At 47.2% G+C, this 144,179-nt stretch overlaps 1 protein-coding gene across 1 annotated transcript; it reads left to right on the top strand.

Moving 5' to 3' along the window:
- The first annotated feature begins 19,473 nt into the window (after window positions 1-19,473).
- Window positions 19,474-103,800, top strand: LOC144785820 (transforming protein RhoA-like). The gene is made up of 5 exons (XM_078664663.1): window positions 19,474-19,539; window positions 40,627-40,784; window positions 59,324-59,444; window positions 76,024-76,154; window positions 100,990-103,800. The coding sequence occupies exons 2-5, from the start codon at window positions 40,629-40,631 to the stop codon at window positions 101,161-101,163; spliced, it is 582 nt and encodes a 193-aa protein (XP_078520789.1). The 5' UTR covers window positions 19,474-19,539; window positions 40,627-40,628; the 3' UTR covers window positions 101,164-103,800.
- The last annotated feature ends 40,379 nt before the right edge of the window (window positions 103,801-144,179 follow it).

Consider the following 144,179-nt stretch of genomic DNA (forward strand, 5'->3'; position numbering starts at 1 on the left):
CACTCAATGTTCTTTAAATGTTTCCCATTGAGACCTAGCTATTTGGCCAAAGCCCAGTGGAGCTACCTGATAGCTATAGAGGAGATGGGTTTTGGGACTTCCCCCTCGACCGTCACCTACCCAGCCTGACTTTGGGCAGACTTTCCTTCGTCTTTCTGACGTATCTCCCTCCCACCACTTTACCCTTCCCCCCTCCCCCTCTACACTTAACTTATCTCATTCTCTATGCTTTGTAATTGTTTGTCTAGCAACTGATGTAATCTTGTAATTTTGTGGAACCTCATGTAAAGTGCTCTGATACCTCCGGGTCTAGCCAGCGCTATATAAAACTCTTTAAATAAATAAAATAAATAAATAAATATCCGTAGACTTCACTGCGGAGCAGCACAACACCGTCCCCCAGTGTGCAGAGGTACTGCTGAAAAATGTACCGATCCAGACTGGTACCTGGGGAGAATTCAAAGTTAAGTATTCTGCAGCTAGATGTCTTTATCAGATCTTTATCACACCTTAGACTACTTGATTGTGACCATTTGTAGCCCTGCCCCCCTCTTGCCCCCACTTGTGCATTGGTCCGGGACGGGCGGCTGTGGCTTTTTCCTCTGAGAATTGGTTGGTACCTCACTGCTCCTTCCTGCAGAGGTTCCCTTCAACACCACTATAAGCACTGCATGCTTTTGATTGCTGCGGCATAACTAAGCTGAGCAAAAACTGCTGATTGATAGCTGTGGATGGTTGCTTGGACGTGAATTCCACTCCACACCCTATTACACACAGGAGACCGTAAACAGTGCCGGTTAGCCTTTGATAAGTTTAAGCCTCCTGGCACTACACAGAATCTTGCAATGACTGAGGGCAGGTACCCGAGATGCGGGGCCACCTCGCTGACCAGCACAGATGCAATCATGACAGAGCTTCAATCAGGCTTTTGAGCCCTAGATGGCCGATTCAACACTTTAGATAAAAGATTGGACGCGATGGACAGGCACCTTGATTGCCACGAGCGTAGGCTTGACACTGCTGAAGGTTGACTATCGGATCTGGAAGCTGGAGCGGCTCACACAGCAAAAATCACTTTAGAAGTCGCACCTGCTCCTGCAAATTGGTAGTTTTGTGGTAAATAAATAAATAATACCCTATTTTTGACTAGACTTATAGCATAACAGATAGCTCAATAAATAAGAGTCAAGATTCGAGGTAGTAGGAGTTTCTGCAGGTTTATTACAGTATAAGGACAGGATCAGGACAACCTGCATAGGAACAGAATGACAGGGCCCAGCAGGACAACTGGGGCCCAGCAGGGGAAAAGAGGCCCAGCAGCTGCTGGGGCTAGGTCTGGGATGAGCGCGCTAACATTTAATAACATAACATTGACTTATATACATAGCGCAAACACATAGCATTACATTGCAGTAGGCGTAGCAGTGGGTGGAGCAGAAGGCGTGACGCGTAGCAGTCGCGAGAGATAACAGTGAAAGTGCGTGTAACTGGGAGTTCATCTAGACATGTGATGCGAAACGTAACAGAATATGTCATGAATGGGCGGAAACATTTGAGGGGGCTACCTAAGGAGCCGGGACCTCTAACCTAATGGTGCGCGAAAACTAGCAATGACGTATTACTAGGAGAAGCTGGGGGCTACGAACTCTGTGCTAGGAGCAGAGACTAAAGTCTGGAGGGTCGGAGCGACATGTACCTAAACCCTATCTGGTATCTAATGTTTAGGGAACATGTTAATATAAACTAGAAGTCATAAGGGGAAAGGCTAACTTGATCCTAAGACTGGACCATGCATTATTCTACATGTAGTGCGTGAAGAATATTAAAAAGACCATTAAATACAGTATTTCTCTAACGTGGAGACGAGAAGGCTAGACAACGACGGAAACTATTGATGCAGTTCAGTAGCTTAGGAATGCAGAGGAGGAGGACTGAACTGATAACTGGAACTATAACATACTTTTGGCAGACTCAGAGGCAGAGCCGGGGTGCACCGGGCACTGCAAGGCAGGAAGTAAGTGAAGGGTCGAGGATACAGGTGGGGGCTGTATCGCTCCTCAGCGAGGCTTTCAGGAGACAGGAGCTGAATCTGTGGTCCGGGCCCTTTTGAGGCCTGGAAACGGGAACTTTATAATTGAATAACGTGCACACTGAGAAACGTGGCAACATTACTTACATAGGCCTGATATTCGTAGTATTCACGAGGACTGGAAAATAGCATACCAGAGGTGGACACAACTGTAATTGCGTCTTTAATCAGAAATGGGGAATAACATATGCATATTGATCATGCACACATAACATATGATGGATGAGGCGTAGGGACACAGAACATGGCAAAATTTACTTTTCCACATTCCCTCCTTGTCACTACGTTTCCATCAGGAAACATCAATATTCATGATACCGTCTATCATTTCATACAGTACCATTTGCTCGTCTCGAATTGTCTTGGAACGAGATTTAGAACGGGGTTTGGGACTAGGAATACAAGAGGTAGCACACATGCTGCAAATCGCAGGGCCACATTGTATACAGAGGCAGCAGCTAAATATGATCGCTACTGCAATACCTAAAAAGGACAGGACTTTCCAACCCCACGCGGAAATTATATTCCAGAACCAACCGGACCATGTCCAGGTGCCTGGATCTTGGTGTAACAGATGGGCAATTTTATGGAGTCTGGTTATAGCTGAATAAACAGACGGCGCGTTATTAGGAATGAAAATGCAACAACTGGATCCGAGGACTCTACAGGCCCCGCCCCTATCGGCCAGTATGACGTCAAGGACGAGACGATTCTGTAAAACGACAATTCTCATAAAGGATTGCTCTTCAGTTAAGTTACCTAGAGCAGAGGCAGTCTCATCTACTACTGCTTCAAGGGTTCTTGTTAACCTACGGATTAGCTTACTATTTACAACTGTGCCTAAATAAGGGAAAACACCTTTATCTATATCAATGAATTGCTCTGCGGCGGTTTCAGTATAATCGACAATCGGGAGATTTCTCTTGTGTCTAGTGTGTACTAAGAAAGAATTCCTATGATAGTCAGGTGGGGCTAGAAAAACAGGTGGCAGTAGGAAAGCAATGTAACAGGTTCCCTCCCAATCGAGGGGCAGACGGACATATGCAGTTTGACCACAAATAAAATAAGAATGACGTGAAGCTTTGAAAATAGATTTCCCACTGTCACTATACTGGATAACAGTAGTACATTCACTATGACCTATATGTACAGAACCATAACTACGGACACATAATTCGCCTTTGACTGGTAGTACTGAAATAGCGGGTGAGTCTGGAGTAGTATCAGACTGAACATTCAGGACCATGAAATTCGACGAATAATTTCCTAAATTATATACTTCATTTTCTAAATCTAAACCTGTTCTGTGGGGAAGACCTTGCTTGTCTGGAAAACATGTACTGTTAAGAAAAGACATATCTGTTGAGGATGACGTTAACGTGGACCATGCTCCACACGAACCATTGTGTGAGAATGGATAAGGAAAGAGTGGCAGAACTCCCTTCGGTGTCTGGAAAGGGGGGAGTCGACCACACACCCAACAATTAGTGGCATTGCTGGTCTGGTGTGAATAATGTAACATACGGATAAATGTGTTATTACGCATAGCGAGGCGGTATGAATATTCGTGAGGAGGCAGATCACTAAACGTGTGTTCTACTGTAGCATGAGCAGACATATTTACATGAGGAACTGAAAAACACAGATAGAAAGCATAGCTGGTGCAGGAAATCATTAGGCTGATGAATAATATGAAACTCAGAAAAACGATACATTTCATTGAGCTTTGACTGACTCTCTCACTATGGGGGTCTATTTTATACATGTCAGAAACAGTCTAACCGTTTCACCTAGGGGAGGACTTATACAATCAAACTGGCTGACTTATTAGACCTGAGCTTTAACTTATACTCCTGTTGCGGAGTTTTCTCTAACAAGGGAGGGGTTGTAACAATGTCTGGTGCGGGACAGTCCTTTAAAACAATGTTCTGGCAATCCTTCGAATCCTGGGAAATGTTCTCGGAAATGCTTTTGAAGACTGGTTTCGGTCCTTTGAAAAGTTTTACATGAGAAAGGTGGACCCACCCCTTCCTGCCTTCCAACTTGACGGCAGTTCGGGTGGTCAAGAGGACCTGACGTGGCTCCTTCCAACGTGGTTCCAGCGGACTTGATCTGTCAAAATTTCTGATCATCACCAAGGAGCCTGGAACGATCTCGTGCGGTGCCACCTCGGTATTGTCTGGAAATGCGGCGGCAACCTGTGAACGACATGAGTTGAGGGCAGACATCAAGGAAGCTAGGTAATCTGTCAGCATATTACATGAAACATCGGTAATACTTCGGGGTCTAGGAGTACCCCACATGTTAGGGGGGCGGCCGAAAACGACCTCATACGGGGACAGACCTGATCTGGAATGTGCGACCATACGCATGTAAAACAGAGCGACTGGCAAAGCTACTAACCAATCCACACCCTTGTCTTTACATATTTTAGCAATTCGAATTTTCAGAGTCTGATTATGCCTTTCGACTAGTCCAGCTGCTTCTGGATGGCGTACACAATGGAACTTCCACTGGTACCCTAACAACAGGGAAACGTGTTTCATGAGTTCGGATGAGAATGGCTGGCCGTTATCAGAATATACGACTCTAGGGAGTCCATATCTAGGGAAGAATTCACGAACCAACTGCTTGGCAGTGGTCGCGGCTGTGTAATCTGGGACTGGATATGCTTCTGTCCACCTGGACAAAGCGCATACAACTACAAGGACATACTTGAAACCTCGACATCGCTCCATTTGAATATAATCCATCTGGAGGACCTCAAAAGGGTGGTCAGGGGGCTGGAAACCACCTTGTTCCACCGGGACACTTTTACCTGGATTAAACTGACAACATATCATACAGGTACGGACTTTCTGCTTGGCTGCAGCTCGTAAATGCTTGTTGAACCAAATGTTCTGGATACTGTCTAACATAGCTTTTTCTCCTAAATGTGCTGGACTATGTGCGGTATTGATAATGACTTGAACCATAGAATCGGGGAGGAACCATGTGGCTCTACCCTTCGTTAACCATCCTTGATCTGTCTGGACCCCTCCTTGTACAGACCATTTCTTGATTTCATCAGGAGTAGCATGTGACTGGATATCTATGACATCTTGAGTAGGGTCCTTAACTGTCATGCATGTAGTCAGATCTGGAGTATGTGTCATATCAACTGGGATGTCTGGAGTCTGTGCTGTACGCTTGGCTGTGCGGTCTGCTAAATCATTACCTTGGGAAATAATGTCAGTAACTTTCGTATGTGCTTTGCATTTCATGATAGCAATAGATGTCGGTAAATGTATGGCATCTAACAGGGCTTGAATAAGGAGACCATGCTGAATCTTGGTTCCATGAGAAGTCATAAAACCTCTCTCCTGCCAGAGCACTCCGAAGTCGTGTACAACTCCGAATGCGTAACGTGAATCTGTGTAAACATTAACTTTCAGGTTTTTGGCATGTATACAGGCTTGTGTCAGAGCAACTAGCTCTGCTGCTTGAGCGGACAGGGTATCAATACGGTGTGTTTCAATAACTTCAGTGTCAGTAGTCACTGCATATGCGGCGACTAGTTCTCCTGTACTAGTTCTCATACATGAACCATCCACATAAAGTGTCAGGTCAGGATCTGGTAACGGAATGTCTGTCAGGTCTTGTCTTGGCTTTGTCGTAATGTTAACTACTTCCACACAATCATGTGTGTCTGGATTTGAACTAACTGATGGTAACAGTGTAGCAGGATTCAGGACGTTGCAGCGTCTAATTTCTACGTGTGGCTGGAACAGTGTCAATTCATAACCTGTTAAACGTGCAATTGTCAAGTGCTGAGTTTGTGTTCGGTTTAAAAGAACTTCTACTGAATGTGGAACTTGTACTGTCAGGGAATGTCCTAGAACTATAGAATCACTTTGTCTGATAGCTAGTGCTGTGGCTGCAACTGACTTGAGGCACGCAGGCAACGCCTGGGCGACTGGATCTAATGTGCTCGAAAAATAAGCACAGGGCTTGTATTGACCTGCTTGATCTTGTGTGAGGACAGATAATGCTGTACCTTCGCGTTCAGTAACGAAAAGTGTAAAAGGCTTACTGTAGTTCGGTGTAGCTAGAACTGGAGCTTGACATAGGGCTTTCTTTAACTCGTTGAAACTAAGTGTATGGTCAGATGTCCAAGGGAGGACAGTCGATACGGCTGCCTCCTGTGTCGTTAACTGTATCAGTGGCTTGGCTAGAAATGCATACTGGGGAATCCATTGTCTACAATAAGAAGTAAGGCCGATAAAAGCACGTACCTCCTTCTGGGTTCTGGGCTGGGGAAGACTCGCTATTAACTGGATACGGTCGGGTGTCAACTGCCTACCCCTCTTGGACAGCAAGTGTCCTAAGTATACCACTTGCTGGACACAGAATTGAAGCTTCGAAGGTGACACCTTGTGCCCCATCTCGGCTAGAAAATACAGAACTGTAAGTGATGCTCGCTCGCAAGCACGTTCAGAACGGGCTGTGATCAGTAGATCATCGACATACTGGAGCAGGGCAGTGTCAGTTGGCATGTGAATGTTGTCTAGTTGTCTCTTGAGTGCTTGACTGTAAATACTAGGACTTTCTGTGAAACCTTGAGGAGCGCGTGTAAACATATAGCTCCTTCCATTTAAACAGAATCCGAAAAGAAACTGGCTGTCTGGATGAATTGGAACACTAAAAAATGCATTCTTGAGGTCAATAACAGTGAAAAACATGGCTTCGGAATCAATGGCTGTTAACAGGGAAGAAATATCTGGGACAACTGGGTACTGAGGAATAATACATTTATTAAGCTCTCGTAAATCAATCACTAATCGATATACTGGGGGTGCATTTGGATCAGTACGTTTCATGACTGGAATGATCGGAGAATTGCATACATTGGAGTCAGTTTCTACAACTACTCCTTGAGCCATGAGCTCGTCAATAATTCTGGATAAGGCTGCTACAGCCTCAGGTGGCAATCTGTACTGCCTGATTCGTGGTAACACTACACCTGGTTTGAGAGTCACACGATAGGGTGTGATTTGCATGTAACCTACATCAGTTGGACCTTGCGCCCATAAATGCTGCGGAACATTAGACAATCTGGAATCAAAATCTCGTAATACATAGTGACCCTTAAAGTCGCGTAGGAACAGACGTATTCCCTCTGGGGAACAGCAAATAACTGCACCTAACTCTTTCAGTGTCTTAATGCCTAATAGATTTTCTGGACATGACTTAGTAAGTAACAGATCAGTAGTACGGGACAATGGACCTACTTCTAGAGTAACTGGCTTAGATATTTCATTAACTATGGGTTTTCCTGAAAATCCAAGGGAAACATTTCTTGAGCCTGAGAGCGGAGCCCCTGGAACTTCGGCGTGACTAATTGTGGTCCTACTTGCCCCTGTATCGATCAAAAACTTTCTGTCTTTCCCTAATACTTGACTATGAACATAGGGACCTTCTTGGTCTACAGGAATCTCGATGAGAGGCAAGCCTACCTCCCTCTCTAGGCTGTTTCATGAATATGACTGGTACTCTGGATACTCAGACTGTGCATACTGGTACATCTGCGATGTAACGTGCTGTGTTGCAGCAATAGGCTGCGGTACTGTAACTGTCTGTGGTGCATTCTGTGACTGGGGAGTCTGTGAAACTTGTTCTTGTCTCGGCGGACGTGGTCTTTCTTTAGTCTTACCAGTAGCTATGTTGTGTTTCAGAACTGCACACTCGTTTATAAAATGACCTGGCTGTTTACAATAATTGCAGTTCCCTTTAACGGGAGCCGCAGGATGACTGGCTTGATTTGGACCTCTCTTCTGACTGTCTTGAGGAATAGACTGTGCAACTAGCACTTTCATTTTCGTGTCTTTCATACGTTTTCTTTCGTGTTCTTGCTCTTCTCTAATTCTATTCTGGTGGTACTGGAGCATCTGGAGCATCTGGGACGGAGTATTTGCTTGCCAGGTGCTTTCGACTTTCAAAACTCGGTTTTTAATTTGTGGACTTGAATTCTCGACTAATTTGGTAACGAAAAGATGAGGGTATGACTCACTACTTGTCTTGAGACCACTGTTAATACTGAAACATTTCTCAAATCTAGAATAAAAATCACTAATATCCTCATCTTGTTTCTGTTTACAGGCTGAGATTGCATCCCAGTCTTCTTTCCTAGTTGTCAATAATCTGGGTAAAACTTGAATCAATAATTCTGGTAATTCTTTACATTTATCTCCAAGACCGGTACCTGGTACTCGTGCCTTGTCTTCAGCTTCTAGAGCTGCCCAATCGATCTTTTTCTCTCCCACCTCCCATTCTTTTTCCTTTAACTTTTCATACACCCCTGCGGGTAGCAGGACCTTTAACATTTTAATGATATCTGGGTACGTGTATTCTCCCATACGGAGCATGTCTTTTAATTCTCTATGGAACCCCGCTGGATCTTTGTCGTGACAGGGGATTAATTTCTTCATCTCGAGGAGTTCCATCTTTGTGATTGGAGTGTATACAAACACTCGTTGCATTTCGCCACCCGTTCCTTTAACTGGGTGGACTTCTCGTAACGGATTCTGTCTGTCTATGTAAAACGGTTTACTTTCTGGGGGTGAGACATGAACAAAATGCGGGTTCAAGAACGTTCTATATTTGTGACGCTGTTCTAGAATGACATTAATTAAATCGGTACCTAGACCTCTCCATCTGTACTGGAGTAACTCGTTCAGGATATCATGTAACGGGCCTGGATCAGAATGTTGACCCTCATACAGGGTAATGAGGTGCTGGATCATATACATACCCACCAGTCGCTGCTCGGCTGGGGGCAGTTTCAGGAACATTTGTGCCACTATTTCGTCTGGAAAAGTGGTAGAATCAGTAATCCATCGGACTGCTGATCGGGCTAGTTCTTGTTCATGCATAGTACTTAATTCGCTATAACCGACTCGTGATTTCAGGATGTGATCGGTAGCTTGAAATACTTGTTCTAAAGAGCTTTGTTCTGGCGCTGGATGATGAAACATAGACTTGGGTTCTGGACGTAAATGGCGATCTGGAAATCTGGATTTTCCTACATACGCTATTCTGGCGGGATTCTCGTCCTCCTCTTCAGGATCAGAGATACTTTCTTTCTCGCTTACTTGTGCTGCTTTACGCTGTTCGTGTAACCTTATTATTTCTTTACGAATTTTCTTGTACATACTTTCCATGGCACTAATGGTCTTGTGCTTACCCTCGGCTATATTATCACTCCACCTTGTTAAGATTCTCATTTCGGCGGGATCTTTAAACGGATAATCTTGTTCTCTTATTAGACAATTGATCAGGAACTTTAATACCATGAGCTGAATCTCGGCTTTCCTTTGAGACATAATTTCGCCAATGCTTTCTGGATCATCCCCTGTACGGATGAAACGATATATTCTGTCTAGATCTTCTTTCATATTTGGTAAGGTGACTAGGTACTCGGTCACCCTTCTTACGCGTACGGAATATAAAACCATATTATACTCGCCTGGGACTGTGTCATAGACACATTCGGCAAGGGCTTGTCTGATTTCTGTAACAGACTTATTACTTTTAGGAGTACGCTGTGATGCTTGAGCATGTAATTCGAGTGCTGATAAACGCTTGTGTGGCGGTGGGGTTTGAGGAGGACCTCCTCCTGCGGCCCCTATACTAGAATCGTCGACGGACATTCTTCGTGCTTGCAGGGTCGGTAATTGTAACGTGGGCTGAACTTGTATGACAGGCTGACCCGGGGGTACCGTAACAGGTACTCCGGTGTCTGGAGGAACGGGAAGTGCCTGATTTACAGGGACAGGTGGAGTGCGAACTGGATTTGCATATTCTGGAACTGTATCATCCAAATAGGACGAAATAAAAATATCAGCTGCGGTCGGTTTGTGACGTAGCTTGGTCGAAACTAATGGTGGCGGGAAATTACTGGGTGCCTCTGGGGTCGCTTTTGGCAAACCTTCGGCAAGAAGAGGATACATACCCTTAATAAGGGCATGCCTCTGTCTGTCTGACTGTTCGACTTTGACTTGTTCACCTATCTCGATTAATTCTCTTTCTTGAGCTCGTTCTTGGGATTCTCTACTTAACTCTGACTTTCTGACTTCCTTTTCCGTTCTTCTATGCGCTTCCTTACGCCATAACTCGATGGCATCTTTCTGTGACTGTCTGGCTTTCTTTTTCCATAATGCTTCTTCTACTCGCATGATACATTCGGCATCCCATGTACCCGATACGGGCCATCTATACTTTTCTTCTAACTGTTTGGTATACTCTACCCATAAATCTAGATACAATATGGCGCTTATGCCATGTTTCTGATACATAAAGTGACCTGGACTGTCCCTAGGCGGAACAGGAACTGCTGCTTCCAGCAGACCCTTTCTAGTTTTTAACTGACGTAACTTGGAAAAGAGCGGCATTCTAAACTTGAATCGGAACACAATACAATACACGAAAAACAATAACAATTGGGAAAACAATTCAGGCATACCACGACATTGGAAATACATTAAACAATATCATAACATAACAGTTCGAACAGAATACTACCTGAAAATACTGAAAACAGAAACAGAACAGAATTCTCGAGAACGGAACAGACTAGAGTTACTGGATGCACTGCTGTAACAGTACGGAACATATCGGTCCCATAAAGGAACGCATCAAGACCCGTATCCACCTAGGTGAACACTTCGTTTGTGGGCTTGGGTACCACCAACCCACGGACCAGGAGTCAATTTAGACTGACCCTGTCTAGACACTACCCCAGCAATGGTACTCACCGGGCAGCACGGAACGGAAGGCCTCGGACGGGACTGGACTATGACGACGAACTTCGGACTTCGGACATCAGTTACGGGTGGGCCTCCGGATACCTCGGACCTTGGACTCTCGGCTTGGGCTCTGGTCGGGACTCGCCGCGTTCCTCCACCGTCTCGTTCGGATGCTGGACCGCCTCCTCCGTCTCCTCCGTGGGCCTGAGGGATACTTTGAAGCAGAAATATCTGCACTTGGCCAGTATGGTTCCGTCACGACTGCAGAGGGTCAGGGGGTCGGCGTGGCTTCACCGACGCGTGGGGAAAGGGCAAGTCCCTATTCGGGCGCCATTATGTGGTAAATAAATAAATAATACCCTATTTTTGACTAGACTTATAGCATAACAGATAGCTCAATAAATAAGAGTCAAGATTCGAGGTAGTAGGAGTTTCTGCAGGTTTATTACAGTATAAGGACAGGATCAGGACAACCTGCATAGGAACAGAATGACAGGGCCCAGCAGGACAACTGGGGCCCAGCAGGGGAAAAGAGGCCCAGCAGCTGCTGGGGCTAGGTCTGGGATGAGCGCGCTAACATTTAATAACATAACATTGACTTATATACATAGCGCAAACACATAGCATTACATTGCAGTAGGCGTAGCAGTGGGTGGAGCAGAAGGCGTGACGCGTAGCAGTCGCGAGAGATAACAGTGAAAGTGGGTGTAACTGGGAGTTCATCTAGACATGTGATGCGAAACGTAACAGAATATGTCATGAATGGGCGGAAACATTTGAGGGGGCTACCTAAGGAGCCGGGACCTCTAACCTAATGGTGCGCGAAAACTAGCAATGACGTATTACTAGGAGAAGCTGGGGGCTACGAACTCTGTGCTAGGAGCAGAGACTAAAGTCTGGAGGGTCGGAGCGACATGTACCTAAACCCTATCTGGTATCTAATGTTTAGGGAACATGTTAATATAAACTAGAAGTCATAAGGGGAAAGGCTAACTTGATCCTAAGACTGGACCATGCATTATTCTACATGTAGTGCGTGAAGAATATTAAAAAGACCATTAAATACAGTATTTCTCTAACGTGGAGACGAGAAGGCTAGACAACGACGGAAACTATTGATGCAGTTCAGTAGCTTAGGAATGCAGAGGAGGAGGACTGAACTGATAACTGGAACTATAACATACTTTTGGCAGACTCAGAGGCAGAGCCGGGGTGCACCGGGCACTGCAAGGCAGGAAGTAAGTGAAGGGTCGAGGATACAGGTGGGGGCTGTATCGCTCCTCAGCGAGGCTTTCAGGAGACAGGAGCTGAATCTGTGGTCCGGGCCCTTTTGAGGCCTGGAAACGGGAACTTTATAATTGAATAACGTGCACACTGAGAAACGTGGCAACATTACTTACATAGGCCTGATATTCGTAGTATTCACGAGGACTGGAAAATAGCATACCAGAGGTGGACACAACTGTAATTGCGTCTTTAATCAGAAATGGGGAATAACATATGCATATTGATCATGCACACATAACATATGATGGATGAGGCGTAGGGACACAGAACATGGCAAAATTTACTTTTCCACAGTTTGGTGGGGCAGAAAATACAACAACAAAAAACACTTACCTGCCGGCCGGCTGCTACCAAGTCCTCTTCCTGGCTTCTGTTGGAGCAGGAAACAGGATAGGCTCCCAAGCACAACCCTGCAATGCAGCGTTGTGATTGGTCTGAGTGCCGCGGTTTGGCACTCAGTTGGGGAATGGAAGCCTGAACATGTTCTCCACCCATCCCCACCCAGAACATGCGCAGCGTGCATGAATGTGTACTTAGGAGGGTACCACCATCCCCAACCCCTGCACAGCCTAGCCCCATCCCACAAAACGGCCTCAGCACAAAAAAATGAAATTATAATATCTTGTTCTTATCATTTTATTTTTCCTTTTAAGCTGTGCTTTAAGGCAGTGGGGCGACGCTCCTTCGCCTTATCGTCGGAGCTGCCCCTGCACTCGTCTCCAGGTAATTGCAGGTTCCCCAGCACCATAAAGTCATACAAATGGTTACAGCAATATGTAAAAATAAGCACTGTAGTGCTGTTAGCACTCTAGTTTACCGATGCACGCATCCCCACATCCGCAGGCCAGGCGTGGCCTGCGGGGAGGTAATAAAAGGAAGGCGTGCGCTCGGGCACGTCACTTCCGACTGAGAAACCAGTGTGAGCCTCAGTAATTTATGCTGCGCGTCCCCACCCCTGCGCTAGCACATTGTGGCCTGGTGCCCAGCCTGGCACAAAACTACACTGGCGACGAGCGGAGGGTGCCCAACCCTCGCCCGTGCACCTGGTTCCTGTGGAGCGATCCGCTCCCCTCCGCGGCATCGACCGCGTGGCTGCAGGCTGGCTCTTGCCCTGTGAGCCCACCTCCTAAGGGGAACTCCTGCTGCTGTTGCTGCTTTATTTGCCCACTGGGGCGCAACACCTACCCCCTGGCTGCCCCCGGTGTGGGCGCGAGCCTTCGGCTGCCTCCCGCGGCGTCCCGCTCCGAGGTTGCGACGCCTTGCCGGACCTCACGCATCCCGCGTGGTCCGCGGTGCCGGCGCCCTGCCAAACCTCACGCATCTCGCGTGGGAGCGAGAAAACGCCTTGCCGAACCTCACGCATCTCGCGTGCAACGCGTTTTGGGTGTGCTGTGTTCCGGGGAGTGTGACGTCGCCTGGAAGGACCGCTGTCATCGCCTAAAGGCCCCGGAGGTTCGCCCAAAGCGGTCTTTGACCTTCCAACGCCCCGCCAGAAGCGGCGCACGTGACGCAGGGAGACGCCGAGACGCGTGGTGAGCGGACGACGCGGATCATCGCTCAGGTACACGTGGGTGCGACGCAACACCGCAAAGACTGTCCAGACCTGGGAAACGCCCCGCCCTAGCCGGGAGTCGACGTTATGGGGGACGAAGACGCTGCAGCGCCTGTTGTAAATATCCCTTTCCAGCACGCCGCGACTGGGGTTCTCCCGCCATTCAGTGAGGCGAGTGACCCGTCCACGGCGTCGCCTCGATGGAAAATTTGGCTGGAAAGACTTGAGAACTACTTTGTGGTTACGCGTGAGAAGGACGATGCAGTGAAAAGATCCTTACTACTCCACTACGCAGGGGACGAGATCTTCAGGCTCTTCAAACACCTCCCCAACACGGGTGCGGCGGTTAGCTACGCGGACGCAGTTGCCGCCCTCAACGGACACTTTGATCCCCAACTGAACGTGGATTTCGAGGTCTTCAAGCTGGGACAGGCACGTCAACGAGACGGAGAGACCATGGACCAATTCCACACGCGCGTCAGGGAACTGGCCAGTTCCACCGACGAGGACCAACCCAGAGCTATTAGGAGGCAACTGATTCAGGGATGCAGGGATAAGACACTGAGGGGCCAGATTCTCCGAAAGCCTGGAATCTCCCTGGAGAATATCCTCATCTTGGCCAGATCCCACAAACTCTCAGATGCCAGAGCGGCGGCTATGGAACAGGCCCTACATAAGACCCCGATCAAAGTGGAAAATATCAAGACGGAACGCGCGGATGCGGTGCGGCCTCGGACACGTGGTCAGGCGCCTAAAGGATTTCGGAAGAAATCACCTCAAGCCCGTTGTGGATACTGCGGCCATGAACCACACGCAGCCAAGGACTGCCCGGCCCAGGGACAGACGTGTGGGAACTGTGGAATCCCGAACCACTTTGCAGCTGTCTGCCGCAGGAAGAACCAGTCTAGGAACCCCAAGAAGTCGTGGACACCCACCAAAGCGGTCCACCAACTGTCACTAGCTACAGCTGACCCGGGCCCAGAGAGGTCAGAGAGACACCTGCCCACGGTCTGCGACGACTCGGATTCGGAGGACGAGGAGGCGTATGTCGTCTCGTTTGCCCGGGAACTCAAGCAGCGACGGCGACCGCAGCCCACATGTGTGGTGCAAATGGGACTGAACGAGGTGAAGGCGATCATCGACACGGGGGCCACCGTGAACGTGATGGGACTCCAGCAATTCAACAAGTTACGTCCCCGACCAGAAGTCCTACCGTCCAAAACGAGTATCTTCGCATATGGCGCGGACACGCCTCTACCCCTCAAGGGGAAGATCGTGATACCAGTTCGGGCAGATGAGGAGGAGATAACGGCAACCATTCACATCATCAACCGGGAGGTTGATACTCTCCTGAGTAGCCACACGGCAGAGGATCTGAAACTGATAGCTTTTGCCAACCGGATCCGAGCCCACCAAGTGGACGAGCTGTTGGAGCGGTTCCCCGAGCTGTTCAAGGGACTAGGGTGCATCAAATGCGACCCCATCAAACTCCACATCGATAAATCAATCTCCCCCACGGCTTTGCGCCACCGCCGGATACCATTCCACCTCCGACCCTTAGTGGAAAAAGAACTGGAGAAGTTGGAGAACCTTGGGGTAATTGAAAAAGTGACGGGACCCACCCCCTGGGTATCGCCCATGGTGATAGTCGAAAAACCCAAGCAGCCGGGCGAAATTCGGCTATGCATCGATATGCGGCTACCTAACACAGCCATCCGGAGGGAGAGGCATCTGACGCCTACCATGGACGACATAGTGGCCGACGTGAATGGATCAAAATGGTTCTCCAAAATTGACCTCAATGCAGGGTATCATCAGCTGCCCCTTGCGGAGGAGAGCCGATTCATCACCACATTCAGCACCCACCTCGGCCTACGGCGCTACAAACGCCTCAACTTCGGCATATCATCGGCAGCCGAGGTGTTCCAAAACACCATTAGAGAACTCCTATCGGGACTGCCAGGAGTCATCAACGTCAGCGATGACATCCTCATACACTCATCCACCGCATCTGACCATTACAAACACCTGCGGAACGTCTTGAAGAGACTGAGTGAACACGGAGTGACACTCCACAAGGACAAATGCCAATTCTTTCAATCATCAATCGAATTCTTTGGCTACATATTCAATCAGGAGGGGATTCAGGTCGACCCAAGAAAGTCTAAGTCTATCAAGGACGCACCAGCGCCCAAATCGCCGACGGAGGTGAGGAGCTTCCTTGGGATGGCCACATACTGTGGCCGATTCATACCGGGCCTAGCCACCAAGAGCGAGCCATTACGAACCCTCACCAAATCAGACGCTGTATGGCAGTGGGGCACCAAAGAAGAGGAAGCATTCCGGAGCATCAAGGATGCCCTACTGGAAAACGCGACACTGTCCTACTTCGATCCGGGGAAGCGCACCGAGGTCATCGTCGACGCCAGCCCGGTAGGCCTGGGAGCAGTCCTGACCCAGGAGCATGAACCCGGACAATGGACGGCCCTAGCGTTTGCCAGCAGAGCCCTGACCCCCACCGAGACCAGATACGCCCAAATAGAGCGAGAAGCCCTAGCGATTAAATGGGCCTGCAGCCATTTTCACCTTTACCTCCAAGGCCACCCATTTACCATGGTCACAGATCACCAACCCCTGGTACACCTCTTCAGAGGCACAGCCCCACATCCACCACCACGCATCGAAAGGTGGGTGATCCAACTACAATCGTATGGGATGGAGGTGGTATACCGGCCAGGAGCCAAGAACCCGGCGGATTACCTGTCACGCCATCCATCCCCCCAGGAACCGCCCTCCTCCGATGACGACTGCGAGGAGTATGCCCGGTGGGTAGCGCTCACATCGTGCCCCCTGTGTATGACCATCGACGAGATCAAAGAAGCAGCTGCTGACGACAACCCCTACATGCGATCAGTACAAGCCATACAGGAAGGCACGTGGGCCAACTACCTACACCCTCCCGATACCTGGACGGCAATGGACAAGGAGACCCTCACAAAATTCTGGCACGTCCGTCATGAACTCAGTGCTACGGATGATGGCGTGCTGCTAAGGGGGACACGACTGGTGATACCACAACGTCTTCGACATCGGGCTACCCAGCTGGCCCACGGCGACCACCAAGGCACCACGAAGATGAAGGCCCCCATGCGGGAGAAGGTGTGGTTTCCCGAGCTGGAAACCATGGTCGAGGACTACGTGAAAAACTGCCTATCCTGCCAACTGACCAGTGCTGCAGAGAGGCCGGCCCCAATTATCACGGAGGAGGCCTGCACGGCGCCATGGACCAAAATAAGTGTAGATTTCGGGAGTTTCCCGGGAGATGGACACACGCTAGTGGCCATTGACTCGTACTCGAAGTACCCTTTGGTTGAGAGGATCGACTCCACGGCCTTCTCGCACGTAGGACCCGCCTTAGAGAAAATGTTCTCCATGTTTGGCTATCCGGAGGAACTGAAAAGCGACAACGGACCACCCTTCCAGGGAATGGAATTCGCCACCTGAGGCCAGAGGCATCAAGCACCGACGCATAACACCCCAATGGCCGCAAGCGAATGGAGAGGCCGAAAGGTTTATGCGAACTCTAAACAAGACATTCCGCATAGCGATGGTAGAACAGGCAGACCCTGAACAGAGACTACATGACTTCCTACGGGAGTATAGAGGGACTCCTCACTGCACTACACAGAGAAGCCCCTGGGCACTCATGTTCCAAGGACACCGCAGGGATCTCCTCCCCACTGCTCCGGGGACAATACCAATCCCGAATGACGCGGAGGGAACCCAGGAACGGAGGCGACAAAATAATTGGCGAACAAGTCAGCGCCGGAGAGCGACTACGCGACGGCTGCGCCAGGGAGATCAAGTGGTTATACGGAACAGACGTCCTGGAGGAAAGTTCCAGACGCCCTATGAACCGGGGCCGTGGACTGTAACGGCCACGAAGGGAACCATGGTGACCGTACGCAAGGAGGGAGAAGAAGTGTCGAGGAACACCTCGTGGTTCAAAGCAGTAACCCCGGGGATAACCAACAATTCGGAAGTGCTGGAAAGTGCGGAGTCAGTGCCCAAGGCTCTGACCCAAGAGGATGGAAGCGACTCGCCGGCAGGGACACCAGAAGGCTTGCCGAAATCAGAAGATGGACCTCCAACGTCGCAAACCCCCACCAGGAACACCCCACACCATCGGGAATCTGGGCGAAGTCAGAACCTGCGATACAACCTACGGCCCAATCCACCCCCAAATCAGAAGCTACAAGACTATGCCTGTCAGCTAAGCCCCTGAATCCGTCAACAAGGGACACGCAAGTACAGCATTTTGTTTTGTTTGAAACCATGAGAGACTGGTTATCCCATTTCGAGACAATATGTGATGAAGATATAAAAGTTTGTAAAGATGGATAGGGATGTAGTGCTGTTAGCACTCTAGTTTACCGATGCACGCATCCCCACATCCGCAGGCGAGGCGTGGCCTGCGGGGAGGTAATAAAAGGAAGGCGTGCGCTCGGGCACGTCACTTCCGACTGAGAAACCAGTGTGAGCCTCAGTAATTTATGCTGCGCGTCCCCACCCCTGCGCTAGCACATTGTGGCCTGGTGCCCAGCCTGGCACAAAACTACAAGCACTCCACTGCAAATAAAAAGTCAAAAGTAAAAACATTGTCATTTTCAAGCGCCAAAGCTCTAAGTTTCACAACTGCGAGACCTTTGCTCAGCTCCGGACCACCTCCTCCTCCCAGGTCTTCAAAACTGACCTCAAAGTTCTCCTCCTTCAAAGACACTTCCAAATTTAATTCACTCCATCTCTATTATCTGATGGAAGACCTTTCATTATAGAAAATTCTATTCTCCATGACTATGGAAGTGCCTTCCCAGTGTGCTCTTGTGGTTTGAGTGTCTGCCATTATTGCAGTATTACCCTTCTACCTGTGTTTGGTACTCTTTTGTAACATGCTCACGTCACTTTTCTCTTGTAACACACTGCTTGCTACCTCTTACATTTTATTTGCTTTATTTACTTGCACAAGTGCCACCATTGCCTATGTAACGTTTGTTCTTGTGCTTGAGTGTCTTCCATTTATTGCAGCATTATACCTCTACTTGGTACGCTTTTGTAACCTGCACACATCACTTTTTCCTCCTGTAATGTACCTTTGCTACCTCTTGTATTTTGTTTGCTCACAATTGTCACTATTGCCTCATGTAATTTAACGTTTGCTTTTGTAATTTGCTCCTCATGTATCAGTACTGTTCCTATTGTGAAGCGCTCTGACACCTTCGGGTAAAGTCCAAGCTATTTAAAAACGCATAAATAAATAAACAAACCTATTGCATTGCATATGCTTGTTTCAATATCTAATGGGGGAGGGGGGGGGGGTCTCTTTAATCTGCCAGAACCAAGACTTGTATCCCACCACGCCCTAGACGTCACAATTCATAAAAGTTAGTAGAGCACTATTGGCTCCTGGAAGTGACTGCCTCGCTTCTCACGGCCCCTGTAATACGTTATTGGGTTCTTAATTTCCATCTCCGAACAGGGGATAGGGTGTCTTGGCCTGGCCATTAAAGTCCCGAGCCCCGCCTCCCACCCGTTTTCTGATTGGAACATCCGCGGCGGAGCCTCACCCTTTGCCGGAACTCCTCCTCGCCCTGGAGCTAATCGGCGATTGGGCAGTTCGTTTGCCAATTCGCTTATGCCGTAGTGTCACTGGACAATCTCAAAGGAAGTGGGCGGGACCTCCACCGACGCCGCGTTGTCGCAAAGCAGGGCGGGCGGATTCCGTCGGGAAGGGGAAAAAAGAGCGGAGGAGGAAAACGGCGAGAGAGACGGTAAATAGAACTAATAAGCGCCGCTTAACGCGCAGAGCTCCTGCAGAACGCACCGCCGCGTGCCACAGAGACGATCTCACAGCTTAGAGGGAGCGGTCGAGACCGCCTTAGTCTGGGTATCCCTCCGCCGCGATGCGAGGGCGAAATGACGGCTGTTTTTTTGGGCGTTCTTTTTCTCTTCAATGTTCAGCGCATTAGTGAGAATCCAACACCCCTACCCCCCTTAAGAGTGGACTTTAGAACAAAAAAGCGTTGTGTTTTTAACTGGTTCTACGGTGTCGAGCGCGCGCCCCGCCGCCCATGTCCGCGTTGACGGCGCGCCCCGAGTAGGCGCGCGCGCGCACGAGGCCTTTCCGATTGGTCGGAAGGGCGCGCGCGGACGCCTTTACGCATTTTTCTACTGCTCTGAAGCGCCAGACAGTGGACTGGACGTCGGCCGCCGCCAGGCTCGCTCGTGATTGGGCGGAGTAGGGCTGCGCGTGACCCGCCGGGGCGCGACTGCCCTGAACGCGACAAACTGCCGCCCCCTCCCCCGCCATTTTGACGTTGACTTTTTCAGCACTTACCGCACCTTGTTTTTCTCAGTTACTTGGATCAAAGTTCTGGCTCTCGTACAATCCTATTGTTTTTCACCCCTTTATACAAATGACGTAAATTTCAGCATCGTTGGTACCTTTGTGACCCTACTTCGAGTGTCGTGTAATGACTGGAAAATATTTTATATTCTACTGATAAACGTTGGCGCGGTAACTCCCTTTCGAATATTTCCTGGCGTCTGAACGAGATTTGTGCTGCCTGATGCGTACCATTGAACCTTCGACATGTTTGCTAAGGCGAACGTTTGAGGACTAATTTATTGCTCAGCATAGCGTGGGATACTCTAATAGGATTCCCCTGTCAGGTATACATTGTAACTGCCATTGACAAAGCCAGTGGGTCTGGCTTTAGATGCTGGTCCTTTGTCAGTGTTTGGGGAGGGAGGGCTCTTATTGGGAAAGTTGGGCACTTCTTTTTTTTTAGAGAAAAAAAAAACATTTTTGGGCTGGAAAGCACGCATTGACATAGCAGATTCCTTGGGATATATTTCCGGTAATGAGGCAAACCGTAGAGTTGTTTTTAAGTCTTTATTTATTAACCCAGATGACCTCAACCTCCTCCGTGCACAACTCCCATTCAATCCCACCTTCTTGGAATCTAGAACCTGCCACCATTCTATATTCAGCTAGAAATTCGAAGCATAACACATCCTCCTTTCTGCCATAACAAAATAACATCAACAGGTAAAACCACAACTAAAAATACATAACAAAGTAATACAGCTTGAACCAGAACTAAAAATACACACAACACTAAAACATACGCCTTTCTAATTAAACTTTAACAATATCTATGTAACATCAAACTTGTAGGCTTTAAAGAAGCTAAAGTGTGAGCACTGTATATGGGCTGAGGAGTATTCATAAATAAATCTTGCAATCGCGTGGGACGCACCACACCTCTCAGCCAAACCTTTACCTTAGTTATTCCCTTCCTCATTTCCAACATCCGCATTCTCATTTCCACTTTCTCTTTGTCACCCTCTAGCTCCTGGCAACTTTCCCCTCACTTTCCACCCATTTAAAATCCTTTGCCTTCTCCCTTTTATTCAATGTCTCTGCTTCTGGATAGTTACTCATGCCACGTCTTTACATCGCTCAAAAGAGAAGATATACGAAAAATATTTTCCATTCGTACGGTGTGGAAAATCCACTGCACGTGTTTTTAACCTTCCTGCTATCTTTCATTTTAACCATCTTTCCCATATCAATGTCGGCATTCCTTGTGGTATTTTTCTGATAACGCTGCATTTGTCTTACTTCCCTTGTTTCTTGACGTTGCTTGTTCTGGTGCCCCCTCCGCACTCTTTGACTCACTCATCTAACCTTAATTATCTTTTTCAAAGGCTCTCCTCATTAAGGCAAAAGGACTGTATCCTGTTACTTATTGGGGTGTAATGCGATATGCCAACATTGTAAATTCGCACTACCAATTAAGTTGACTACTTTTGGTCAATTGTATCACACGGTTAATCACACAAATAAACCTCAACACTTCTGTTTCCTTCAGGGTGATACACCAATGTATTTTTGTGTTTTATCCCATTCCTCTTCAAAAACTCAGAATTGACTAAACTTTAATCTGCGGTCCATTGTTGCTAATAAGACACTTAGGCAATCCCTCGTTCAAGATAACCTTGTCCAAGAATTTATGGTACTACTTGAAACATAATTCCTCAAACTCTAGCCACTTACAAAAACAAACATTGACAAAGCCAGTAGGTCTCACCTATGCAAGAGGTATTGGCTTTGCCAATGTGTTTTAGCTATGTTATATTCAAGTAGGACTAAAAGTTAGTGTTGCAGAGTGGAATGGCGGAGAGTAGAGTTGTGGAGTGTTGTGACGTATTGTTGTGTATTTGAGTGGCATAGAGTGCAGTGGTGTACAATGCAGCATTGTAGATTGGAGTGTTGCAGAGTAGAGTGATGTACAGTGGTGCAGATTTAAGTGGAGTACAGTACTGAGAGTAGAGTGCATTAGTATGTAGTACAGAGAAGAATGGAGTAGAGTGCATTTGTGTATAGTGCAGTAATTAGACTACAGTTGCATAGTGAGTGCAGTGGAGTGGCGTAGATTAGAGTGGTGTGAAGTGGATTGGTAATGAGTGCTGCAGCATAAAATGCATTGGCGTAGACCAGGGTTATCCAATGTCAGTCCTGGAGGGCTGGATCCATCCCAGATTTTTAGCATAATCCACATTTAGATAAATGTAGTCTTGAAAATCTGGTACGGATCCAGCCCTCCAGGACTGACATTGGAGAATCCTGACGTAGAGTTTTTTGGCGTGAAGTGCTGTGTTGCAGAGTGGCATAGAGTGAAGTTACAGTTCTACAGTAGAGCAGTTTAGATTGGAATGTTGCAGAGTGCAGTGGCGCAGAGTAGAATGCATTTGTCTAGAGTGGAGTATGCATGGTCTGGTAACACACTGCATTACAGACAACACATTTTTAATTGAAACAAGCATTACATTTACACAGACATACAGTTTATCACCTTTCACACACTAAGTAAATCCCCACACTTAATTGTTGTCTCACTTTAAATTCCACTATTGTGTTAAATTAATTTCTTGCCTCATATGCATACCAAATGTTAGTATTTTAAAGTTATGGAGCTGTTAAGTAATTGAAACAATACGTAGGCTGAATAAACGGATGTGGAAACGAGCTGCTGTCCTTATGCAGATGTCTCGCTCTATAATTGTATTTACCCCTTTTAAAAATACATTATGCCTCGTATTACTAAAGTCCCATTCCAACCCTTTGTTAACTCACTGATTTTATATCTGCATTAGGTTCCTGGTCCGGAAAGGCTTCAAATTCAACAGCTAATATGCCAATAAAATTGCCTTTAGAAGTGCCTTGCTTTTTTCTTGAATGCAAATGTTGTTCATTAGAACTTTGGTAACCTGCAGTTGCTTTCCAGGGAGTTAACAGACAGACTGCTGCAGGTGTTAAGTACGCTTTAATCTGCATTCAGAATGCTTTATTGAAAGGAATGAGGAAGCTACTTGATGACTCATAGGAATGTGTACTTGATATAGGTTTCTAGACGCTAACCATTTCTGTGACAAAACAAAATCGCTCATTTTGATCCTTTAGTCCAGTCTTTTTAGAGGGATATTCAGTACAGTTTTACAGCTTTGATTCCACCATCAAGATGGCTTGAGATGTGCCACAGTTTTGTCATGAATACATAATGGGCAAATAGAGTACAAATATTATGAGACTGCAGCAAAACACTGGGGAATCAGCTGTCAGGATGCTTCTGCAGTTGGATGTACATGTCCTACTCTGTAATGTGTTCTTATTTTAGCTTCTGGAGAAGCTTTCATAAACCCTGAGAAAATCATAAGAGAAAAGTTTTTTCTCTCAAACATGGTTCATCAAATCCCAGCAGATGGCCAGAATTTTTCACAGGGTAAAATCGCCTACAGATTTACAAGAATTCCTAAAATGATTGAAACACCACCCGGAAATGAATTATATTGTGACTAAAAATCTACTATCACCCTTTCATATGTGCTCTTTTTTGTGACCCTCAAAACGTGTCATTTACTAGCATACATTTTAATGAAGACTATATCCCAGAGTCTTGTAAAGGCTGTCACATGTCAATGTTACGGCCAGCTAAACAAGGGGAGAGGCATCCAATTGGGTCACCCCATATGGCAGTGGGAGAGGGGGGGCAGGGTGAGCTCACCCTGCCCCTGTATATATTTTTACATTCACTTCCAGGATGAGGGGACCATGGCCTTGAGTTCTGTAATGGATGTCAAAATATACTGTTAATCAGTGGCCAGCCAGTAGGATTGCCTGGTCCCCTTTTGACTTGGACATTAAGACCACATCTAGGCACCAGTGGCCCATATATTAACTTGTTAACCCCCTTCATGCCAAACTTAAGCCAGTCTTAGAATACTCATTTGTCAAACTAATGAAGATTAACATCGAATCACAAAAAACACATTCTGCATACAGTTATAACTTGTTGCCAAATTTGGTTCACCCATTTTTTCTGCATCTGAGAGTAAAGTTACATTTGGGAATTAACTTGTGATACGTTACTTTAGCACTGCACCCCTTTGGACAGACCAGCTCTAAGCAACTCCGCATAATCAACTTTCTTTAAGGACCTGTTCTCAATCCCCCAACACATTTCACAATCCCAAATTCGACTTGAGTATGGACTAAGAAACCAGACTCCCAACAGACAAGGGACATTAGCTGAAGGATTCCCTCGTGGCATTGCAGCTAGAGGAGGCCTGGCTTACCCTCCCCACCTACTCCAGTTTAAAAACTGTAGTGAACAAGGCAATCAAAAGGACCCCCTTATTAATAGACAAAACAGCCTTCTCAAAAATTCCACGCCTGGGCCGTGATCCAAGGCTATCAGCAGCTGAAACCCCAAACATACCTGCTAGACCACTTTTCCCAGGAGAAAAAGCACTAACTAACGTTATTGCGGCCTTTTTCATCAAAAGACTTGACCCCAAAATATAAATGACCCTGGCAATCCAAGGAATGCCGCTTATGCGGAGGATGGGGCGAGTCTTTTCTACATTTACTATGCATCTGCCCCTCCCTGACAGAGACCCGAAGAACGGTCCTCCGGGAAGCCTTTAGGAAGGAACAAATAAGGTCATGTAGAGTAGCCATCATCCATTGCCTTGGAGGACTATCAATCCAACTGTCCTGTAGAGCCATACAATTCCTGAAAACCGCAGCAACAGAACTGGAAAAAAAGGAAACTATTAACTAACCTAATACGTTTTAGTACAACTCGTCCTGAAATTCACTTATGGTATCGTCTGTATGTTTCATACGCACCTGTTTGTATTCCAAAATGTACATTTCGTGTATGGTGGTTTCCCACCCTTTTATGATTTTTTATGAAATAAAATAAAAGTATTTATTCATTCATTCAGACCAGCTCAAAACATTCCATGAAGGAGCCATGGTTTGAGAGTGGTTTGTTTTTTGTTAAACGTCTTCACATTTATCCAACAGCTCCAAAGTTATTAGCTAAAGAAAAATGTGTTTCCTATAGGAATTCTGGTTTAATTATAACAATACAGTGGGAACCACCACTGTACAATACATAATATTTATATTTCACTGTTGTAATGTTTTACATAAAAAAAACACACTGGAGAGCCCTTGTTGAGTATCCTACATCTGTCAGGAGGACCCAGGTGAAGGATGGTTGGCTCCATCAAGAGTCTTGCTCATTGATTCTAGTCACCTGGTACAAGGTCTACAAACCCTGCAACAAGATGTACCTATTTAAGTTTTTCAAACAAACGATGAGTTGGTTTACTTTACATACTCTAAAAGCTTTGTAAGTCATAATTGTTTAACTTATTAGAGTAGATCCAATATTGATATCTTTGGAACAGGATTTTGACATAAATATATATTGCTCTTGTGCTTCATTTAACTTTAAGAATTGTGGTTAAGAAATCTCCTTACCATCTTAACACTACCATTTGAGTAAAACCCTAACGTGAGATCTTTCAGTCTCCAGTGAAAGGAGGCTAGAAAAGCAGTAGTTGGCAGACTTAGCAGTTTGGTGTCATTCATATACGTATAATATAATGTTCTGTGTCTTGTTTACACCTGCTTGGCGTGGGTGTTGACCTGTTCATTTATTTGATTCCCTTTACTGCAATTTGTAAGTTCTTTTTGTCCCTTTATTTATTTAGCCGAAGCATGCCTGCTGCTCACCCATTCCCAGACAGAGATGCTGTAAACAGGTGCTCAAAAGGATACCTTGTGTAACGGCCATGAGCCGTGTTATTATATTAAGTGGTTTCTTAATGCCATGAAGATGATGTACAGTGGCTTAAGTGGCTGTTGTTACTTGTACAGTCGTTGCTCACTAAAAATAGTTTTACTTTTGGGTGCCGGCAGCATCTGTAATGTCATTAGAGGTGGTTAACTGCTTGTTTCAAAGAGTGCCATATCTTGCTGTTCACTTGGTTGGCATCACGTATCTTTTCTGTGCTTTTAAGCAAAATCTAGGCTGTGGGAGATGTAGAAGTATATAATGAGGTGTTTCAATATAGACCAGTCACAGCGATAAGGAGGAACTGATTTTCATTGAAATACTTAAAGATGGTCGAGGAGGCATATTTCAAACTGAGGCACCAGTCCTGTTTCAGTTAAGCCGTGCGGCATGGTGGCAAAATTATGAATATGTTGAGTGCGTAGAGATTTTAGTATTTGAAAGGATCAGGTTAAGAATAGACATACACTAGATAGTTAGTATGTCCTTTGTCCAGCCAGACAGGGATTTATTTAGAAAATACACAAGGTAAAAGGAAAATCTTAAGATTATGTCAAGTGGGCACAGCCTGTGACCCACAGGGAACAAGACAAAACAGAGGATTTTAGGCAACAGCGAACAAGGCGGTCTGCGTACTATTAATCGGTGAACAGACATGATTTCATTCTAGAGTACCATTGTACAGAGCATTGAGACATTTGAGGAACATATGGTACTATTGTGTCTATGACGTTTCGATGCCGCACACCAACCAATCAATGGAGGGTTTGAAAGTGGCCCCGCGTCTAACTTTCTGGATGCCGGGTCAATCGCGGCACTAGTTGCTGATGAAAGCCAAATCGCTTTTCAACCATGCTTCGCGGGAATCGCTTGCTTGGGACCACTTTCAAACCCGCCATTGATTGGTTACCCATCAGCGCCAAGTACCCCTCTGAACCGTAAACCATACATCTGATGGTCCCCCATCACAATTGCCACGTATGATAGGCAATTGTAATGATCACTTTCTCAAGACAAACATGAATGATATAATTGTCCTGAAGATGATGCCATGTATCCTAGTGTGCGGCATCGAAAGGTCGCCGACACAATAGTACCATATGTTCCTCAAATGTCTCAATGCTCTGTACAATGGTACTCTAGAATGAAATCATGTCTGTTCACTGATTAATAGTAAGCAGACCGCCTTGTTCGCTGTTGCCTAAAATCCTCTGTTTTGTCTTGTTCCCTGTTGGTCACAGGCTGTGCCCACTTGACATCATCTTAAGATTTTCCTTTTACCTTGTGTATTTTCTAAATAAATCCCTGTCCGGCTAAACAAAGGACATACTAACTATCTAGTGTATGTCTATTCTTAACCTGATCTTTTCAAATACTAGGGTCCACTGTTTTTTGTAAAAAGTTAACGCCCAAGGTCCCTAGTGAATTCCTTTGGGTTCCCTTGTTTCCTACTAACAGTGCGTAGATGACATTGAGGAGTTGCATGATGACTTTGAAATTAGTTGTGTGCAGGAGGGAGAATATAGGCTTGAGAGAACAAGCACTGGCGTTGCCAATAGGTTTCGCATTTGGAAAGTTGGAGCTATTGGTTTTGTAAATGACATTTTATATTTATATATCGTTATTGGCATTGTCAATAACAATATATAAATATAAAATGTCATTTACAAAACCAATAGCTCCAACTTTCCAAATGCGAAACCTATTGGCAACGCCAGTGCTTGTCTTTTCTATGCAGTTAAAATTCTAGACGAACCCTTGAAACGTTCTGTACGAGAACCAGTAGGGGAGACGGATTTTTAGACGCATACTCATGTTTTTTTAAATTCATGATAGTAATCCAGTTTACTTGTTCCAATCACTGGCAAAGCCAATGGGTGTATCTACCGTTTGTAGTCCTACCTAAACGATTTAAAGCCTACAGCAGGGATAAAAAAATGTTTCTGTATACAACGTGTTCATGAAACATAGATGTAATATTTTTGGTATACATTGGAGATGTAAAACACTCCCATGTACATTGCAGCGCGAGCTCGCCATAAGAAGCAGGATTTTCCACCAGAATTATTCTGAGCAAATCACTTAATCTCCATGTGCCTAAAAAAAAGAATGTGACCTCGTGTAATGTAACAGGCGCTCATGCACCCAATACCATTGGCTCGAGTTTGACTTATATTAAAGTGCACAAATAAAAACATATAAACTCCTGTGACGTGCTCAAGACCACGGTGCCGTGAGAAAGCCGACTTTCATTATCACTCCAGTGGCTATTCCGTTTACCACCACAAGGAGGTGTTCAGGCGCCCGGGGTCAGGTCAGGCTGGCCCTGAGAACCACTGGTAATCGCAGCATAGGAGACGTGCAAATGTGAAACCAAACAGACTGGGTGGGGGAGTCGAGCTGCAGAAACATTTCACGTGAGTGCTAGAATGGCTTAGAATACAGGGGCATCTGCGAGCGGCTGCGGGAGCCACAGACAAGGGGCATGTGTTCGGCTGTAGTTCACATGCATGGGAGTCCTCGGCGTCCCTAAGTACTTACTGTGAAGAGAGGCTGGCTCGCAGTGAAGAAAGGGAAAAGGCACACGAAGGCTGCAAGAAGGAAAGGGAAAAAAAGGGAGGAAACCAAAGGAACGAAAAAAAAACCTTCGAAAAGAAAGAAAGAAAGAATCTTCAAAAGCGCTCCGGCATGTTGTGTCTTGCGTGCTACATTACGTACTGGTGAAAACAGGAGTTGTTAACTGATTCTTTGTTTAATTTGAAGTACATTTATTTATGTCTAAGTTTCGCCTTTGTGTCCATGTAAAGGCAAATGGCCTCGCAATGCTGGCAAATGGCCGGAGGGAAGCCGGATGGGGGCGGGAATGCGAGCGAGGGGAGAAGTGTGGCAGGCGGATTAGGGAGATGCGCGTGCTTGTGTGGTCACGTGACCCTCACATGCACTATGGAAAAACCGCAGTGGTTTGACGAGTCGATCAAGCCCTTGAATTTTCGCCTATTACATTCGCAAGCGAATGATAATAGGCGAAACCTAAAAAGTAGATGGGTGTTTAGTGCTTCACAAAGATGACTTGGGTTTCAGTGGTGTGTTGAGCATTGGCATTGCAAGTCTATCCAGTTTTCGGTGACAGAAGAGCCATCTGATGGATGACGTTACTTTACATGGTTTGAAAAGCTTTGCAGCCCTGGTTTTATTTTGGCATGTCCACTGTATTTCACCCAGTGAACTATTCATCATGATGTAATTCTGGTTAGGGGTGTCCTCCTTTTTTTCTGTCCTTAGTTTACTGGCTGGGTAATACACAAAATATGCCCCGTTTCAGAATGAGGGTTTCTGTTGCCCAGTCTGCAGTTTGAGTTGGTGATGGTAGTGTAATCTTTGTCCAGGCTGTTTTACTTGCATCACTTTTGGGAGATTGCCTACCAGACTTTCCTCATGAATGCCGGCTCTTTTCTGCTCTAGTGAGTGTGACCTGTGTTGGTGGCGTGTGTATATTGTGTTCTTGGGTACAAATGTTCACACTTGTAGCCTTAAAAATGTGGCTACCGTGTGCATATGCACACATCTTGTTGGGTTGCCTGTGTCCAGGGTGTATATGGCTGCCTGTATTGCATGTTTTAAAAGACCCCTTTGATGAAACTGGTGCTATATTGGTCACAGTACGTTTTCCCCATCTCTGGTGAAAGTTACTCGCTGTCATCTATAAAGTGGGATTTCCATCGAGCTCTGTTTGAGGGCACCTCACATCATACAACCGCTCACTCCAGTCTTACTTTGTACATCCCTGTGGGAACTTGCAAAAGAAAGCGGACACAAAAGGCTATGTACTTATCTTAGATTGACCAAAGTAATTGGAATTTGAAACAGTACATTTGGGGTTTGCTTGGGCTTCCTGTCTGGGTCTCCCAATTGGAATAAATGAAAGGCCTCTGGGATTATTAGTTGTAGATGAGCTGGATGCTGGAAGAATTTACAAAGCTGTGTTGTGTAAACATCATCGCAAGCTGAACCGTCTTTGGTTGTTGCTTCTCTTCAAGCTGAGGACAGGCCTGGATACGTTGAATACCTCAATGCTGTGACCTGAGGGAAATGTGGAGAATGACTGAACACGGAGTGGTGATGCTGCTGATCACTAGAGGATCTGCACAAAAAATACAGGAGCACAGAACACCTCCTGGTATGTGTATATATTTATATATATATATATATATATAAAATCAAGTATTCCGTTCGCTTGATGCAATATAGCACAGTCCAAACACGGACCACACTTTGGTGCTTCAAGTGTTTATTTGGTGCTCTTGGACGCCATGACTCGTTTCGGCCCCTCCCTCGGGCCTTGTTCATATGACGCAGTGTAAAGGTACGCATTGGCTTAAATACATTCAGTATGTTTGTGACGTTAGACTTCATGGCATATACATTCATAGACATAGAAAAGTGAATTTTTTACATTTCAAGTTATCAAATGCAAAAAGGATCAATGCCTAACGTATTTGTGCGATATAAATTAGACAAATGTAAGAACAATTTTCAGTTATACTTTGTCAATAATTAAAATAAATACAAGCACATTAAAAAGAGCCACATATTATAAAATAGCACAGAATAACGTACTACGTGTTAAAAAGCCAATGTGCAAATATTAGGTGTAAGTGCTATGTGCAAAAAAGTATATGTATCTCGCAAAATATGCCTTAGTCACTCCAATAAGTTGTTTTGTAGGCATAAGTAACTTATTACGAGTTGCAAGATCAACATATATATCTTATACATTATTTCTTATCCGTTCTTTTATTATATATCTAATATCAGATTGAGAGAGGCTGCGAGACAGCTGAAACTTGTCTCTGAATGTTCTCTTAACCTGCCGGGTCGTGGAAGGCCCAAAGCATTAAAGCGAAGTGAACATTTTCAGTCTTCGTGTGCGTGCTATTTGTTGAAATACGGAAGTTGATTTTGGAGATATATACATACTCTCACTATCTAGAGCTTTTCTACTGTCTTCTGTGGCTAGTCTGCACTCTCTCCTTGGTTGTCTTCGCCATTTCCTCCTGCGATCCTAAATCGGCTCTTAGCCCACACCCCAGTCCCACCACGGTGTGAAGTCTGGCCTTATTTGCTGAATGTCTTTATTTTGGAATTGTTTGAACCATTTCTCTAGGTATTATGCTTTCTCTCTTGCTTTAGCAGTGCATGGGACTGCAGGTGTATTCTTGCCCTCTGACACTCCTGTGTGTTGCATCTCCTATCCCTTTCCTTGCGCTATCCATGTTACTTCCCACGCTCCACTTCGTCCATTCCATTCCCCATCTGACCATGACCCAGCACACACGTGTAGCCAGTATTCATTCATACGCGAAGTTAGGAAAATTAGCAACACAAAATACTCTGCCTCAAATCAAAAGGCAAAAAAAGCACAAAGAAATTAACCTGGATGGCTCCAGTGATGAAGTCCCACCAAACTATCAACATCAGATAAATTGCTGTAGGGATTCTGTGCTGCTAAGGGCGATGCAGAGCCTGGCTGCTGAGCACAGAGGCTGTTACAAGCTTGTCACTTGAGTATCCAAAACCTTACCCCCCCCCCCCCCCCCCCCCCCCCCCATCTCCATGCAGCTTCCCTACTGCACACCGTACGTCACTGCACAGGCTGGAGATACACTACCTACTTCCGGGGTAGAGGAATTCCAGTTCTTTTATTTTTGCCAATGCTGATCAGCATTTGCAAATAGCATTGGAAAATCCATTAGGTCTGCATTGTCAAAGTTAAAAAGTACATCATTTTTACCTGGCTATTGCTTGTTTGTTTGATGTAGTTCATTGTAGTCACTCTTATTCAATTTACACTTAAAAAGGGGGTTTCTCCCTGTGGTTACCATGACTTTCAAAGAAAACGTAAAGCAGGTGAAAGAATGTGGCTGGTGGATCTCTGTGGCTGACCCACGTAAAGCATGCCGATCATATGTGGAAAACCTTCATCTTGGGAATTTAATGGCATCTGCTAGAATTCACTATTGTCACAGAGGAATCTTTTTCGCTTTTTCCCTGAAGGAGACTGGTACTTAAGGAAACCCTGTTCTTAGTAGTGTTATGGAAACTAACATATTTAATTTTGGTAAGAGGGATTCAGGAGCAAGGGCAATCACAGATAATTTATGAGGGGTCACCTTTGGGGACTTGCATGTATGAGTACCTCTCGAAGGGAAAGCTTTGTCGAAACATTTGTGAACCCATATTGAGCAAGCGTTTCTTTTTTATGATCCGGTTTGAACAGCACCACCGAGGGCTTCTACTGTCACAGAAGTCCACCAGTTAGGTTTGAAATATTTTAGAGTATATCGGGCTCCTAAAGTGTATCAGACCATAAGCCAAAGTCCTCTCTACAGAGTTTGAGTTAGTCTTCCTCTAGGGTCTTGGTCTCAATTCCTTGGAATTGGGGGTTATCTGTGATTCGTGAAATTTGCACTGACAGTCCCTAAAGGTGGAGAATAATGTTTCAAAGTCATTCCTAGTGTGAGTTGTAGATCCCGTCTTTAGAATACTCGTCTGTTAAAGAACAATAAAAACTTGAGAAGGATACGAGGGAGTAGGTAAATGAAAGTCACTCTGTACCGCCGGTTTCAGATGGTGGTTCCAGTACATCATTTACTGTTAAATATGAAATATACCAAAGGTTTACTTTAATCTTTCAGCCTAACTTTTGTTAGAATCGATACATGTTTCTCATTCTTATGGCTGTTGGTCGGTCTCATTTCCTTTCTGTCCGACCACAAAGGTTATTGCAGCTTGGTGAGTAATAGATGGCTATTTTGGATCCTCGCCATCTGGCGTTGTCCACTTTAATTTTTAGTACTTAGTGCCATCCTTGCTCCAGTTTTGATCTGGTAATGCCCAAAACCATTTTATGTTTAGTTCAGATTGTATGCACAGAATCGAAAATGTTCTAGCTTACACACCAAGAATTTTCAGTTCAATTAAGGACACGGAGGCGGAGATTATGCTTCTCTTTCTTTACTGAGAAATTCACAGCAGCCAATCAAAACACTTAAAACTACATATCCCATGAGCCCAACATCCCATTGTTCCATCCAGCCATAGGGTTCATGCCTCCCTATATGTATCAATATGGCTGTACTCCTTCCTCTTTCTTTGTGAACATCAATGTAAAGCCTCAAAACCTGAGTCAACCATGAAACTGCAATAGAACCAACATGTCCAATTCACAGGAGGAATCTAATCCAACAGGCAAAGACTAACTTCCTTTGCAGCAATACAACCGACCAACCATCAGCAACCTGGTAGCCAGCTACAAGCTGATTTAGCATCCATTTGGGAAACGAAAATATCGAAAATAATTCTGAATCCAGTAGAGGGATTCTAAGCAATCATGGGTTGGGTAGATGTGATAGCAATAATAGCAATGTGTCACAGAAAACAGCAATAACCTGTAGAATTAACAGGCCCCATTGAAACAGTGTGCACTTTTCCAGGGAATGATAGTCCTTAATAGAATTGAAAATTCTTGATGCGTTAGCTGGAACATTTTTCATTCTATGGCAGGACTGGAGGCTTCCGATTATGCTGGTCTAAAGTTGAGCCACCACCATCAATGAAACATTCACAATAGATTTATGATAAAATAACCCTAAAGGAGGAATCAGAAAACCAGTCCGCCACAGCCATAACGTCCTCCAAACGAGAACCAGTAGAAAAGCCTTTGGCGGCAGTGGCCGCTCTTACAGTGAGCCCCAAAAATTGATAAATCAATACCAGTCTCATCCAACAACCATTTAACAAAGGGTTCACCAAAGTTAGTCCTGGAGGGCAGGATCCATTCAGATTTTCAAGATAGCTACATTTATCTAAATGGGGATATGCAAAAAATCTGGCATGGATATGGTACTCCAGGACCGACTTTGGCGAACCCTAATAACCCTATAGTCGCCTGGGAGACCTGGTGGAAAGTTTTCTGTAGAAACATGAGCAATTGCCCCACGGAATCTCTCTACAATGCTCAGTCACACTCTTTTTAAAGGTATTTAACCACACATAACTTTTGATTATTTGGAAAAGCAGGATAACTGGTACATCTTGATGCAGTTTTTGTACATCTTGAAATAGAAAAAGACACCCCAGAGAGTGTAAATACTCTACATGCTAAGCCCAAGGCCTTCACATCCATAATATGTCTACAGGAAACGAGACACAAGCTTCAGCTTTGCAGACCGCTGTTTACGAAGGAGATCCTCGCTAGCAGGACATGTTCTGGGATGTGACACCATATCAACATCCCATAACATAGAATACTTCGGTTGACAGGGATCGACCAATTGAACACCCCTAAGCAACTTGCATACTAATGGCTGTTCACCCACTGGTTTTACATCCAGATAAGGCTATCCAGCAAACATAGCAGAATGTAGGGTAACCCATGACTAGCTAGTTCACATAAGAAATTCACAATCCTATGGACAGCTTCCCCCAAGGAATAAACACCCATTCACTACATCAACATACTCACCGGCGCCAACCACCCTCATATTATTTTTCTGTAGAGGAAGCCCAAGAATGAAACGGGAACAATATAGCGTTCTGCGAAACTCCTGGCACTTGCTGGAGTTGCCTGAAAGTCTCTACGCCATGAGTGCAAGCGCCCCTGAGTCCCCAACGGGTGCGGAAGAGTCATAGAGTTGGAAAGAAGATCTGGGAAGGAGAGAATCCACACTAGCGGAGCTCAAGAATGCAACATTATTACAGGAAACTAAGACTGGGCCTTCCAATAAGGGGTCGCAAGGACCAACTCTGTAATCTGCTGACAGTTTACAAGAGTTCACTTTGGATCATAGAAAGGGGGAGGGACTCGTACAAAAGGCCTGTCGACCAGGACTGAAGAAAAGCATCTGAGTTGGCTGCCATTGGATCCGGTCTCCAACTGTAAAAGGTCAGGAGATGGGCACTTAGGTGGGATGCAAATAAATTGATTGTGTACGGACCCCAAAGCAAATTAAACCTGTGGATGGAGTCGCCAATCGCGTAGGAACTGAGCGTTTGAGTCCGCTGTCACATTGGACTGACCCAGAATATACTCTGCCATCACTGAGAATTGATGCTGGAGACAATAATGCAGAAATCCTTGGCAATCTCCACCAAAAACAGGATCTCGTCCTGCCAAGGCGGTTGATGTATCATACCGCCAATACGTTGTCCATTCTCCAAAGAATGCAACAACTCATCTTGCGCTGTGATAGAGTCCAAACTGCACAAGACCCCGGCAACAGCTTGAGGCAATTAATGTGGAGAGGAAGCTCTTCCGGGGAACACCTGCCCTCTGTCTCCACCGGGCCCCCCTCCCAACCCCATTGGTTGGCATCCGTTTACTTGATTGCTTCTGGAATCTACGCGACCAGGGCTTTGCCGTCCTAGGCATCTATCTATGTGATCCAACCACCAAGAAATGTCCGTCCTGGATTCCCTGATAACACTATTCTCTCTAAATAGGGCAATCCCTTCCGAAGATTGAAGATTTTCAATCTTTGAGTGCCCGATAATGAAGGGGACCTGAAAAAATCACTTGGATGGATGACGCCAATAGACTTACTAGGCGAGCCAAGATCCTTCATGATCTAGTCGGAGAGGCAAGCACTCTTCTCATTCCAATGTCTACGAAGGGACCATGATTGGTTTTCTCCGAATTCATGACAAACCCCAGATCCTGAAGGAGCTGAACTGCCAAAGAGAGATGAACAGTGTCCCTGCTCCGTGCCATGCCGAGAATATTTAGATATATGATGAACCTTACTCCCCGCGACATTGAACTACAGGCCAAAGCAATGTGGTGAACCACCATGGATCTGAGTACAGACCAAAGTCCATGGCAGTAAACTCATACCAGTGATGGTGTCAACGAAATTGAAGAAATCTCTGGGGGTCAAAGTAGGGACCACCAAGTAAGCTTCCTTGAGGTCGAGACGGACCTTTCAATCTCACTCTTGTAAAAGATTGCATGGAAAATGTATGCCCTCCATCTTGAAGTGGCGATACACTATCCAAGAGTCTAAATGTTTGAGGTTCAGGACCAGTTGAAATGAGCGGTCTTTCTTCGGAACCAGGAAGATTGTGCTGACAAAACCCTGTTGATGAGGTACAGTCTGCACTACTGTTTTTTTTTAGAGGAGCGCAAAAATGTCTTTGTCTGTGAAACTGCTCTCTACTAGGGGCGGTGGGGTGGGAGAGAGTGGGGTGCTTCCTCTGGTGAGGGCTGGGGTAAAACTCCAATGTGAACCATTTGCACGATTCACGGATCCTGAGTTATAACTCCTGATTGTGCAGGTACAACTGTATCCTCCTGTTCCACCCCCCCCCCCTTTTTTTTTCAGGCTGCTGAAGCCAGAAGAACTCTTACCTGAGTAAGTGTCGCTGTTACCACCTGATATTCGTCTTGCTGGGTGCCGCCACAACCGCCTCTGTTGGAGGATCCGATTGGAGCAGTTCTGCCCCTATAATAGTAGCTTCTGGAAGCATGATTGAATCAAAAGCCTGGCGCTCGTCTTCGAAAGTGCCTGGCCCTGTCAAAAAGTCTACTGTGAAACACCTTCTTAATAGACGTTTGGACCTTGTCCAAGGCAGAGAATGTGGTAATATACTTCCCTAGAACTTTAACAAATTTGCCCGCAAAAAGCAGTCTATTCACCAAAGGACCTGCTTCCATAGAGCCCAACTTCACCAGCTTTGGGTCAATCCTCCTTAAAAACGATTTACTACATTCAGCGGACATAGCGCAGTTAGCTTTGCTGAGGAGACACAACGCTCTTTGGGCCCATTCATGGATCATTTCAAGACTCAGTTGTGAATTTGCTTCTTTTGCCTGGACGGTCCATTCAAGAATTTTAGTGAGCAGGTCGGAAAGGTCCAGCAGCTTATCTTGGCTCACACCATGCCCTATCTAGACCATATTTTGGGTTCCTTGGCAAACGACTTGAGGAAAGTCACCATGTTGGGATCTCCACCCCAAACATCAGTTAAATCAAAGCCGACAAACGGCTGAACTGCCCACGTCCGGTCAAATAATTGTGGCAGGAGTTGCCAGTATCCCTAGTGCAGAGCCCCGATAAAACATTTAATTCGCCCCACCGGGTGTTCTCTGAGGACAGGAACCACGGGTGCCACACTGTGAAGCTTGCAAAGCCGGAGACTCGGAGGACCATGCGCGAGGCTAAAAACAGAAAGAGGACTGTCCTCACTCCAGCGGACAAACCACTCCAAATCCCCGTTCCTACTTCACTCTGGCAAATTCCACATGGCAATCAATGAGCTCCTGTGAGCGGAACCCTCTGCCACCAACTCTTACAAGCGCAACACAGATAAAGCGCCAAAGTAAACAGTGCACTTTCAAAAAGTAATGAAAGACAAAATGAACTTTCTTGGCCATTACAACAGCAAAGAAAGAGTAAGAACTGCGGTTACATTGATATATGATTGGATGGGACATTGGGCTGTTGGGCTTGTGGGAAATTAAATGTTTTGATTGGTTGCTCTGAATTTCTCATTAAAGAAAGAGAAGCATGATCTGAAGCCTCCGGTCTGCCATAGAACTACTACCTCTGGGCCACTTTTCACCTAGTATTTCCAAGAAATGTCTGATAATTTTCTTTGGAGTAGATCCTCACTTGTAGCCACAAGAGGCTTTGTTGGAATTGCATTGCAGTATTCACAACAAAGCACTGTAACCCCCCCTCCTTCATTCCCACTGTAGCTGAATTGTGTGAAGCAATATTTTATTTATTTATTTATTTTCAGAGTTTTGTATAGCGCGAACAGGATCCTTACAGATGTCAGAGCGCTTTACATACATATGAAAGGAGGACAAAAGACAGAAAAACTTTAAAAGGCAGTTTGTGCAAAGATGCGAACCATGCATGGTAGTAGAGTGTGATTTTGATTTTGTGGTCGAATCAGGCACTGAAATACAAGGTGGAGAAACATAGGCAAGCAGTATTTGCATAGTTTAAGTTCAAGTGAATTTAGCCATGAGGATCGATTTGACTTCTTTTTTGAAGGATGCAGTGGATGAGATGAGTCTAGTTTCTGGGGGGAGGGCATTCCAGATCCTGGGGGCCATCCCTGAGAAGGAGCGCTTGTACGTTTTTTTTCTTGTTGAATCTTTGTGGTTTCAGAAGGAGAGTTTCTGTGCTTCTTGAGCCTCCTGAGGTTGTCAATTTTTGAGCAATGTAACTGGGCGAGCTATGATGTAAGGCCTTGTGGGAAATGCATGCGATTTTCAGGTGTATTCTAGCTTCGAGCGGTAGCCAGTTAAGAGATTTTAAGTCAGGAGATATGTATGAGCGGTTTTTTGATCCAGTTATGAGCCTTGCTGCAGCATTGATAGAGGCTCTTAGTGGTGCGGTTGTTGATAGTGGGAGACCGCAGAGGGAGGCACTTCCATAGTCAATCGGAGGGATAAGTAGCTCTTGGACTGCAGTTCTAAAGTCATCGGCTGGGAGGAAGGGTTTCAGCTTTCTCAAGGTATTGATTTGGAAATTAGCTCCCTTGGTTGCATTGCTGATATGTCGTTGTATATTGAGATTGGAGTCAAGGGTGATACCTAAGGATTTTGCTTAGTCTACTATGATAGGTTGGACGTTGAATGCAGTGAGGTGTTTCAGCCACTCCTGGACGATGGGGATTTTGGAGGGGGGTGCTATTAGGAGGAATTCTGTTTTCAGAGCATTAAGTTTGAGATGGTTCTCTGCCAACCATGTCTGTGTGTCCTTAAGTGTTGAGTTGAGAAGTTTGAGGTCTTCAGGGGATTGTAGTTTGAGGTAGAGTTGGGTATCATCCGCCTACATGTGGAATTGCACATTAGAGGCATGAAGCAGTGCGGTGAGTGGCTCCATGACTAGGTTGAACAGGGTTGGTGAAAGGGAGGATCCTTGCGGTACACCAAGTGTTACTGGAGTAGGTGTGGACATAGTGTTATTAGTTTTGAATATCTGAGTCCGGTTATGAAGGAAGGAGGTGAACCATTTGAGTACTGTCCCAGAAATACCCATTGTGATATTCAACAGATCGAGTAAGTTCTTGTGTTTGACCGTGTCAAATGCAGATGAGAGGTCAAGCAGAATGAGGAGGCAGGAGCCGTTTTGGTCTCGAATTTGGAGTGCGTCATCAATTATGTGAGTCATGGCTGATTCTGTGCTGTGGCCTGCACGGAAGCCGGATTGGTGTCGGTTAAGAAGGTCAAAGTGATCAATGTGTTTTGTCAGTTGGAGGTGAACAAATTTTTCCAATAGTTTAGCTAAGGTAGGGATATTGGAGATGGGACGATAGTTATTGAGGTCAGTAGGGTCAGCTGTGGGTTTCTTTAGTATGGGCGATACTTGTCCTACTTTGAGGTAGTCCGGGATAGTTCCTTGTTGAAGAGAACTATTAATGATTTTGGTCCAGAGCGGGATAAGCCATGGGATAAGGTCTTTTACAGCATTTGCAGGTAGAGGATCCGAGAGGTGATTGGAGGGCTTCAGGGTACTTAGAATCATGCCTATAGATTCTTCCGTGTAGGTATCAAAAGATGCCCAAGTAGCATTGTTTTTTAGTTTGATGTGTGTTTTGCTGAGGGCGTTGGAGTATACATTTAGATCCGTGAGGAGATCCTTCTTGATGTTCACTGTTTTTAGATTGAAGAAGGTAGAGAATTCTTCGCAGGATGGTAGCGTGCTGGTTATGTTATGTACTCGCTGTGGTTCATCTTTGGATTGAGTTTTGATGAGTTCAAATAGTTTTTTTGGTCGGTTTTTTGCTTGGTCTAGTTGATGGCTAAAGAAGTCCGCTTTTGTTCGTTTGATTTTCCTGAAGTAAGCATTTCTTTTTTTCTTCAGAGTATTGAGGTGCATAGCTGATGGGATGGATCTCCAGTTGCGTTCTGCTAGTCTCATGTCTCGTCTATCCTTGTTAAGCAGACCGTCGTACCATGGTTTTGAGCTTTTGGAGGAGGTTCTCTTTAGCTGAAGGGCTGCAACTTCGTTGACTATTGTAGTCATTGAGTTGAGGGTATGATCGGTAAGAGCCTGAACGTCGTCATTGCCGATAGGGGGTATGAGTAGGTTGTAGCTGGGCGAGGGTGAGGAGATGGGATTGAGGTTCCTCAAGTCTCTTTTCCATACCTTGGGTTTGGTGGAATGGGCTGGGTAAAGTTTCCCATGTTCATTGATGAAAAATGTGATAATGTGGTGGTCGGACCAGTCACAAGGTCGGATTGTATCTAGTTGGGTGGTGTCACCTTTGGAAATAATGAGTCCAGGATAGAGCCTTTGTCGTGAGTGGGGCTGTTGCAGATTTGGGTGAGGTCTAAGGTGTTGAGACACTTTTTGAGATTGTTAACCACCGAGTCGTTGTGATCATTCCAGTGAAGGTTGACATCACCAAGGAATATTTGTGTATTATGTCGACCCGAGTTAGTTGTGATCATGTCCATGAGGTGTTCAGTGAAGGTGAGGTTGTCTCCTGGTGGATGGTAAATGATCTGTAGAGAGCATACTGGAATGTTGGGCATCTTGTCGTAGAAGCCTAAACATTCAGTATTGGCGCTAATGTTGTTTGAACCCAGGCCGAGGAATCTAGTCGACCCAGAGGTCCCTTATTTGCAAAGCATTTGTTTACTTAGCTTCATTGATCAATTTTTCACCTCTTTTCATTTGTTTACAGATATGGCTGCCATACGCAAGAAACTGGTGATAGTTGGGGATGGTGCCTGTGGAAAAACTTGCCTGCTCATCGTCTTCAGCAAAGACCAGTTCCCAGAAGTTTATGTCCCCACCGTCTTTGAAAACTATGTGGCAGACATTGAAGTGGACAGTAAACAGGTGAGCAATCTTTACTTGTTTCATACTCCTTACTGCAGAGCCCAGCGTTCCCACCAACACAGTAGCTATTTCTTATCTTGGATAAGAATTCAGATTCCTGACTTAGTTTCTTCCTGACATTCAATTCTTGAGGACCACTTGGAGGGTGTGGCCGTCACTAAGAGCCTCTAGTTGTTACTAGCTACTGTAGCGGATTACAGCTTTTACATAACCTACTTTAATTACATAATTTAAAACTGGTTTATTTTCAAAACTAAATGTTCCTGCAGTATGGTTTCAAAAGCTGGAGGGATTTTGTTTGTGAACTAAATTTATTTTCAAACCATCCTACCTTATTTTAGTTTTGCAAATCTGATTTACCTATGCGCTCCAGCAATGTGTAATCTCTTCACCTCTTCTAAAGTCCCTTTGAGCAACTTGAGTTTGCTGCCATCTGTAGTGCATGAGAGGGTTTCTGTCTTTGATATTGGATCTTTTTTTCTAATGGCGGTAAAAAATTAGGCTATACATGTATGACATTACAACGCATGCTTTTACATCGCATGCCTTTACAACGCGGTTTTTACATCGCATACCTTTACAACGCATAGCGCTTTGGGGTGCTGGATAGTGAATATGTTTAATTTACTATTCCAACTCCAGTCCCCGTGGACACTAGGGAAGGTGTTGGACAGTAAATTAGACGTATTCCCTATCGTAGACCGCCCCCCAGCGCAATGCGTTGTAATGGTTTGCGTTGTAAAAGTTGCGTCGTAAAGGCACTGCGTGGTAAAAGTTGCGTTGTAAAGGATGTTTCCCATACATATGCATGAAATGTGGAACACTTAAGAATATATTTCTCATATTAAAATGCCTGAAGGTGTCAACCTTCCCAAACAGCTAGTTGGCTGAATCAGTCATGTAGTACATTTCACTGAGACACCAGGTTTAATATAGTTCGGAAATAGTGCAAAACCAACATTTCTCTTTGAAGAGTTCTCAAGGTACCATTCTTCCCATCATTCCCCTAAAGAATCAGACGAGCAGACGAGCAGTTTGTTTTACCAGCTTATTTGAACATTTCCTGAATCAGCAGTGTTTTAGTTGGGACTTCTTTTCAGTATTCATTCTTTGGTGTCTGGTTGGTAGATATAATATTTATTTTGTGAGGTAGGTTGCTTTCTCTACAGTTTTCGTCAAGCAGTCGACTCAGTACTGCCAGCTGTATTTGGAAAAGTACTTCTCGTGGGAGTATAAAGAATCTTGAAAGTCATTTTTTCTTTGGAATCTTCACTATTGTGAAGAAATGCAGAATGTGTATGGCGATGACTTGCAGGAGGGTTGTTGAAAGTGTGAGAGTTTGCCTTGAAGTGAAACTATTAGAAGTAGGGTGAGTTCTATCAGGGTCTGCCAGCTCCAATAGTGTTAGACAGCTCTCGCCCTTCTTGTTCGTACATGGGGAAACTGGCTCTTGTCATCAGAAAAAGTAAGCATCTTTTAAAAACTTGGTGGTTTTTCTTATATCAAAGATCTGTCACCATGGAGAGTTGACTAAAGTGCTCGAGACTGCACTTCCCCATGACCCTAAATTCATACTGCTGGGAATAACCCATGACGTTGACTTTGGTCGTCCACAGCTTATCTTTGCATTGTTAGCATTAGTGATGGCCAAAAGGGCGTAGCTCGCACATGGGGGGTCAGCGCTTCCCCCACAGTTAGATGAATGGCGACGGGGACTGGACCTTTACATGGCGGCAGAAAGGGTCACGTATACGGCGTGAGGGTGCCCCAGGAAGTTCCGCAAGGTATGGGGGAGGTGGAGGAAATATCATGGTCTGGATGGGGGGTTGGACCCTGAATAGTGAGACGTGGGCCTCTTCGACCATTACTATGTGCAGGGAGCAAGACTGCTAGGGGGCATTACTATTAGACCGTGGGGAGGACAGGTAGGGAGGGGATGGGACATCCAAATGTAATACCGGTTGTGGAGCTGATTCTAAAAAAGATCTGTCACCACTGCCTAAATTAGCTAATAATTATTCTGACAAACATTTCTTAGTGAGTAACAGCTTTAGTTTATTATTATTATTATTATTATTATTCAGATACGGTACTCGCTGTTTCAACTTCCATGTCAATTTGATCTCAGTGGCCTTGGCAAGACAAGCTGCCCTGGACCGGACCATGAGAATAAGCCAAAAATATACTGAATATGTTTAAAATTCTTGGTGGGGACTGAGATGTGCGCTTCACCGCGCCTCCCCCGCCTGAGGGGTGTGGTTGGCAAAGGTGGCCACACCTCCCTGTCTGGCTAGGTTTTCCCTTCTGTTCTCGTGCCCATAATGGGGGTCAACATCGGTGGGAGCCTGTTGCTGATGGCAGCAAAAGGCTGGGGGTAGCTAACAAAGGCAGCAGGCCTTTGAAGCTCCCTCTTCAAAGATCCAGCCCTTCCTGGGGGAGCTTTAACCCCTTTGCCCAGGATGTGCTTTGTTCCCAGACCCTGCAAGTAGTCTCTATGCGGGGTTCCAGAAACCTGTCTGGTGGTGGCAGATGGCTAGGAGCCAGTCAGCAACCACACAAGAGTTGGTTGTTTTTTAGGCGGCATCTCTAAAATCCCCTCTGTGCATTTTTCCTTAAATCCAACACTGGCATCAGTGTGGGTTTAATGTGCTGGAACGTTTGATACCAAACTTCCCACTCTTCGGTAAAGCCATCATGGAGCTGTGGAGTTCGTGTTGACAAACTCCCAGACCATTTACTCAAAATGGCTTCATTGCACTAACCGTGTCTGTGAATGGCACAGACACTGTAGGGGAATAGTGCTCTTGCAGCTATGCCCACACCTGAATATGGTGCACCATATCTTTAGGAATGTAAGGTATGCTGGAGGGGTGACTTACCCATGCCACAGGCAGTGTTTGGTGGGCATGCCATGTTGACTCCTTGGTTTGCACCAAAACACCAAGTCTGTATGGGCGGGGGTGTTCAGGTGAGAGATCAGAGGGTGGCATAATACATGCTGGAGACCTTCTCTGGTCACTAGGCCGTTGGTACCAGAGGTACCTTTTACACAAGTCTTAAAGTCTGTGTGGCCAAGGCTTTCAGCTTCCACCCTCTGTGCCCATGTATTCAGCTCCTGCTGGCTGCGATGTTGGACCTAGTATCAGTAAGACTGTGTTCGAGGCATGTGGGCTGCTAAATTCATATCTAGTGCATAGATCGCCGCCTAGTGTTGGGTCCGGATGATTGCACATTGTTGTCCTGGAAGAGTCTTCGAAGTATCACGAGATAGGTGGCTCCTCCCCTGGACTACAGTGCGCATGGGCATCGACTCCATCCCCAGATTGTTTTTTTCCGCCATTGGGTTCGGATGTGGTTCTCGACGTCTCCGTGTCGGAACCGATAAACTTTGTTCTTAAGGCCAAAAGGCCTTCGTTACCAGCGTCGGTATTGTTTGCGCACGGTCTCGAGCGTCGTCCGACTCTCTGAGCCGGAATTCTACGGAGTCAAGTTACTCTTCGGACATCAAGGCCCTCTCGTCGCAGCAAGACCCGACGACCTTAGCATGGAGCGGAGCCCAATTAAGTTCTGCCCCGTCTGTGGATCCAAATATCCACACATCGATGTGCATCCGGTCTGTAATAAATGCCTGTCACCGGACCACAACGAAAACAACTGCATGGCCTGCTCTAAATTCAGGTCAAAGAAGACGCTCAAGCATCGGCGCGCGGCGCGCCTCGAGGCCCAGCGAGCGACACCGGCACCCGACAACATATTCGACGACCCCGCGGAGGAAGGCGGTAGCCATCATCTCCAAATTTCACCACCGTCGACGGAGGTCCAGTCCGATCCCGAGGAACACGCCGAAGGACAGGGCCAGGACATTGAATACGTCGAGGAGGTAGGGGACGACGAAGAAGTTTATGGGGCCGCGGAAGATAGCTCAGAGGAAGAGCTATGCCCCGAAGTCTATATTACTCAGGCTCAGCCAAACCCAGTTAGGATCGACAACATTCAATCGCTGATCCAGAGGTTCAGACCGCAACACTCCCTACCAGCGAGAGTGCTCATGCAGTTGATAGGCATGATGGCCTCCTGCATCTTCATAGTCCCGCACGCGAGGTTGCACATGCGTCCGCTCCAAGAATGCTTGGCAAATCAGTGGACACAGGCTCAGGGACAACTGACAGACCTAGTGTTGGTGACCGGTCGGGCATACAACTCTCTGCATTGGTGGAATCCACACAACCTTTGCAGGGGACGACCGTTCCAAGAGCCAGTGCCACAGATTAGCCTAACGACGGACGCATCTCTCCAAGGGTGGGGAGCTCATGTGCTCCACTACACTGTGCAGGGACTGTGGTCCACCCAGCAACAGAAGTTGCACATCAACTACCTGGAATTGATGGCAATCTTCATGGCGCTAAAGTCCTTCAAAGTACATCTGTGCAACAAAGTCGTGTTGATCCGGACGGACAACATGACAGCCATGTACTACATCCAAAAGCAGGGAGGTACTCACTCGCCACAGCTGTCTCATCTGGCTCAGAGCATGTGGAAGTGGGCCATTCAGAGGAACATTTTCCTCATGGCGGAACACCTCCCGGGCAAGGACAATCAGATGGCGGATCTGCTCAGCAGATACAGCCATCAAATGCACGAGTGGGAGATACATCCATCAGTACTCCACCCGTACTTCCAGCAGTGGGGTCATCCAGAGATAGACCTGTTTGCCACAAGGGAAAACGCAAAATGCCAAAGCTTTGCCGCCAGGTTCCCTCACCCGGAATCGCAAGGGAATGCGTTATGGATTAACTGGTCCGGCAAATTTGCGTACGCTTTTCCCCCAGCGCCTCTCATTCCGCTGGTGGCAAGAAAGCTAAAGCAACACTCGATGACTCTCATCCTGGTTGCTCCAACATGGGCACGCCAACCATGGTACACCACGTTTCTAGAACTGTCCGTGGTACCGCATCAAAGGCTGCATCTCACATCCAGGCTCTTGACGCAGAACCATGGCGACATTCAGCATCCAGATCCGCAACAGCTCAATCTGGCGATCTGGCTCCTGAGGTCTTAGAATTTGGCTACCTCAACCTGCCTCCAGAATGCATGGACATCATCCGGGAGGCAAGAAAGCCCACTACCAGAGCTTGCTATGCAGCAAAATGGAAGCGGTTTGTCATTTACTGTACAGACCACAATATCAACCTGCTAGATGCATCCATTCCTAACATCATCTGCTATTTGTTACATCTTTACAAATGCAATCTAGCGTACGCTTCCATTCGGATACATTTATCCGCCATAGCGGCTTATCTCCAGAATAGGCAGCATCTCTCTGTTTTCAGGGTGCCTGCCATTAAACAGACCCTCCAGTTTATCGCGATTTCGCGATTCACTAAAAAATCGCGAAATTGGCAGACTACCGCGATGGCCGCGATAATAACGATATTGGCCGCGAAAAACGTGTCTCTACCGGCGGGAGGGAGACAGCAAAACAAACAATGCCTTTTATTGGCATTGCGCCCCTCCCCACTCGTGTGTGTCAGCAGCTTCCCGGGGACACACAGACACAGTCCGTTTCTTAGCTGCCAGCCGCACCCGAGTACTTAACAGGTACTTAACATGTCTAAAGCTGAGGCTGGGGCTGCAGTTTTGCCCCATTTGTTTCTCATTTGGGCCTCGCGCCTTAGAATAAGAAACTCCAGTGAGAGGGTAGGGCTGCTTCTGGGAAAGGCATCCCCCTCCGACTGCGTCACGCTGTGCTGAGAACGCAGTGGCGCCCCCAGCTAACGAGGATACTGAACGCAGAGCTCTGCAACTACAAAGCGACGATTCTGGCAAACAAAAGTAATAAATAACCGTGGAACGCCCTGTCTCCTCAAGTTATAAAATATGACTGAACAGATGAATTGTGTAGATTTTCAGTCACATCACAAAAACAATTCGCAATGACACCCTAGATGTAAAAATGTTTCCATCTACTTAATATTCACAGACATGTACGTGGCATTTTACAGGGCTTCTTCCACTTTTAACCACGATCTTGACGGCGAAACTGTATTAGTGACAGCAAAAATAACTATTTTACACTATTATTCAAAAACAAGCTTTGATAACGTCAATAAGGTTGACTTTTGCTTAGTGAGCATAGACAAACTATCGATTCACATGGTTACATAGATTATATATTTATGCATATATACACAAATGGCAACATGTCTATAAATATCGATGCAGCATAGACAAGACCAGATGCCCAAGAGCAAGGATGTCACTTATGAGCCTTTGTTTGGTTTAAGCGCCGGAGGGGATCTTAGAGGGCTCTAGTAAGGTCAGAGGTGCCGGGGACTGGGCTGAAGGACAAACCAGGAGCTCATAGAATATTTTTTGAAACAATGGAAGGTATTAAGACATAGGCGGCTCGATGTCCAACGTAGAGGACAAACTATGGTGCTACCTTGTAAATAGGAATGATGTATTGTTTAGTGCAAATCTCTTTCATGAACATATGCTTACTGATCAAAAACGCTCTGAGACTGTTATATTTCTATGCACAAACAAGACTTCTGGTCATTTGTATGGGGGCTGACTTGGGAGGTTGGACTAAAGAGTAAATAGCACTCAGGGCATCGACGTGTCCCGTACATACTACAGTTTATGATGAATCAAGAATCTAAGCTCTAAGCTTTGCAAAATGGCTGGTGAACCAAAGTAGACTATAACAATACCAAAGAAGGTTTATCCCCCGAGAGTCCTGAGTTACCCAGAGGGCCCCTTTACCATGGGTTGTTATTGTGGTTGTTTCCAGTATTGGCTACTCACTACACATCCCTGGAAACCACAACAGCATTCTTCCGAGATACCGAGGGCTTTTGTGTTCAGTGCAGAGAAATGTGCTGCATAATTTACTATTATGCTTGTGATGTTTCTCATGAGGGTCGAGCGTGCAATAAAGTCTGAAGGTTGACCATACTGTGTGACCTTATGTGAACAGCAACGGACAGAAGAAACAATGTGGGATCAGAGTGGACAGCCTTGGCAGCAATGGCCTCTAAACCAGCAACAGTGGATACAGACATCCCAAAATAAACAGGACTCAAGTCCTATATGTAGCCATAATTAAAGTTTTGAAAAAAAGATTTCTAATTCCTTCCCTCATCTATCGCTCCACTATCCTTTTTAATCCAAATAACAGGAGTGGCCCTTTTCAGCGGCGGGCCCTGGGGGGATTGCTTTTGGGGCATTTATTCATTAGTTTATGTCCTATATGCAGCCTTGAAGCCAAACAAAGTGTCTACATTGTAAATAAACCAAAAATACATAGCTTCATGTTGTTAAACAACTAAAAAACCGAAGATATCTGTGTTTGTTGTAGGAAAAACCGCCAAATAAAATGCCGCTAAATTGCCGCTAAATTTCCATATTTGTGCCGCTAAATTTCCATTTTTGTGCCGCTAAATTTGCTAATCCATGCCGCTATATCCTGGGGGGTCTGATTAAAGCCTTCCTAGAGGGACTGAAGCGAGTCATTCCTCCAAGAACACCACCAGCTCCGGTGTGGAACCTCAATGTGGTCCTCACTAGGCTGATGGGCCCACCTTTCGAGCCACTGCACTCCTGCGAAATTCAATTTCTAAAATGGAAAGTGGCTTTTCTCATTGCTATTACATCGCTCAGACGTGTTAGTGAGCTGCAAGCGCTCACAATCCAAGAGCCATTCCGCTGAGCCGCTGACCCTGGTTTCTGGACCAGGGTCAGCGGACTCGATAATTCTCTCGCCTCGGTGCCCACTCTGATCAGCGTTCACACTCGGCAACTCTGGGCATTAGCTTGCCTCATCTTCACTAACGGCCCCACCAGACCGCCGGGGATGCCTGGTCTCACCCTGGAGATACCCATTAAGGGACCATCTCTCAGGGAAGCCAGGAAGGGTTTCGCAGCGGTCGAAGCGCCTTGGGACCCTACGGGTAAGTAGTGCGCTATATAAATGCTTATACATTTACATTTACATTCATCCAAATACATTCCAACAGGGTAGTGCTCCGCACTAACCCCAAATTCCTTCCTAAGGTGGTGTCACAGTTTCATATCAACCAAACTATTGACCTGCCCGCCTTCTTCCAAAACCCACAAACGGTAGCGGAAAGAATGCTTCATACATTGGACGTTAGGAGAGCGTTGATGTACTACATTAACAGAACACAACACTTTAGGAAAACACAACAACTTTTTGTTGCCTTCTCAGCACAGCACAAGGGCAACCCCATTTCCAAAGCAGGAATAGCCAGATGGATTGTTACGTGCATTCAAATCTGTTATCAAAAGGCTAAGCGTACTTTAACAATACCCCCAAAGGCGCACTCCACACGCAAGTTGGGGGCCTCCATGGCTTTCCTGGGGAACATTCCTTTGGAAGACATTTGTAGAGCAGCCACATGGTCTACACCACACACATTTACCAAACATTACTGTGTCGATGTGCATTCCAAACAGCAAGCAGCTGTAGGACAGGCTGTTCTCAAGACACTTTTTCAAGCTTCTGCAGCTGGCACGGGCAACCGCCCTTAATGGAGGGACTGCTATGTATTCTATGCACTAGATATGAATTTAGCAGCCCACATGCCTCGAACTGATAATGCTACTTACCAGTATGCATCTGTTCTTGGCATGTAGGGCTGCTAACATTCATATCGCCCGCCCTCCTCCCCGGTGCCCGTAGGGGCTGCAGATACTCTCTTGCATTCATCATTAGCATGGACATCCTTTACACTATTTCACTCCATCTCTGCCACAATGGCTAAAAACAATCTGGAGATGGAGTCGATGCCCATGCGCACTGTAGTCCAGGGGAGGAGCCACCTATCTCGTGATACTTCGAAGACTCTTCCAGGACAACAATGTGCAATCATCCGGACCCAACACTAGGCGGCGATCTATGCACTAGATATGAATGTTAGCAGCCCTACATGCCAAGAACAGATGCATACTGGTAAGTAGCATATTCACTTCACACGCTCAAAGAGTTACTCCTCACGCACCCCAGGCACCCTCCTCTCACCACCACTTCTCAACGAATCAACAACTCCCCCTCACATCCTATTCACTCCTTACATGGGACCTCTATCCCCTCTCGCAATACCTCCAACCGGCCCCAGCGCACTATCAAGACACATCCTACTCACCCCTTACATTGGACCTCTATCCCCTCTCGCAATACCTCCAACCGCCCCCAGCGCGCTATCAAGACTCTCTCGGACCTCGACATACACACCCTACTCAACACATATGTCCCGGCAACCCAAAACATCTTAGCCACCACACACCTGTCCATTCCTACGATTCTCTCCAACCCTATCAGGCACCCCACGCATAGCAGCATAGGCTCCGTTCCCAACAACCTCACTAAAGTCCCTCTCACTGAAGACCCCTCCACCTCCCCTTGCACCCCCAGACTCAAATGCACACTTCTCAACTGTAGATCGGCCCAAAAACACTCCTCTGAGGTCGCTGACCTCATCATGTCTATGAACCTTGACCTGGCCATACTAACTGAAACATGGTTAACTGAATCCTCCAATCCTATCATGGATATCCTAGTCCCCCCCAACTACTGCATCACTAGACTTGACAGGTCCAACAAGACAGGTGGCGGAATCGCATGCATTTACAAGAGCAACCTCTCAATTAATAAAGTCACCGCCCCTTCTCTTACCTCCTGTGAATACTTCTGCCTTGATGTCATCAGTGAGAACAAACCTGTATGCTCACTACACATCATATACCACCCTCCGGGGGACAACCTCGTCTTCTCCCAACAACTCATGGACACAATGTCAATCAACTCAGGACGGCAAAACACACAAATTTACCTTGGCGACTACAATCTCCATTGGAATGACTGCAGTGACGCAGTAGTTAATAGCCTCGAAAATTTCCTTAACGCTTCTGACCTCACTCAAATATGTAACACCCCGACACATGACAAAGGCTCTATCCTCGACCTTGTCATCTCCAAAGAAGGCACCATTCAACTTGACTCAATCCAACCTTGTGACTGGTCAGACCACCATATTATCACATTCCTCATCAAGGAAAAAGTTAAACGCATCCCGGTGCAATACTCCATGCCCAAAGTTTGGAAAAGAGACCTGAGGAAACTCAATCCAAACTCTCTACCCCCTAACAGCTGCAATCTCCTACTCCCCCCCCCCCCCCCCCCCCCCCCACCGACGTTACTGACGTTCAGTACCTAACTGACCACTATCTCAACTCCATGGCCTCAATAATCAATGAGGCCGCTCCAATGCAACTGAAAAGAGAATCCACCAAGATATCCAACCCCTGGTACAACGGGAGTCTCAATGAAGAGAGACGGGCTATACGAACGGCAGAGCGCACCTGGAGATCAGCTCCCTCGACATTGCACCTAAAAACTCTGAGGAAAAAGAGAAACGCATACTTCGAGAAAATAAAACGCTCAAAGTCAGAGTTCTTCAGACTCCAGCTAGACCAAGCAAAAAAAGTCCAAGTAAACTGTTCGAGCTAATCCGATCTCAATCTAAGGAACAACCCCCAGCTGTCGACATTATGAGCATTACTCCTTCCTGTGAAGATTTCTCGGCTTTCTTTAACAAAAAAACTGACAATATAAGGAGCGACCTCCTCAACGACGCAAGCCTCTACTCAATACCCAACTGCATAACACCCAATAAACTAAAAAACAATGCGACATGGTCATCTTTTGACACCTACTCTGAAGAAGAAATTGACAGAATACTCAGCACTCTAAAACCATCCAATCACCTCACTGATCCTCTTCCTGCTAACGCCGTAAAAGACTTCATCCCTTTGCTCCTCCCACTCTGGACTAAAATTATCAATAGCTCACTTCAACAAGGAACCATCCCTGACTCCCTCAAAGTTGGACAAGTTACACCTTTACTGAAGAAACCAACAGCCGACCCCACTGATCTAAGCAATTACCGTCCGATTACCAACATTCCCACTCTCGCCAAACTTTTAGAAAAATGCGTCCAACTACAACTGACATAGCACATAGAACAGTTTGATCTCCTCAACCCACATCAATCAGGCTTCCGAGCAGGGCACAGCACTGAAACAGCTATGACTCACATAATTGACGACGCCCTCCAAATTTTAGATCAAAATGATACCTGCCTCCTCATCCTTCTTGATCTCTCTTCAGCATTCGACACAGTGAAACATGAGAACTTACTCGAACTCTTAAACACAAGAATGGGCTTTTCTGGGACTGTTCTTCGTTGGTTCACTTCCTTTCTACACAACCGGTCTCAAAAATTCAAGAGCAAAAACTTGATGTCTTCCCCAGTACCGGTATCGTTAGGTGTCCCTCAAGGATCCTGCCTATCCCCTACTTTGTTCAACCTAGTTATGGAACCTCTCACCACCCTGCTACAAGCATCCAATGTACACTTTCACATGTACGCCGATGACACTCAACTATATCTCAAGTTACAATCCCCCAAAGACATCCTGAGTCTGAACTCAACGATCAGAAGCACCCAATCTTGGCTGGCCGATAACCACCTCAAACTCAATGCTATGAAAACTGAGTTCCTCCTAATCTCACCTCCCACGAAAATATCTTCCGCACAAACATGGCTTAAGCACCTAACCGCACTCAATGTCCAACCGACCATCGTGGATTCAGCAAAATCTTTAGGCATAACACTTGACACCAACCTCAACATGCAGCAGCATATCAGCAAGGCAACTAAGGGAGCGAACTTCCGAATAAATACCTTGGGGAAACTTAAACCCTGCCTCCCAGCAAAAGACTTCCAAACCGCAGTACAAGCACTAATCATCCCTCGAATAGACTACGGCAGCGTGGCCCTCTGCGGCCTCCCCCTAACTACAACTGCACCCCTCAGAGCGTCACTAAACGCGGCAGCAAGACTCATCACTGGATCAAAAAAACATTCGCATATCTCCCCTGACTTTAAATCCTTGAACTGGCTGCCTCTTGAAGCCAGAATACAGCTGAAAATTGCCTGCATGACGCACAAGGCTATACACCTGAAATCACCCGGCTACCTCACTCATAAGTTGACAATTTCCGGCGGGTCCAGAACCACCAGAAGTACAAACAATCTTCTGCTGAAACCTCGAAGATTCCGGAAGGAAAAAACTTACAAACGCTCCTTCTCAGGAATGGCGCCTAGGATCTGGAACGCACTCCCTACTGAAACCAGACTCATCTCCTCCACTCTTCTTTTTAAGAAAGAAGTCAAAAATATCCTTATGGCTAAATACACTTGAACAACTACGTTTGATTTACAATGCGTCGATCAGTATTACCGGTCCGATTCCTATGCACATGTGTTTTTACTTGTATTAGACTAAAGTGTTTAGATTCTTGCTCCCTCATATCTGTATTATTTTCTATTTCTGTATTATCTACATTGTTTTGATGACCTACGTTCCAACTATGCCATGCTACCTCATACCTGTACTATATGTAATATTTTTACTATTTACATTAACTTGATGACCTACCTTCCTACTATGCTCCCTTGTTTCCCTACCCTTCCACCTGCCTTTGTAAAGCGCTCTGTTATCTGCAAAGATCTTGTTCGCGCTATATAAAACTTTCAAAATAAAAAAATAAATAAAAGCGCTATATAAATGCAATTATAATACAATAAAATCTTACGTTTGCCACATCATGTGCAATACGTGGAATACGTGGAATACAGGCAGCAAAACAGAACAAGCATTAAAAATGCAATAGGTCTCGCCTTTGATTACGTTAAAGCCATTTGCTTTGCTATACAATACCATTAGCAAAGCAAATGGCTTTAACTTAATCAAAGGCTAGACCTACTGCATTTTCAATGCCTGTTTGCCTCTGTCAAAAATAATTTGATGTCTCCAATAACAGCTCTTCAATTGAGGCACCTTTCTAACGTCCCTCTACCTAATTCCGCATGCCATCCCAGCACCAAATCAATCTCTTTGGAGTTTGTGCTCACTAATCCCTCTGCTATATTATTATTATTATTATTATTTGCTGTTTTATAACGCGCTCCATTACTCCAGAGTATCCTGGCGCGAAAAAGGGAGAAAAAAACAAAGAAAAAAAAAAACAAGCAAGTGGCCATCTAAAGGAAACATGACACTAATAGGCTGTTATAAAAAGATGAGTTTTTAGTGCTTTTTTAAATGAAACAAAATTTTCAATCGATCTCATGGAGAGAGGAAGGGCGTTCCAGGACCTGGCTGCGACAACAGCAAGCGAGTATCCTCCTAGTCGTACTCGCTGGAAGCGGGGCACACTCAAGAGGTTGCAGCCGGCTGAACGTAGCGGCCGTGTGGGGACATAGCGGCTAAATCTTTTTCTTAGATAGGATGGTCCCATGTCATGGACTGCCTTAAATGCTAAAGTGAGAATTTTAAAAGTTATCCTTTGAGCAATCGGCAGCCAATGAAGTTCCTTAAGGTGTGCTTGCACGCTTTCTCTGCTGGGAATGTTATACAGCAGCCGTGCTGTCGCATTTTGGATAATCTGCAATCGGGCAACTAAAAAAGCTGGAGTGCCGCTAAAAAGAGAGTTGGCATAGTCGAGCCTAGATAAAATTAGAGCTCTAGCAACCGACTCTCTAGCTGATGATGGCAGATACGGGAAGAACTTTCTCATGGCTTTTAGAGACCCGAAGCACACAGCAGTAAGTTTTTTTATGTCTGCCTCGAATCTCAGATCCTCTCCAAACCAGACTCCCAAATTCTTGGCAGCGATAGTAATTGAGCCTGGCTGGGGAAAATCAGACGGCCACAAGAGGTCTCTGAAATTAGAAGGAAATTGGCCATACAGCAAAATTTCTGTCTTGTCTTCGTTGCACTTCAGCTGTGCAGCTGCTAACCAGTTAAACACAGCGGAAAGGCACGAACGGACAACCTCTGTGTTAGTTGCTGCATCCTTCCAGGTAAATAAAAGCTGCGTATCATCTGCATACGCTATGATTTTTGCTCCCATTTGTTCAGCAAGCACAATAAGGGGGGTGAGATGAACATTAAAAAGCAGGGGACTCAATGTGGAGCCTTGAGGAACCCCGGTAGTGAGGGGCCTGACCGAGGATGAAAAAGGTGGAATCCAAACCTGCTGAGACCTATCCGATAAAAAGGATTCCACCCATTTCAATGCCGAGCCCACCACACCAATTCCCGCTAGGGGGGTAAGAAGGAGTGAATGAGGGACAGTGTCAATCGCGGCAGAGAGGTCTAATAAAATCAGAGCCGCTCTGCCGCCACTGTCCAGACACTCCCTAATGGCCTCAGTAATCTCCACCAGCGCCGACTCAGTGCTATAAGCTGCACGGAAGCCAGACTGGGCAGGGTGTAAGAGTTCCGAGGTTTCTACAAAGGCATTAAGCTGGGCGAAAGCTAGTTTCTCCCCAATTTTTGCCATAGCTGGTAGAAGAGATATAGGTCTATAATTACTAGGCACAGAAGGATCTGCACCCACCTTTTTTAACAAAGGAAGCAACTTAGCCTGTTTCCATTCATTAGGAACCCTGGCTGATGTAAAAGATAGACCCATTATTTGAGAAACCTCAGGAGCCACTGCTTCTGCCACTTCAGCCAACACCCTGGCCGGGCAGGTGTCACCTGGGGCACCAGATTTTAACGACTTGATTGCCACTAAGGTGTCCTCCACCGAAGGTGGGACAAAGCTCTCCATGGTGTGTGTAGGTTCGACATTAGATCCAACCCCATCCTCAGTCCAGCTCCCCCCACCGATAGCTCTGAGACTTTGCTGGATTTTGGCAATTTTAGTCAAGAAAAAGGAGGAAAGGCTTTCGCACCATTCCGTAGAGGGCTTGATGGAAATTTGTTCAGCACATGGAGAAAGGAAACTTTTTACTATAGAAAAGATCTCGCGGCTATTGTTTTTCGCCTTCTCAATTCTATTGGCAAAATATTCAGTTTTGGCCAGCTTGATATTGGCATAGTATTCCCCGCTGAACAGAGCGGTAAGCTGCCTTAGCTTGTGGGCAATAAGCCAGCCTCCAAGCTCGCTCCAGTTTTTTGCAGACTAATTTACCAGCTCGAAGATGGGGCGAATACCATGGTTGTGAAGGAGTCATCCTGCTTCTGCCGGGGTCAGTCGCCTTTGAAGACACAGACAGGGCTGCTCGAATCCACCCATCATAAATCTCCACAGCAGAATCCAAATCTTCTCCCAACTGGGGCCTATTCTGATCCAACCAAGCAGAGAAATTGCCTACGTTGATTTTTGGGGGGCGTGTATTTAGGTAGACTTTAGGTGAGTCTTTCAAGGCTGACCAAGAAAATCTAATAAGCTGGTGATCGGTCCAAGTGAGTATTTGGGGGGCTTCAACCTTCAAAGAAAAGTTAGAACAGATGACGTCCAAAATGTGACCACCCGAATAAGTAGGGGAGGAAACCCATTGGGTAAGAGAGGCCAGGTCAAAGTAGTCGGATAGAAGCTTACTTTCCTGACGTTCCTGACAGTCTACATGAATGTTTAAGTCACCGAGCAGCAAGAAACGAGAGAATCTTACTGCTCTAGGGACGAGAGTCTCCAAGAGATCTTTAAGGAATCGTCCCGCGGAGCCGGGGGGACGGTAAATGAGGGAGCCACCCAGAGTGAAATGAGGGGACAAAACTAACGAGAAATTCATAATCTCGCCGTCCTCGAGATCATCTAGATCTTCCACATTAAGCTCCCAGGACTCTCTAAAAATGATTGCTAACCCTCCACCTCTACCCCTAGACCTATCCTTCCTACGGATCTTAAACCCTCTTGGAATGGCTTGTTCGATGTCAGGAGCACTTGAACCATCCAACCAAGTTTCCGTAATAAATAGCAGGTCCAGAGTACCCTCTTCCAACAAAGAAAAGGTTTCAAAGGCATGTTTACACATTGATCGTGCATTTATTAGGGCTGCTGAAATAGAGGCTACATCAAAACTGGATTTCAGTGAAGTAGAGTTATTAATACCACATGCAAAACCGCAGGCTGGGCAGGAGCTGAGTCTAACCGGGTCGATAGTAGCACATGGCAGGACTTTATCTAATGACACCAAGTACTCTCCATAATTCCCGTATTGCCCAAACCCATGTTTAGGTCTTTCTTCCACACAGGCTTGCCCATACAAATTTATTTCTTGAAATACTCTTGTGCCAAACCCTCCTAATGCTGCGCACTTAAGCCCCTTTAAAAAAGAAAAATGACCCCCCCCCCCCCCCACTAATATTGAAAACTACTATCCGTTTAAAATGTCCCTTTAATGGCCAACGTTTTTGAGAAATGTGTATCCTAACTGATTAAACATTTCCAGGAACGTGTCCTATTAGGTTCCAATCTGCCTACAAGGCAGGTTACAGTATAAAATGAGCAATACCTACATTGATCAAAGCTGCCCTTTGTGCGCTTTTGATAACCGCTAGCTCCTGCCTACTTATCCTGTTAGATTTAACCATGCTCTGTGATATATTTGAACATCAAATTATCCTTGATGCTCAGGATGGGCCTTGAAAGAACTGCACTGCAGTGATTTTGAAATTGTATTCTAATTTTATTCATATAGCGCTTACTACCCCTAAGGAGCACTTTTTCGGCGAGTAGCACGCTATAATACTTTTTTGTTTTCACATCCCGTGCGGTGTCCCTCAGGGATTCATCCTAGTGCTCAGTCTATAAAATATTTTTGTTGAAACCCTAAACTGCTTAAAAATGTGCATCTTCTTTCACCTATACCCACATGGTATCTAGGTCTGTTTCAAACTGGACTCTGCTGATTCAATGTCCAAAGTAAAATCCTCGATGAGGAGCATCAACAGGTGGGTGGGGGAGTAAAGCACCTCAGAATGCAATGCATTAAAAACTGACATTATCACACCCAAACCTGACCCAGCTACTTACCTTCTCTGGCTTGAATCTTTTAACCGCATGCGTGCTGCGGCGATTTTCGCGCTAAAAAGCCGCGTTAGATGACGAGCTGAGCTCGTCATCAGCGCCGAAGGGGCTAATAAGCAAAAAGGGCTCCAGATTTGGCCTTGTGTTCCCATATCCATGGGTCTTTTGCTTGACTCTAATCTCGGCTTCAGAAGCCACATTCAAGCTTTGGTTAAGACAGCGAGGTTCCACCTCTACATTCTCTAGAAGATAGCACATATTCTCTCATTCCAAGATTTGAAGCTGTGGTAATCTTCCTTCTTTATGATGGCTCCACCCTCCTTACTGGACTGGCCCACTGAGAACACTGCCCTATTTCTCATAGACGCTCAAACGCGAAATAGTCTTACTGCTCTCACTTACCATAAACTGCTTCCAGTGAAAGCACCCTGCACTGTGATATCTGCCTAACACTCACAACCCTTAACCTATAAACTCCAAAATATATCTCTTCTAAAAATATCAAAGATCCCTCTCCACTCCGAATTTCAGGGGAGGATCCAAATTTCACTGTTCTTTCTCTGGCAGCGTTCCCAGAATATGTCACTCTCCTCCTTCACATTAAAAAGGCCCCTTCTTTCAGAGCTTCAGATTAAGCCAGAGTGTAATTTTATTTACATCCGCTTAATCTCACATAATTTCTGACATTTTGTGTTTAAATTATTATGCCAAATGCCTGAAATTTCTACTAGTCGCATAAATAAGATTTCATTGAGATAAAAACTGTACAGCTGGAACACAGTAACAATACTAGCGAACCAAACACGAGCCACTGCTGGGTTTGTACCCGGACGCATTTCAAGTTGAAAAATAACAAAGAATGCCAAATACGCATTTCGCACAAGTAAATAATTTTGGGTAATTTTGCATAATTTCCCCCAAGGAAATTCTTTGAATTTCATTACAGATCCCTCTTCTTGAACTTGCTGCTTGAGAAGCACCAGTACCAGACATTCCAATCCCAAATTCATGTTGTACCTCTTCTGTGATGACTTCTGTTTTTGTTAAATAACTCCATAATTCCTGCCATCCTCATTTTCTTAGTGCGTATCGCTGCCTTTTACCTTATTATTAGATATATGGTCTTTACTCTTGCTCATTGCGGTTACTGCTTCGGAAGACCAATGTTGTTAAGTAAAGTTGCTGCTTATGTTTATTGTCAATGGTATAGAACCTCTACTTTATCTTCTATCTCCTACTTATGCATGCGTTCCTTACCAATGCTTACGTTCTTCCAATATGCTGCAAGTTAATGCACATTTTAATTTTCTGGTTGATGTTTCGCACCTTCTCCTGTACAGTGCTCTGAAATCCTTTGGGTGGTATATTAACGTCATAAGACGACACATAAAAAATATGATTTACTTTTCAAATTTGGGTCTATCACACAGACCGTATAATATGCTAGCTTTGTCAGTTTACAAAATGGCGAGTTGCCATTTTGAATCAACATTTTGTGGTATTTGGGGGCTATCCTCAGTGTGGAGTACTTTAATGCAGAGCCTTTACCTGCTTTGTATCTTAATTTAGAAAGTATGTTCCTTGTCCCAGTGAACTGTGTTAAGATATTCTTATCTTTCCCTGCAAACAGGTGGAACTTGCACTTTGGGATACAGCTGGCCAAGAGGACTACGACCGTTTGAGACCCCTCTCCTACCCTGACACAGATGTAATTCTAATGTGCTTCTCAATTGACAGCCCAGACAGTTTAGGTAAGTGATCGGGCACTGTTGTTTAATAGCAAAGACATCCTCAAACATTCTTGTATAGAATTATCCATCAGGATATCTTGATTGAAGTCATGATGTTGTCTAGTCATTAGCAGGATCCCGTAGCGCTTTCAAAAGAAAAAAGAAAAGGAAAATGTATTTTTAGCACGCATTTGGCAGCAGGCAATATTAACGAGGTCTTCTAACTCAGCCAGTCTGCATTAGAAACCACATTTAAGTGAAAAACCAGGGATAACTTAGCCTTACTGTGTTGTTATTTTAATTTAAAAGGAGACAAATGGAAAGAGAGTAACATGGTCATCCAATTAGATTACAATACCATTGTGGTTCAGGGACACCAATGGTAAAGTGTACACAAGTAGGACGCTGCCCAGTACTCACGGACTGTTGGTGGCCCAAGATTGTGTCATGCCATAGTGTAAAAAGATGGATGCAGTGGGCAGGAACCTGTGGCTCTCTAGTTACAGCTCTTAAATCAGCCAGCGATTCTGTACTTCTGTGCAGATATGACAGGGCACGGTGAGAATTTGTTCATGTTTATAAAAGATCTGTAGAAAACAGAATTTCCTAGAAAGTTTAGAGGGCACGTTGTTTTTAACCAAGTTAAAAGTGCAGCAATCAAAGCAGACCTGGCGCGACAATTGTTTTCCATTGTAGTGAACTGCAACATGCATCATGCTTCGCCTCACTTCATTAAATCCTGATGTACACTTCAAAATAAATTAACCTGCATTTTTCAGGCCCTGCCCTCCTTTGTCCGTATGTACCTGTGGAAATGGAGAATGTAAAGAGGAGTCTGAGACTCTTAAAGCTGCAGGCCTGAAAGAGATAAAAACAATTTGATTTCACAGTTGCATTATTAGACTAATTAGGTCTCTGTGGATCTAGAGAAATTAAGCGCTTTTCCAGTTCAAATTCCTTACTGTCTTGGAGAATCTCAATACCATCAAACAAGGGAAGTACCTCCCCTGAAGGACAAAAACTAGCAACAATGTCTCAACCGGTTTCAATGAGGAAGGCAAATACATATGTATGTACACAACATTACAGAAAGGAAAGAGGGAGACTCCTGGTAGTTTGTTCAAAAGTGCTCATGGCATCATATATTTGAAATCAGTTTATACAGAACAGTTATATCAGCACTGTGAGCATAAATTGCAAAGGCAACCAAAGAAACTTGGTGCACCTTGTGCTCATGACACAATGAGTGACGGCGCAAGTGACAAGTGAAAAAAGACAGCGAAAAGCGCAAGGTGACAAAAATATGTACAGGGATCAATGGTTCAACAAGAATGATTATTTACAATGATTGAACATGGTTTTAAACTTTTTATGAACCAAAGTTGAATGGGCGCCGTGAGTTGCGCTGATAAATCGGTCCTATGTATTCAGGACCATCATGACCGGGTTGCCAAATTTAAGAATGCTAATGGCCACCGGTGTGGTTCTCGATAGCACTAGTAGCAGGGTCGGATCCCGGATCCACTGCGGCAGTCCGGGATGGGGTACCGTTGTATAGAAGTATTTCAAAGGCTGGAATCAATGGAAAGGCGGGGAAAGCGCAGAGATCAGCGCTGGGCCGCCACGTTCGTGTGCAGTGTCAACCTGGTCTATGGGTTATACTTCTGTTGTCATTTACTCCCCTGAAGGACAGCCTCTATTCCTTTTCTCAAGTGTCACCAGTTATGTGTGACAAAGCCAACAGTGAGACAAGTTGCGTCCCTGCTAGGATCCCTGGCCTACTGCGTTTTTCTAGTACCCATCTCAATATGAGACCTCTCTAGCAATGCTTGAAAGAGCAATTGTTGCAACATCAGGGCAACTGGAAAGACACAATCTACCTAAATCAACAAGCATAGCAGTATTTTCAGTGGTGGCTGAACCACAAAAAAAAATATTCTCGATGGAGTCCCATTCCATCAAGAGCTTCCAACTCAGACCACTGTAACTGATTCTTCTCTCACTGAGCGGGGAGCGCTCTTGGACAATCTCACAATTCAGGGTTGTGTCCTCTACACAACAACTTTCCCACATCAGTGTTCTAGAACTCAAAGCAGTTCACTTCACCATTTGAGCTTTCCTACCAGCTCTATGCAGAGAGTTCTAGTACAGATGGCCAGTACCACATCTATGTACCACTTAACAAACGGGCAGGAACAAGTTCAAGAACTCTGTGGTTTGAAGCCTAAGCAGAGTGGCATTGACTGCTGGCAAGGAATCTAACCCTTCAAGCAGTATATCTGCCAGGTCTCAAAAATCATCAAGCAGACCTACGCAGCAGGTATTTTTAAGAACATCTCGAATGGGAACTAGACAACGTCTTCCCCAAAAATAGACAAATGTCCTATTGCGGGTTCAGAATATGGGACGCACAGTTGATGGGCAATGCTCTTTTGATGATTTTGTAGAACCGATCTCTGTATGTTTTTCCACCGATACCACTAATACCATCAGTCGTCATGAAGCATAAAGATTCTCAGCAACCATGATTCTCATAGCCCCAGAGTGGTAGGGACTGTGGTGTTTTCCAGAGCTGCTTCACATATCGCTCAAACCACACAAAAGACTACCATACAACCACAAATTGCTGTCCAGGATGGGGGAGGGGTTCTACACCCAAAGATTTCCTGCTGTACTGCATGAAGAGTCTTAAGGAAGCGAAAAGATTGTCTACCAGGAACACTTCTACTTTTAAGTGAAAAGGATTTGTGATTTGGGGCCTCAACAATAAACCTGATCTAGTCTCAACCCAAGAGAATGTTCTTCTTCCTTAGCAGTTCCGTTTGGCTTAGTTGAACTTAAAATGATAATCTAAGGTCTTCTAGCTGCCATCACAGCTTATCGTTAAGGACCAAATCAAAAATCATTCTTTACAATCAAAGTGAGTAAAGACTTTTTGAAATGTCTAAAAAAGATCAACCATCCAGTCAAAAGACCTTCTCCTCCATGGGAGGTAAATGTAGTTCTTTCTAAATGTATGACTCCTCCCTTTGAGCCTATACATAATGCCACATCGTTATGTTTGCAGAGTTGTAGAGCGCACTTTCATGGTGTCCTGGCGCTGAACAGGTGTGAATCTAGCCACACCTAAGACTTAGTGGGACTACTTGAAAAGACCGGCCTCCAGCTTCTTGCAGAATTCAAATAGTGAGGACTGGGCTCTTATGTGTAGTGGCAGGTTGTGTCTCGCTTTTGGAGCGATGTTGGAGAGGGATTGACCGTCTAACCTGATTTTCCATATGCGTGGGATTTGTGCAAGGAGCAGTCCGGATAAGTGGAGGTGTCTGGCAGGTATGTGAAAGCAGATGCAATTGTTGAGGTATGCTGGGCCAGTGTTATGTAGTGCCTGAAAGTGTGAGTGAGGTGTTTGAATTATGCTATTTTGTGAATTGGACGCCAGTGGAGATCCTTCAGGGGTGGTAAGATGTATTCGAGTCATGTGAGCTGTAGATCACATGCTTTGCATAGCCTACCATCTAGTGTTGGGTCCGGATGTTTGCACTTTGTTTTTCTTCGAAGAAATCTTTTCCACTCACGAGGTAGGTGACTCCCCCTTTCGATGTTCGTGCGCGTGGGCTATCGACCCCACTGTTTGTTTTTTCCCACCATCGGGTTCGGATGTGAATTGAGCGCTCCGGTTGGCACAGTTTCTCAGGTTCCCTTAGACACGCAATTCACTACCCTCAACGGTATTGTTTCCCGATTGCTTTTCCCATTCTCCGCATATCGTTTCAACTCAAAGAACTTCGATCGGTAAACTTGTGGAGGGCTGTTTGGCCTACCCGCACTGGGCTCGCTAGCAGTCGATGGAACGGACTACATTCAAGCTCTGTCCCGGGTGTCGCGCTAAGTCTCCGCGCATCGACTTGCACGAAGCGTGCAACCTCTGCCTATCCCCGGAACACGTCGAAAAAGACTGCGACGCGTGACGACTGTTTTGATCGAAGAAGACGCTCTGGGACCATCGGGCTGGATGTCACGAAATGCGACATCAGGGCGGCTCGGCACGGACACCTTCAGCGAAGATTCTGAGAAAGAAGAACTACCCGCTCAAGGAGTTGAAGAAGCAGAACATATCTCCGAGGCCGACTCCGACATGGAAGAAGAGGAGCAAGTTACACCGGGTCAGCATACCGTGAGTACAGAATTCCCCTAGCCCCAGCAACATAACTTATTTATTTTATTTATTTCGAAAGTTTTATATAGCGCGAACCAGATCTTTGCAGATATCAGAGCGCTTTACAGAGCATACATAACAGGCCATTAGATATGGCGTACTTGTGGGTAATAAGTGGGGTGGGGTAAGCATAGGAGGGAGCATAGTAAAACAGTTACATCAATAATGCAAGTGGTACAAATAGGTGAAGGCATAGACCGCCAGGTAAATCAACAACACAAGTAATACAAACAATCGAAGGGATCTAACAGATAATACTGATCGGTGCAGCGACTATAAAAACCGAACGTCAATAGCGCAAGTGTATTTAGCCATGAGGATAGCTTTTACTTCTTTCTTTAAGAGTGTGATGGATGATATGAGCCTGGTTTCAGGAGGGAGTGAGTTCCAGATCCTGGGTGCCATTCCTGAGAAGGAGCGTTTATAAGTTTTTTCCTTCCGGAATCTTCAAGGTTTTAGCAGAAGATTGTTTGTGCCTCTAGGGTTTCTAGAGCCGCCAGAGATTGTCAGCTTCTGGGTGAGGTATCCGGGTGAACTCAGGTGAACAGCCTTGTGTGTCATGCAGGCGATTTTCAGATGTATTCTGGCTTCAAAAGGCAGTCAGTTCAGGGATTTCAAGTCAGGGGAGATATGCGAGTGTTTTTTTGACCCAGTGATGAGTCTCGCTGCAGCGTTTAGAGAAGCTCTTAGGGGTGCAGTAGTAGTTAGAGGGAGACCGCAGAGAGCGGTGCTGCCGTATTCTATTCGAGGAATGACTAGTGCTTGTACTGCAGTTTGGAAGTCTTTGGCTGGGAGGAAGGGTTTAAGTCTCCTCAGGGTATTGATTTGGTAGTTCGCTCCCTTAGTTGCCTTGCTGATATGTTGCTGCATGTTGAGATTGGTGTTGAGTGTTATGCCTAAAGATTTTGCTGAGTCCACGATGGTGGGTTGGACATTGAGTGCAGTTAGGTGTTTAAGCCACAGTTGAGTGGTAGAGATCTTCGCGGGAGGTGAGATCAGAAGGAATTCTGTTTTCAGGGCATTGAGTTTGAGATGATTATCGGCAAGCCAGGATTGGGTGCTTCTGATCGTTGAGTTCAGGAGTAGAATGTCTTTGGGGGATTGTAATTTGAGATATAGTTGGGTGTCATCGGCGTACATGTGAAAGAGTACATTGGATGCTTGTAGCAAGGTGGTGAGAGGTTCCATAACTAGGTTGAACAAAGTTGGGGATAGGGAGGATCCTTGGGGGACGCCTAACGATACCGGTATTGGCGAGGACATCAGGTTGTTGCTCTTGAATTTCTGCGACCAGTTGTGAAGGAAGGAAGTGAACCACTTGAGAACAGTCCCAGATAGACCCATTCTTGTGTTTAAAAGTTCGAGTAAATTCTCATGTTTGACGGTGTCGAATGCTGAAGAGAGGTCAAGAAGGATGAGGAGGCAGGTATCATTTTGATCTAGGATTTGAAGGGCGTCGTCTATTATGTGAGTCATAGCAGTTTCTGTACTGTGTCCTGCTCGGAAGCCTGATTGATGAGGGTTGAGGAGATCAAACCGATCAATGTGTTTAGTCAATTGTAGTTGTGCGCATTTTTCCAGGAGTTTGGCGAGAGTGGGAATATTGGTAATGGGACGGTAATTGTTTAGATCAGATGGGTCGGCTGTAGGTTTCTTTAGTAGAGGTGTGACTTGACCAACTTTGAGGGAGTTAGGGATGGTTCCTTGTTGAAGTGAGCTGTTGATAATTTTGGTCCAGAGTGGAAGGAGCAAAGGGGTGAAGTCTTTGACAGCGTTAGCAGGGAGGGGGTCCGTGAGGTGATTGGAAGGTTTCAAGGTGCTGAGCAGTTTGCCAATTTCCTCTTCAGAGTAGGTGTCAAAGGATGACCATGTAGCATTGTTTTTTGGATCATTGGGTGCTATGCAGTGGGGTTTGGAGTAAAGGCTTGCGTCAATGAGGAGATCACTCTTTATGTTGTCAGTTTTTTGGATAAAGAAAGCAGCGAATGCTTCACAGGGGGGTGCTTCGCGCCTAGTGCTGAGTGGTTGAGGTTGTTCCTTGGATTGAGTTCTGATTAGCTCAAACAGTTTTCTCAGGCGTTTTTTTGCTCGGTCGAGCTGGAGGCTGAAGAAGTCTGATTTTGAGCGCTTTATTTTCCTGAAGTAGGCGTTTCTCTTTTCCTTCAGGGTTTTTAGGTGCAGTGCAGAGGGAGCTGATCTCCAGGTGCGCTCTGCCATTCGCATGGCTCGTCTATCCTCATTGAGACTCCCGTCGTACCATGGATTGGAGATTTTAGCAGAGGCTCTTTTTAGCTGCAAGGGTGCAGCCTCATTAATTATTGAAGTCATGGCGTTGAGATAGTGGTCAGTCAAGGATTGAACTTCCGTGGCGCCGGTAGGAGGGCGTAGGAGATCGCAGCTGCTAGGGGGTAGGGAGTTTGGGTTGAGTTTTTTCAGGTCTCTTTTCCAGACTTTAGGCTTGGAGGGGTGCACCGTGTTGAGTTTGACCTTTTCATTGATGAAGAAAGTGACAATATGATGATCTGACCAGTCACAGGGTTGGATAGACTCAAGTTGGATAGCGTCCTCTTTGGAGATGATAAGGTCGAGGATAGAGCCTTTCTCGTGGGTCGGGCTGTTGCATAATTGTTTGAGGTCAAGAGCGTTGAGGAAATTTTTAAGACTATTTACCACCGCATCATTGTGGTTGTTCATGTGGAGGTTGAAGTCCCCAAGGTATATTTGGGTGAGCTGTTGTCCGGAATTGGTTAAGATCATATCCATGATTTGTTGGGCGAAGGTGAGTTGTCCCTGGGTGGATCGGTTTGCCCTCACTGATAATATCGAGGCAGATGTATTCACAGGAGGTTGGGGAGGGTAGGGAAGGTGCGGTGATTTTCAGAACAGAAAGGTTGTTCCTGTATATGCATGCGATTCCACCACCTATCTTGCCAGACCTGTCAAGTCTGGTGATGTGGTAGTTGGGGGGGAACCAGAATGTCCATTATAGGTGTAGAAGATTCGGATAGCCAGGTTTCAGTTAGAATGATTAGGTCAAGGTCCAATGTTAGGATGAGATCAGCGATGGCGGAGGAGTGTCTAGAGGCCGATCTGCAGTTGAGAGTGCATTTGAGACGCGGTGTGTCAAGGGAAGTAGAGGGTACTAGTGAGAGGGGGACTTTTCTAAGGTTATTAGGGACGGAAATTCTGTTGTTTAGTGTGGGGGGTCTACGGGGATTTGAATGTATCGTGGGAATGGAGAGGTGTGTGGCGGTTGTGGTGTTTAGGGGAGCTGGGTCGTAGGAGCGGAGAAGGGTGAGTGTGTCGAGGTCGGAAAGAGGGTTGCGCGAGCGACGGGGGCGGTTGTTGCGATTGTGGATAGGGATCGCGGTCCAGTGTGGGGGTGTAGAGTGGGAGAGTCATCCGGAAGGGTGGGTGGCAAGTTGGGAGGGGGGTGGTGGTGAGTGAGGGGTGTCTGGGGAGTGTGCAGAGTAGTTCTTTGATGGTGTGCATGTCTTCCTTGATGGTGTGAATGTCTTCTTTGAGCTGGAGGAGGGTGGACATAATCTTGTCCAGCGTGGGATAAGCCTTGGTGTTGGGGATGGGCATCAAGGGTGCGTGACTGAACTGAGAATGAGCGTGCGGGTGGGGGGGTGGGTTGGTGTTCGAGCAGGGCTCCGTGGTGTCGGTGTACGGGGTGGTGTTAGAGAGGATGGAGGGTTTTGGAGGGATGGGTGTGGATGAAGTAGGGAGTAGGTTGGTGGTGCAGATGAGGGCGTTGGTGACAGGCGGAGAGAGCGGGGTGGAGGTTGAGTGTAAGTTAGTGGTGATGGGGGAGCAGATAGGGTAGTGGGGGCTGAGAGTGGGAGGGGAAATGGGATTGGTGATGGTTCTGTTGTGGGGAGGGGGAGTTAAGTTAATAGATGTAGTGAGCTCTGGGTGGTTAGTTAGAGGGTGGTAGTGAGGACTGAGAATGGGGGGGGATAAAGGGTGGGATTTGTCGTTATGTGTGTCGTTCTGGTGCTGAACTAGGTTAGCGGGGTTGTGGGTGGGGGCTGTGATGTCAGGGGGGAGAGGAGTGGGAGTGGTATGAGTGGGGGTCCCAGGGTTGGAGGTGAAAGGCACGGTCCTTCTGCTGCCTTCGGGCCAAGGTCAGCACAGAGACAGTTTTGGGTGCCCCACCCTCTGGCCCGGCGCCGAAACACAAGGAAACGCCTTTAGGCTCGGGCTCGAGTCGGCCTCATGTCGGTGCTGAGCCTAAACCTTTGGCATCTAAACCGAAGCATGTCTTGGTAACCATTCCACCGTTACAGAAGAGTAAATCTTTGGAGCCGAAACTTTTGATGCCGAAAACAACAACCAAAGACAAAATGACCCCACCAAAAGAGCCTTAGTCCGACGTTCCACCTTCGGATCCGAAACAGAAAGAACTGGGAATACATCCAGACAATGGACATATCCATGCAAAATTACCTGAGAAAAGGAAAATGGGCTTGCAGGAGGATTACCGCATTCCTCTGATGAGAGAAAAATTGGGTACTAACCCTTCTCCACCTCATATTCCACCTCCTTCGCGTACTGATCCAAATTTACTCAACCCACCCATAAACCCATCACCTGACCCACGGGATGATGATAGGCCACAGGATACTGACCCATGGGAAGATTGACACTGGCCCAAACACGGATAATGAGCCTGATTTATATCCGTCCAGACCCTCACCACCCGACGACAACAAAGGATACATTGAGCTACTTAACAGGGCTGGTCATTATCATGGGGTGGAGCTGCATAAGGAGACTTTAGAAGAGGATTTCTTAGTCTAAACCCTAAGCTCCTCTTAAAAAGCTACTCATACACTGCCAATGCTTAAAGGGAAGCTCAAGCATACAGATGAGATCTTTAAAGATCCTGTGAGGGCAAGAATCATTGCACCCAGGGTGGAGAAAAAATATAAACCTACACCTACTGACCCCACCTACATCAAGGGTCAGCTGCCTTTAGACTCTCCTGTGGTTTCCAACCCTCGCTAGAGAGCTAACTCACAGACCGCAGGTGAGACCCTCCTCATAATGAGTCAAAATTAATTGATGCCTCGGGCAAAAGGGTAGTGTTGCAAGCAGCCAATCATTGGTGCATTGCTAATGCTCAAGCTTTGTTAGCTCGCTATGATAGGGCTCATTATGATGAGTTAGAGACGCTAAACCAATTTCTGCCTGAGCATAAATCAAAGGCTAATGATCTTATTCAGGAGGGTAAATTAATCACAAATACCTCCATCAGGTGCACCTTAGACGCAGCAGACCCAGTATCCTGCGCAGTAAACACCATCATACTGCTACGCAGGCATGCTTGGTTGAGAATTTCAGGATTCAAACCTGAGGTGCAAGCCTCTATTTATTCTCAACCAACCATTTGACAAGGAACACCTCTTTGGCCCGGGACTTGACACATAGCTGGAAAAAATGAAAAAAGACACTGAGGTCGCCAAGTTCATGGGGGCTTTGCCGTTGCCTTCAAATAGGGGATCCTTTTGCCGCTTCTTTTACAGGATTGGCTCCAAGAATATATCCACAGAGAATCCCTCCTCCTCTAACAAGGGCAACAACCAATCACCTGCATAAAGATGAGGCTATTTTAGAGGTGAGTTTAGATAAAACGACAGTATGGGAAGTGGCAGCCGCAACTCAACACGCACTTCCACCACAAACAACAAGCAGTGACTTCCTTACGCCACCTCGATCATTCCGCTCCTGTTGTGGGACGTCTCTCCCAATTTCTACCTGCCTGGAATACAATCACCTCAGACAAATGGGTTCTACAAATTATCTAATATGGTTACTGTCTGGAACTTACAGACATTCCCCCAAACATTCTTCCAAGATCCAAGATCAGATGCAATGTCACAAGAACATCTCTTTGTTGTAGGAAGGAGCTATAGAACCAGTCCTGCTACAATATCAAGGGATGGTGTATACTCCCTGTACTTCTTCATTCCCAAGAAGGATGGCTCTCTCAGGCCTATACTAGACCTCGGAGAACTAAATCTATACATTCAGTCAGGCCACTTTCATATGGTGACACTCTAACAAGTGCTCCCGCTCCTTCAGCAAGGTGACTTTCTGTTCACTCTGGACTCAAAGGACGCCTATTTCCATATCCCAATACACCTTGCTCACAGCAAATACCTCAGGTTCGTGGTAACAGGCCATCATTATCAATTCCAGGTGCTCTCATTAGGAATAACTACCGCACCCAGGGTTTTCACCAAATGCCTGGTAGTAATTGCTGCTAATCTACGAACAAAACACATTCAATTCTTCCCATACTTGGACGACTGGCTCATAAATGCCAGCTCGCAACAAAGCTGTCCACGTCACTTTTGCAAAACAATGCAGCTGCTCCATGATCTTAGATTCACAGTAAATCTGTCCAAGTCCCATCCAACCATCCAACACACAAGCTATTTGGGAGCCACTATAGATGCACAAAAGGCTCTGGCCCACCCCAATCCGACCAGAGTCCGCAATATGCAGGCTCCACCCTCAGTTTAAGCCTCAACACTCATTGCCAGCTCGAGTGTTCATGCAGTGACTAGGGATGATGGCGTCATATATCCTAATTGTCCCTTATGCAAGACTTCACGTGTGTTCCCTGCAGGAATGCTTAGCACATCAGTGGAACCAAGCTTGGGGTCTGTTATCAGATCTAGTGTTGGTGGATGGCCGCACCCATCGCTCTCTGCAGTGGTGGAATACACAAACCCTTTCAAAAGGGCGGCCCTTCATCGACCCAGTTCCACAGATAGTGCTAACAGCAGACACATCGCTAACTGCTCGGGGAGCTCCTCTCCAAACGCACACACACACTTAAGGGCATGTGGAGCTTACAGCTTACAGCAAAAGCAGCTTCATATAAATCATCTGGAGCTGCTAACAATTTTTCTAGCACTCTAAGCATTTCAAGTTCATCTAGTAAGCAAAGCTGTCCTGATTCATACAGACAACATAACCGCAATGTACTAAATTAAAAAACAGAGGGGGGAGACACTCTCTCCAGCTGTCACAAACTAGCCCAGACCATCTGGGGATGGGCCATACGTCACAAAATGTATCTCTTTGCAGAACACCTTCCAGGAGTAAACCATCAGATTGCAGCTCTGCTCAGTCGTCAAAGACAACAGATCCACCAATGGGAACTCCACCCTCAAGTTCTCCTCCCTTTCTTTCAGATGTGGGGCTTTCCAGACATAGATCTGTTTGCCACAAACCTAAATGCAAAATGCCCAAGCTACGCATCCAGGTATCCACACCCATTGTCCAGAGGCAATGCACTATGGATGAATTGGTCAGGGATATTTGCCTACGCTTTTCCGTCTGTCCCTCTCATTCCATTAGTGGTTCGAAAACTCAGACAAGCGTCCCTGACACTAATCCTAGTTGCTCCTACATGGGCCCGTCATCCCTGGTTCACAACCCTGTTGGAGCTCTCAGTAGTTCCTCACCAAAAACTACATCTCACACCCAATCTACTGTTGGTGCTGCCTTGGACCTTGCCTACCACTCACCCCAACTCCTGGCGCTTGGTCCTGTAAGTCACTGTGCTACCTACACCTTTTTGCAGAACTTGTTCTTCGTTCCATAGAATAACATTGCAAAACAATTGCAATGTGTCCACTTTTTGAACTGAAAAGAATTCATATGTAAAAACGTACTTACCTGAACGATTTTTCTGTGATGCCTAAACATATATAGAGATACTTGCTATTTTTATAAATTGGTGTGGATTTCCTTCTTGAGTCGAGTGTGTCATTTATTGATCAGTGTGTGTATTTGTAAATGTCTTGCACTCCTTTCGGTTAAGCCTAAGGCTGCTCGACCAAAATACCCCTAATAGAGCACCTTGGGATTGCTAGAGCAAGTCCCTGTCCACCTATAAGGGAACCCAGCTTCCTACTGTGGTGGTGCAGCAGTGGGAAACAAGACGTGACATTTGCTGTACCACTTGGTTAATAAGTGATTCCAATAGGAAATCCAGAATTGTCTTTAGTTGAAAGTTGAATTTTTTCTAAATTTGTTTAAAATAGCTGTTCGGTAGGGCCTTGGTTAATTCCCTCCTGCAAAACCGTTTAGGAATTAAAAAGTAGTAAAGCAGTTAGGCCTTTAAGTAAGTACTTAGCATTTTTTGGTTGTAAGTTTTTAAAAAAAGATTCCAACTTGGAGAGTTTTTTTATAGCGCGAACTAGACCGGAGACATCGGGCATCAAAGCACTCTACATGAGCACCAGTTTCGTTACAGATGGACACATTCATTTTTATTAGGCACAGGGAGATGAAGTGATTTGCCAGAATCACAGGATGTTGAGCGTAGTTGCCGAGACTCGAACCCCGTTCCCCAGCTTCGAGGTCGACCACTCTAGGCGTAAGGTTACATCCTTTTTAAAACCATGTCTGAACAAGGGCCTTTCCAGGAGCTCAATTTGGCACCTTATCAGTGTCCTATGTTACCCTAACGTAAGGAGCTCTGTAAGGCATGGAAACCTGCTATGACTCCTAGACCCACAAAAGCCCATCTGCAGCAGATGCTGGCAGAAAACGACAAGGACCTGGCACATAAAGGTTCCCCCACTAGGGAACATGAAGAGGACCAAGAGGTGGATGAGGGTGACAATGACTCCTCCACTTCCCCCCCCCCCAGAGGCTAAACTCCTGGCTATAGAAAAGAAAGAACTGAGATGGTCCTAAGACCTATCTCTGGTGACGGCAATATCATGAATAGGGATAAAGCTTTTGACCCTAAAAATCCCCAAAGGAATTGTCCCAAAATACTCAGAGGGTGATGATATCACCAAATGGTTTACTGCCTTTGAGAGGGCCTGTAAAACGAAACCGCTGAACAAGAAGTATTGGGGCTCTCTTTTCTGGGAACGGTACTCAGGAAAGTCTAGGGATGGGCTCCTGACACTGAATGAGACATGGAAGCAGAGTGCATCTCGCGTGAAGACTCTTCTACCTCCCTCCTTTTGATTTTGCTGATTATCAGAGTAGATCTATCTAACAAGAGAGAGAGGGAGGAGGGAACGGAGGGACTCATTCGGCTCTGTTAGGGTTTACTCAACAAACAACGAGAACAAGCTCAAATTAATCTTGTATCCTGGAGGTAGTTTAAAAAAAAAAGATTTACTTTCACATTACTCACTTTCTATCTTCATATCAAACCTGCTGCTCTGTAATCAGGCATCAAAGCACACCTAGAAGGCACTCGCCCCCTAGGTGGGAACCCCCCCTCAGTGATGAAACACGTCACCAACTAAGTTGGTGGGTGAGGGTTCTTTTATAAACCTAATGGATTTCCTGTGAGGGAGACTTCTTTGATTGCCTTTTGGTCTATTCAAGTTAAACCTGAGCTCGTATCAGAGTAGATAGCCAGAAGTATGATTTATCTCAGAGCCTACAAAAAATGGGCGGGAGAATTTTTGTGATATGTCTTTGTCTTTTGTGATATGCCTTTTCAGGGAAGGGTTCCCTGAATTTCTGTTTTCGGATAATGCTGAACAGTTTGTTGCATCAGATATGGGATCAATTTTGTCTGTGTCAGGTGTTAAACATCTTAAGAGTCCTCTTTTATCATCCTCAAACTAATGGATTGGTCGAGAGAATGAATAGTTGTAACTGGTTGTGTCAAGTGGACCAAGAACACAGGTCTGTTGTAGAGGAGTGTGTAAGAGTGATGTGGTTCTCTTCCAGGGGATCCTCATCAATAGTCATAAGCATTAGAATATTCACGCCCATGCACGGGAATATTCTAATGCTTATGACTTTAATGAGGATACCCCCTGGAAGAGAACTAGGATTACAGGTAAGTAACTAATCCTTATCGAACTGCTCCTCATTCAGTTACCAAGGTCTCCTTTTGAATTATTGAGTGGTCGTAAACCCACCTCTGTGTGGATTCCATCATGGATGTCTAAGTGGTTTTCCAAGAGAGAGAAGTGGGGTGGATGCTGCAGTCCGGAAGAGAGTAGTGGAATCTCAGACGAAACAGTATACTGACTATAATAACAGAAAACATATGAAAAATAAGGTATACATGGTGTAGGAGGTTTGGTACAGGTTAAAAAAACGGTTTTTGTATGGAATGGTGGTGTATCTTTTAGTGAGCCTCTCAGAGTGGAGGAAGTGTATGGTAAAGCAGTGAAAGTACAGGGTGGTCAATGTTGGAATGTGGAAAGAGTTGTGATGGTGGTTACAGAGGTTGTTCAAGATGGGTCATCTGGTGAAAAGGTGCCCCCTAAGGAGAGATGGTCAAACACCCCGCTGGGGCAAAGAATGTTGTCTTTCACTGAATGTACCCCTCATAAGTCATCTTGTGTTGTGGAAGTTGGTATAATGTTATAATCGTTTTCTTTCTATTTTGTTTCTTCTATTATGTTTGAGATGTTGTTTTAGGGTAATGTTTGGAGGGTTATGTGTTAGGGTGAATTATAGTAGGTAGTTGTGTTGGTTTTAATTTCTACCAGTAGGTTCAATGTATTTGGGGTTATGCATGTGTTTGAGGGGATTCTATTTTTTTTTTTTTAAGAGATAATATGGCTTGTATATTTAAAGTGTGTCTGCCAACATTCCTTGATGTCATTATGGTTGGAATGTTGGCAGTGGCATTCCTGGAGAGGCGCTGAGGAAGTTGGACCTGTCCAGCCTATCCCTGATAACTACATGCAATAGCTACTAAATAAGCTTTGTTTATACTCACCTTACCATGCTCCTATGGTGAGACATAACACACATCTCTTCATAGAACCATCCCCATTCCTGCAGCTTGGAGGTTCAGAGCAGAAACCTGAAGGTCAGTCACACAGTTCAGAAAGACACTGCTGTCTGTAGTCTAACTCCAGATTAGACATCGATGTGGGCCAATCTTCTCTGTGGAACCGGTTTGGTTGATTAGTATTTTTCTGGTTGGCTGTCCACCTCATTATCCCTCTCTAAATTTAGCATTTTCTGCTGGAAGAGATGGGTTGGTGTGCCCCCTTTTCTTTGTATTCACTATTCTTGAATGTCAGTGTAGATCCCATGATGAAGAATCCACTGATTCGTACTTGTTGGCCCTACCTATGTCATATCTATTTAGCATTTAAAAGCAACCCTTCATTTTCTTCAATAAACCAAGAGAATGTTAGTGATAGTACAACAAATTCACTGTCCTAACTGAGCCTGCAGCGCATGTTGGGAAACTAGAACACTTTGGTGTCCTAAATTCACTGTCTCTAAATTTCCTTTTAAGGGTTAAACCTGTCTTTCCCAGTTCCTTGCAGCATTTTTTGTATTATATAAGAATGCTGGTTTAATAAAGTTTTTAGCCTGTTGAATTTTAATGGGGTTAATTCAGTTAAACTGACAATAATTATCTTTAGATAATCCATTAGTTGGGATAATCATGAAATGTGAACTTTTTAGGTCTCGCCTACACCGAATATGCGCTGTGCTCCAAGACTTGTTGTTTATAGGTCAGTTGGGCTTACAGTCCACCCACAGAATACCATTAGTTATTTTTGTTGTCGCTCTCAATGGCATGTTTTCAATTGCTTAGCTCCCATAGGCTTCCCTTCCTTTCTTTTGTAATCTCCTCCTTAGAGCATGGACTAATGTGTTTTTCTTCATCTTTTTTGCAACGTGCTATTTTTCAGTTTCTGTATTATTCCTGGACTAGTAATATGCTTTTATACTTCCAACACAAGCATACAGCTTCTTAGTTATGTCTTTCATTCTATCTTCAGTCTCAATTCCTGCTTTGGTTACTTGCACCCACAGCTGTACTACTCTGCGCCATTCTACTCTACTCCACCGTACCCCACCCCAATCTACTCTTAAGCTACATGTATGCCACTCCACTGTACTCCACTCCATGCAACACTACTGCTGCTTTACAGCAGCCACGGTGCTGTACAACCTGACTAAAATACATTGGCCAATCCAATAACTCACATAGGCAAGACCTATTGGCTTTGCACATACTTGTTTAAAGTGTTTGTGGATCCTGTGCGGAATTATCTTTTGCTTACTGATTACTTTGAAGTAGGCCATGAAAATCTAATTTGTTTTGGAACCCAACCACAAATAATGGGATGATACACAATATCTGATTCTAGAATAGTTTCTTGTGTTTCTTTCCTTTTCTCTGAACTGCAGAAATCCATTCTAACAGAGGTTGTACCCAGGTGTCCAACATTGTTCTCCAGGTTAAATGTCCTTGTTGCCAAATCCCAGCAGTGCCTCATGGGAAGGAACACAAAGTACTGCTATATCATAGACTGCCATGAGTTGTCGGGATTTGATTTTTTGTCTTGTAGGGTGGGGACTGTCTATGGTGGTCTGATTAATAATGCCATCTTTGCGTTCTTACAGAAAACATACCTGAAAAGTGGACCCCTGAAGTAAAGCACTTTTGTCCCAATGTGCCTATAATCCTTGTGGGAAACAAGAAGGACCTGCGGAATGATGAGCACACACGTAGGGAGCTGGCAAAAATGAAACAGGTGAGGCATTATATAGGTGGCTGTTTGCTCTGAATGTGGCGTCAACTTTTAATTTAAAGTGTATCTTTACTGGTCTTCTAAGAAGTACAACATTGTAGTCCGTTTGAATGCACTTTGATTAGCATTTTAATGGCCGGTTTGCATGGTGATGGAATATCAGCCATTAATATAACTCATCTGTGTCCTATTGTAAGAACATGCCCTAAAGAGTGCTGAAAAAGGGTATTTGTTTCTAAACGTACCAATGGAGGACACCTAACACTGGAAGATAGTTAAGTAGCTTGTGGTTATATAGAACAGACTTGTGTAGCTGATCTGTTTTCTTAAAGATTACTGTCATTGAGGCACATAACCAGTGCACCCCGTGATTAAGAACGAGTCTGTTGTAAAAGAGGCAGAGGGAGACTTTCCACTTTTCAATATTGCCACATGGACTCCGTGTGCCACTTTCTAAATGATACGCATTGGCAGGACCCTGGGATGTGCGACTTGCACTTGCAGTTTTTCTCTTAAGTGTGGATACTTTACAGGGAGGCCAGAGAATCGGTCTCTTAGATTGAGAACCTGTCATGTGAATTTTGTTTAAAGCCCCTTCTGGGATTTCAACACTCTGGGTGGCTCAAGGCCTCTCTCCCTGGCAATCAAACTTTAGTTTTATCAGAGTTTAATTAAATTGGAGCCTGTGGCTGCCAAATCTCTATCTGACTTCATCTAGCATTGGCTTGTGCTGGTTCCTTAAAGTATTTTTGTCATTCGCGCTCAATAAATGCTTCAAATAAATAAGGCTGTAGTGTCCAACCGTTCTGATGACATTGAGTACCTCTGCATTAATTTTGTCTGTTTACAAGATGAGGTCTCTCTGGGAAGGAGGATTGCTCTATGGGAGAAGTTGTGAAATGCAGAAGATGAGGTGCTTGGCTGGCAGAGCTGATCTATCACTGGAGTGCCTTTACCAGGCTGGTAAGGGTAGGTCGGGAAAGTTGGGACATAGTATATGATATAGGTCATAGTAATTGTAGCCAGACTCCTCAATCAACCGCTAAAATTACTAGGTAACAGCTAGCTGCAAAAGAAAAGAAGGGCTTCACTTAGCTCAGGAGAAACGTTACGTTACTTCCTCCACCCCCACCAACCACCATGTAACTCCAGTATTGGGGAAAAAAGCCATAACTAAAGTGGTAGGGAGGCTTTCACATCAACAGTGGGCAGCCTGCAGAGAAGCAACCATATTGTACAGCCCTGCTTGTGGTGTCCTAAATGGACAACTAATCTTAGGACTGGATCGACCTTTATAGTTAGAGCTAGAAGACCGCTTTCCCCCCATTATGCAGGTAAAAATAAGTGTATCCCTGAAATGTAATCCATTGCCACTACCTCCAGCCGCCTAGTACTTTGCTGAGAGGGGAGAGTAGCCACGCTCATTGTGGTTACACTTGGGGTGTACTTATTTTTTAGCATGGTTAGCTTTTACTACTGTCGTTATTTTTTTTTTTTAAAAAAAGGTCTTGTCCAGTATGCTTGCAGTATCCACTACAGAAAAAAGGTCTGAAAATAAATACCCTAAGTAAATAAAATAGTACAGACTAGCTCGGCTATTTTGGGGGGTGGGGCACACAGAAAATAGCAACTTCTCAGCATGCGTCTGTCCAAACACACTCTTGCATTCTGCAAGCACTAAGCTAGAGATCATTCCTCATGAGAATTTGACCAATAGGTTTTTAAAGTTGTGCTTATTTCATAGACTGCTCATTGCAGCCTTTTAACTTCCTTCTGTCTGCTTACTTACTGTGGAATCTTCCTATTGATTCAACATTGGAAAGAGAGAAAAGTTGACTTGGCCACATAATGCGAATGCTTGCACATACTATATATACTGTGTGTATAAGTTTGTATTCGGTCATAGGCATTCTATCTGAATCTGCGAACTGTAGAATTTCTCTACACGAGGGGGATACCCATAACACCATTCATTAGGACTGCTATACAGACAGTAGTCAGGCTTATCATATAATTTACGTCAATATGCTGATACGTGTGGTTAAGCTATAACAGCTACCTTTCCCATTCACAGCCTCCCCCCCCCACCCCCCTCCCGATAGAGAATCAGATATGAAGACATATTGGCAGTAATTTGAGGCATATACAGACACATATCATGGCAATATCCCAATGTTCTGCAGATTAGCAGTAAGCTAACATTTTTAAAGCCCCAGATATTTCTCAGGTCTCCCCATAGTTATTGTGCATGTCAGTGCGTACATCAGATCTCGTTGTTTTTACTATTCAGGTATTTCCTACCTAACTGGTGTACTCTCCCCAGGTTGTAGATCTAACAGCATCTGCCTCCAAGCTCCCAAAACATCTTCTAGTTTATCATCTCGCCTAACCTTCTTCAATCTAACTTTTTAAGCAGTCCCCCACCTCATCATATGCCACAACCATTCCCCGTGACTTCGTGGGCATGTGTTTATCCATTTAATGGCAATATGACGCTTAGCAAGCACTAATCCCAGCATCAAATATTTATGACTAAGTGTTCGAGGCATGTGCGTAGATCACATGCCTTGCATACTCGTGCCATCTAGTGTTGGGTCCGGATGTTTGCAAGTTGTTTCTCTTCGAAGAAGTCTTTCCAGTCACGAGGTAGGTGACCACTTCTTTCAGTGATAAGTGCGCATGGTCATCAACTCCATTGTTAGGTTGGATTTTTTCCGCCATCGGTTTGGACGTGTATTGCTTCCTCACGGTGAGCAATCCACTCAGCCCTCGTCGGTATTGTTTTGAACGCGTATCTCACTTCCCCACGTATCGTGTCTGTCGAGGAAAACCTCTATTTCGTCGGATTTCTTGGAAAGGCCGTCAGGCCCAACTACGTCGGTCCACTTCGTAGTTGATGGAACAGACTCCATTTAAATTCTGCCCTCTGTGTCTTGCCAAGTATACGCACACCGACCTGCAGAAAGTGTGCAACTTGTGCTGGTCTCCGGAGCACAACGAAGAAGACTACGACGCATGCAAATCGATCCGATCGAAGAAAAAGCTCTGTGATAGTCGGGCTCAACCTCGCAAGATGCATAGTCAAAACATCGAATACACGCCGGCCATCTTCGGCGAATGATCCGAGCAAGAATTCGACTCACAAAAGGAAGAACAAGAGGAACTTGTTTACATCCCGGAATCGGACTCTGAGTCGGAAGAAGACTTGCCACAAGGTCAACGTACTGTGAGTACCAAACGCCTCTGTGAGAAAGTGCCCTCTTTCTTGCATGGTATGCCCCACTTTTTTCTGAACTGCTGATGTGCTTTGACTGAGTGTGTCCTGGGCTCCTGCCAATCAAGTACCCAGGGCCTGTGTTCCTTCCCTAAAACTGCATTGAAGCCCAAACCCAATTGGCATCTCTGGCCACAGGTCAGCCCCTGGTAAATGGTACCACAGGTACCCAGGGCACTGTGACCAGAGAAGGCCCCAAGGGCTGCAGCACTTATTGTACCACCCTTAAGGGCCCTTTACCCTGACACTCACACACTGCCTTTGCGGTCTGCGTGTCTTGGTGCAGAACAAAGTGAAGAGTCGACATGGCACACATCGCTGTGTGCCATGCCCACAAACCACTGCCCTGGCATACATCAGTCACCCCTGTAGCTGGGTGCCCTATGCCAGTGGTGAGGGTACAGGTGCATGAGCCCTGTACCCCTACAGTACCCAGGTCCATTCCTGGGCACTGTAAGTGCAGTGCTGTCATTAAGAGTATATGGTGCTGGGAGTTTGTCATCACACACTCCACAGCACTATAATGGCTACACTGAAGACTGGGAAGTTTGGTATCAAACTTCTCAGCACATTAAACCCACACAGATGCCAGTATGAGGTTTAATGTAAAATGCACCACAGAGGGCATCTTAGAGATGCCCCCTGAAACTCGAGTAACCTCCAGTGACCTGAGTGGCTGCCACCACCAGACATGTTTCTGGACCCCTGGGTCGAGAGCTTGCCGCTCTCGGGGGCTGAAACAATGCACATCCTGGGACGAGGTGCCAAGCCTCCTCCCCCAGGATGGGCAGGGTTCACGAAGGAGAAGCTGCAAAGGCATACCTCCTTTGTGAGACTCTCCAGACCACTTGCTGCTCTCAGCAACTGGTCCCCACTGGTTCTACCCCCCACTTTGGGCGGGGGGAAAAAGTGAGGAAGAGAGGTGTGCCCACCTCTGCCAACTCCACCCTAAGGTCGGGGAGGTGAGGTAAGAACAACCTCGAGTCCCCGCCATCTTGAGAATGGGGGAGCCAGCCAACCAGGGACAGGCTCCTGCCCCCCTCCTACTGGAGAGTGGCAGAATAGGGGGTGTACCCACCACAGGGTAGAGACCCATTGGTCCCTGCCCTTTACCTACCTGTAATGCCCCTAAATTTAGTATTTAGGGACACCCTGAACCTTCCTTCCTGAGATCCAGCAACCACAAGAAAAGAAGAAAGAAGAGAAGACGTGTAGAGCTAACAAGAGGACGACGGTCACTGACTTGGCCCCAGCCCAACAGGCCTGCTCCCCCTCAAACCTGCTCCTGCAAAACCCCAGCGGCCAGCAACCTCAAAAACCCTGGAGGACCTGCCTGCCTTCACTTTAAGGACTGTTTCTCCCGTGAATACCGGATGTGTTTGAACTGCAGCATCTGGTGCCAGCCTGAAACCGCGAATTCAACCTACTCTGCACCCGCCCGGCCTGAGTTTGAGTGGAACAACACCACGAGAAGGTCCCCCTAGTGATCCTGACCCGAGATCCAGCTACCCCTGACCTGCCTCAAGCCTCCAGACGACGCCTGCAGCCTCAAGCCAGAGGACCTTCTCTACCGCAGCCAGAGCGGGTAAGAAAATGAGACGTCCAAGGCACCCCTGCACCAGACGCCCCACTGCCTTGTGTGCCCAACCCAGCGGTGCCTAACCAAACCTCAACATCCCTACTTACCCCTCAAAGTGGTGGTCGCTCCTGGAAGATCCTCGTCCCCGAGCCTGCAGTGTTTCTTTGTCCCGGAGAATCTCCATTGAAATCAACAGGGCACCCGACCTCAAAACAGCACCCTGCACCTGGCTGCCCTAGTGCCGCTGAGGGTGCCCCTTTTATGTTAACTTGGTCCCCCAACTTGTCCTGAGCTTAACCCTAGGACCTTTGCTCCCACAACCCCGAAGCCTGCTTGCCAGCAGCCACCAACCGTAGTCCCCCTATCCTCTATAGGATAACATTGGGCCTCAACACTCTGCACCCGGCCGCCCGAGTGCCGCTGAGGGTGTAACAGTGCATCACTGACCCTGGGAGACCCCCGGGTCTAGCCCCAGGACCCTAACTCCAAAGTCCGATTACCTACCTGGAAACCGATAACCTCTTTTACCTCATGGAATACCATTGATACTTTTTCTCCCAAAAAGTTTCTAAGTGTCAAATTTTGAAAACTGAGAATATTCGTTAAAAATCACCCGATTAACCAAAAAGCATTTTCTCAACTGTTTTTAGGAGGTGTCCCAGTGCTGAATATAGGTATCCAGCACTGAGTAAGAAAAGTATAGTTCATAGGATAACATTGGGGATTTATTGTGAAAAAGTTTGTCAACTTTTGAAATACAATAATGTTCTTTAAAAATCGTATCTCTAACTAAAACGCATTTACTCACCTGTTTTCAGGAAATGTCCCAGTGCTGAATCTAGGATCCAGCACTGTGTTAGTAAAAGTAATCTGAAAAGTAATTAATTGCACTTTACTTATAAAGCCAATTCATTCAAATGTACTATACCTGCAAAGTGTTGCAAACTGCTTGCTCAAACTGTAACCCAAATCCGTACAAGTTATACTGCAATTTTGAACTGTGTTCGCACAAGTAATTTACTACTGCAAAGTATTTTTACGCTTACCTGTGCCAGGCTTGCTTGGTTCTAGAAATAAACTATATTTTTTTATACAAAAACAACTGGCCTGGAGTTCAGTACTTGAGTGTGTGAATTCATTTGCTGACTGACTGTGTACATCAAATACTTAACACTGTCCTCTGATACTGCCTTACTGTTCGACCATGCTACCGCTTTGGAGAGTAAGATTCTATCTAACTTTAATCTCTGCCAAACCTGAGACCCTTGGGCTCTATACACCTGTACCTCACTTTGGTGCAGTATGTATAGAGCCAGTTTCTTACAGAGAGTGGACTGGCTCAGTAGACATAGAGAACAACTAACATGGCTTCTAGATGACTACTTTCTGCAAAATATCTTGTACGAGTTCACCACTGAGCAAATCGACTTGGCCTCTGCAGTAGAAAACACAAAAGGCCATACTTTCACATCCAAGTTACCAAAACCCTATTCCACCGGCAAATCCCTTTGGATAGACTGATCAAAGACATTTGCCTACATTTTTCCTCTGGTTTCCCCATTCTTCTCAAAGCTTTTATCAGAATGATGGAATGCAAAATGAAGATGGTCCTCATAGTTATGGATCGACTGAGATAATGGCTATATCCAAATAAAATGTCTGTCACGTCAACTGTTAGAAGGTGGTTCTGACACTATGGGCCGCCTGGATTTTTCGCTTTTTGAGCACCTAATTGTTGAGCTTTTACTGTGGGGGAGCCTCATAATCTGGGACTCAGCCACAATGAACTCATAATGAAGGAGACTGCATGGAGATTTTACTGGTGTCCGCCTGGCTTGACTAGGCCGCTGCGCAGCAGCTGGAGTATGGGACACCGTGCTGGTTACATGCAGACACGGGTGTACATGCGTGTGCACACGTGTAGGAGCTGCGCAGGGGAGATTCCGAGCATGCGCAGTCCAGGAGCAGCTACAGAGTGAATGGTGTGGCAGGACTTATGCAGAATTGGGTGGTGACATGGAATAGGCTTTATACCCTGGGAAGGAACATGCCATGGAAAGTCAGTGTGTTTTACTGTGTTTTCACTTCATTATTTCCCTATGGGGATGTGGGGCCCATGGCTAAAATGACTTCCACAAGGCCTACAGATTCCAGACACGCACTAAAGTCCATTGTAGAGTAGGTGAAAATAAGTATTCTGCAGAGTCCAAAGTCATATGTACTGCTTTTGGGTAATACAGAACTGTCATATTTCTCTGAGCCAGCCATGACCAGACCCTGGCTGAGGGCTGACCTCAGCTGGATGGATTGATAACCTTTCTTCCACAAGCTAGGGCCTCCTCTCCACAAAGAAGAAGATGGGTGGGTGGGGCTACAGGCTCATCCATTAGCAGCGGTCACTGGGTGCCAGGCACCAGGCTGCACCAAGAAGGAAAGAGTTGAGTTTCAAAGGCCGTGTGGCCAGAGACACTGGATGACTCCATTTTGAACAAACCCAGAGGCTGGACAAGGAGGGAGCAGGGGCGGGGAAGTGATGTGTCGCTGTTTGATAGGACCCACAGAGACTTTCTTCCAGCCCCCTACTCAACTCTTAAAAAGTACTTGCACAGGAAGAGAAGCTCTCTCTGGGGTGTGGTCTGCTGAGGTGGAAGGTGCTGGAGCCTGGCAATGGGCAGTTGGAAGGAGAGACCCCCTGACTGCCACCCATGCCCCTAACAGCACCAGAAGAAGCGCCCAGGACCGGTGCGCAGAAGCAGGGGCCTCTGCGCAGGGAGAAGAGAGGCACAGGAGGAGAGCCAGGCGAAAGGCTGGCAAAGGGAGCCAGTGCGGACTGCTCCCTGCAGAGTGCACCCTCTTGGAGAGCTGGAGAGTGAAGGAGAGTGCTCCCAGTGGCTGGGGGGTGCCGCCGGGAGCAAGAAGATGCGAAAATGGGGCAGATCGGACCTCCAGGGGCTGAGATATGGCCCTCAGAAGATGAGCGACCTTGGACCTGTGGCCCCCTGACGGCGAAGCGCGTGAGGCTCCGCCGCTGGTCCAGGAAAGGCCCCCGGGGTGGGTCAGGTCCCGGGGACTGCCCTCCAACATGGAGAGCCTGCGGGGGTCCCGGGTGGGACCGGGGCCCCGACCAAGGAAGGAGGAGCCAGGGGCCCGGGTGGCACCGGGCCCCCGACCAAAGCGCGGAGCGGCCGGGTGTGGGCTCCCCGCGTCGCATACCCTTACCCGGGGGTCCAGGTGGGACCGGCCCCCCACTGAGGCCCCAGAAAGCGGCAGGGGCTTGAAGCGCCCCATGATGCCTTGCAAGGCATGAGGAATGGATTGTTTTTGGCGTTTTGGTGGCCCCCAGAGGAGAGGGGTCACCCTTGAGTGTAAAAAGGTGCTGGGGGGAGCTGCTGGAGCAGGGCAGTCTCGCCCCCAGCACAAAGCGAAGTCCCACCCTAAGTTTCTTGAGGATTTAAAACGAATAACCCCATAACTCTCAGCGAAGATTGCATCACCTCCTAGGCTGGAACTTTTGTTCTACAGCTGGGGGTACATTGAGAAGTGCATCAAAGATTGAAGGGCTGAGTTGGAGATGTCTCGAGAAGGGCATCCCCTGGAGGTGAAATGGCGTAATTGCACTGAAATGCATTTATTAATGGTTATTACTTTTAGAGGGACTGATGTTCAATGTGAAGTACTGGTGTAAGGTGATGTTACAAGCAAAGTGGATTAAAGTGGCTAGACACTCCTGCTAGGGTGTCTGGTATTTACAACCTTGCTTGCTTGCTAGCTCACTCAGAGCGTTACCTGCGCGCTGCGTCTTTTCTTAGCGGAACTGCTGCTAATCTGGACTTTTTTAAACCACCTCGTTTTGTATTTCATTTAAAATTTCGTTTGCTCAGGATCCCCTGTTTTTAGCTTCCAACCCCTCACTTGCACTATAAAAATATCCAAACTCACCGCTGTTGGGCGGGCCCTCTTCCCGGTGGTTGGGGGTTTCAGTCTTCCCCTACCTCGACGACTGGCTGTTGAAGGCGGGCTCGCCCCAGACAGTCGTCAGCCACCTCCAGACTACGGCAGACCTCCTGCATCAGCTGGGGTTCTCGATCAATGTGCCAAAGTCACACCTGTGCCCCTCTCAGAAGCTCCTCTTCATCGGAGCGGTTCTAGACTCGGCGCAGTTTCGGGTTTATCCACCCGAGCAGCGAGTCCGGGATATTCAGGCTCTGATTCCCATCTTTCAGCCGTTATCCCGGGTTTCGGTAAGGTTGACGCTGCGGCTTCTGGGGCTGATGGCCTCCTGCATCCTACTGGTGCATCACGCCAGGTGGCGGATGCGGGCTCTGCAGTGGGACCTGAAGTTTCAGTGGGCCCAGCATCAAGGCAACCTATCCGACCATGTCCTGATCTCGGAGGGCACTGCGAGACAGTTGCAGTGGTGGCTCACGGACCGCGATTGGGTCAGCGGCAGATCCCTCTCCCTTCCCCAACCGGAGCACGTAGTTGTGACGGACGCGTCCCTCCAGGGCTGGGGAGGCCACATGGGAGAGGCGGAGATCAGAGGCCTCTGGTCTCCGGCGGAGACCCGGCTCCACATCAACCTGTTGGAGCTCAGGGCGATTCGTCTAGCACTGAAGGCATTCCTCCCCTCTGTCCGGGGGAGTGTAGTGCAGGTGTTCACGGACAACACCACCGCCATGTGGTACTGCAACAAACAAGGCGGGGTGGGGTCGTGGATCCTTTGTCAAGAGGCTCTTCGCCTTTGGCAATGGCTGGAACGCCAGGGCGTGACCCTGGTGGCTCAACACCTGGCAGGTTCTCTGAACGCCCGGGCGGACGAGCTCAGCCGTCGGTGCATGATGGATCACGAATGGCGTCTGAACTCGGACGTGGCGCAAGGCCTCTTTCAGCGATGGGGAGAGCCTTGGTTAGATCTATTCGCCACCGAAGAGAACGCGCAATGTCATCAGTTCTGCGCGTTGGAATTTCCAAGGCGGCACTCGCTCGGAGACGCTTTTCGTCGCGAGTGGAGTTGCGGTCTGTTGTACGCCTTTCCGCCTATACCACTTCTGCCCAGAGTGCTGAAGAAGATCAAGCGCGACCGGGCCCAAGTCATCCTTGTGGCTCCGGACTGGGCTCGAAGGTACTGGTATCCAGAGCTACTCAGTATGTCAGTCGATCCCCCGGTTCGTCTGCCTCTTCAGGAGGACCTTCTGTTGCAGCAGCAGGGGACGGTCCTCCACCCGAACCTGTCCAGTCTCCACCTCCATGCTTGGAGATTGAGCGGCGACAGTTGAGGCCATTTGACTTGCCTCCTGAAGTCTGTAACATCATTCTGGCAGCCAGGCGTCCCTCCACAAAGTCGGTATACGCCTGCAGGTGGAACAGATTTGTGGCATGGTGCACAGCAAAGGCTGTGGATCCTCTTTCTGCCCCTCTTTCTGAGGTTCTTCTCTTCCTTCTTTCTCTTGCCCAGCAGGGCTCTGCTCTGGGCACTATCAAGGGCTACCTTTCTGCCCTTTCAGCCTTTCTCAGGCTACCTGATCAGCCTTCTTTGTTCAAGTCCCCTATTGTAAACAGATTTCTTAAGGGCATCACTCACACGTTTCCTCCTGTTCCGTTTGTGATGCCTCAGTGGGACTTGAACCTGGTTTTGACATTCCTGATGTGCGCTCCCTTTGAGCCACTTCACAACTGTCCTCTTCGCCTTCTGACTTTGAAGACTGCTTTCCTGGTTTCCATCACCTCTGCCAGGAGAGTGAGTGAGCTCCAGGCTCTTTCTTGTACTCCACCTTTCCTTTCCGTCCATCCGGACAAAGTGGTGCTTCGTACCAAACCTTCTTTCCTGCCCAAGGTTGTCACGGCCTTTCACATCGGGCAGTCTATCACCTTGCCAACCTTCTTCCCGCCACCGCATCCCTCTAAAGAGGAAGAGCGGCTCCACCGTCTGGACCCAAAACGTGCGCTCTCATTCTACTTGGATAGCACACGCCAGTTCCGGGTGGATGACCAACTCTTTGTTGGTTACGTGGGCGCTAAGAAGGGGAAAGCGGTGCACAAGAGGACCATCTCCCGGTGGATCATCCGGTGTATCCAGGCATGCTACTCCCTGGCTAGGAAGGAGCCCCCGGTTGGACTGCGGGCTCATTCTACCCGAGCGACGGCGACTATTACTGCCCTGGGCAGGGGTGTGCCCTTACGAGACATCTGTCAGGCAGCTACGTGGGCATCGCTGCACACGTTTGCGAGACACTACTGCCTGGACAGTCAAGTCCGGAGGGATGGCTTCTTTGGCCGTTCCGTCCTCCAGGACTTTCTGGTGTGATTATTGGTTCGCAGACCCACCACCGGGGTTGGTATTGCTGGGGTATCTATTCTAAGGTAAGGAATCTAATACTAACGTGTCTCTTTCAGATGCACAAGTTACTACTTGTGTAACGATGTATCTGTAAGAGACATTAGTTAGTATTAGATTCCTTACCGACCCACCCATCCTCCCCGTTCTGCGAACCAATATCTAGGGTTAGGGTTGTCCCCTTCAGGGCCCTAGTTTCAATGGCACCAGTGTTGGTTTTTAACATGGCTCTGCGTTTCTGGCGTGGAAAAGCTGTCTAAGAACTGACGTCAGCACGCGGAGGCGGCGTCTAAGTACTCCGACGACGTCATCACGGCGCCGCCGACGACGGACGCGGAGCCGCAGACGACGCCTACCGACGCGCAAGGGTACTGCTACGCAAACATTTCCGGGTCCAGTCTGACGCCTGGGGATATTCTAAGGTAAGGAATCTAATACTAACTAATGTCTCTTACAGATATATCGTTACACAAGTAGTAACTTGTGCTACATTACATTACATTACCCTATTCAACATCTATGTGGCCCCTCTTGCTAGGTTAGTAAAACCGCAGGGAATGGAGGTGGTGTCATACGCCGATGACACCCAGATCATGGTGTCCCTGGCTCACTCCGTTACTACATCCGCGGTCAACTTTAGGACATGCATGCAGACAGTCGTGGAGTGGATGATCCAAAACTCCCTAAAGTTGAACGGCGATAAAACAGAGGTCCTGGTCTTTGGCAAAGACCAGGATATCTGGTCTAGCGAGTGGTGGCCTCCTTCCTTGGGAACCTGCCCCACTCCCTCCCAATCGGCCAGGAATCTCGGCGTTATATTTGACACCTCGCTGTCCATGACCCTCCAGGCCAACAGAACGGTGGCCACTTGCTGGGGGGTCATCAAGATCCTTCACTATCTGTCCCCCCAGGCACGTAAGCAGATTGTGGTGGCATTGGTGGGTTCCAGGTTGGACTACTGCAATGTACTTTATGCAGATTCTAACAAGGGCCTCATCCAGTGCCTTCAGATTGTGCAGAACGCGGCCGCGAGATTCGTTCTGGCACTACCTAATGCATCCTCTGCTACAATGGCTAGGAAGAGCCTGCATTGGCTTCCCATACAACAGAGGATCTCATTTAAGCTCCTGAGACCAGCCTATAGAGCTCTCTTGGCTGGTCCCTTGGATCCCTTGGGTTCCCGTCTAACCCGCCATGTCCCTAGTAGGGCTCTCCGATCCTCTGAGAGGAATCTGCTTGTAGTTCCCCGCGCGAGGAAGGCCAGATGGGGTAGTAGAGCATTGTCCATCGTCGCCCCTCGGTTATGGAATGCCCTCCCCTTGGAGATTAAGGCCCAACCGTCCCTGGCCCTTTTTAAAAAAGCGCTCAAAACTTGGTGCTTTATCAAGGCCTACCAGTAAGGATTCATACCTGTTCCATCTAGCATTCTTTTTTGGTTAGGCGCCTTGACGCCCATTGGGCTTAGTAGCGCGCTATAAATCTGATTTCATTCATTCATTCACTTAATCCTGTGATCATCTGTGATGCCTTTAGGGGCTGTAATTGCAATGCATTTTTAATGATATCCAAATGTGCTGAGTACTGCCATTCTAAAGTGTGCGTAAACATGTATTCTTGCTGCTGCGCTTAGGTGAAGACCCCAGACTGTTAGCCCTTAAGATGTAGAGGTGTATACTTTAGGGTCAGAAGGAGATGCTTGGTCAGGGTCATGTGTCACCAAGGCAGGTGTATGCCTGCTTAATGCTTGTTGAGGTAATGGGAGGGGGACGCCACTGGGATGGTGCCAGTGCGCAGGGCCCTCGCTCCAGGATAGATTCAACTAATTGCTTTGGGGGCAAGATGATGTGCATACATAGGAGTGGTGGTACTAGACCCCCCCCCCCCCCCCTGCGTGAGGGGTGGAGATGTTATGCAATGTCACAAAGTAATTCCAACAGCTTATGTATATTTGTAAATTGGTGTATAGTATTGAGTGATGTGTGTGTTTAATAAATGTACTCTTACTTTTATAAAGCAAAGTACAGACTGGACAATCAATTATTGAGTGTTATTTTTGCGCACCTGCAAATGGCGATTACTAGCCCACACCACCTCCCTTGAGTAAGCCTCAGACTGCTCTGCAACGCTACCCTCTGAGAGTCAGGCGCTGCCCTAGGGTGTTTGGTTCCCAGTGAAGGACAAATGTGTCATGTTATTTGTGCAGGCCTCACAGATGCTGCCCCGTTTTCCAACATCAACCAATCAAAATTTTACCACAGGCAGTTTTCTTTGTGGGTCATTCAGCCCCACCATAAGTATTACTTAATACCTTAAATGTTAAGAGAGCTCTGATCATTACCTGGCTTTTTAATCAATAAGTTGGAGACAGTTGTTTTGTTAAATTCACCACCTTTCTCGTTAACTTTTTTCCAGGCAGCGCCAAGACACCTTTGGGTAATCGAGCGCTTTACAAGCCATAATAACATAACATAACTTTGAAAGACCAAATCCATTGGCAGTAGTTATTCGTAAATTATGGTGTAGTCCTCGAGGGATTTGTTTTCTTCAAAACAAATTATGGCTAGCCACATGGAGGGATGGATGGCTGCCAAGATGGATAGTACCATGCATATGCATATTCACTTGCTACCAAAGGCTAAACGCCCGTGTCTGGGAAAGCCTCAGGCTCATTCTACAAATGCCAAAGCAGCTAATGTTGCTCTGATGCAGAATGTTCTGATTCCATTTATTTGCAAATGAGAAACGTGGAGATCACTACAAACATTTGCTAAACTTTACTGACTAGACTCCAGAACAGATACTCGGGTAGGTCAGTTCTTGTTGCACAGCTTTTTTGCTCAGTAATCTTTTTACCTCTTCGCTAGCATCCTTGTACCCTCTTAAGGGTTGAACTTAATTTACTTGATTGTTTATGCATATCAGAAAGCACCCCTTAAGAGACAAGGACCATTGTAATCCTAGTTCCCCGACAGGGGTATTCTCTGAATCAATAAACCACCCCTATTTGCCTATTTCTCTCAGGGGTTTGACAAAAAGGTGATGAAGGCAGCAATGCTTCCTCCTGCATTTCTTTCAAAACAGCTAAGACTCCACTGCATAATGGGAAGGCTGGCAGCCTCTGGATTTCCTTACAAGTGCAGTGTCTAATTAGTGCAATGTGATGCCAAGCCTTTTAAAGGCTACATTTTCCTTTTTAGGTCTCGGCTAGCCGCGCGAAGCGCGTCTCCGCCGAGCCCCTTTTGTCGGCATGTGTGCTTCCCAGGAGACAGTCCTGGCCGCGCGCATCGCCTTGGAGGCGATTTGAAAGTGACACGCGCACGCGAACGAGCGCTGCGGCCAGGCGCTGTCTCCTGTGAAGCACACATCAAGTGCTTCGTGAAATTGCAGATGACGGTAACTGGATTTATTCACATTGCGTGTGTCCTCTTTTCCCGCCTCCACCCCTGGGGCAATCCCTCGTCTATCCTTGCTCCCCGAACACCAGCCCAGCTCCCTCCCAAGCTCCGGCTGCGGCTTTACCTTTGCAGCGGCGCCGAGCCGGATGCGCGCTCAGATCCACGGAAATGTAACCGGGAGAGCGAGCGAGCTCCGCCGGGAGGCTGACATCGAGAGGCGCGGGGAGTGGGGCAGCTGCAGTGCGCTTCCACCGACTGCATGGGGGCGTCACCGAGCGGCTTGCCGAGGAAAGCGGTGGGAGGCAGGGGCCGAGCTTGCGGGAGGAGGTAAGGAGAGGAGGGAGGAGAAACGAGAGCGCGCTCGAGGGCCTGACTGACAGAAGCACGAGGAGGCAGGACTTCTCACAAAAACAGAATTGAGCTCTAGTTGACACCCCCGGGGTACCAAAGAGTTGTCGGCGTGAAGGAGTAGAAACGTCTCGCCCTGGGGGTATTTACATTTTAAAGCTTGGTGACGCTACTCTCGTAAGTTAATAAAACGTTGCCCATCGCAAATCGTACCCAAGCCACCACGCGTACCTCTAGAAAACAGACCCCTCAGCTTGTGATATACCACACCCGACCCTTTAGTGAAGATATGTTAGGAGCTCAGGCTCTTAAAGTTTTAAGGTTAGCCTGACTCAAAGAATGAAGGCGGTGTTCTTACCCTTGTGCAGAGTAGTGAGTGTAGAGTGAGTGTGCAGAGTAGTGAGTGCAGAGTGAGTGTGCAGAGTAGTGAGTGCAGAGTGAGTGCAGAGTAGTGAGTAGTGAGTGCAGAGTAAGTGTGCAGAGTAGTGAGTGTGCAGAGTAGTGAGTGCAGAGTGAGTGTGCAGAGTAGTGAGTGCAGAGTGAGTGTGCAGAGTAGTGAGTGCAGAGTGAGTGTGCAGAGTAGTGAGTGCAGAGTGAGTGTGCAGAGTAGTGAGTGCAGAGTGAGTGTGCAGAGTAGTGAGTGCAGAGTGAGTGTGCAGAGTAGTGAGTGCCGAGTGAGTGTGCAGAGTAGTGAGTGCCGAGTGAGTAGTGAGTGCAGAGTAGTGAGTGCAGAGTGAGTGTGCAGAGTAGTGAGTGCAGAGTGAGTGTGCAGAGTAGTGAGTGCAGAGTAGTGAGTGCACAGTGAGTGTGCAGAGTAGTGAGTGCAGAGTGAGTAGTAGTGAGTGTGCAGAGTAGTGAGTGCCGAGTAGTGAGTGCCGAGTAGTGTGTGCAGAGTAGTGAGTGCAGAGTGAGTGTGCAGAGTAGTGAGTGCAGAGTAGTGAGTGCAGAGTAGTGTGTGCAGAGTAGTGAGTGCAGAGTGAGTGTGCAGAGTAGTGAGTGCAGAGTAGTGAGTGCAGAGTAGTGAGTGCGCAGAGTAGTGAGTGCACAGTGAGTGTGCAGAGTAGTGAGTGCAGAGTAGTGAGTGCAGAGTAGTGAGTGCAGAGTAGTGAGTGCAGAGTAGTGAGTGCAGAGTAGTGAGTGCAGAGTAGTGAGTGCAGAGTAGTGAGTGCAGAGTAGTGAGTGCAGAGTAGTGAGTGCAGAGTAGTGAGTGCAGAGTAGTGAGTGCAGAGTAGTGAGTAGTGAGTGCAGAGTAGTGAGTGCAGAGTAGTGAGTGCAGAGTAGTGAGTAGTGAGTGCAGAGTAGTGAGTGCAGAGTGGTGAGTAGTGAGTACAGAGTAGTGAGTAGAGTAGTGAGTACAGAGTAGTGAGTAGAGTAGTGAGTAGAGTAGTGAGTAGAGTAGTGAGTAGAGTAGTGAGTAGAGTAGTGAGTAGAGTAGTGAGTAGAGTAGTGAGTAGAGTAGTGAGTGCAGAGTGGTGAGTGCAGAGTAGTGAGTGCAGAGTAGTGAGTGCAGAGTGGTGAGTGCAGAGTGGTGAGTGCAGAGTGGTGAGTGCAGAGTGGTGAGTGCAGAGTGGTGAGTAGTGAGTGCAGAGTAGTGAGTGCAGAGTAGTGAGTGGCTGGCCCTGTTTCTAGCTCAAGCGGCACCGGCACCTGTAGTCTAAAGATAATACCTCTGCCTCAAGTGAAGTACTCTGGTACCCAAGGATGACTAGCAAACAATATTATTCACAACGTTGCTTACTATTCAGCAACATTTGACAGTTTGCAATCAATCTTTATAAAACAATTCAGAGTTTGATAACAAATTAATGCAACACATTGTAATATACAATGCCAATAGCTCAAACTTTAATGCTGCGAGACCTATTGCATTGTAAATGCTTGTTTTTTTTGGAAAGGGGACTGGGAAAGGGGGGAGAAGGGTTAAAATAGGCAAATTGGCTAATTAGGTCTACTTTTTGTAACATAGAAAACGGTTTCACTTGTAGGCAGGTTTTCTGAGTACAAATATTTTTAAAGACTGGTGTCCTGTGAATCCTACACATGCTCAGATATTCTATTGTTTGTGGATTCAGAGAGGAAAGCCTTGACGGGGAACAAGGATTTACAGGATAGTGACTTTATCTTCAGCAGCACGGAAAAGCCCCACACCACAATCTCCCTTCCCAAGGTGGTAGGGTATAGACCGTTGGGAATAAGAGTAAAACAAAAACAGTGTCTGTGGCGGAGCAGATTTTCAATAAAGGGATGCTTCACCAGGCGAGTTTTTAGCATGAATTACTGATTTGGACATCCATTGTTCTGGAAACTGCTCAGGACTATCTGTTCTCCTATATACATGGTTTATAAATAGTAGTGACTACTCTTAATTTTTTTTTTTTGTTTAAATATCCTTTATTAGAGTTACAGGAGAAATAAAACATGAATGTTACAATACATATATTACTACATCTCAAAGATGTCTGTCATGTTTACGGGGCATATCACCCAATGCATTAGTTCTCCGCTTCATACATCATGGCTATTTTTCATCACAAATGTTTCAAACCATGTTAACGCAACAAAGGATATAACTTTCTGAGATAAACATTGAGGGAAGGAGGGAAGGAAAGAGAAGAGAGGACATAAGGGGGGAAATGGGAAGGGTAGGCTATGGTCATCTAATGCAAGAGTGAGACGTGTGCATCTGGTTGTGGGTGTGTCGACATGGGGGGGTGTGGGCGTCATTCAAAATTGACTAACGGGGTGAGCATGGCTGGGGGGGGACAATGTATCAGTCGTGGTGAGTGTTCGGTGTGAGGGGAGTGATGGGGGAGCATCATCAGGTCTGTCCGCACGGAGTATCAGCAGGGGGCGTGTCGTTGGCATTGTCTGGGTGGGTGACATCAGTTGGGGTCCGTGTTAGATGGCATTCCCTGTGAAAGGAGTTGAGCAGTACATCCCATAATGCCGCGATCGGGAACTGTCGTAGACCTGCTGTTTCCTCGTTATGGAGGGTGGTGCTTTCCGCTTTCGCCCAGGTGTCTAGGGACGTGTGCCAGTGTTCTGGTAATGGTGGGGTAGTTCGCTTCCAGTGTTTCGTGAGCAATCTTTTTGCCGTAAGGAGGCCAAGGTCCCAGAAGCGAGAGGGGACTTTATTCAATGTAGTCCGTTGATATAGGCCTAGTATGCATGCCTCCCACGTGTGTGGTATCGCCATGTCCGTGCATTTGTCTAGTATCATCAGTACCGCCCCCCAGTATGTCTGAATCTGTGGGCACTGCCATAGCATGTGTAGCAGGTCCGCCTCTTCCAGTGTACATCTCAGGCAGCTAGCTGCAGCACCCGGGAAGTAGCGGTTAATTTTACTGGGTGAGAGGTACGCTCTATGCAGTATGTAGAACTGTATCAGTTTGAAGCGTGCGTTTCGGGGGACGTGTCTGGGGCCTAGCAGGATCATTTTTCACTCCTTATCTGTCCAGTCCCTCCCCCTGTCAGTTGCCCATTGGTCACGCAGGGGTTGCAACGAGTGTTGCGTGTGTGACAATAGCGCCTGATGTAGCCAGTGCACCACATGTGTACCGTTTCCCATGACCTGTAGGCTCTGTATCAATTGATGCGTCGGTAGTTCCTCAGTGATGCTACCCCACCGCTGCGTGTATGCTAAAAGTAAGGAGGCGTGTTGTAAAAACTGTCCTGGTGGGAGACCCGTGTCAGCGGCCAGTGTCACAAACGGTATCAGGACACCATCGGCATATAGGTCTGCCATGGTGTCTACTCCAGTGCGTGTCCAGTGTTCTAGTGCTGTTTCCGTGACTATAGAGGTGGACTTGGGGGTGCCTAAGAGTGGGAGTGCCGGGGCATATGGTTTAGTCAGTCTCGTGAGCTGTAGGCTTCTGACATAACATCGTACCGCTACATTAACATGTAGTTGAGCTGTTTTCCTTGGGTGCGTCAGGGGGTGGAATAGTGTATGTATTTGCGTGGAGGATAGCATATCTGTGATCGTGGCTGTGTCCTCCAGGTGGTTTCCTGCGAGGCAGGCAGTGACCCATTGTAGCTGGGCTGCCAGATAGTAAAGTTCGAGGTTCGGTACCGCGAGGCCGCCCTCGTCGACTGGCGCATATAGTTTTCGGAGGGCCACTCTGGGTCGTCCAGTGTTCCATATCAGGTCCCTGACCATGGAGGCCAGTTCTCTGAAGGTGTGTGTTTGCACGTACACTAGTATGGTGGTGAAGTTATATAAGAGCCTGGGGAGTACGATCATTTTTGTCAGCGTCACTCTGCTCGGGACATTGAGCGGTAGGGACTTCCAAAAGGCAATCTGGAACCTTATGGACGTGATGGCGCGTGTCAGGTTGCCATCTAGTATGTCTTGTGGCGCCCTGTATATGTATACTCCTAGGTATTTAAACGTGGTGTGTTGCCATGGCAGTCGCTCGCCATTAATCAGGATTCCAGGGTCGGGGACGTCTGGGTTGAACGAATATGCCCCTGACTTGGCCCAGTTCACCTTGAGCCCCGACATGGTCTCGAAGGACTTGAAGATCTCCGAGAGGTCTGGCGGTATTTGAGCGAGGTCTCTGACGTACAAAAGGAGGTCGTCTGCATATAGCGAGACTGCGTGTATGCCATCCGCTAGTGGGATCCCCCAGTGTATGCCCTTATTGCGCAATATTTCAGCAAGGGGCTCAATCGCTAGTGAAAAAAGTAATGGGTATAGCGGGCAGCCCTGTCTGGTGCCGCGTTGCACCCTAATGGCGTCAGATAGTAGCCCGCCTGTGCGGACTCGCACCACTGGGCGTCTGTATAGTAACCCCACTAGTTCAATATAATCTTCCCCAAGGTCGAATCTGCGCAACACAGCCAGCAAATATGGCCACTCGAGCGAGTCGAACGCCTTCTCCAGGTCAAGGACTAGGCAGCCCGACCTAGGCCAGTCTTGTGTTGCGTACGTTTGCACTCGGAATAGCCTACGTATGTTGTGGGAGGTGCATCTGGAGGGCACAAAGCCGTTCTGGTCATTGTGTATCAAGTCAGGCACCAGTCCTGCCAGTCGCCGGGCGAGAGTCGAAGCTAGTATCTTATAATAAGTGTTTAGCAGTGCTAGGGGTCTGTATGAGCCGAGGAGTGTATCATCTCTACCTGGCTTTAAAAGGGACACTAACGTCGCCTCATTCATTGACTGGGGTAGGGTCGAGTCTTCCAGCGCCGCTGCATATACCCGTAGGAGCTCTGGAATCAGGATGTCAGAGCATGCTTTATAATATTCCGCCGGCAGTCCATCAGGGCCCGGTGCTTTCCCATTCGAGAGGGCAAAGATGGCCTCATGAAGTTCCTCAGCTAGTAACGGTGACCCCAGGTCATCTCGTTGATCATCCGTCAGGGTAGGCAGCGTGATATCCTCTAGATACGCAGGTATGACGGGTGGTGCAGTCAGCAGACGGGATTTGTAAAGCGCGCTGTAATGAGTCACAAAGGCCTCGTGTATCTGCACCTGTGTGTACACCAACGGGCCAGCCAACGATTGCATCGCTGTCACTGGCGTTACGCGGTTCTCGCGTTGTATCAGCCACACTAGCAACTTGCCGGGTTTGTCGCCGGCGTGATGGGAGCGGGCTGAGTGGGCCTTGTAGTTGATGTTTTTCAACCTGTCAATCAATTTGTCGTGTTCTGCCCGTAATAAGTCAGTGTTTGGGTCTGTGGCTGTTGTCTGCTCCAGTCGTAGCAGGTCAGATTCTAGGTGTCGGAGATCTATCTCTAATTGCCGCCGGGAGTGGGCTTGGGTGCCTAAACATTGTCCCCTGAGGACCACTTTGAACGCGTCCCATTCAATCTGTGGTGTCGATGCCGAGCCGGTGTTGTCTTCGAAATATTGTGCCGTCTGTGCGCTTATGGAACCCCTAAATGTGCCGTCTAGTAAGAGGTCGGGTTGTAACCTCCATGTGGGTATTGGTGGCCGAGGTTGGTCCCATAGCAGGTCCAGGAGGTGTGGGTTGTGGTCGGAGTGTGTGCGTCCCATGTAACAGGTGTCCGCGACATTAGGAAGGAGCTCACTGGAGACCATGTACCGATCAAGGCGTACATGCAGGGCGTGTGCTCCCGAGTAATACGAGTAGACCCTGGAGTGTGGGTTGCGAGTGCGCCACGCATCTTGTAGGCCCCATTGTGCGGACCATGCCTGTAGTGCTTTCATAGCGGTCTGAGCCTGTGAGTTGGGTAGTGTAGGATGAGAGCGGTCTAGTGCCAAATCCAGTGAACTATTGTAGTCCCCGCCAAGTACCCATGGGATTCCATGCCAGGGGGCCAATGTGTGCGACAAGCGGGTGAGGAAGTCTGCCAACCCCGTGTTAGGTGCATATATTGATGCTATCACTAGTGGGTTGCCATCCAACCTGCCGTGGATTGCTACGTATCTGCCCTCGGGGTCTATGTGCACATCTTGTGTGGTCCATGGAGTGCCCGGCTTGACCCATACCAGTGTCCCTCGAGCGTATGATGAGAACCCTGTGGCATGGAGTTGGCCGCGCCACCTGCGTCGTAGCGTGGTAATTTCCGTGTTGTTAAGGTGCGTTTCTTGTAGGAGGGCAATTTGTACGTGATGGCGTTTGAGGTATGAATAGATTTGGTATCGTCGGGATGGTGTATGTATACCCCTCACATTCCACGTGCATATCTTAATGGGCGACATTACAATAATGCAACAAAACCCCCCATTCGTCTCTTCCTCCACCCCTCCATGCATTTTCACTCGCCGTCATGCAAATGGCCCCCGCCACCCAATAAGCGCCCAATGTGGCGCACCACTGCACTGCGACCATAGGAGGGGGAAAACATGGCTAATGGAACAGTAAGCCAATGAACAATATGAACCTTCAAAATACCAAAAGGTCGGATGCGAAACGTGCTCCCGTCCATACTCTCTAGGAGAGCAACAAAGTCAAGTCTAAGGGGGTGGTTGTGCTATATGCACGAAATCAGTTGGTCCGTGTCAATATGAATGTTGAGCGAAGGCATATTGCCTTCCCGGGGGGGGACGTATCAGTCTAGGCCGCTCTTGCAGACAGTGAACCCATCATGTACATGCATAAATCTCCATACATTACGTGTCCAATCGAACCGCCACCAGGCAAGGCAAAGCGTCCCTGTAGCTGCGCTCCGTCGAGCGTGGGTCACCACCGCCAGTCCCTAGACTCATGTTCATTGGTGGGCTATTTGGCGTGTGTACGCCACGCGTGTAGCATGGAGGGGTGGGGGTGTAATCCGCTGCCATGATCAGGGCTCGTTGTAGCTGTGTTGCTGTAGGTCCGTTGTGGTGGCCACTTGCAAGCGCTTTTGTGGAGTGCCGTGATCGTCACGTGGTCAGCTGATGTAGTCTGCCGTTTGGGGTGTGACATCTGGTCGGTCCTCCGAGGTCAGGGAATCTGGTACTCCATAGATGGCTTCGTCACTTTGAAGGTCCTGTGCGCTGCCGCCCGCCATCTCGCTCTGTGCAGGGGAGCCGCTGAGCTCCATCACCAGGCGGAGGGCGTCTCGCTTCTCCTGCCGTCTGGCATCTGCTGGAGGGGAAGGTCTTGTCACTGCACGTGATTCTGGCTGAGAGCGCCGGCGGGGTCGTCGTCTTCGCCTGTGATTACCGGATTGTCGCCAGGGCGTAGGACCCGCTGTCGTTTTGGGTTCTGTATCTACTCCGCTGTCCAGCCAGGTTTCCACCTCCGCGGGGTCCGTAAAGAAATGAGTCCGTTCTCCCGCCACGACCCTTAACTTCGCGGGAAATAGCAGTGAGTACTGGAGGCCCAACTGTCGCAGTCGCTTTTTCACCGCCATAAAGTCATGTCTTTGCCGCTGGACCTGCACAGTGTAGTCTGGAAAGAACATCACCGATGCGTTCTCGATCCGGACCTCTTGGAGCTTGCGAGTGTTTCCCAGGATGGAGTCTCTGTCCCGATAGTTCATTATGCGGAGCAGCATGGGTCTTGGGTTGGAGCCCGTCGCCAGAGGTTTGGTGGGGACCCTGTGAGCTCGTTCTATCACGAAGTGTGGGGAGAGTGATCCTTCCGGCAGGATGCCCTGCAACCACCGCTCCATGTGTTCTTCCGGGGACCTCCCTTCCCATTTCTCCGGAACCCCGACCAAGCGTACGTTGTTTCTGCGGGTCCTACCTTCCGCGTCTTCAGCCCTGTCCTCCAAGAACTCCACCCTGTTCAATAAGTCCTGTATGTGCTTATGCGACTGGTCGGTTTGAGGCTGAAGTGTCTGTAGTGTGTCTTCTAGGGCGGTGGCGCGGTCCGCTAGTTTTTTATGATCTGCCCTCAGGTGTGTGAGGTCGATGACCACGCTGTCAATTTTGGTGGCCAAGGAGGTGCGGGTTAGGTTCAGTGACTCCTCGAGCCTTTCCATCGCCGCCAGCATGGTGTCCAGTTTGGCCGGCCCGTGCATTCGGTCGTCTAGCCGCCGGGTAGGTGAGTACCGCACAGCGTTTGTGGCCCCCAGGCAGGCGTGCGCTCGGACAGTGGCCTGTGGCGCCCTGCACCTGGCGGGTTGGCGTGGTTGGGCCGGTGCGTGGCGCAGGCTCAGCGCGTGTCGTGCTGCAATGGGTTAAACACTGTGGTGGGTCACGCGGGTCGTCGTGGCACTCCCAAGGCGTGGGTGGTACGGTGGGTGCTTCGTTTCCTGGACCGAGGGTGTTTGCACGGCCCCACCGGCTCCGGCCGACACGTGGGTGTGTTTTATGAAATGCGTCGCTGGTTAGGCCGGCGCTGTCGCATTGGCACGCATCACGGGTCTTCCGTGGCCGTTCAGCCCCGTCGCCGTTGATTTCTAAGCAAAGGAGCAGGGCGTCTGGGCAGGGGCGTGTTTCTGTGGCCGGCGGGTCGGTTCCGCTCTTACCGCCGCTTAGTCGAGTTGGTCAGGGCGACTCCTTCTGGCCTCGTGTGGCTGCACCGCTGGTGTGGCGTCCGAACAGGCAGCACTCAGCTAGCAGATCCTCCGATCGGGCCGGGTCTGGTGTTGTAGCTCGACTCCGCGCTCTCCCCAGCGCCACGAGGCCTTAGCGCGTGTAGGGCGTAGTTTCGGGCCTGCAGCTCCAACCGAAGCCTCGGACTTTCCTGCACGCCTCCCGAGATCGGGAGCGATGTCTGCGGCTGTGGCACCGCGAAACCTCCGGTGTGCCTTGGGTACGCCGATTTTCCCCAAAGTCGGTCAGGAGGTCGACAATGACGTCCGGCGGCAGCGCCAGTGATTTTCCGCCGTCTGCAGGCGGTGATTTGCCGGATAAATGCCCCGGGAAGGCGAGCTTGGCGCGGAGCTTCACTCCAAAGCGGCCATTCCCGTTGCGTGCTACTAGTAGTGACTACTCTTAATGACAAGACAAATTGAAAAGTAATCAAAAAGGTAATTTGACCAGTGACCTACTGTGCTTACTTTGCAGTATTTTAGTGAAACTTCTTCATCCTACAAACTCATACCATATAATGAATAGGATTTTCTCGAGAATTAGCTTGAGTGGTGTAACTTGCTCAACGCGTTAAAATATTATCTCCTATTAGGTGAAATAGTTACACATTACCTGTATGTATTTGTACAAAAGCAGAGACTGGGTTGTCATCTAGGAGCGGTCCCATATAGATTGCATGGAATAGGCACTAACCCATTTCAGTGTTGTTCCCTTTTGTGTAGTGAAATCTTTACTGATTAGAAGAATTATGAACTTTTGTTTACCTGTCTATGTGAGGCTGGTAAAATCGATATTTCTAGATGCCTATCGTGGATATTTCTTTCCACACAAGTGTTTTTCATACTGAGAAAACAATAAAATTCCTGCTGTGCTTTCTATGCTGCTGTGACTGAATATGTTGTGTTTTCTTAAACATTTTTGCAAATTTTAAATCTTGCCTTTCCCCCCCCCCCCCCCTTCCTATTTCAAACACCAGGAGCCTGTCAAGCCTGAGGAAGGGCGGGATATGGCTAACCGGATTAGCGCCTTTGGCTACCTGGAGTGCTCTGCCAAGACACATGACGGCGTGAGAGAGGTGTTTGAGATGGCTACTAGAGCTGCCCTGCAGGCCAAACGTGGGCGCAAGAAGAACACTTGCCAGCTGCTGTAAAGTGGAAGCAGATGAGAAATGAGCCCTTCAGTCTACCAGCTCCTCCTTCCCTCTCTAAAGCGTCCACTCTTTCAGACAGATTCATTTTCTCTCTCCACACGATGGGTGCTTAGGAGAGGCCCGGATGGAGTAAACCACCAAATGAACCTGAGACCAACAGGATGGCAACGACCGATCGTCCGTGCCGATTGATTCCTTTTCCCAAGACCAACTTTTCTGTGTGATTTGGCCAATCGGGATTATTGTTTATGAAGAGAGGAGTCTAATTTGGGGTGTTGTAGGGTTTTTATGTTTTTTTCTTATGATTTTGGAAAATTGTCAACATCCCTCAAGGCTTTTCTTCTCACTGTGGTTGATTTAACCAGGCCTGTTTGTGTTGTTTTTTTGCTTCTTTTTTTAACATAAGATATGAAGAGAGAAATCTTTCTGTATAATTAAAGAGTAACGCGAAGGGGCTTGTCATGTAAAAGTCAACTATCAGGGGAGGGAAGTTGAAAAATGAAATCCAGCTTTCTCTCAACATTTGACAACCACCACACATGCTGTACAAATGGCACCACCAAAGCTGCACCCTTTAAGTCGAAGGGATTAGTTTCCCTTTCTGCCTGCCCCCTGGAGGTGCACTTATTTTAAGCATATGGCCAATTGGTTGGGCAAACACTTCGTGCCTCGGTAATGCCTTCTCTAATACGGGAGACCAAAGGTCTTTTCTTTAGAAGGCAACACTGTGATCTCTGATGATAAGTAACACTTTCATGTTGCCCCTGTTAACATCCCTCTACTGTGTACCTGAATCAATTTATTGAATGTTTGCTGGCTATTCAACAACTTGGTTGGAAAAAGACATTTGCCCATGATAGCTGGGCTGCAGAAACGAGAATATGTTATGTTTATGCTAATAGCCAGCTAGAACCAGCTCTGGGTTTGGGCTACTCTTTCAAGTGTAATGTGCATCTTCAATTTATTGCAGAATGAGAGGGAAATGGGAGGGAGGGGTAATTAGAGAGCAGCCACAAAACATGTCCAAATGCGACCAGACTTTTGAAAGTCTTTTATATACTGTGTACAATGAAAGATTGTAACTTTTCCCTGACTATTTTTCCACTGTAACAAAAAAGTGTTTCTGTCTTTAACAAGTCTATAAATATAGCAGACAATTGACAGGAAATGCTTATTTCTTCATCACATCATGAATCTGTCTTATCAGTGTATTATACGTCAGTCTTTTCTTCGTTCAAACACGTTTTCTCTCAGCGGACTCCAGAGACCTAACTTGCAAACAGTGTGACATGGGCTCTTAGTCCCACAGTACACAAGACATTCAGACCTGTTGGCGGGGTTCCTTAAGAGACCCTAGCTCTGATTCAGTTTTCAGTGTTGTTAACATGGCTGCAGCCTTTTGAATCTGTTCAGAACTTGGACAATCTCAACTGTGTAGCTGACAAGGGCATTCTTACATTTCTGAAGCTACTTAGCTAGTCAGAGAGTGGACTTTTTTTATAGGGGCAGTTTTATGTTGCACACCCTTGTGGAGTGGTTCAATTCAGTGCAGAGCACCTGGGCCGTCCACTATGATTACATTGCAGTAGGTGGCAAAAAGAGGTATATAACTGCTAACTTGGATTTGAACATGCATCAAACCCAACTAGAATAGCCCGTGCAGTAAACTATGGGATATTTTTGAAAGCAGAGTGAAGTAGTACCTAAGTGACTTAAATTATAAACCACTTTCAAGAATGCAGACCACAGTTTGAGACATTGTTGCTTTTGTGGTACTCTTGTTCACCCATCTCATTTTGGAAAAGGAAGCTTGTGGTGGTCTGGATTATTGGGTAATTTGTGCCAAATTAGTTTTCAATTTTCATATAATCCATCTGCCGAGAGGCGTCGAACCCATTGGTGAAATGTAGTTAAAGAAAAAGGAATATGTTTTCAGTTCAGTATGTGTCTTGTAAAGAGATTCAAGCAAGGATAGAAACCTCACCATGCTTTAGGAAGCAGTTTCATCTTGAATCCAGATTGCACGCTGCACTTGAGCAAAAGATTTTCACGCTTTTAACCAAGTTTAGTTTTTTTGCAAACTAAGTAGATTTTTCCTCTTACTCTACCACCTCCTCCGGCCTCAGAAAAAGGGATTAGAAAAACCTCAATCATATTTTTTTTTCGTCAGAAGATGATGCGTTTATTTTCCTGCTGTATAAAATTATTACTACATTATATTTATCTTTTAAAAACGCTGATAGCCTGTAATGGGGCTGATCCTTGTATGAAAAAATGGGGCTACTCCAGATCTGACAATATCATAGCACACATAATGGTAGGGAGGCAACCACTTAATGGTAGAAGTGCAACAGACTGGTTACAACAGCTTATGCAATCTTTCGCCTCCATTTCTTTTGTTATGTTAAGGTATCGGTCATTATACATATATATATATATATTTTTAAGCAAGGCATTAGCACCTCTGATAACAAGGGCATATCTGTTGCTTCTTTTATCTTGTACTCACTGAATGCCATCAGTAAGTGGTTTTTATGTGCTCAGTTTGTACTCACAAGTGTCCTAACGGTGGTCTTTATCTTTCAAATGTACTTGGAAAACAAAAATAATGTAATAAATTTGTAGTAATGTTTAGTACTAAAGGCTGGTGTGTGGCTAACTCAACACTTTCAAAGGTATCTAGCAAAGGCAGACAAAATTGATGTCTTGGTACAGAAGTCAATAGTGGTGTGTTGTCAGCTGTGGGATCATTTCTACAGGCTTTCAAAAAGGAACTGAGCTACCTATTTTATATAACACTAGATTTCACTGTAACTGACTTCACCTCAAAACTTCCCTTATATTGGTCTGTATTCCTACTCTGGTTTTTCCCAATTAGTTCTCTAGGAAGTTTCTGTGCTACAGGCAGGAGCTGAAAAGGCTTTCTCAAAAGACCACTGTTGCTTAAAAAAATATACTACATTAGTCATCTTACCTGTAAGCAGTAGAGCTCTATCACTCACAAATGCCACATCCAGTTCATTTTTTCCATCTGTTGGTCAGGACACCGAAATCTGCAGTGATTTACTATTTTTGTACTGTGCCACAGCCGTCTCCTTCTGTCTCATCTTCCAAAAAGGGGTCTTTCTGATGGATACTTGTAAACAAAGATTCCTCATCTCATGAATTCCCCCAGGTGCCAGAGTTAATCTGAAGATTTTTCTCAGCAATTCCCTAGTGCATTGGTAGGTGCTGTCGTGCAGCACTGTCAGATCTGTCCCACCTCGGAAGTGACATCGGGGGCCACAATGTAACTGCCACCTCCGCAAGTTATCAGTTGCACCTTTCAAGCCTCTTGACAGATCCAGCGCTCACTCCCTCAGTAAATCACCTGACAGAAAATTGTATTTAACTTTTCCAATGTGCAAGGAACATGTTGTAGGAAGCTGGCTCTGTATATATTATACCAAAATGAGGTATAGTGTGCACAGAGTGTGCAGAGGTAAATGTAGATAGCACCTTACTCTGTGGTAGTGTGGGTGAGCAGTAAGCTTTATCAGAGGGTAGTGTTAAGCAGTTGTTGTACACAATCATCAAATGATGTCACACACTCAAAGGCTGAACTCAGACCAATTTTGTTTGTATAAAAATATTAAGTTATTTTATGTTCGAGGCATGTGGGCTCCTGAATTCATATCTGTGCATAGATCGCCGCCTAGTGTTTGGTCCGGATGATTGCACTTTGTTGTCTTGGAAGAGTCTTCGAAGTATCACGAGATAGGTGACTCCTCCCCTGGACTACAGTGCGCATGGGCATCCTCTCCATCCTTAGATTGTTTTTTTCCGCCATTGGGTTCGGAGGCAAACTCCTATACTCCAACTCTGAATCGAAAACAAAACTTTCTAAAGGCCAAAAGGCCTTCACTTTCGACGGTATTGTTCTCATCGGTACCTCTCTACTCGATCCAAACTTCCATCTCGAATCGGTCGTCGACGCGGGCCGTTGGGCCTTTGGCGCCACGAGAGCCGACCGTTGATGGAAAGAAGTCCGTTTAAAAGGTGCCCACAATGCTCCAAGTTCCCACATACTGATAAACACTCAGTATGCAACAAGTGCCTTTCCCCAGACCATAGGGAAGAAACCTGCCCAGCCTGCGCCCAGTTTTGATCCAAAAAAACGATACGAAACCGACGGGCTGCTAGGCAAGAAATGCAGCGACAGGCACCGGAACCGGACAACATCTTTGATGATGACCAGGATCTACAGGGCGCCCCAGACTTGGACCTAGAAATCGTCGAGGACTACTTGGACTCCGACGATGAAATCCCGTCTGGCCAAATCGTGAGTACACTACCCCCGACACCAATTGACCCGTTACCAACGGCTCCGGTCGAGGCATCGCCAAAAGGCCTTAGCCAAGATCATAAAAAACGTTCGCCAGCCCCGCCTTCCGGCTCGGCTCCGAAACGTAACCTTCTGAAACCCCAGGACCCAGTACCATCGTCCCGAAGAGGGTTCCAAAGCCGAAGAAGGTCACCGACCCAAAGGGCGTCGATCCAAAAAAGGCCGCACAGCCGAAGAGCGTCGAGCCAAAGAAGACTGTCGACCCCACAAAGACCGTTGAGCCAAAAACCGTTGAGCCAAAGAAATTGGTCGACCCGAACAAAGGCACACAGCCAAAGGGCGCTGAACTGAAGAAGGTCGCCGACCCGAACAAGCCTGCTGTTCCAAAGACTGTCGACCCGGCCACCTGTGCAGTACCGAAACCAGTCTCAAAGCCAGAAAAACCTGTCAACCCAAAGACAACGGCTCCAAAGACACCAGTCGATCCCAAAAAGAACATCGACTCGGTGAAGGACACTCATCCAAAGAAGCCTACAGAGCACAAAAAACGTATCGCCCCGAAAGTTCCGGTCGACCCGAAAACACTCGTCGACCCAAAAACAGGGCCCGAGCCGAAAAAGTCCAACAAAACTCCAAAAGTCGTCGAAGAACAAAGTGTTACCGACCCGAAAAAGTCTAACACTAAACCCAGGACTGTAGAGGAAGAACTATTCCACCCAGATCCCTCAGACAACCAAGCTAAAATATACATCAATCCAGACACTGGTAAAGTTACCATACTGCATAGGAAAAAAGAGGCCTTTGGACTTGGAACCTGATTCACCTATTCCACTGAAGAAAAAGGACTTTGGGACTTCTCCATCAAGACCCTACAGCCCCTTTCAACCTATCATGCTTACCACACCTTTTGCACCTTCCTCACCTTCTCACCACGGGGACAATGAGGGGGGCTCAGGGTATGAGCCACAGCCTCTATATGATTTCCCACAAGATCCTAACCAAGAGGAACGGAAGAGCCAACAGACCCTTATGACACCCATCCCATCCCTGATGTACCCACTTATCCTACCAAGCCGTCACCTACTGATGACACAGTAGTCTTCAACCAGCTCATAGACAGGGCAGCACAATTCCACAATGTGGACATGCATAGTGACCCTGTGGAGGAAGACTTCCTTTTTGACACATTCACTACTGCAGAAAAAAGTGTCAAAACGCTTCCCATGTTAAAGGGAGTTCTAAAACATGCACCTGACACATTTAAGGACACAGCCAAGGCACGGGTAATCAATCCCAGGATTGAAACAAGCATTGGAAATGCAATAGGTCTCGCATTAGAAACGTTGGAGCTATTGGTTTTGTAAATGACAATTTTGTTTAATGTGTTGGTCTTGAAAATAGCAAAATTAATAACTTTGTCATTTACAATGCCAATACTTTAAACTTTTTCAAATGTGACACCTATAGCATTTGTCCGGGTAAGGCAAATTAGTCAAAACGGAGGCAGCTCAAATACATTATTCAAGCTGTAATGAAAGACAAGCTCTTGGCATTGCTGTGCTCAGGATGGTAAAAATAAAAGAAATCAACAAAACGTTTCCCTTCTCAGCTTTAAACAAGCAAATCCAATGAGAAATCACTTAAAAATGTTCCAGAACTGCCTAAATGAACCTTGCCCAATAATTAATCATACAGAAAAGACATTAAAAATAGAGGGTTTTACATAAATTTCTATTCAGGTATAATGTCCCTAAGACATGAACAAATGATCGATATCATCCTCCGGAAAAGGTGGCAACCCTACGAGATGATTAAACTAGGTTTGTTCCAGGAGTAACAAAGTCAATGAACCGGACAAAAAAAAACACAGCCTAAAAAAGATACGATTCCAATCCAACGCAGTTTACAGCAATATTAGCATGCGGCATCTGCTAGGCACAATTCAAAATCCGTTCTATGATTACTTGAACTAACCCTACAAGTTATCCCTATGTTACAAGTGCTAGAGCGGACAAGCTGCTTTACAATGAAAACGATACAGGAGAAAAGGCTGATGGGTTTGTTATAACTATTAAATGTAGCAACAGTTCATTCACTTTGACGGCTGAGGGTTTAGCATGTTTAACATCACGAGTCTTCCGAGCGTCGCGTTTTTCTTGGCTGACATGTTTTGAGGGGCATTCTACAAGTTTGCTGTGATAAAAGCGCCATCTTAGTGAGGGTACGCAACCCCAGTAACAAGCAATTATAGACAGCAAGAGTTGTTGGCACAAGCTCTACATGCGGGTTTCTGGGACACGCCGAAAAAAAAGAGTACAGCTGTAGAATGGCCATGGGTTCAGAGCTGAGAAGCTGACTCGTCAGACGCTCGTTGATGTAGTGCCCAGGAGCCAGGGGTTGTGTGCTCATTTCAAAGACATCCAACTAGAGGCCAAATGATTCAAACATGAACAAGGTGTGAGTGGGGGGGTCCCTTTGAAGTGAAGCTCTCCGCAGAGCACGGCCTCGCGCCCGTGAAAGAAAGCGGGGATGTAATTAGGGGGGAGGAGAAGTAAGTGAGGCCGAGCCCGCTGGGGGAAACAACAGATGGCTTTGGTGTGGACGCGCTTTGCGCGCCCTTTGAAGTGACTGGTAGCAACTGTATAAATTAAAGCACTATGTGTCTGAATAATATGGGAATCTATGGGCCGATGTTACCTATGGGACAGAGACTGCAGGCTCCTGGCATTCGCTGGAAGGCTTTTGGTATATGCTGTGGACAGTTTATCTGAACGAGTAAACATGGCAGAAGATTGTAACAATTGCATCATTGTGCTAGCTTGTGCCTGGCCTGGCCCTTGATGGTTGCGTGTGACCACGATCCTTTTAAAAAAGTGTATTTACCAATCAAAAATAGTAAATTTAAAACGTGTGGACATGAAGTAGAACTTTTATTTTTAAAGCATATGGGCCAGTAACAAATGCACAACAGGGGCAGAAAAAAAAAAACGCAGCCGCGAAATGAAAGTTAAAAAAAACGCGGCCGCGAAATGAAAGCCTTTGATGCGGATATTTTTGAAGAGCTGCTGGAGGCGATGTGGTCGCGCTTCTTATGTCAATGCGCTTGCGCATTGAGCTTGCTTTTCACAGGCACTGCATGGAATCGCCCGGTGGTTAAGCTCTGGATAAGCCCCTATATTCTCGCAAGCGCATTGACAGGCGAGACCTAAAAAAGTATAGACCAGCTCCTACAGACCCTACTTACATCAAGGGTCAGTTGCCATTAGACTCACTGGTGGTGGCTAACGCACGAAAAAGAGCAAACTCTCAGACAACAGGGGAAGCACCTCCCCCTGACAAAGAGTCAAAAATTCTAGAGGCATCAGGCAAAAGGGTAGCTGCACAAGCCTCCAACTCATGGAGGATTGCTAATACACAAGCCCTACTGGCTCGGTACGACAGGGCGCACTATGATCAGCTTGAAAGCCTTATGCAACACAAGCACAAGCCAATGATCTCATCCAAGAGGGAAAGTTCATATCAAACGCCTCCATCAAATGTGCGCTTGACGCTGCAGACACTGCAGCTAGGTCAATTAATACTAGTGTCCTCCTACGCAGACATGCATGGCTGCGTATTTCCGGATTTAAGAATGAGGTGCAGTCCACAATTCTTAACCAACCTGTTAATCAGGACTTTCTGTTTAGCCCTGCTGTAGATACAATTTTGGACAAAATAAAAAAGGACACAGAAACCGCAAAATCTATGGGTGCATTGCAATTTCTGCAACATAGGGGCTCCTCATACAGAGCAAATACACGAGGGAATGCCTCGCAAACATCTACCTCATACAAAAGTAACACACAAGGTTCCTTCAACAAGAACACAACCAGGGGAGGTTACAGAGGTAACAGTAATAAAGGAAGAGGGCGTGGAGGCAATAACACCAGGGCCTCCACCTCCACTAAACAGTGACTTCATTTCGCTGCCTCCAGACCACTTAACACCAGTCGGAGGCAGACTACAGCAGTTCCTACCTGTCTGGCACGCAATTACCACGGACAGGTGGGTGAGAGAAATTATCCGGTCTGGTTATTGCCTAGAACTCACTTCTACGCCACCAAACATACCACCCAGACATCGTCCTATGTCCTCAGAGCATATCACCCTGCTGCAACAAGAGGTGAAAGGCATGCTGGAAAAGGGGGCCATAGAGCAAGTCCCTTTCCACCAACAAGGGACAGGAGTATACTCTATACTTCCTTATTCCAAAGAAGGACGGTTCCCTCAGACCAATTTTGGACCTCCGACTCCTAAATCAATATATACTGTCGGAGCACTTCCACATGATCACATTACAACAAGTGCTCCCGTTGCTACAGCAAGGAGACTTCCTAGCAACACTGGACCTCAAAGATGCGTACTTTCACATACCCATCCATCCAGCCCACAGAAAATACCTCCGCTTCACAATAGAAGGTCAACACTACCAATTCAAGGTTTTGCCCTTCGGGGTTACCACGGCTCCAAGAGTGTTTACAAAATGCTTAGCGACAGTGGCGGCACATCTCAGGAGGCAACACGTCCATGTGTACCCTTACCTGGACGATTGGCTAATACAAGCAAAATCGTACCAAGAGTGTGCAGCACACACGTCCCAAACAATCCAGTTGCTACACAGCCTAGGCTTTTCAATCAACTACACAAAATCCACCTGCAACCTTCCCACGTACAGCAATACCTGGGAGCCACTATAAACACCTCAGTGGCAAAGGCATATCCAAACACAGCAAGGATAGCCAGCATGCAAATACTCATTCGCAAATTTCTGCCACAACACTCTCTGCCCACTCAAGTCTTCATGCAGCTCATAGGCATGATGGCCTCCTGCATATTCATTGTTCCCCATGCCAGACTACAAATGCGCCCGTTACAGGAATGCCTAGCACGGCAATGGAACCAGGCTCGTGGACAACTAAAAGACCTAGTGTTGGTACACAGTCGCACTCACAACTCTCTGCATTGGTGGAACCCACAAAACGTTTCCAAGGGGCAACTGTCCCAAGAGCCGGTTCCACAACTAGTACTAACAGCGGACGCATCACTGACAGGCTGGGGAGCCCACCTCCTTCAATACACAGTACAAGGGCTCTGGAAAAACAAGCAGAAAAAGCTGCATATCAACCAACTAGAGTTGCTAGCGATATTCCTAGCCCTAAAAGCATTCCAGAAATACTTGTACAGCAAGACGGTGTTGATCCGGACGGACAACATGACTGCAATGTACTATATCCAGAAACAGGGAGGAACACACACTCCACAGCTGTCCCATCTGGCACAAAGCATATGGAAGTGGGCGATTCCCAAAAACATTTTTCTCCTAGCAGAACACCTTCCAGGGAAGGTCAATCAGATTGCCGACCTGCTCAGCAGGCACAGCCAACAACTACACGAATGGGAGATTCACCCCCAAGTTCTCCAGCCATTCTTCAAAGAGTGGGGTCACCCAGAAATAGAACTGTTTGCCACAAAAGAAAACTCCAAATGCCAGTACTTTGCCGCCAGGTTCCCACATCTGTTGTCACAGGGCAATGCGATATGGATGAACTGGTCCGGCAGATTTGCGTACGCTTTTCTCCCAGCACCGCTGATCCCGCTGGTGGCACGCAAACTGCGGCAACACTCACTCACGCTAATCCTAGTTGCTCCCACATGGGCGAGACAACTGTGGTACACAACGTTCCTAGAACTTTCAGTAGTTCCTCATCAACGACTGTCCCTTACACCCCATCTTCTAACTCAGAACCATGGAGAAATCAGACACCCAGATCCCAATCAGATGAACCTAGCGATCTGGCTCCTGAGGTCTTAGAGTTTGGACACCTTAACTTGCCCCCAGACTGCATGAACATCATTAGGGAGGCAAGACGACCAACCACACGAGCGTGCTATGTAGCTAAATGGAAGAGATTTGTTATTTACTGCAACAATAACCAAATCAACCCATTAGACGCTTCCATAGAAAACATTAAATGTTACCTGCTGCATCTACAAAGATGTAACTTAGTATACTCTTCTATACGACTACACCTTGCTGCTATAGCAGCATACCTTCAAAACAGGCAACACCTTTCACTGTTCAAAGTACCAGCAATCAAAGCCTTCATGGAGGGTTTAAAAAGGGTGATCCCCCACCCCCCAAGACATCCCCCTTCCCCAGTCTGGAATCTAAACATCGTGCTTACCAGACTCATGGGACCTCCTTTCGAACCTCTACACTCATGCGAACTACAATTCTTAACGTGGAAGGTTGCATTCTTAGTTGCCATTACCTCACTCAGAAGAGTGAGCGAATTACAAGCACTAACAATTCAAGAACCTTTCATGCAGGTACATTCTAACAGGGTGGTCCTTAGAACCAACCCTAAGTTCATGCCTAAAGTTGTATCCAATTTCCATATCAATCAAGCAATTGAACTACCAGTATTCTTTCAAAATCCACAGTCCGTAGCTGAGAGAGCCCTACACACACTAGATGTAAGAAGAGTTCTACTTTATTATGTGGACAGAACTAAGTCATTTACAAAGACAAAACAACTATTTGTTGCTTTTGCACCACAACACAAAAGAAATCCCATTTCAAAGTCAGGAATAGCCATATGGATAGTTAAATGCATTCAAATATGTTATCTAAAAGCTAAATGCACTTTAACCGTCCCCCCTAGAGCACACTCTACACGGAAAATGGGGGCATCCATGGCTTTCCTAGGGAATATTCCTCTTGAAGACATCTGTAAGGCAGCCACATGGTCAACCATACACACTTTCACCAAACGCTACTGTGTAGATGTGCAAGCAAAACAGCACGCTGCTGTAGGCCAGGCTGTCCTCAAAACTCTTTTCCAAACTGCTGCAGCTGGCATAGGTGACCACCGCTAGAGGAGATACTGCTATTCAGTCTATGCACAGATATGAATTCAGCAGCCCACATGCCTCGAACGGAATATGCTACTTACCAGAATGCATCTGTTCTTGGCATGTATGGCTGCTGACATTCATATCGACCACCCTCCTCCCCGGTGCCTGTCGCAGCTGCAGCATTATCTCTGGCACGGCCATCTCTTACTTTCCTATCTCCATTTCTGCCACAATGGCGAAAAAAATCTGAGGATGGAGAGGATGCCCATGCACACTGTAGTCCAGGGGAGGAGTCACCTATCTTGTGATACTTCGAAGACTCTTTCAAGACAACTGCTCAACACTAGGTGTGAGGCACCCTCCTGTGAAGACTTCGCTGCTTTCTTCATCCAAAAAACTGACAAAATAAAAACCGATCTCCTCATTGACGCAAGCCTCTACTCCAAACCCCAACGCCTAGCACCCACTGAACCAAAAAACAATGCTACATGGTCAACCTTCGGCACATACTCGGAAGAAGAAATTGGCAAACCGCTCAGCACCCTGAAACCATCCAATCACCTCACGGACCCCCTCCCTGCCTCCGCAGTAAAAGACTTTACCCCTTTGCTTCTCCCTCTCTGGACTAAAATTATCAACAGCTCACTCCAACAAGGAAGCATACCTGACTCTCTCAAAATTGGACAGGTCACACCTCTACTAAAGAAACCTACAGCCGACCCCTCTGATCTTAACAATTATCGTCCCATCACCAATATTCCTACTCTCGCCAAACTATTGGAAAAATGCGCACAACTACAATTGACTAAACACATTGAGCAATTCGATCTCCTCAACGCCCACCAGTCAGGCTTCCGAGCAGGACACAGCACAGAGACTGCTATGACTCACATAATCGACAACGCACTTCAAATGCTAGACCAAAACGACACCTGCCTCCTCATCCTTCTAGATCTCTCTTCAGCATTCGACACCGTTAAACATGAGAATCTACTAGAACTACTAAATACAAGAATGGGTTTATCTGGAACTGTTATCAAGTGGTTCACTTCCTTTCTTCACAACAGGTCGCAGAAATTCAAGAGCAACAACCTGATGTCCTCGCCAATACCTGTGACGCTAGGCGTCCCCCAAGGATCCTCCCTATCCCCAACTTTGTTCAACCTAGTCATGGAACCTCTCACCTCCTTGCTACAAGCATCCAACGTAAACTTTCACATGTACGCCGATGACACTCCGCTATATCTCAAGTTACAATCCCCCAAAGACATTTTACGTCTGAACTCAACGATCAGGAGCACCCAATCTTGGCTGGCTGATAACCACCTCAAACTAAACGCTATGAAGACTGAGTTCCTTCTGATCTCACCTCCCACGAAAATATCTACCACACAAACATGGCTTAAGCACCTAACAGCACTCAATGTCCAACCGACCATAGTGGATTCAGCAAAATCTTTAGGCATAACACTTGACACCAACCTCAACATGCAGCAACATATCAGCAAGGCAACAAAGGGAGCGAACTTCCAGATCAATACTCTGAGGAAACTTAAACCCTACCTCCCAGCCAAAGACTTCCAAACAGCAGTACAATCGCTAGTCATCCCACGTATTGAATACGGCAGCACCGCCCTCTGCGGACTCCCCCTAACTACTACCGCACCACTAAGAGCTTCTCTGAATGCTGCAGCGAGACTCATCACTGGGTCAAATAAGCACTCCCACATTACCCCTGACTTGAAATCCCTGAACTGGCTGCCTTTTGAAGCCAGAATACAGCTGAAAATCGCCTGCATGACACACAAGGCGGTACAGCTAAACTCACCCGGCTACCTCGCTCATAAACTGACAATCTCTGGGGGAACTAGAAACACGAGAGGCACAAACAATCTTCTGCTGAAACCTCGAAGATTCCGGAAGGAAAAAACTTACAAGCGCTCCTTCTCAGGATTGGCGCCTAGGATTTGGAACTCACTCCCTCCCGAAACCAGGCTTATCTCTTCCACTACACTCTTTAAAAAAGAAGTAAAAGCTATCCTCATGGCTAAATACACTTGATCTATCCTCTCGAACTCTGTCAACACCTTGCACCGATCTGTTTTGCATGCTTGACTCATTTACTTATTTGTATGAGTTGTTTTATTACTCACGTGATGGCTTGCAGCCACCTATTTGTACTATGTGATCTATTGATTTATTGTTTGACTATGTTCCCTCATGTACCCCTCTATGTAAAGCGCTCTGATATCTGTGAAGATCTTGTTCGCGCTATATAAAACTTTGAAAATAAAAAAAATAAAAAAACAAAGTGCAATCATCCGGACCCAACACTAGGCGGCGATCTATGCACAGATATGAATGTCAGCAACCCTACATGCCAAGAACAGATGCATACTGGTAAGTAGCATATTCCTTCTAGAACCAAGCCCAGCATGGCACAGGCAAGTGAAATAAATGCTTTGCAAAATCTTAAGCAGTGTTTTACAATTGAATGCTGGTCCAAATGCAATTGATTGAAACACAGGTAAGTCAAGATGTCGAAATTACTTTTCAGATTACTTTTTAAGTTACTTTTTCTACTCAGTGTGATGTGCTTGGACTGGGACATTTCCTAGAGAAAAGGTAAGTAAAATCTGTTGTGTACAGTTGTAGTTTCTCAGCTTTTCATACAAATCAACTCCACACTTAGAACAATTTTCAAGTGAAAACAGTTTATCTATTCCTATGGAGAGAAATTAAGGTTCGAGGCATGTGAACTGTAGATCACTTGCTTTGTATTTAGTGTAGGGTCCGGATATTTGCAAGTTAATTTTGTTCGAAGGAGTTTTTCCAGTCACGAGGTAGGTGACTCCTCCTTTCGGTAATAGTGCGCATGGGCATTGACTCCATTGTTAGATTGTTTTTTTCCACCATCTGGTTCAGACTGGTATTGCTGCGCTCCGCTTTGGAATCGATCCTCGGGTTTCCCCTTGGTGCGTGCTTCTCTCTACCTTGACGGTATTGTTTTCGAACGCACTTTCTCTTTCCACGGTTTGATTCGAATTTCGACCGGAAGATCTGCAGGCGGCCTTCCAGCCCATCTGTGTCTGTTTGGCTCCTCATCGATTTTCTGTCCTCTTTGCCACGCAAAATATCCTCATACAGACTCTTATCCGGTGTGTAATTTGTGCTTGTCCACTGAGCACAAAAAGCAAGACTGCGACGCATGCCGATCCTTCAGATCAAAGAAAACTCTGTGATTGTCGGTGTCGATGTCAAGAGATGCAGCGGTAGGGGTTGGATGTCACACCGGACCTCTTCGGGGAAGACTCCGAACAAGAAGAGGTACCAGCGGCAAAGGAGGAGCTGGCTTCAGCTGTGTCTGACTCCGGATCAGACTGACAGATCGACCTCGAGAACGATGATGTGCCGCAGGGACAAGGGGACGCAAGTACTGAAGACACCTTCTCTCCCACCCCCCCTTCCCCTCACTGTCCCTAAGAAATCTAAGGCTTGGGCACCACCTCAAGGCCGGCACCGAGAAGAGGTCTCATGGCTCTGCACCGAAACTCTCTGAAATACATTCCGGCTCCGGACTGAGTCAGCCAAAACCCACTTTTGCACCGTGAACCTTTTCTGGATTCACATGCTATGCATCATTCAGCCATCTACTGGCTGGGTCCGGAATTGTATTATTTTTTTTTTGTTGGTGGGCATTGACATACCACAATTTGGTGTTATCCTGTGACGTCGACTTGCTTCCTCCGGAAGCTCCCACCTTTGGACACCATCTTCAGATTCTTTTTTTCCGCTGTTGGGTCATGGATCGAGATTTAAGGAGCTCCAGAGAAGTGGAGAGCAGAATCGACGAAAATATGTGAAATTTATACAAAACAGCGATAAAAGGCTTTTCGATGTACCGGACTACCATCTGACCAGCCGGAGTGTGCCGAAAAGGGGAAGTACGATACTCCGAAACGAAGAATGTGCATGCAGGGGGCTCCCTGTGTGCGGTAATGGTCAAGACACCTTTCAAATTATGCAAGAATTGTCTTAAGTATGCTCAAAAAGATCAGCATGCAGTCTGCAACCTTTGCCTGCCGCAGAATCACCAAAGTGAAGATTGCAATGTGTGCTTGGCCTTCACCCCAAAAACATTAAGGGAACGAGAGAGACAGTGAAGGGCCAACTATAACATACAGGGCCAGGGGCCAGCATCGTCGCTTCAAGATCTGGGCCTTTCCAGGGAAGAGGAGGACAGCGTTGCCGAAGGCCCTGAAGTCAACAAGGATACAGACGTCCCAGTCGTAGAGGTTGAGAAGAAGACTTCAAAGGAGGGTAAGAGATCTGTCTACCTCGAAAAAACAAGAGGCGACACGTAAAAATGTCTCTAAAACCTCAAAAGGAGCCTCGGCGTCAAGACAGTCGACGACTGCCGCTGCCTCCAATGAGAAACATTCAGTTGGAACCTTAGACAAGGACTCTGTGACAGCGAAAACTCAAAAAAAAAAATCAAAGACGGTCACGAAAAAGACTCCTCAACGTCGAAAAGAGAGAGGATGAAACAGCCTTCGACGACCATATCGGCGGCGTCAAGTACAAAGAGGAAAGTGGAGGGTCTCGACACCGAAACACATGCGTCTTAGAAAGAAAAATTGGCTAGAAGCGGAGATGGCTAATATTTTACAATTCAAAAAAGAATTCATCAACCGCTTTAAGCAATTCAAGATAACGCCCAATAATATCTACTGAAGCAGAGAAATCGGTCGAGGAATTGCAGCAGCCAACCACTCCCGAACCGCTCGAAGAGGAATTCACTTTTGAGGAGGAAGGGGGCGATGAAGCAGTTGCGTTTGTGGGCTCGGCGAACTCGGAGGGCAAGACCTATTTTATTTTGTATTTTTTTTAATTTTTATGTTCTTGTATCGCGCCTGAATAGACCCCCGAAGGGGTATCTCCGCGCTTTTGCCTGGTGAAGGAACATAGGATATACAGATTCGTGCTCAGAGGTGACTGAGTGGGGGAGGTGTGTTTTAACTATTAGTGAAAAGATGGGTTTTGAGGGTTTTTCGAAAGGACAGGTGGTTGGTGATTTGTTTTAGTGTCTGGGGGAGAGAGTTCCAGAGAAAGGGACCTGTGTGTGCCAGGGCACGACCCCCCTGTCTGGATTTTTTTATTCTTGGTACCTGCAACAGCTGAAGGTTGCTTGAGCGTAGTGATCGCCCAGGGACATAGGGTTGAAAAGTATTAGTCAGGTATTTAGGCCCTGTGCCTATCAGACATTTATGGATGGAGCATATAATTTTAAATTTAGCGCGTTGCCGCACAGGAAGCCAGTGTAGTTCCGTAAGCAGGGGGCGGGAGGGAGTTCTAGGTGGGACATTAGGAACTAGCCTTGCCGCCGTATTTTGGACTACTTGCAGTTTGTTAAATTGGCCTTCGTTAGTTGAAAAAAGAAGGCCATTGCAGTAGTCCAATCTGCTTATAACTAGAGCCTGAACTAAGGTCTTTCTGTGTGTGTCTGGGAGGTATGGGAACACTCTTCTCAGAAGTCCAATGGCCCAGAAACATGTACCGGCGACTTGGTTAACATGATCTTTAAATGTAAGGGCTTGGTCAAATAGTACCCCCAAGTTTTTCACGGTCTGTTTCGGAATGGGAACAGGTCCTAGTTCTAGAGGCCACCACTCATCTGACCATAGTTTCCCCGCATCACCAAACAGTAGTACTTCTGTTTTGCCAACATTACATTGAAGGCAGTTCTTGGCCATCCACTCTGATACTGCCCTCATTCCATCTGCAAAGGATTGTTTTAAGGCAGGTGTAAAGGTTTTGAAAGGGAACAGAAGTTGGGTGTCGTCGGCGTATGACACCGGGGTGAACCCAAAGGACCTCACTAAGTCGGCCAGGGGGGCCACGTACACATTAAATAATGTGGGGCTTAGGCATGAGCCCTGTGGCACTCCCCTGGTGAGCTCCCTGGAGATGGATTTGTGGGAGCCCAGCCTGACTTCTTGAGAGCGGCCAGACAGAAAACTCTCCATCCAGGACAGAGCCGCACCCCCTAATCCCACTTCCCTCAGACGGCCGAGAAGCACTTCGTGAGACACCGTATCAAAGGCAGCGGATAAGTCCAACAGCACCAGAATCATAGACCCCCCCATCATCCAGTGTCATCCTGATGTTGTTGGTCACTGCTAGGAGGGCTGATTCGGTGCTGTGGTTTGGCCTGAACCCAGATTGTGATTGGTCCAGGCCATCCGTTGCCTCGATATGATTTGATAGGTGGGTGTTAACATGCTTCTCAGTCATCTTCCCTATGTGTGGTAGGAGGGAGATGGGCCGCAGGTTAGGGAGGTCTGTCCAGGGAGAAGCCGACTTTTTCCTTATTGGGTTCACCACCGCAACCTTCCATTCCCTTGGGACTTGACCTTCAGTCAGTGAGATGTTCATCACTGACTGTATGGAGGGTCCCAGGAGGGTGATCAGGGGGGAGAGCATTTTAGCTGGAAGGAGGTCGTTGGGAGACCCAGTTTTTATATGGTTGATAAGGGGTGGTAGATCAAGATCGCTAACTGGTGGGAAAGAGAGTAGTAATTTTTTATTCTAAATTGGCAGACCTATAGGGAGGGGGAACGTGATTCCAGTACCGTTGGACGCTAGGATTTTGTTATAGATGAGGTTGATTTTGTCCTCAAAGAACATAGAAATCTCATTACAGAGTACTTGGGAGAATTCATCGGGGCTCTCACTAGCTGTGGGTTTTACAAAACTCTGTAGTATTTTGAACAGCTCCCTAGGACAATTGCCTGCCTCTGCTAATTGTGAGGAAAGACTGTTCTTCCTAGCTTGCTTTATGCTTTTGTAGTAAGTTGACTGGGCCTTTTGATAAATTATCCTTTTCTCCTCAGTTTTTGATTTCCTCCATGCTTTTTCTAGACGCCTGCATTTCTGTTTCTCTATTCTAAGATCAGAGGAATACCATTTTTCTTGCTTAGTTGGAAGATATTGTTTGTGAGGTTTTAATGGGGCCAGAATGTCAATGGCTAATTTTAGCGAATTGTTGAGTTTTCCTAATGCAGGGTCGACTGTGTCTTCATCAGTGAATATGGGTTGTATCCATTTATCCCGCAAATTTTCCACTGATATTTTGTGCCATTGACGGCGCAATATTGGCGGGAACAGTGTTTTGTGCAAGGGTTTTGTTGGGCCAGTCAAAAGGAAAAACTCTATCAAAAAATGATCGGACCAGAGGATTTCTTTGGCCGGTAGGCATTGTATTTTTGTACAGTTGGAAAATAGAGTCTCTATGGTGTGGCCACCTATGTGGGTAGCACCGGTATTTATTATTTTTAACCCTAGGTTAGACAGATCTGCTGTAAGTGAAATCGTTTCAGGGTGTGACGGATTATCCATGTGTATATTAAAATCTCCAAGGAGGATAAAGTCCTCCTTGGCTTTAAAATGTAGGGCTAAAAGCTCCAGCAGGGATAGGGCAAAGTCAGGTTTGGATCCTGGAGGGCGGTATACCAGAGCGCCTTTCCAGAAGGTGTGACCCTCCGTTTTGATTTTGAAGATCATTATTTCCAAATGGGGACTTGACCTTTGATCTATGATAGTTACATTGAATGCATCCTTATATATGATGACTAAGCCACCACCAGTTTTAACTGTTCGGTCAAAGTGAATTATTTTGTAGCCTGAGGGGACCCCTAGAGTAATAGCTGTAACTGTGTGGGGTTTCATCCATGTCTCGGTAAGAAAACATGTCAGGCTGCATGGTATTAATGAGATCCCATACCTCCGCTAGTGGGGGGCGATGGCTAAATAGGCCAACAAAACGCAACCACTAGAGCGCTAAGCGCTCAGGAAGTGCCCCAACAGGAAGTGCCTGGCTCTCCCTGACCCGCCCTCCGCGCAACGGTATTGGCTACCGCGTCGGAACGGGGCGGGCAGGAGTCAAAGACGAGCACAGGCTTCCTTCAAGTGACTGTTACCTCCCCCCTTGTAATCAGGAACAAAGGAAATACTGGAAACGACCAGCAAATGAGGTGTTGGTTCAGTGAGTGTAAGTGAAGTGGTTTTAAATTTTAAAATGTACAAGAAAGGTAAAATTGTTCCGTTTTCATTATGCAAATAACAACATCGTTTTTAAATCAACAAATGTTTTAAAATAAACTCAAGCAGGTAATTTCCTTACACTCTCATACATCAATATTTGGGCTCAGCGTGAGGCACGATAATTGTTACCTTCAGCAGACAAGCGGAACGGGGACTCTGCCACCGTCACCCTTCCGCAGCCTGCTGTTTGATTGGGCTCCGCCTAAATAGGCTACAATGGCAAGACCTACAATGGCAGGATCTCAATGCTGAATCAACACAGAAGAGGCAGTAGACACGTATCCTTCGAGGCCTTCACCACCAGATGACATTGGGATGTACAACCAAGTCTTAAAAAGAGCAGCAGACACATATGGAGTGCAACTTGAAGAAAAGCCACGATCATGCTTTCTACTAGAAACCTTACTGCCTACAAAATCAAGGAGCCAGTTTCCACCCATGCTACCAAGTGTACAGGATCAAGGGAAAGAAGCATTTAAAGAGCCTGCAACTTTCAAGGCAGTCACTCCAAGAGGTGAGAATAAATACAAACATTCCTCAAAGGATCCATTGTACATCAAAGGGTCGGTGCCATCTGACTCCATCATTACGTCTACAGCCAGGAGAAGGGCAAATCTACCAACCAATGTTGGACCACCGCCAGACAAGGAGAGCAAGAGGATGGACCTTATGGGGAGAAAGGTGAAAAGAAGTGCAGCAATCCAGTGGCACATTGCAAACTCAAATGCCTTGATAAACAGGCATGCATAGCCGCATTGGGAAGAGGTAGGGGAACTACTAAAGCACCTGCTAGAACAGTTCCAAAGAAGGGCTAACCATTTAGTGGAAGAGGGAGCAAACACTTGTTTAAAATCCGCACTAGACACTGCAGATACATCTGGCAGATAAATGATCAGCATCACCGAACGAAGACCAGCATGGCTGAGAATCTCAGGTTGCAAGCCAGAAGTGCAGAATAACATTAAACTCACCGTTCAATGGAGAACAACTGTTTGGTAGCGTTGTAGATGAAAAGCTGAATCAATTGAAAAAAAACAATGAAACAGCAAGTTCTATGGGCGCACTACAATTATCCAGTATTAGGGGTGTCTTTCATGGATTTACATGCCTGAATCATTCCCCGTCGTCGAGACGGGAGCCTCCGGTACATAAAAAAGTAATGTCCTATAGACATACATAGAGAAAATAGGCCTAAGGGCCTCCCCTTAGTAGCCTTTCTTAGTCCTTATGTAAAAAGGACCAAACTCTCCCAGTCAGCCAATCAGCTCCGACCTCCCTCTAGAACCTTCCTGGGAGGAGCCTCAGTCCCTCAGATTTTCTACCGCACGTTGTGCTAAGGGAGTCTCCTCTGAGCTCTGCTCAGATTCTGTGTTTTTTTCACTTAATTTGGCTTTTCTACTATGGATTATCTTCAAATACATTCTGTATCTTCAAATACTTTCTTTAAAGAAGGTTTAACAAGGGAAAGAACGGAAGAATTCTGTTTGGAGCCTGCACTTCTTGTTCCAAGAGGTGGCTCTGCTCGGTTCCTCACACTCACAGACCAAAGGCTACAAGGTATGTTGCTTTTTCAAGTGACTTTTGATGGGTCGTGAACAGAGGCTGTTAATATGGTTAAGGCCAGAAAGGAGGTTATTTATTTCTCCAGTTACTGCGATGAGGTGTTGCCCTCAAAGTCCAGGAGACCTCAATAGAGAATCTCCTCAGACTCATTCCTCAGGGTACCATCCTGAGAAGGCCCCAAAAAAGACCGCTCAAGGGTCTTCCGGGCGCAGTCCTTCAAGGATCTCCCCACTCTGTGGGAAAGGAGAGTAAAGGACTTGCTTTGGAGAATTATCGGACAACATAGACGACGTATGAGCCGTCTATATCCCCTCCTCTGGTCATAGGATCGTTCAGAAAGGCGTCGTCTATACCTCCTGAGGTACAGCCTAAGCAGCCATCGACGTCAAAACCATCATCATTGCAATGTGAGCGTCGACAACGACGACAGTGTCGACGATGACGTCGACGACGAGACCATAGACGTCGACGGCGACACCGTCGACGTCGACGATTGGAGCGTCGTCGACGAGGACATCGACGTCGACGACGAGGCCGTCGACGACACCATGGACGTCGACTTCAAAACCGTCGACGACGGCGAGGACCGTCGACGACGACGAGCACCGTCGACGACGACGACGAGCACCGCCGACGACGAGCACCGTCGACGACGAACACCGTCGACGACGAGCACCGTCGACGACGGCGAGGACCGTCGACGACGGCGAGGACCGTCGACGGCGAGGACCGTCGACGGCAAGGACCGACGACGGCGAGGACCGTCGACGGCGAGGGCCGTCAACGTCAGCGTGGACCGTCGACGACCAGGCAGTCGAAGTCAGCGAGGACCGTCGACGACGAGGCAGTCGACGGCGAGACCGTCGACGTCAAGACCGTCGACGTCGACGACGAGACCATCGACGTCGCCGACGCAACCATCGACGACAGCCTCTCGGAACGAAGGCCTGTCTACGGTATCAATGAGGGCTTCATCTCGAAGACTAATCGGCATGTCTACGGCCTGTCTACGGTTTCGATGATGGCCTCATCTACGATGATGGCCTCATCTATGAAGGCGCATGGCCTCATCTACGAAGGCGCATTTTAGTGGGCGTGTCTATGACAGCCTGTCTACGGCAGCCCGTCCACGGCAGCCTGTCTACAGCGTCTACAGGGCCTAGTCTACAGTGCCTATTCTGTGAGGACCTAGTCTACAATGGCCTAATCTATAGTCTACGATGTCCTAGTCTACTGGCCTACTCTATGGAGGCCTAATGATCGATGGCCTAGTCGTCTACGAAGGCCTAGTGCTCGATGGCCTAGTCTACGATGTCCTAGTCTACGACGGCCTAGTCCATGACGGCATCGTCTACAAGGGCTAGTCTAAGGAGTCGACTGCTCGCCTACGACGCCCTGTCTACGGTATCGACGATAGCCTCATCTACGTAGGCTCATCTTCGAGGACTCGTCTACGGCGGCATAGTCATTGAAGACATCGTCTATGACAGCCTGTCTGGTCGACCAGGGCCTTCTCTAAGATGGCCTAGCCTAAGATGGCCTCATCTACGCGGGCCTCGTCTACGCGGGCCTCGTCTACGATGGCCTAGTCTACGAGGGACTCGTCTACGATAGCCTCGTCTAGGATGGTCTAGTCTATGATGACCTCATCTACGACGGACTCAGCTACGAAGGCTAGTCTACGACGGCGTCGACGGCCTTGTCTACGAGTAGTCTACGACGGCCTCATCTATGACTGCTCGTCTACGACGGCATACTCTCTGACGGACATCTTGTCGACGGACTCGTCAACGAAGGAGGAGATCCACCGAGTCTGTCATCTCTTTTAAGGGGGTATGGTAATCTATGACTGCGCGTCTACGATGGCATAGTCTATGACGGCTACCTCGTCGACGGATTCATCGACGAAGAAGGAACTCCACCACTCTGGAATCTCTTCTAAGGTGGTATGGAGAGCTGCTCAACGTTTTAAGATCTCCATGACCTCTCAAGAACAGGCCTGCTTCTTGTACGTCTTCAAAGAACCCTACAAGAAGGCAGTAAGATCGATACGGGTTATCCATTACCTATAGTCAGAAGAGGTAAGGGTCCGGTAGTACCCCTCCTCTGTATCACTGGTGATCCCTCTGTTGGAGAAGAAGTATAAGGCGCCAGATACAGCACCGGCGTGCTTAACAGGAACTTTCTAAGCCGGACTCCGTAGTGCCACAGGCGGCCTAGAAAAACTCCAGGGATCCTTCGGCCCCGTTGTCACCTCCTCCTGATAAGGAGGGTCTAAGAGTGGACAACCTTACGAACAGATTTTCCTCTGTGAACGTTCTAGCGCTCTTGGTACGCTAGCATGGAACATTGTGGGCACACTGGCCCCATACCAGCCGGAATTACCAGACTCATCCGAAAAGGAAGTTAGGTGGATTCCGCTGAGGCGAGGCATTGGCGTTAAACCATAGACTGCGCGAGGAATATCGCTATGACAGGGTTCCGCAAGTGGCTGGACCTGCAGTCTTGCGGATCCAAGGAGGGCCCTTTCCGTCCTGAGGTGCAAACAACGTTTGTGGACGGGCCAGATGAGGGCCAGTCACTATTGGCACGAAAAGTTAACGAAACAGACAATGCGAGAGCTTTGGACACTCTTCAGTATATGAACCAGTCCTTTAGTACAACGGGAGGAAGAAGAAGGTCTTCCCTCAAAGGAAATTATCAATTCCAATCTTCCTGCTCTTCAGGCCAGAGTAGACCACAATGCCTTCAGTCGCCGACAATAGCAAAACAAGCACCCATCTTCTGAGAAATTGTCTTCTCATGGAACGGGCAGCGGAGCTATCAAGATATACAGCTGCATCTACGTCTGGATTATGCTGTAGAAAGGAGCTATAGCGAGTGTTCCTCCTCCTCAAAGGAGCTGTAGCGAGAGTACCTCCTCCTCATAAGGGAAAAGGGTTTTTTTTTTGTTCCCGCTTCCTTTTTAAATCCAGAAAACAGATAGGAGGAGGAGACCAACCTTGGGCTTCAGAGACTTCAACACCCTCCTAAAAGAGGCAGTTGTTTCGCATGGTAATCCATGAGGTCCAGCAAACAGGACGTTTACTTCCATATCCCACTTCACAGGAATCGCTAAAAGTACTTACGATTTGCAGTAGTGGGCAGACATTTACGGTTCCGCGTTCTGCCCTTCGAGCTCAAGTCTGCACCACACATATTCACGAAATACAGTTCCCTGGGAGCGAAATAACTAGGACACCAAGTCTTCGGTATCTGAAGGACTGCCTGCTCAAGGCTTCATCCTTAAAAGACGTGTCCAGGTCTCCCAACGCCTGTTCAGTTTTCGATGCTGGATCTCATCCTCAATCAGGAAAAATCGGTCCTGAAACCTTCTCACTACATCAGTTTCCTAGGTACATCAGTTTCCTAGGTATAACCCTGGCCACACGGTCAGCAAAGGTTTTCCCATCAGAGAGTGATAGTGTATCCTCCTGGTTCCTCGCTCTCAACTACGAACGAGACCTCTACAAGAGGCGCTATCGAAGCAGTGGTTACAATCTACATGGTCATCTTGCCACATAAAAGAGACTCCTCACATGGCCGGAGTCCTACAATGAGGAATATCCTCTCAAAAACTGTCTCAAGGCTTGTCACTCCTACTTCCGGCGGTTCCTCACGTCGTCTCAAAATGCGGAAGGTAGTCTCCTATGGAGAAGACACTACATATCAATCTGCCTGAACTGCTGACGGTCTTCCTGGGCCTTCAAGATTGCCTACCAAGAATAAGACGAACAATGAGCTCACCTATGCGCTCAGCAGGCAGAAACCATTGTAACAGGGAGCTGGACCAACAAATCATTGGCCCCATCTTCTCCAGATAAAACACGCCGCAAATGGATCTAATTGCGACGTGAATAAAAGCCGGATGCCCACACTTCCGTAATTGGCTAGGGAACGCATTTCCAACCGCATGGCGCAATGTCTTTGCGTAGGCCTTTCCACCATTCCCGATGCTCCCATTGTCCTCAAGACACGGTTGGTGGAGCCTTGTATTCTGATTTTAATAGCCCCAATTGGGCCGAGGCGACATTGGTTCACAGAACTCCACCACCTATCCCTGTAGCCGCCGATCCACCGGCGGCAGTATCTATCTCTGCTACTATGATCGATAATGCAGTTCGACATCAGGGTCTGAAGTCTCTCTGGTTGGTCGCCTGACCCCTGACACAAGACTGAGTTCAGAGTTCCACAATCGGAATAATCCACAGGACTGTAGACATTCTTGCCAGAGCAAGTGCGGATAGCACATGAACATATTCCTGGAAAGGGAAGCGCTTTGTGTCTGCGGTGTCGACCGCAGCAATAGGCTTTTCTCCACATCACTGGTGCAAATATTGCCTTATCTATCCATTACAGTACATTTAACAGTGCTATCTCGTTATAAAAGAATTCAAACGAGCCCATCGCTATGGTCAAGCGGGTTGCTTAAGCAAGTTCTGAAACGTTTATATAGATCTTTCCCGCCAGTAAGGATGTTGCCACCTCCTGGCATCTCAATGTGGTTCTTACCAAGCTCATGAAACATCCGTTCAACCAGTACACGGAGCTGACCCAAAGTATGTCTCGTGAACAATCCCCACTAAGAGTCAGTGGGCTACAGGCGGTTTTCTATCCAGAAGAGTGAGCGAGCTCCAAGCTCTGTCCATTCAGGAACCGCACATGCAGTTTTTCTGCTAGTCCATTCGGAACCGCACATGCAGTTCAGGAATGCTAGCATGGTGCTGAGACCGAACCCAAAATTCATTCCAAAGGTGCCTTCAGCCTTTCATCTCAATGGGCCAATAATCCTTCAAACTTTCTTTGCGAACCCTTCAACCGCAGCAGGAAGGGCTCTACATTCTTTAGATCTCAAAGATGTCTCAGGTTCTACCTAGATAAGTCTAAGACTTTCAGAAACTCTTCACAACTGTTAGTGACATACAGCAGACCAAGAATGGGCCTGTCCCTCACGAAACAAAGCATCTCAAGATGGATCTCATCAACGATTGCATTCTGCCATGACCAGGCCGGACGGCCTTTGACTGATCAGGTCACTGCACATTCCACCAGGACGATGTCCACGTAAGCAGCACTCTTCGCGGGGGTGCCAATCTTGGACATTGGCAGAGCGGCGACCTGGAAGTCACCGCACACTTTCTCCAGCCACTACTGCCTGGATATCGAACTTCAGAAGGATATGGCAGTGGGTCAAGCGGTGCTTCGCCATCTCTTTCAGTGAGGTGAGCCTTCCTACTTCCCGCCATCCAGGTATGCACATTCCTTGCTCTTGTGATACTATATGTGATGTTATATGCATTGTCTAACATGACTGCAGAACTGATTTACATCACAAATGTGCATATCTGACTGCTAACTATTCTGATTCAGGCATGTGAATCCATGAAAGACACCCCTAATACTGGATAAGAAATGTGTTACTTACCTGTAACAGCAGTTATCCAGTATTGGTGTCTTTCATGGATTCACATGCAACCCTCCCGCCTCCCCGGGAAGGACTCACATCCCTCTCTGACAACATTACGCCTACCTAGCTGGGTGCGTACGAAAATCTGAGGGACTGAGGCTCCTCCCAGGAAGGTTCTAGAGGGAGGTCGGAGCTGATTGGCTGACTGGGAGAGTTTGGTCCTTTTTACATAAGGACTAAGAAAGGCTACTAAGGGGAGGCCCTTAGGCCTATTTTCTCTATGTATGTCTATAGGACATTACTTTTTTATGTACCGGAGGCTCCCGTCTCGACGACGGGGAATGATTCAGGCATGTGAATCCATGAAAGACACCAATACTGGATAACTGCTGTTACAGGTAAGTAACGCATTTCTTTAGAGGCATACGTAGAATCACACATATCAACACACTTACCAAGGGGTTGGCCAGCAACAAGGGCAGCAGCAGAATTGGCAGTTCCAACAGGTAAGACAATCCTTTCGAGGGTGCCCTCGGGTAAGAGGGCAAACGCAACGAGGAGGACCGCAGTCCACAAAGTGACTGCATTCCAAAAGTGGGCCACTACCCAAAAACATCAGCGTGGGCCCCCAAAAGACACTATCAGAAAAAAGACTTCACCCTTCAAACAAACCGTTCCTCCAACATACTGCACCAGTAGGAGGCTGGTTAAAATACCTCCTCCAAAAATAGAGAGAAATCACATCAGACAGTTGGATATTAAACATTATATAGTACGGTTACTGCATAGAACTGACAAACCAACCTCCAAACAAAAAGAAACATTCAGGAAAAGATTTATCCCAATTACTACAGGAGGTGCAAGAACTTCAATCCAAGGAGGCCATAGAACAGGTACCACAAAAGGAAAGAAACTATGGCATTTACTCACGTTCCAAAAGTAGATGGAACATTGCATCCAATATTAGACCTATGGTTTCTCAACAAATTCATAAAAACTCAGATTCAAAATGTCAACGTTAAGAGAAGTGATACCTCAGTTGCAGAAAGGAGACTATATGCCAACGATAGACTTAAAGGATGCATACTTGCACATTCCAATGAACAGAAAACACAGAAATCTATTGAGGTTTGTGGTCAACAAAACACAATACCAATTCAAGGAGCTAGCATTCGGCCTAAAATCAGCACCAAGAGTTTTCACAAAATGCCTAGTGGCAGTAGCCGCTCATCTAAGAAGACCGGGGATTCATGTATACCCGTACAACTGGTTATTAAAAGCAAGCTCGCACGGTCTCTGCAAACAGCATATACAACAAGTGATAGAGACATTAGTTCAACTCGGATTTTCAATACACTGGAAAAAGGCGTCACCAGAACAACAGAAGGAGTTCGTAGGAGCACAACACTATAGTAGAGAAGGTGTTCTCAAGCTAGAAGAGACCATTGGCACTGCTGCAAGAGACACATCTGTACAACAAGGAGCAAGCTCTGACAGTGGGGAAGATTCTAGGAATGATGGCGATGTGCCTTCATTTAATCCCCAACATTCGCTTGCACATGTTGCCGTTCCAGGAATGGTTTGAAGAGCAATTGTCAAAAACAACAGGGAGTTTGGATGATCTAGTGGTTGTCACGCAAACAGTTAATCAGGAGATGGCATGATGGAACAAAATAAACATAACAATCAATCAAGAAATTTGTATAGCGTGCTACTCACCCGGAGGGTCTCAAGGCACGTGGAGGGGGGGGGGTTCCGCTACTGCTCGAACAGCCAATTTCTTCCAGAAGGAGAGGTGGTCTTGGTGGATAGGGAGTGAATTCCAGGTCTTGGCTGCCAGGTAGGAGAAGGATCTTCCTCCCATGGTGGCTCTTCGGATGCATGGAACGGCGGCGAGTGCGTGGCTGGTCGATCGTAGTTGGCGGGTGGGAGTGTAGAAGGTCAGGCGGTTGCTGAGATACCTGGTGCCTAGGTTGTGGAGGGCTTTGTGTGCGTGGGTGAGGAGGCAGAAAGTGATTCTTTTGCTGACGGGGACCCAGTGCAGGTCTTTCAGGTGTCCGGAGATGTGGCTGTGGCGTGGGATGTCCAGGATGAGTCGTGCGGAGGCGTTCTGGATGCTTTAGAGTCTTTTCTGCAGTTTGGCTGTGGTTCCGGTGTAGAGGGTGTTTCCGTAATCTAGTCGGCTGGTGACAAGTGCCTGGGTGACCGTCTACCTGGTTTCGGTGGGGATTCATCTGAAGATCTTTCGGAGCATGCGTAGGATGTTGAAGCATGAAGCAGAGACAGCGTTGACTTGTCTGGCCATCGACAGGGAGGAGTCCAGGATGAAGCCCAGGTTACGTGCGTGATCCGTTGGTTTGGGTGCGCTGCCTAGGGCCGGGGGCCACCAGGAGTCGTCCCAGGCCGACGGTGATGGTCCAAGGATGAGGACTTCCGTCTTGTCTGAGTTCAGTTTCAAGCGGCTGTTCTTCATCCATTCGGCTACCTCTTTCATCCCTTCGTGTAGATTGGATCTGGCGGTGGCGGGGTCGTTGGTGAGGGAGAGGATCAGCTGGGTGTCGGCGTAGGAGATGATGTTGAGGCTGTGTTGGCGTGCAATGGCTGCGAGGGGGCTCATGTACACGTTGAAGAGAGTGGGGCTGAGTGATGATCCTTGTGGCACGCCGCAGATGACTTCGGAGGCCTCGGATCTGAACGGGGGGAGGCGGACTCTCTGGGTTCTTCCGGCAAGGAACGAGATGATCCACTCCAGGGCCTTCCCTTGGATTCCGACGTTGCTGAGGCGTTGTACTAGGGTGCAGTGGCAAACCGTATCGAACGCTGCGGAGAGGTCCAGGAGGATGAGGGCCACTGTTTCCCCGTTGTCGAGCAGGGATCGGATGTCGTCAGTGGCTGCGATGAGGGCGGTCTTGGTGCTGTGATTGGCTCGGAAGCCGGACTGTGAGTGGTCGAGGGATCCGTTCGTCTCGAGGAAGGCGGCCAGCTGTCTGTTGACGGTCTTCTCAATGACTTTGGCAGGAAACGGGAGGAGCGAGATGGGGCGGTAGTTCTTGAGGTCGGTGGGGTCTGCCGATGGTTTTTACAGGAGGGCGCTGAGTTCGGCGTGCTTCCAGCTCTCCGGGAAGGTGGCGGTGTTGAAGGAGCAGTTGATGATGTCCTGGATTTGGGGTGTGATGACGGAGTCAGCCTTGTTGAAGACGTGGTGAGGGCATGGGTCGGTTGGTGAGCCGGAGTGGATGGTGTTCATCGTCCGGATGGTGTCTTCTGTGTTGACTGGGGTCCAGTCGCGGAGGGTGGTGGTGGGGGGTGTCGGTTCTGTGGTTGGGTGCGTGGACTGTTCGCCAAAGCTGTTGTGTATGTCTGCGATCTTGCTTTGGAAGAACGTGGCGAGTGAGTCGCAGATGTCCTGTGAGGGAGTGATGTCGTTGTTACCGGCGCTGGGGTTGGAGAGCTCTTTGACGATGCTGAAGAGCTCCTTGCTGTTGTGTGCGTTGTTGTCTAATCTTTCCTTGAATGCTGTCTTCTTGGTGGTGTGGATCAGCTGGTGGTGTTTGCGGGTGGCTTGCTCGAGGGCGGTCATGTTGTCTGTGGTCGGGTTCTTTCGCCAGGCTTTCTCGAGGGTGCGGCAGTTCTTCTTGGAGTTCTTGAGGTCGTCATTGAACCACGGGGCTTTCTTGCTTCCGGGCCTGTTGGGATGGGTTTTCAGGGGTGCGAGGTTGTCGGCACAGTTGGCGATCCACTGTGCCAGGTTGTGGGCTGCTTGGTTGGGGTCCGTTGATCTGGCAGGAGGGTTCTGGTTCAGTGATGCGGTGAGCCGGTCGGTCGTGATCTTGTTCCAGTTCCTGCTGGGAACTTGTTGCGGGAGGTGGTGGGTTGTGGTCTTTCTGAAGCTGAAGTGGACGCAGCTGTGGTCTGTCCAGTGGAGTCCGGTGGAGTGGCTGAAGGAGATGTACTTGCTGGAGGAGAAGATTGGGTCAAGCGTGTGTCCGGCGTAGTGGGTGGGGGTGTTCACCAGTTGCTTGAGTCCGAGGTTAGCGAGGTTGTCCAGTAGGGTGGTGGTGTTGTTGTTGTTCTCCAGGTGGAAGTTGAAGTCTCCTAGGAGGATGTAGTTGGCGGATGGAAGGGCGTGTGGGCTGATGAAGTCTGCGATGTCTTCACTGAATTGAGTGCGGGGTCCTGGGGGTCTGTAGATGAGGGTGCCTCTGAGTGTGGTCTTGGGGGCAGTGTGAATCTGGAAGTGAAGATGTTCGGCGGTTGTGAGGGTGTCGTCGGAGTTGGTCGTGATGCGGATGGTGTTCTTGTGGACGATGGCGATGCCTCCTCCTGTACGGTTGGTGCGGTCCCTCCTGGTGATCTAACACAGGGAAGACTTTTCACACTACCAACTCCAACAGTGACCATAACAACAGAGGCTTCCCAGATAGGATGGAGAGCACCTATGAACAGCCTCAAATGTAAGGGGATTGTGGACACAGGAGGATGCTGTAAAACATAAATTTCCTGGAGCTAAAAACGGTGTTCCTAGCCTTAAAAGCCTTTCAGAAGGAGCTGTACGGAAAGAAAGTGTTAATACAAACAAACACAACTACCATGTTCTGCATAAACAAGGAGGAACCTAGTCTTTAGCACACTCAATGCTAGCTCAACAACTATGGAAATGAGCAGTCCCAAAGATAGACATAATTGCAGTACACTTGCCAGGAATGAAGAATGTAGAGGCAGACAGACTGAGAAGACGGGCGTCCGCATCCCACGAACGGGAACTGAACCAATCAGCTACACAAAATATTCAAGAAATGGGGGACTCCGCAAATAGACTTATTTGCAACTCGCCACAATGCAAAATGCAAATGCTTCGCATCCAGGTAACCTTGCAAGCAGTCCTTAGGGAATGCGTTATGGATAAGCTGGTCAGGGATATTTGCTAACACTCTTCCCCCCCCGATACCACTTCTCCACAAAGTAATCAACAAATGCAAGATCAGCCACATGACAATGATTCTCATTGCACCACAATGGGCCAGACAGACCTGTATTTCAGAGATAATCGAGATAGCACAGGGAGCAGTGCACAGGCTTCCAAGAAGAAAAGACCTATTAATGCAAAACGGAAAGGTAATTCACCCAGAACCTGAGAACCTAAGCCTAGCTGCATGGCTCCTGAAGACTTAGAATGTGCACACCTCAAACTGCCAGAAAGCACAATGGCAGTAGTAAGAGAAGCAAGAAAGCCAATTACAAGAACATGTTACATAGCAAAATGGAAGAGCTACTCCCAATGGTGCCTTGAAGAAAACCTGTCAAAGAAGATCATAAGGTAAAGGACAGTTCTAAAATGCCTTTTGCATTTACTACACAGTAATCTAAGCTATGTGTCATTAAAGGTACACTTAGCACCAATTGTGGCATGTACAAGAGGAGAAATTATAAAGTGTTTTTTCACTTCTTACGTAGTCAAAAGATTCCTAGAAGGAGCAAAAAGAATAGCACTTCCAAAAAAGAGTACCAGCACCCACATGGAACTTAAATATAGTACTAGTTCAGCTGATGAAAGCACCATTTGAACCACTAAACAAAGCAACGCCACAAATGCTCACGCTAAAGACGGCAATTACATCTACACGTCCAGTTAGCAAATTACTAACATCACAGAAACACTACTTCCAAATACATAATGACAGGATTATCATGAGAACAGATCCACACTTTATGCCAAAGGTGGTATCAAAATTCCACATAAACCAAACTATACAGATTCTATGATGCAATAAGAACAGTTGTATATTACATTGAAAGGACAAGGGAATACAGGTAGACTAAGCAAGTGTTTGTATCTTTTGCTAACAACTTCCTAGGACGACCTGTTATCAAGAACACCATCGCAAGATGGATTGCTCAAGCCAAACAATTATGCCACAAACAAGCAGGACAAACTTTGCAAAAAGCACCATAGGCTCACTCAACAAGTAAGAAAGGAGCAACAGTCGCATTTCCAGCAAATACTCCAATTCGAGGCATTTGCTTTGCCGCAACATGGGCTTCAGTGCACACGTTCACAAAACATTATAGTGTGGACAATCAGATGAATAAAGAGGCACAAGTAGGACAGAAGGTCTTGCAACATATATTTACAAACCAGTGCTCATCTTCCACCAGCAACCACGAAACGAGCAAACTGCTCCAAAATCTATGCACAGCATGTGAATCCAGAAAAGTTTCATGCTGCAAAACCTATTGTTTCTTACCTTTGGTGTAGTTTTGCAGCTTGAAGAATTTTTGGGATTCACCAGCGAACCCACCCTCCTCCCCCAGAAAGATGACAGGAGGAAAAAAAAATCCGAAGATGGCGACCAAAGGTGGGCGCTTCCAGAGAAAGCAGTTCGACTTCACAGGAGGACACCAAATGGTGGTATGTCCACGCCCACAACAACAAAAAAAGAAGAAATACAATAATTCTGGATCCAGCCACTAGATGGCGGAATAATGCTCAGCATGTGAATCCAGAAAATTCTTCAAGCTGCAAAACTACACTAATAGGTAAGAAACTATACGGTCTGAGCCAAAATCCTCAAGGTCTAAATCCTAGATGGGTTCTGAACCAAAATCTTAAACACCGAAATTCAAGCTTCAGTACAGATAAGCAAAGACTTGCCCACAACCCCACCGGATTCAAACATAGACACTGTACCTCCGAAACTGGATCCAAAACAGAAAAAACTATATTCACCCAGACACAGGGCATATCCATGTTAAGCACAAGATATCTGATGATGAAAGCCCATGCAAAATTCACCTGAAGAAAAAAGTGTAGGCAGATTAGTCCTAATCCGTCTCCTCTCCCTCATTTTCACACATGAGACGACGATGCACAATTACCAGATCCTTGGACGGACTACACAACTGACCTTCCACAGGATACAGACCCAGATCTTTATCCTGCCAGGTTATCTCCACATGATGACAATCTGTCATTCCAACAGCGTATTGCTAGAGCAGCAGAACACCATGGGGTGGAGCTACAGTGAGCTCACATTCACCTTCACCTTCAGTGAGCTCACCTTCCTCTGAAGGTTAATGAAAGACCCAAGATGGCTGCCCGGTGAGGAGCTCCGGCCGGGAGCTCCCGGTCAGTGTTTCCCGTTTTGGCCCTTAAACCCCTTGTTCCCCGGAACTTTCTAAGGTATCCGGACAGCAGACACGTAGAGGACTTTGGCCGATGCCCAGTGGAGCCGCTGGGTTCGGCTATTGGCGAGTATGGCCCGGGTCTCTCCCGAGGCCATCTCCTACCCAAGAACATTGAACATGATGGCTCCTGGGATCGGGCTCACTTCAGCAGGGATTGCCCACTTGAATCCCGCCTACCGAAACCAATCCCGCCCGCAACACATCACAACGCTACTCACTGACGAGAAGAAACCGGAGACCACTTCGAAGCAGTCTGCAGTGCCTGGCATAATTCGTCCTGCACGGCTCCACCAAAATGGCGGCCAGAGCGATGCCCACATGATCGGAGGCTGCTCCCGGGAGGTAGGGTTGCCGGCTGCTCGCTGATTTCTAGCGGAGCCTCCCGCTAACATATCTGGGCGGGGGGGCGCACAGCTGGCCCCTAGTGCGGCGGCGGCTCCCCCTCGCACCACCCTCCTTGCAACTTGCCTGGACCTAAGATGGCGGCGCCAGTGACCGCAGAGTGAAGATTGGCGCCACGCGGGGCCTGCTCTTAACCTGCCTGGGCCTCATGTGGTCTCCCCCTTTGATTTCCTCGCCTGATTCCAGGTTGTCCCCCAGGTTGGGACTGTGTTCTTTCAACATTGCCGACAGGGCCCAGCAATACCTGCCTGACCTGCCTTCAGCCCCGAACAGCCTTCGGTAGAGCAATTTCCGAGGGGTGGGCCGTGCTTTGGGGGACCCTGGCCCTCGCCCCGCAACGCCAGTGATTACTATTGTATGGCACAGGACTCCTGATCAGATCCACTACCCCTGTCGGGCGGCTGCTGCCCGTGGTTGAGTCCGGTCACCGATACACTGCGAAGACCTGAGGATCCTTTTGCCTCTGGATTGTTTTGGTTTTTACTGGAACTTGTTTCTGTCCAAGTTTGGTTCCCTGGCTCACATCTGCAATCATGGACCACAGACTCTCATGGACTTTTTTACTTTTTCTTTTGTCCTGGCCGCCATTTTACTGCTGCTCGCGGCCGTTTTTCTCTGTACCCCGACCTGCCATCTTGTCCATTCCCTCGTCTTGTACCCTTCTCCCTCGTTTCCCCCTTGACAATCCTCAAATGTTTCTTCCCTTTTCTGTTTTGCCTTTTCTCCATATCCTTGTATCCCTCCCACCCTCCCTTGGTGCTGTGACTGCGTCCCCCCTCTGACCCCACTTAATGGAACGCTGCCTGAGAAAATCTACTGTGTGTGTATATATATGTATATAGAGATAACTCTAATCACTAGTATATGCAGTAGACCTTTGTACTCTCTACCATTCCTATGTGACCCTTAGAGTATATCCAGTCTTATCCCTTCCCTATGTATATAGAGATAACTCTAATCACTAGTATATGCAGTAGACCGCTGTGCTCTCTACCATTCCTATGTGACTCTTAGAGTATATCCAGTCATATCCCTTCCCTATGTATATAGAGATAACTCTAATCACTAGTATATGTAGTAGACCTTTGTACTATCTACCATTCCTATGTGACTCTTAGAGTATATCCATTTGTATCTCCTCCTTGTGTGACTTTACATCTTGTACATTTGCAATTTTTTCTGTTTGTATCCTTTATGTAACGCATGTAATCCTAAGTCCTTATGTTTCTCAACTGGTTCTTATGTAAAGCACTCTGACACCTTCGGGTAAAGTTTGCACTATATAAAATTGCATAAATAAATACATAAAGAGTTTTTAGAGGAAGATTTTCTCTTCTACGCTAGGATCCCATAAGTCCAGTCCGACACTGCCTATGCCCCCAGGGTATGTTAAGGCACACAGACGATATTTTTAAAGATTCTGTCTGTGCCAGAATCTTACTCCTAGAGTAGATAAAAAATATAAATGTCCCCCTACAGATCCTATTTTTAATAAGGGCCAGTTACCACTTGACTCTTTAGTGTTATTAAATGCTAGAAACAGAGCTAACTCAAGCATCTATCTCTGCCCTGCCCACAGATAAAGAATCAGCTGATCGATGCTTCCGGCAAACGGGGAACTGCGCAAGCAGCTAACCAATGGCGTATTGCTAATACGCAGGGCTTACTTGCAAGATATGAAAGAGGCCATTGGGACGAAATAGAACAATTACTTTAGTTTCTCCCAGAGGCACATGGAGCAAAGGCTCAGAAATTAGTCCAAGAAGGCAAACTAATTTCTAATACCTCTATCACATACGCTCTAGATGCAGCTGACACCACAGCTAGAGGTAAATATTATCATCTTACTACGACGACACTCATGGTTGCAGGTATCCGGGTTTAAACCTGAAGTCCAACAATCCATCATGAATAGACCTTTTGATTAAAAAAAAATCTTTTTAGCCCTGAAGTCGATCTAGCACTCGAAAAAATGAAAAAGGACACATATGTAGCAAAATCGATGGGAGCGCTTCAATCTCCCTCAAATAGAGGTTCCTTTCAGTGCTCTTTTTATAGAGGAGGGTCCACAGGCTCTGACAGAACACTCTCTCCTACAAAGGCAATACTCAATCATCTATTACAGAAGATTTTTCAGAGGAGGCTATAGGGGAAACAGTCCCAGGGGCAGAGGTAAAATAACACTTCTCCTTCCTCAAGTAAACAGTGACTTCCCTCCAACTGTTCCACACCTCTCGGAGGAAGACTTCAAGAGTTTCTCCCCATTTGGAACTCAATATGGGTGCTTGGAATTATTCAACATGGTTATTGCCTGGAGCTTATCAACTATCCTCCAAACATTCCTCCTTGATTTCACAAAATATCACCAGACCGCCAGCACTTGCTTCAACAAGAAGTGCAATCTTTTTTGCTCAAAGGGGATATAGAACCAGTCCCACTTCAATACCAAGGGTCAGGGGTTTATTCTCCTTACTTTCTGATTCCCAAAAAAGATGGCTACTTGAGACCTATTCTAGATCTAAGAGAGTTAAACACATACATATTGTCAGCACTTTCACATGGTAACTTCCAAGAATTTCCTCTCGCAGCAGGGAGACTTTTTGTCTACTCTAGATCTAAAAGACTAGACTTTCATATTCCAATTCATCCCGCTCATCACAAATACCTCAGGTTTGTGATAGCAGGCAAACATTACCAGTTCAACGTACATCCATTTGGCGCCACCACAGCCCCCAGAGTTTTCACCAAATGTCTTGCAGTAGTAGCTGCTCATCTCAGAAGACAATGTATACATGTCGTCCCTTACCCGGAGGACTGGCTTATCAAAGCGGGCACTTACCAGAACTATCAACAGTACAACTACTTGACCAATTGGGTTTTACAATGAATGAACATAAATCTCACCTGTGCCCGCTGAAAAGTGCAATCTTATCTGGGAGCTTCCCTCAACTCACTCAAAGCTGTAGCCACTCCCTATATAGCCAGGATTCACAATATCCAGGCCACACTATTACAATATCAGCCCAACCAATCATTACTAGCCAGTCTTCATGCAACTGCTGGGAATGATGGCATCCCGCATTGCAATCGTACCTCGTGCAAGGTTTCATGTGTCCTCTGCAAGAATGTCTAGCGCATCAGTGGAATCAATCACAGTGTTGCTTAACTGATCTAGTATTGGTAGACAGCTGCACCCATTGCTCCCCCCCACCCGAGAGCAGTAGGCTCTCGACCCAGGGGTCCAAAACATATCTGGTGGTGGTAGCTGGGGAGCAGCCACTCAGCTTGGACACTAGTGGAAAGTCGTTTTTCAGGGGGCATGTCTGAGATGCCCTCCGTGTGCATTTTTCCTTAAATCCCACACTGGCATCAGTGTGGGTTTAATGTGCTGAGAAGTTTGATACCAAACTTCCCAGTTTTCAGTAAAGCCATTCTGGTACCGAAGAGTTCGTAATGACAAACTCCCAGCACCATATACTATGGCATTACTGCACTTACAATGTCCAAGATTTGGCGTAGACACTGTAGGGGTACAGGGCTCGTGCACCTGTACCGTCACCACTTGTATAGTGCACCCAGGGCAGTGGGTTGTAGGCATGGCACACAGGGACGTGGGCCATGTCGACTCTTCACTTTGTTCTGCACCAAAACATTCAATCGGCAAAGGCAGTATTTGTGTAAAGGTACAAGACCTAGAAGGGTGGCACAATAAGTTCTGCAGCCCTTCGAGGCCTTCCCTGGCTACAGGGTCCTTGGTACCTGTAATACCATGTTTGAGGCATATGAGCTGAAGATCGTATACTGTGCATTAGATCGCCACCTGGTGTGGGCTCGGATGATTGCAGGTTATTGTCTTCTTGGAAGAAGTCTTTGTAGTCACAAGATAGGTGACTCCTCCCTTGGACAATACTGCGCATGGTCATCGACTCCATCCTCAGATTGTTTTTTTCCGCCACTGGGTTCGGATGAAAGTTTTCCGCTCCGGCTAGAAAAGACTTTTCTGCAACTTCGAGGTGCAAACAACTTCATAACAACATCATCGAATAAACAAATTTCGACATCAACTACATTCCGGTGCGTCGACGCAGGCTGTTGGGCCTATCGGCGCCGTACGGCCTACGCCTCATGGACAGAACTCCATTCAAGAGATGCCTGGTATGTCGAGCAAAGTTCCCTCATAGCGACCATCACGAGGTCTGCAACCTCTGTCTATCGCCGGAACATGACGAGTCGACCTGCACAGCTTGTGCGTCCTTCCGATCGAAGAAGACCATTCGGGATCGGAGGGCGGGTGGACACGAGATGAGGAGATCAGCACCAGCACCGGAGGCCATCTTTGAGGAGGAGATCGTCGAAGAAAACGTCTCCGAGGATGAGGCTCCACTCGTCGCCGAGGAAGACTCGCCTGATCTCCCGATCATATCGGGGGCAGAGGACTCGGACGATTCGATTCCATCTCGACAACCCGGGAGTATTTCTGCCCCTGCACAACAGACACTACACAAACCAAAGGCAACGGTCAGCACTCCGCCCATGGGGCCCAGTCGGGACCGAAATACCCCCTCCGATGCCCCGCCTTCGGGCTCTGCTCCGAGGAAAACAACTACGCCTTCCGGTGCCTCGGCACCGACAAGACCACACGTGCCAATTCCACCTCTTCCATTGGCACCGAGGCACACACATCCTTCGGTACCGAAAGATTCCTCGACACCGAAGCCAAAACACCCTTCGGTGCCCAAAGACAAAGATCCTTCGGCACCCAAACCAAAAGACGCATCGGTGCCGACGCCTAAGACTGTACCGGATCCAAAAAAAGCTCAGACTCCGAAGCCTTCCGGTTCCAAAAATAAAGATGGGAAGCCAGAGTCCGACGCCGCAAGGCCAACTAGACCTGTCTCCACTCACAAATCTCCAACGTTGGTACCAAAAACTCATACCAAGCCGAAACCACCTTCGACACCGAAAACTTTGCCACAGGACTCAATAACGCCTCCTAAAGCAAAGCACACGAAACAACCCCTATTGGCACCGAAAAAAATCAACGCCAAAGAAGGTTGCAGAGGAGGAAGAACTGTTTAGGCCAGATCCTAAACAGAAGAAAGTCTATATCAACCCAAAGACTGGGCATGTAGAGGCTATTCCTTATAAGAAGAGACCAGCAGAAACACCACTTCTACCTGTGGTTCCTGCCAAAAAAGAAGGACTGTGCAACTACTCCAATGCACCCTCCCTCTCCTTTACCTTCTTCCTCTCCTATCCCTCCTTACATTGAACCTACAGTTTCTCCTGCATCATCACACCACACTGATGAGGAGTATGATATAGGTGGGGGAAATGACATACCATTAGAAGACCCCTTAGATGAGGATGTCGATCCTGAATATCCTAAGGACGATGACATGTATGGCTTCCCACCACACAATGTGCCCGACATTACTGAGCCTCAGTCCTACCCAACAAAACCTTCCCCTCCAGAGGATAGTATTGGGTTTAATCATTTATTAAATAGGTCAGCCCTTTACCACAGGGTTTCAATGCACTCTGATGCTATTGATGAGGACTTTTTACTGGATACATTTGAGCAGTCACAAAGGTCTACACAAATATTACCTATGATCAAAGGAGTCATTAAACATGCTCCAGAAATATTTAAAGACCCGGTACGCTGTAGGGTACTAAATCCAAGAATTGAAAAGAAATACAGACCAGCACCATCTGATCCAGTCTATATTAAGGGACATCTGCCACTAGACTCTTTAGTAGTGTCTAATGCACGAAAAAGAGCCAATTTCCAGGCTTCTGGTGACACGCCCCCGCCTGACAAAGAATCTAAAGTTATTGATGCGTCAGGGAAACGGATTGCTGTGCAAGCAACAAACATGTGGCGAATAGCAAATACACAAGCACTGCTCTCACGCTATGATAGGACGCACTACGACCAACTAGAAAAGCTAATGAAGCACCTTCCAGATCAGTACAAAGATCAGGCAACAGAGCTCATACAGGAAGGCAAGTTAATATCCAATGCCTCAATTAAATGTGCCCTAGATGTAGCTGACACAGCATCCAGAGCAGTCAATATCAGTGTTATCCTCAGGCGACATGCGTGGCTACGCATTTCCGGTTTTAAAACTGAGGTACAGAGGTACAGAGTGGAGCAAGACCACTGACTCATTGTCAGTGAAATTGCTCTCCCACCCTCGCAGCTCCACCATTAAGTGAGGTGCCCCTGCCCCTTTCTATCTTTCACCTTTCTGCACCTCTGTTCTTTTGCGCTTTATTTCTGCCCATTTCCCTTTCTCTCCCTCTGCTCCTTCACTCGTTTTCACTCGTTTTTTTCCCCTTTCTATCTCTCACCTTTCTGCACCTCTGCTCTTTTGTGCCTTATTTTTGCCCATTTTCCCTTTCTCTCCCTTTGCTCCTTCTCTCGTTTTCACTCGTTTTTTTACCCTTTCTATCTTTCACCTTTCTGCTCTTTTCTGCATCTCTCCTCTTTTGTGCCTTATTTCTGCCTATTCTCCCTTTTTTCTTTATCCCTTCTTTCCTCCCTTTACCTTTCCCCGCCGCTGCTGCCCCCGCGGCCCCTCCCCCCCCCCAGCACGACCGGCCCAATCCAGCTCCCCTCCCCACTCCCGCCTCCCAGCTGTCCAGCCCTCCCCGACCCCTACTTAATGGCGGCCACTGCGGGGACAGGCGAGCAAGACCACTGACTCATTGTCAGTGAAATTGCTCTCCCACCCTCGCAGCTCCACCATTAAGTGAGGTGCCCCTGCCCCTGCACTCTTGAGTGTTGGTGATCGAGGCCCTCCTCCACCCGCAGGTTTCCCTGCGCCTCATCCCTGGTGGTCCAGTGGACCTCTGTCTCCTTTCTTTCTTTCTGCTCCTTCACTCGTTTTTCTCCCCTTTCTATCTTTCACCTTTCTGCACCTCTGTTCTTTTGCGCTTTATTTCTGCCCATTTCCCTTTCTCTCCCTCTGCTCCTTCACTCGTTTTCACTCGTTTTTTTCCCCTTTCTATCTCTCACCTTTCTGCACCTCTGCTCTTTTGTGCCTTATTTTTGCCCATTTTCCCTTTCTCTCCCTCTGCTCCTTCTCTCGTTTTCACTCATTTTTTTACCCTTTCTATCTTTCACCTTTCTGCTCTTTTCTGCATCTCTGCTCTTTTGTGCCTTATTTCTGCCTATTCTCCCTTTTTTCTTTATCCCTTCTTTCCTTCCTTTACCTTTCCCCGCCGCTGCTGCCCCCGCGGCCCCTCCCCCCCCAGCACGACCGGCCCAATCCAGCTCCCCTCCCCACTCCCGCCTCCCAGCTGTCCAGCCCTCCCCGACCCCTACTTAATGGCGGCCACTACGCGGCCGATGCGCGGCCGCTGGCTGCGGGCACGCCGCTGGTGCACCGAAGGCGCATCAAAGGCAAGCACGTCTGCGCCCGTCTGCGACCCGTCCGCGACCAGCACCAGGAACCCTGGACCTCCGCCCCGCCAACGCTACGACCCAGCAGCACTCCACACACTCAACCCAGGCTGCAACAACAACTGCAAGCTAGCATCACCAGCCGACACCCATGGACCCTTCAGCTGTCACCGCTGCCGGCACACCTGCAGCACCGCCAAGAACACGGATCCAGCACAACCCGCCCACAAGAACACAACCGAACTAAAGACCCTGCAATGCATCCTCCTCAACGTCCGATCCCTCCACAAACACGCCACAGAAATCTGGGACCTCCTCGACAGCACAACCCCAGACGTAGCATTCTTCACCGAAACCTGGACCAACACCACCTCGGGACCGGACATCGCCATCGCCATCGCCATCCCCAAGGATACAAGATCTCCAGGAAGGACCGCCCCATCCACCCAGGAGGAGGAATCGCCATCGTTCACAAATCCAGCCTCCGCCTGAGCACACTCCCTGACGAGTCCACAGAACTGATGGAACACCTTCACTTCAAGATACTGGCCAGCCCCACCGCCGCCCTCCGAGGAACCCTCATCTACCGACCCCCTGGACCCCGCGGACGCTTCGCCAACTCCATCACGGACATTATCTCCCCGCAGGCCATCGCATCCACCAACTACACCCTGCTGGGAGACCTCAACTTCCACCTCGACAATCAACTGGACCCCAACACCACATCCCTCCCGGACAACCCCTACAACATTGGACTCCGCCAGATCGTGACCGAGCCCACGCACTCAGCAGGACACACCTTCGACCCCCTCTTCACTACAGGAAACTCCATCACCTTCAGCCACACCACCGAACTCCCATGGACCGACCATCGTTGCGTCCACTTCACCTTCAGAACACCCACCATCCACAGACACCAGCACCTGCTTCCACAAAGAAACTGGACCAAAATCACCGATGACCAGCTCACCTCCTCACTCAACAACTCCACCCCAACCATCGCGGAAAACGATGACCCCAACACCGCAGCCTGAACCCTGCATAGATGGATCTCGGACAGCACCAACACCATAGCCCCCCTCAAGAAAAACAACAATACCCGTGCCAAGAAAGCCAGATGGTTTACCACCGAACTTCGAGAGTCCAGGCGCACATGCCGCCGCCTCGAAAAGGCCTGGAGAAACACCAAATCCACAGAAGCCCACAACAACTTCAGAGCCGCCACCAACGCCCACCATCAACTCATCAGAGAAACGAGGAAAAAAGCGATTGAAGACAGAATCTCCACCCACGCACACAACAGCAAGGAACTCTTCAGCATCATCAAGGAGTTCGCCCAACCCACCAGCGAGTCTACCGACATCCCTCCCTCACAAGACCTCTGCGACAAACTCAGCATCTTTTTCCACCACAAAATCAAGAGCATCTACGACAACTTCGACGAAGACAACCAACACACTGAACCCTCATCAACCACCCCCGACACCCGGACACCAGCGATTGATGACTGGACAGCCCTCACCACCGAAGACACACTGAAGATAATGAAGTCAATCCACTCAGGGGCCCCCATGGACCCCTGCCCCCACCACATCTTCAACAGAGCCGCCAACACCATCGCACCCATCCTCCGCCGAACCATCAACCGCTCCCTGGCGACCGCCTCATTCCCCGACGACTGGAAA

The sequence above is a fragment of the Lissotriton helveticus genome, chromosome 10, assembly GCF_964261635.1.
Source record: "Lissotriton helveticus chromosome 10, aLisHel1.1, whole genome shotgun sequence".
Classification (NCBI taxonomy): domain Eukaryota; kingdom Metazoa; phylum Chordata; class Amphibia; order Caudata; family Salamandridae; genus Lissotriton; species Lissotriton helveticus.

Excerpts from the sequence above, each read along its gene's own strand:
- LOC144785820 (XM_078664663.1), top strand. The coding sequence starts at position 40,629 with ATGGCTGCCATACGCAAGAAACTGGTGATAGTTGGGGATGGTGCCTGT. Across the intron at positions 40,785-59,323 it reads TTGAAGTGGACAGTAAACAG|GTGGAACTTGCACTTTGGGA; the intron begins GTGAGCAATCTT and ends CCCTGCAAACAG. Across the intron at positions 59,445-76,023 it reads TGACAGCCCAGACAGTTTAG|AAAACATACCTGAAAAGTGG; the intron begins GTAAGTGATCGG and ends GCGTTCTTACAG.